The 115,140-nt window shown below is 45.5% G+C and overlaps 3 protein-coding genes, 1 long non-coding RNA gene and 1 other non-coding gene across 11 annotated transcripts; 1 reads left to right on the top strand and 4 right to left on the bottom strand.

Moving 5' to 3' along the window:
• Positions 1-5,652: 5,652 nt before the first annotated feature.
• On the bottom strand, positions 5,653-23,545 carry LOC136167154 (uncharacterized). Of its 2 annotated transcripts, none has more exons than XR_010663060.1 (4): positions 23,150-23,545; positions 16,002-16,100; positions 12,271-12,383; positions 5,653-5,820 (listed from the first exon to the last, which is right to left on the bottom strand). It is a non-coding gene; the product is annotated as an uncharacterized lncRNA (long non-coding RNA). The 2 variants fall into 2 exon arrangements; XR_010663061.1 differs by lacking the exon at positions 23,150-23,545 and adding an exon at positions 22,682-22,752.
• TMBIM6 (transmembrane BAX inhibitor motif containing 6) lies at positions 22,476-39,140 on the top strand. The gene is made up of 10 exons (XM_065934466.1): positions 22,476-22,591; positions 29,598-29,685; positions 30,054-30,162; positions 32,847-32,967; positions 34,164-34,212; positions 34,320-34,417; positions 34,621-34,700; positions 35,182-35,282; positions 35,958-36,033; positions 37,156-39,140. Exons 2-10 carry the CDS (start codon positions 29,630-29,632, stop codon positions 37,174-37,176), a joined length of 711 nt encoding a protein of 236 aa, XP_065790538.1. The 5' UTR covers positions 22,476-22,591; positions 29,598-29,629; the 3' UTR covers positions 37,177-39,140.
• Positions 39,141-48,478: 9,338 nt separating this feature from the next.
• On the bottom strand, positions 48,479-48,612 carry LOC136168098 (small nucleolar RNA SNORA69). The gene has a single exon (XR_010663251.1). It is a non-coding gene; the product is annotated as a small nucleolar RNA SNORA69 (small nucleolar RNA).
• Positions 48,613-54,288: 5,676 nt separating this feature from the next.
• On the bottom strand, positions 54,289-89,599 carry NCKAP5L (NCK associated protein 5 like). Of its 5 annotated transcripts, none has more exons than XM_065934464.1 (13): positions 89,452-89,599; positions 70,837-70,898; positions 69,590-69,718; positions 68,857-68,925; positions 68,715-68,753; positions 67,880-67,999; positions 64,711-64,824; positions 61,004-63,630; positions 59,911-60,073; positions 59,571-59,652; positions 58,965-59,273; positions 58,748-58,890; positions 54,289-58,447 (listed from the first exon to the last, which is right to left on the bottom strand). In XM_065934464.1, the coding sequence occupies exons 3-13, from the start codon at positions 69,710-69,712 to the stop codon at positions 58,235-58,237; spliced, it is 4,002 nt and encodes a 1,333-aa protein (XP_065790536.1). In that variant the 5' UTR covers positions 69,713-69,718; positions 70,837-70,898; positions 89,452-89,599; the 3' UTR covers positions 54,289-58,234. The 5 variants fall into 5 exon arrangements, with proteins under 5 accessions (XP_065790536.1, XP_065790535.1, XP_065790532.1 ...); XM_065934463.1 differs by having other exon boundaries at positions 69,590-69,748; positions 89,452-89,598; XM_065934460.1 differs by lacking the exon at positions 89,452-89,599 and adding an exon at positions 73,380-73,530 and having other exon boundaries at positions 69,590-69,748.
• Positions 89,600-93,384: 3,785 nt separating this feature from the next.
• On the bottom strand, positions 93,385-108,781 carry BCDIN3D (BCDIN3 domain containing RNA methyltransferase). 2 transcript variants are annotated; one of them, XR_010663059.1, is made up of 3 exons: positions 108,515-108,781; positions 103,407-104,860; positions 93,385-93,716 (listed from the first exon to the last, which is right to left on the bottom strand). XR_010663059.1 is itself a non-coding variant. In XM_065934459.1 (2 exons), the coding sequence occupies exons 1-2, from the start codon at positions 108,746-108,748 to the stop codon at positions 104,216-104,218; spliced, it is 879 nt and encodes a 292-aa protein (XP_065790531.1). In that variant the 5' UTR covers positions 108,749-108,781; the 3' UTR covers positions 98,038-104,215. The 2 variants fall into 2 exon arrangements, 1 of the variants encoding a protein (XP_065790531.1); XM_065934459.1 differs by lacking the exon at positions 93,385-93,716 and having other exon boundaries at positions 98,038-104,860.
• Positions 108,782-115,140: the final 6,359 nt, after the last annotated feature.

The following is a 115,140-nucleotide window of genomic DNA, read 5'->3' as shown; positions in this document are numbered from 1 at the left end:
CCGCCTCCCTCCCGGAGGCCTCGCGCCTGGCACTTGGCGCGCCCTGGCGGCCCTGGTGCGTATCTAATCACCGCAGTTGCTGAGGGCGTGAGGTGTCGGCTTGGGCGCGGGAAGCAGACCTTTTCCACAACAGCTCATAATGTACGCAAATAAGTAAGATATAGGGCACAGTGTGAAAAGATAACTACAAGAGAAGTAGAAACAAGTAGGATGCTCAGAAGTGGGAGAGGGACCACATCTGTTAAAGAGTCAAGATGAGGGAGATCATATTTGAACCAGGCATTTACGGATAGGGAAATACCTTAACTGACAGAGACAGGTGAAAAGGCAGTTAAGAGGAGAGGACCTTACCAACGTTCAGAGGTTGATCTGATTGGATGTAAAAATGGAGAGGCAGGACAACAATGCTGTTCTGGACGAGGTCTGCTGGGTGGGTCATCATTTATGTGATGGACGTCTGTTGTTTCTGCCAGCCGAGCCTATATCCCTCTTCATGTGATAGCACCCCATTTCCTTTTAGGGAACTTTACGTTCTCCTGTTGTGAGTCTATGTAGAGCAGAATTTCACGCCTGTCCCAGGAGGTCCCCATGACCCAGGCTTGGCCAGTCATTGCATCTTCTTGCTCTACCTTTAGGACTGTTTTAGGGATTGACACTTGACCCAGAATATAAAACTCATTTCTAAGACTTTCACTGGAATCATCAGGAAAGAGGCACTCTCTTCCCAGAGTGGGAAGGCTGCTGTATTGTGAGAATGTAAATCTGGAGCTGCTGGTGGCTATCATACCATCACCGTAAGATCTCAAGACTGAGAATGAAGTCAGTGCAGAGGAAAGCAAAACTAAGAAGGAGTTCTAATAACATGCTGAGAACCTGACTGCAGCCATGCCTGAAGTTATCACCTTGACTTTTCATTCATTTATTCAACAAATATTTACTGAAAATTTCATTATATGTCAGATACTGTTTGGGGCATTGAAGACATATCTGTAAACCGAAAAAGGCATACAGGGAATTCCCTGCTGGTCTACTGCCAGGGGCCGGTGTTCGATCCCTGGTCAGAGAATGAGATCCTGCAAGCTATGTGGTATGCCCACTCCCCCAAAAAGAAGCATACATCTTGCTCTCCTTGCTCTTCTGGGTAGGAAAAAAGGTGGACAATAGACTAAATAAAATGTACAGGTGTTAGTGATCAGTGTTAACAAAAATAAAATCGAGGGACTACTCTGGTGGTCCAGTGGTTAAGACTCCACTTTGGCAGTGCAGGGGGCGAGGGTTTGATCCCTGGTCAGGGAACAACTAAGATTTCATGTCTCTTGGCACAGCCAAAATTAAAAAAAAAAAAAAAGGAAATGGAATAGAGGTGAAGGGGGTTACAATTTTAAATAGGATGATCAGAGCAGACCTCACTATTAAGGTGAGGTCTTGGATAAAAAGCTGAGGGAAGTGAAGAATTGAGTCATGGGATTACCTGGGGGAAGAATGATCCAGAGGAAATGTCAAGTACATACTATGCTTGATGTGTTAGAGGAATAGCAAGGAGGTCAATGTGACTGGAATGCGATGAGCAAGGGAAAGAGTAGTAAAAGATGCAATCAGGGCTTCCCTGGTGGCTCAGTGGTAAAGAATCCACCTGCAAATTCAGGAGACTCAGGTTCAATCCCTGGTGCAGGAAGATCCCACATTCCATGGAGCAACCAAACCTGTGCACCAAACTACTAAGCTGGTGCTCTAGATCCAGAGAATTGCAACTACTGAAGCTCAAACGCTGTAGAGCCTGTGCTCCGAAACAAGAGTCGCCTCTGCTCACCACAACTAGAGAAAAGCCCACGAAGGAATGAAGACCCAGCACAGCCAAAAATAAATTAATTAATTAAATTATTTTTTTTAAAAAGATGAAATCAAAAAGGTAACCAGAAGCCATATGGTGCAGGATAGTGTAGGCTGTTGCAAGGACTTTGGTTTTTCTCTAAGTAAGATAGTAGCCATTGGAAGATTTGGAGCAGAAGAGTGACAAGATCTAACTTATGGTTTAAAGGATCTTCTGGCTCCTGCATGGAAAATGAAAGGAATAGAGGCATGGACAGGAAGACCAGTGAGAAGGCTTTTACAATAACACAGGTGAGAGATGATGGTGGTTTGGAGCAGTGTGGTAGTTGCACAAGTAGAGAGAAATGATCAGATTTTTAATGGATTTGAAAGAAGAGCCAATAGAATTGTTTGACGGTTTGGATGTTGAGGGTGATTGAAAATTAATTCCAAAGCATTTGACCTGAGCAACTGGGAAGATGGAGTTTTCATTGACTGAAATGAAGAAAGATTATGGGAGGAATAGATTTGATGAGGGACAGCCAGAAAGGGAAGATCAGGAACAATGTTTTTAGCCATGTTGAGCTTGATTTGCTGGTCAGACATCCAAGCTGAGGTAGCCGCTAGGCATTTTGGTATGTGTGAGACTGGAGATCCAGGCTGGCAATATCAATTTAAAAATCATCGGCATATTGATGCTATTTAAAACTAGTAAATTCTGCTTTGTTGTAGGTCAGTCTGAGTTAAGTTTCTGTTGTTTACAACCAAACAGTGAAGTCCCTGTCTTTGCAAACCTCTGAAGCTCTGGAAAACCTCAACCTCCTCCAGTCAGTTGGACAAATCAATTAACTCACATCTTACCCCCTCTCCTCCTCCCCCCATACTCCGAACACACTTTCCCAATTGCCATAGCAGACTCTTCTAGGACAGGCGAGTTTTAACACAACTGAAAACTTCCACTAGACAAAAAGAAACTAGAATTCAAGAGAGGAAATAATTCAGCAGTCATTTATCATGGAACATCTACCAGAAAGGAGAGACCTGACAAGACAGTGCACAGGAGGGTATTCACTCTTGTGCGGTTTCTTGGTCCCAATCTTTTTTTAAAAAGATGATTTATAGTTGAGGCTCCAGGCTCTAGATCTCAGGCTCAGTAGGTGTGGCACTTGGGCTTAGTTGCCCCAAGGCATGTGGAGTCTTCCTGGACCAGGGATTGAATCCGTGTCCCCTGTCTTGGCAGGTGGATCCCTATGTACTGGACCACCAAGGAAGTCCTGATCCCAAACCTTTTGTTTTTGCTTTACTTGACCACCAAATTTACATACTCTAGGGTCTTCTGGAGTCTGCTAGATTACTTCTTTCATCATTGACTCTCTCTGCTCACCCACCTTCGAAGTTTTCTTACTTTATACGGGATAAAGCCAAAGCTTACTCTAGTATTCAATGATCTCTATCATCTCCAAACCCCAAGGCCTCTTCAAACTAGTTTTCCTATCTTACTTGGCTGTAATATTCGTGGGTCCTTTGCTTCAGCAGGAAAAGTCCATCTCCTAACATTAGTTGTGCATTTTTATGTCTTCAGCTTTATTCCTTGTGGTAGACAGAATAATGACTCCCCAAAGTACCCACATCCTAATCCCCAGAACCTGTGAATATGTTATTTTATGTAGCAAAAGGGACTTTGCAGATGAGATAAAGTTAAGGAGCTTGAGAGGGAAAGATTATCCTGGATTATCTGGGTGGGCTCAATGTAGCCACAAGGGTCCTCAAAGGGGGAGGCAGGAGAGTCAGGATGAGAGAAGGAGATGTGACAACTGAAGCAGAGGTCAAGAGGATGCAGGGTCATCAGCCAAAGAATGCAGCAATCTCTAGAAACTGGAAAAGGTCAGGAAAGAGATTTTCCCCTAGAGCTTGCAGAAGGAACACAGTCTTAACACTTCAATTTTAGCCCTGTAGGACCTGTTTTCAGACATCTAATCTCTAGAACTGTAAGATAATGAATCTCTATTGTTTTAAGCCACTAAGTTTGTGGTGATTTGTCAAAACAGCAACAAGAAACAAATTCGCTTCTGCTGTGTCCCTGATCTGGATTTCTGTTTTTCTTATCTGCGGCCTATTCTGATCCCCCCAGGTTCAGCATAATCTTTGGTTTTTAGCAAAATGTAAAAGACATTACTGGATGCTTATCACATGCAAAGCATCTGGCTAAATACCAACAGATAAAGAATGCAAGACAACAAAGGTGAGTAAGAGACTCTCATGCCTCCCCACTTCAAAAGAGCTCATAGTCTGGAGCAGAAGAGGTAAGGTATAGAGGAGTAGGAGTATGGACTAAGTTTGAAGGCACCAGCTAGGACCATTGGTTATACTAGTAGGTGAAAGTGAAAGCCACTCAGTCATATCTGACTCTTTCTGACCCCACGAACTGTGTGTAGCCTGCCAGGCTCCTCTGTCCATGGAATTCTTCAGGCCAGCATGCTGGAGTGGGTGGCCATTCCCTTCTCCAGGGGATCTTCCCAACCAGGAATTGAACCCGAGTCTCCTGCATTGCAGGCCGATTCTTTACCATCTGAGCTACCAGGGAAGCCCATATTAGTGGGTACCAGCTTTGAAATCCCAGCCTGGAGTTCTCCCAGATTTGTGATTCTTATTTTCTCTTACTTTTCATTTGAAACTTAATTCAGTGATGTTACTGAGTCTGCTATGTACAAGACACTGGGCAAGGTGCCATGGAGGATACCCAATACATAACTCGTGGTTCCTCAACTGCCATTGTTGCTTAATTTTTTTGTGTATGTCTTGTCTGGACTGTGGGTCTTTTTGGTTTGTTTATGTAAGACACGTATATCCAGTACCTGCTTTGTTTCAAGTACAAAAGAAGATTCAGTGATGAATAGGTATCTTTCTTTCAGGTTCTCAGAATCTAGTAGGGAAGACTCTGAAAATAATGTTTATGAAACAATGAGATAAGTTTTGTACGAGAAGGGTGTGCAAAATGCTGTCTAAGGCTTCAGGGAATAGATGTCACTTGATCCAGGACTGAGGGATAAATAGATGTGCCAATGGAAAAAGTGAGACAATGTGAATGAGAAGGTGATGGAAGGAGGGGTGATCGGGAAGGGGAAAAGGCAGTTTAAGGAGGAGGTACTGTACAGGTGAAAATGGAGAACTGTAGAAGAGCACAGGACAAGCAATAATAAGAATTTCAATGAGGCTGGAGCATAGGGTATGTGGTGGGAGGACAGGAGACAAACCTAAAAAGTCAGGTGAATCAAGTTTAGAGGATCTCGTGCTCAGCTGAGTCTTTTCTGCTGTAGAAGATAGTCCTGTGTCCTAGTCAGGTTTTTTGTATTTTGTTTTTGTTTTTCTGACAAAGCAGACAGTCTTTGATGGGAAGAGGTGCCTGCTCAGAAAACAGCAGGGTATGCAAGGGAGAACCGCTTTGCCACATGGCTCGCAGTCTCAGATTTTTGATAATAAGGCTAGTTTCCAGATAGTCTCTGGCCAATCATTCTGATTTAGGGTCCTTCCTGGTGGCTAGCGTGTTACTCTGCCAAGATTGATTCCAGCGAGAACGATTCTGAGAGGTTGGTAGGACATATGGACTGGTGTCTCCTCTCCCTAGTCAGTTTTTGAGTATACTCTTTGGAAGGATTCTTTTAGCAGCATTTGAGAATACAGAGAGGTCTGCAGAGATGATATGGAGGAGATAAGGGCCTGAGCAAAATCAGGACCACGGGCAGGGGTGGGGTGAAGAGAAGTAGAATTGGTGGGAAAGATTACATTAGTCTGTTCAGGCTGTTGTAATAAAATTCTGGAGCCTAGATGTCTTAAACAGCAGATATTTATTTTCTTACAGTCCTGGAGCTTAGAAATCCCAGATCAAAGTGCCATCAGGGTTGGTTTCTGGAAAGACTTCTTCCTGGCTTGTAGATGTCTGTCTTCTCGCCATGCCCTTACGGGACCTTCCCTCTGTACTCACACGGAGAGAGGGCTTTAGTGGATCTTCCTCTTTTAAAAAAAAAAAAAAACAACTTTATTGCATTTTCTTACAATATTGCTTCTGTTTTATGTTTTGGTTGTTTGACCTCAAGGCATTTGGGATGTTAGCTCCCTGACCATAGATCAAACCTGCACCCCCTGCATTGGAAAGCAAAGTCCTAAACACTGGGAAGTCCCTCTCTTCCTCTCCTTAATAAGGACAACATCCTATCAGGTTAACACCCCACCCCCTTATGACCCCCTTTAACCTTAATTGCCTTCTTTTATTTATTTATTTATTTATTTAAATTGTCTTCTTAGGAGAACATAGGCAAAACACTCTCCGACATAAATCACAGCAGGATCCTCTATGACCCACCTCCCAGAATATTGGAAATAAAAGCAAAAATAAACAAATGGGACCTAATTAAACTTAAAAGCTTTTGCACAACAAAGGAAACCATAAGCAAGGTGAAAAGACAGCCCTCAGATTGGGAGAAAATAATAGCAAACGAAGCAACAGACAAAGGATTAATCTCAAAAATATACAAGCAACTCCTGCAGCTCAATTCCAGAAAAATAAATGACCCAATCAAAAAATGGGCCAAAGAACTAAACAGACATTTCTCCAAAGAAGACATACAGATGGCTAAGAAACACATGAAAAGATGCTCAAGATCACTCATTATCACAGAAATGCAAATCAAAACCACAATGAGGTACCATTACACGCCAGTCAGGATGGCTGCTACCCAAAAGTCTACAAGCAGTAAATGCTGAAGAGGGTGTGGAGAAAAGGGAACCCTCTACACTGTTGGTGGGAATGCAAACTAGTACAGCCGCTATGGAGAACAGTGTGGAGATTCCTTAAAAAACTGGAAATAGAACTGCCATATGATCCAGCAATACCACTTCTGGGCATACACACTGAGGAAACCAGATCTGAAAGAGACACGTGCACCCCAATGTTCATCGTAGCACTGTTTATAATAGCCAGGACATGGAAGCAACCTAGATGCCCATCAGCAGACGAATGGATAAAGAAGCTGTGGTACATATACACCATGGAATATTACTCAGCCATTAAAAAGAATTCATTTGAATCAGTTCTAATGAGGTGGATGAAACTGGAGCCCATTATACAGAGTGAAGTAAGCCAGAAACATAAAGACCATTACAGTATATTAACACATATATATGGGATTTAGAAAGATGGTAACGATAACCCTATATGCAAAACAGAAAAAGAGACACAGATGTACAGAACAGAATTTTGGACTCTGTAGGAGAAGGCGAGGGTGGGATGTTTCGAGAGAACAGCATCAAAACATGTATATTATCTAGGGTAAAACAGATCACCAACCCAGGCTGGATGCATGAGACAAGTGCTCGGGCCTGGTGCACTGGGAAGACCCAGAGGAATCGGGTGGAGAGGGAGGTGGGAGGGGGGATCGGGATGGGGAATACATGTAAATCCATGGCTGATTCATGTCAATGTATGACAAAAGCCACTACAATATTGTAAATAATTAGCCTCCAACTAATAAAAATAAATGGAAAAAAAAAATTGCCTTCTTAAAGGCCCAGTTACCAACTACAGTCACATTATCAACATATGAATTTGGGGAGGACAAAATTCAGTTTGTAACAGATATATCTGAGCTAGAATCAACAAGACATAGTTACCTATTTGATAACAGTGACTAATATTTTTATAGTGTTTGTAATTTACAGCATTTTTTCCCACATCTATTATCTGGTTTGACCTTCACAACACTGTGGGAAAGGGATATTATTATCCCCATTGCACAGATGAGTAAACAGATTAAAAGAAGTTAAATAATACATCCGAGGCCTTATAGCTAGTAAGTACAGACCCTGGCACTGAACCTGGCCTTCGACTTGGAAATTCCATGCCATTCTGATTTTCTTGTGAGAAGTGAGGGAGTAAAGAGGACTTAAAAGTTGAGGCCAGCTTGGCTCCCTTACCCTTAGTCTCTAAGGAAGCCCAGACTCTCTCTTAAGTCAACTGCTACTCCATCCTACCTAGGAAACTCTACATTATCTCTAGCCCGCTCCTCTAAGGTCTTTAGAAACACACATCTGCTCTCTTCTCTCTTGTGGGAAATTATGTTGCGGGGGTGTGAGTATAGAAATTTAAAACTTTTTTTTCATAATTTACACTAGTACTGATAGAAGGATTTTCTCTTTTCTCTTAACTGGCTCATTCTTACTCATGCCTTAAAACCAGGCTTATAGGTCACCTCCCTCACGACCTCTCCAAAATTGATGAGAACATGTCTGTGAGCACATAGTGCCCCAATATATTTCTGTCCTCATATCTTGAATCATCAGATTGTGTAAGTTCCTTCAGGGCAAGCTGATATTCCTAGGATCTAGCAATAGCACCCACGTTGTGTCTGTTACATGTTGAATAAGTGAATGATTTCATACATTGTGACATTCCTCCCACACCACAGATCCCTTTTACTCTTTATCATTCCTCTCAGATACAGTCTGACTGCTTGTATCACTGAAGGTTCTTTGCAGGAAACAAAAACCCCTCCAAGTAGCAGAAGGATATGAAGACATATCTGCTTACAAAATCACCTGGAATGTCTAGAAGCACCCACTCTGGGCTGAAACTCCAGCAACAAGCTCCAGAACTTGATAAAAGTGCTGTATCAGACGAGCTGCTACCTCTGCCATAGTCAGAGAGTGTGGAGCACCTGGATGTTTCCGATGATGATGGGGCTTGACAATAAGTTGATCGCAACTGTGATCCAGGGATCTGGAAGCTATGCTCAGGACATTGCCGCCGCTGCACTCTGATGCAACCACCTCTCAATGTTTGCAAAGCTTGAGACATCACTGGGCTATTGCAGTAGAAATAGATCACATCTCCAAGGCCTTGCTTGCCAGGAGAAATAGCCAAAGTAGCAGAGTGATGACCTTCTGCCTCTTAAATCTCACCCAAGTAACTACAAGGTATGCTGAGAAATATAATCCTTATTTTTTTCAGCCTCTGCAGTATAGGAAAGCACACTGGAAGGAAAATATGTGTTAGGAACGTGGGAATATATGCTGAATGCTGATAAACATATCCATTACTCTGCTTGTGTGAAAATCCACCCAAAGTTTTAATCACCTGTTACTGGGTCTCTTCCTCTCCCCTCCCCCTGCCTCCCCACTCCCACTCCCCCAACACACCCAGGGGCCCCTGCTGGTGATTGTCTCTGGTGCTGTCTCTCAGTCTTCTCCTTTAGGCTAGTTTGCCCTTTTATGTGACGTGGATGAGGCCAGAGTTCTTAGTTATCCTCAGCACAATCCTTAACAGGACAAATGGATATACTGGACTTCTTCGAAATTAAAAAAAAATGCTCTTTGAAAGACATTGTTAAGAGAACTGAAAATAAGCCACAAACTAGAAGAAACAATTACAAATCACATATCTGACAAAGGACTTGTATCCAGAACACAGAAATAACCCTCAAAAATCAATAATAAGAAAACAAACAGCCCAATAAAAGAAATTAGCAAAAGATTTAGAAGATTGTTCAGCAAAGAAGATATATGCATGACAAATAAACACATAAAAAGACATTCAAATCATTAGTCATTGCTGCTGCTGCTGCTGCTAAGTCGCTTCAGTCGTGTCCGCCTCTGTGAGACCCCATAGACGTCAGCCCACCCAGGTTCCTCCGTCCCTGGGATTCTCCAGGCAAGAACACTGGAGTGGGTTGCCATTTCCTTCTCCAATGCATGAGTCATTAGGGAAATACAAATTAAAACCACAGTGAAAAACCACTATATACACACCTAAAGTTTAAAAGTCTTATCTGAGTGTTGGAAAAGCTGTGGAGAACTTGGATTTCTCATATCCTGCTGGTGGGAGTGTAAAATGAATGGTACGATCCTCTGGAAATAATTCGGAAATTTTTTTTAAGTTAAACATACTGTGTAAGATGGTATGGAAAACCCAAACAAACTTTTTGGCCAGCCCAATGCCTACCATATGATTCGGCAATCGTACTTCTAGATATTTACCCCAGGGAAGAAGAAACCAATGAGCACAGAAAGATTTGTACACAAATATCCTTGGCACTTTATTTATAATGGAAAAAAAAAAAATCCCCTGGAAACAATCCCAAATTCACCATCAGGTAAATGAATAAACGATTTATGGTAATCCATACAAATCAAACCAGTCAATGCTAAAGGAAATCAACCCTGAATATTCATTGAAACGACTGATGCTGAAGCTGAAGCTCCAATACTTCGGCCACCTGATGTGAAGAGCTGACTCACTGAAAAAGACCTTGATGCTGGGAAAGATTGAGAGCAGGAGGAAAAGGGGGAGACGGGATGAAATGATTGGATAGTATCACCGACTCAATGGACATAAGCTTGAGCAAACTTTAAGAAATAGTGAAGGAGAGAGGAGCCTGGCCTGCTACAGTTCATGGGGTCACAAAAAGTCGGACATGACTTAGTGACTGAACAGCAACAGATACAATGGGATACTTCTCAGGAATAAACAGAAATGAACTATGATTCTGTTTGAACAATAAATAGAAATAAACAATAAACAGAAATGAACTGTGATTCATTCACAGCAATGAATGAATCTCAAATTTATGCTGAGTAAAAAGAGGCAAAAGAAAAAACGACTATATATTGTATGATTCCATTTACATAAAATTCTAGAAAATTCAAACCAATCTAATAGTGATAGAAAGCAGGTGGGTGGGTTGGCTGGGGATGAGGAGGGTGAAGGCAAGAGAAATCTTTGAATGAAACAAAGGGACATGAGGAAGTCTGAAGGGATAATGGATCACTCTTTACCTTGATTAGGGTGATGGTTTCATGTCAAAAACTCATGAAATTATACACTTTAAATATGTGCAGTTTATTATATGTCAATTATACCTAAATTTATTTAAATTTAAAATAAAGCAGAGGCCTTTGAACTGGGAAAAAGCTGCTATTCTCCTTGTTTGTGTGTGTGTGTGTTTTCCAAGATCTTATTTCTCCAATCAAGCATCACACCCAGGTCCCCTGGGCCCAGCAGTGAAAGCTCAGAGTCCTAACCACTGGACCACAGGGAATTCCCTCACTTTTCTCACTTTGTGAATGTCTGATGTCTATCTTCCCCTGTAGAGTGAAAATGCCATAAAGGCTAAGGCCATGCCTGTTTGCATCTCTAATGTTTAACATAGAACCTGGTGCTTGTTAGGGATTTGACAAATACATTTTGAAGAAAGAAAAGAGAGAAGAGTTGAGAAGAGCTCCAAGTTTTAACCCTGAGTGAAAGAGAAAATGTGTCGTTGTTGATAGATAGGGAGGAATCAGGAGGAAAGGCAGAGGTGGAACACCCTAAGAGGGTGAAAGGGAGCCACATAACACTATGTCTGCAAAGCCAAGGGAAGAGGTGATTTCAGAGAGGAGGGTTAGGAAAAGGCCTTTGGATTTTTCAGTCTTCCTTATATACAAAACACAAAACTTCCCTATACAGTAGAATACCTGCTTGGTTTCCTCCATCTTCAACAAGCTGCCCATTCTAGTCCAAGCCCTCATTCTTCCTCATTTGTTCTGTTCCAATAGGAGTTTCTTGGATGCTACTCTTGTTCTCTTCTGTCACAAGTGAGAGTGATTTTTTTTTCAAGTTGTGCACTTTATTTATTTTTAATTTTTGGCCTCACGGCATGTGAGATCTTAGTTCTTTGACTAGGGATTGAACCACACTCCTTGCATTGGAAGCAGTGAGTCTTAACCACTGGACCAACAGGAAAGTCCCTACAGTTTTAAAACTAGGGACACAGGTCCTGTGCCTAGTTCTTCCTTGGAATACCTCCTTGTCATTCAGTTTATCTCTTCACTGCGATGATTGGTACCCAAATGTGTTCAAGCTACATCACAACTCTCAAGCTACATCACATCAGCTGGAATCAAGAAAGGAAATTACATAAGGATATTAGTTATATATTTCTCCCTAGCAAATAACCCCAAAACGTTGAGGCTTGAAACAACAAAACAAAAAATTATTATCTTACATTTTTGAGAGTCAGGAATCAGGGAGAGGCTTAGATGGGTTCTATTGTCTCAGGGACTCACATTAGGTTGCAATAAAGCTATCGGCTGCAGCTCCAGTCATCTGAAGGCTTGATTTCTTTTTTTTTTTTTCTTTAATATCTATTTATTTGACTGTGCCGGGTCTTAGTTGCAGCATGTGGATTCTTTAAGTTGCAGCATGTGAGGTCTTTTAGTTGTGGCATGCTGAATCTGTTTTAGCTGTGGCATGCAAACTCTTTTTTTTTTTTTTTTTTTTTTTGGCATGCAAACTCTTAATTGCAGTGTGTGGGATCTAGTTCCCTGGACTGAGATTGAACCTGGGCCCCCTGCATTGGGAGCACAGAGTCTTAGCCACTGGACCACCAGGGAAGTCCCCAACTTGATATGCTTTTTAGATGCCTCACTCACATGGCTGTTGGTAGGATGCTTCACTTCCTTACTAGTTGTTGGCAAAAGGCCCCACTTCCTCCATCACCTGGGCCTTTCCTCAGGGCTGCTTGAGTGGCCTCCTGGTATGGCAGCTGTGAGTAGAGAGAGAGCCGAGAGGAAACTGCAGTGCTTTTTCTGACCTAGTGTTTTTACCTAATATTCATCATTTCTACTTTATAGACAGTCCCCAACTAACCATGGTTAAACTTACGATTTTTCGGTTTTATGATGGTTTGAAAGTGATACACATTCCTTAGAAACTGTAGTTAGAATTTTGAATTGTAATCTTTTCCCAGGCTATTGAGATGCAGTGCCATACTCTTCCCTAATGGGGATCATGACGGTAAACAACTGATGCTGTTACAACCATTCTGTACCCATACAAGTATTATATTTTTCACTTTCAGTACACATTCAATAAATTACATGAGATATTCAACATTTTATTATAAAATGTTGTGTTAGATGATTTTGCCCAACTGTAGGATAATAATAAGTGTTCTGAGTACATTTAAGGTAGGCTAGGCTATGCTGTTGTGTGGTTTAGATGTATTATGTGCATATTCAACTTAAAATATTTTTAATTTTTTATGGGTTTCTGGGGCAAAGTCCCATTGTAAGTTGAGGAAGGTCTGCATTCTATTTATTAGAAGCAACTTAACATTCAGCTCATGCTTGAAGGGAGGAGAATTAAGCTCTTCTACTTGAAGGGAGAGGACTTCTCATAGGAGGCAGTGGTAAAGAATCCCTCTGCCAAAAAAAAAAAATCCCTCTGCCAGTGCAGGAGACAGAAGAGACGTGGGTTCAGTCCCCAGGTCAGGAAGATCCGCTGGAGTAGGAAATGGCAACCCACTCCAGTATTCTTGCCTAGAAAATTCCATGGACAGAGGAGCCTGGCAGGCTATAGTCCATGAGGTTGCAAAAAGTCTGAGCACATGCACATACACCTGAAGGGAGAAATCTTAAAGAACTTGTGTATCTGTTTTAAAACCATTAAAGGAAAGCAAGAAAAAAGGTATGTTGAAGCCTTAAGGCAAGAAAGAATTTTGTCATCAGTTGTGAATAGTCATTCAAGGAGCCAGTGCAGTAAATAATGGTTATACAATGCAGTGCTTTTCTACTGAAACCAAGTCACTCTAAAATTTAGTTCCCTTGCAAAGTTTGTGATTAACCACTCTGTCCAAATCTTATTCCCTTTCTTATCTCTGACTTCAGTCCTGTGCTAACTAAATGCTAATCAATCAGAGTCAGATGGCTAAAATTATTGTAGGTAACACTACCACCACACAAACTCAGGTTGTTCCTCCAGGGCAAGATGAACTAACAGACCCCCAAGCCATGAACCACCTGGTCAAAGATCATAAACCGGAGATATCCTGGCTTCCAAAACTACGATGAAGAAATATCACAAAATTGTCACAGGATAAAAATCCCCTAACTCAAGACCTAGTGGGAGTGGATCTGAGGATTGTCTCCCATGCCCTTGCTTGGCACCCTGCAATAAATCTTGAAAGTGAAAGAGAAAGTTGCTCAGTTGTGTCCGACTCTGTGACCCCGTGGACTATACAGTCCATGGAATTGTCCAGGTCAGAATACTGTAATGGATAGCCTTTCCTTTCTCCAGGGGATCTTCCCAACCCAGGGATCGAACCCAGGTCTCCCGCATTGCAGGCAGATTCTTTACCAGCTGAGCCACCAGGGAAGCCAAAGAACACTAGAGTGGGTAGCTTACCCCTTCTCCAGCAGATCTTTCCAACCCAGGAATTGAACTGTGGTCTCCTGCATTACAGGTGGATTCTTCACCAACTGAGCTATCAAGCAAGCCTAAATCCTTACTTTGCTGCAAACTCCTGCTGTCAGGGTTGGCTTTCTGTGTGCTCTGGGCACATAAGCCCTTTGCTGTTTCACCACCTGCACCCATGACAGATGGGGTGAAGATGAAGCAGATGAAGAGGTTGGCCAAGTGTCCGAGGCTTGGAAGTGGTGATGGGATAGAAGAGTGTAGACTTTATTTATTTATTGACTGTGCTGTATCTTCGTCGCTACAAGTGAGCTTTCTCTCGTAGTGAGTGGGGACTATTTTCTAGTTGCGGTGAGGGGGCTTCTCACTGCAGTGGCTTCTCTTAGTGTGGAGCATAGGCTCTAGGTGAGTTGACTTCAGTAGTTACAGAGAATGAGCTTCACTGCTCTGTGGCATTTGGGATCTTCCTGAACCAGGGATCAAACCCGTGTCCCCTGAATTGGCAGGTGGATTCTTAACCACTGGCCCGCTAGGGAAGTCCTGAGTGTAGATTTTAGAGTGCTGGGAAATACTAAAGTAATTGATCTGAAACTCAGACCAAAACTTCACAGAAATGGAGAGAGCTAATTACTTCTAAGACTAAAGCATCTCTCATAGTTCTTTACAGAAACTAACTTAAACTATTTGAGTTTCAGTTTCCTCATCTATAAAATGGGACTGATAATATCTGCATTACCTTCTCCACTGGAGTTGTTATACAAAGAAAGTAAAATGACAGATTGAAAATTATTTTGAAAAGAGTAAAGCATTCTTCTAATACTCTTGCTACTGTTAATCATTGCTCTCTGAAAAGCTACAATGGGCTGAGTTGATAGTAAAATATACTGTAAACTGCATTTTAGTTGTTTTCTTCTTCTGGTCTTCAGTAATAATATCCTACAATACTGTGATTTGAAAAAGAAAGCTCAAGTTTCTTCGCTTCTGTCCTTCAGATGTCAATGGAAATGCAAATGAGATCTGGGAAGTGAAAAAGACTCCTCCTGAATCTTAAGCAGAATGTTAAATACACATTTATAGGTGATGGTGCAGGTTTTGATGTGTTTCAATCCTGTTCGCTGCTTGTTCTCATAACCACTGGGCAGAACAAGGTCAGCAAGTTTGAAGGAGGGATTGGAGTTATGAGTAGACAAGGAAAAGTGTAAGATTCAGGGAAGCCATGTTAATTGTTATTGTTAAGAAACCACTCAACCTCCCTATGGTTGAGTTGAGAGTAGGACCCCCAGCCATTCCAAGTTATCCCTCTCATCCTCCTCTTCTTCCTAACCCTGATTTTCACCTCCTCCCTAGCTTCTGGAATGTAGACTCTGTTGCTGTCTTTCCACCTCCTCCCTACCATTTTTCTTCTTTAAAAAAATTTTATTTATTGATTGCACCAGGTCTTAGTTGTGGCACATGAAATCTTTTTTATTATTATTTAGTTGCAGCATGCAGTGTCTAGTTCTCTGACCAGGGATGAAACCTGTGCCCCCTGCATTGGGAGCTCAGAGTCTTAACCACCGGACCACCAGGGAAGTCCCTTCTGCACTATTTTTTAAGCTCCCCAAGCTCTTAATGTCAATACAACTGCTCTTTTCTTTCAAAGATTTTTTTTAAAACACACAAACACACAGAAGTTTACAAAATTGCATTAACAACACGTGCCAATTTTATGAGCTGCAGTATAGCTTAATGATTAAGAAGAAGGGCTTTAGAATGAGATACCCAGAGCTCAAATTGAAGCTCTGTGACCTTGGGCAAACTGAGTCTTAATTTCCCATCTTAAATGTATTATTTGTTCCTGCCTCGCGGGGTGATTATAAGGATTAAATTAGTTTATACATACAAAACATCTTATCCACTAACATGTAAGAAACAGTGTACAATACATATTAACTAATATTATTATAGAAAGCAAAGAAAAAAAAATTACCTGAATTCCTAGCAGCCCAGTGGTTAGGACTTGGTGCTTTCACTGCTTTGGGCCCAGGGTTCAGTACCTGATCAGGGAACTAAGATCCCTCAAGCCGTGCTGCATGGCCAAAAACAAACAAACAAACAAGAACAGAAACAGAAAAAACTTACACACACAAATCACAAGTGTTTTGCTTCTGCTCACTAATAAAAACAGACAAAAAATAACACCACAAATATGAGGAAGTTATGAAACTTAAGAAATCTTTTTGGGGTCTTTTGCTTCTTGCTCATTAGTTACATCTACATTCCTTGAAATAACTGGAAACCCAACAGAATTTTCCTTCAAATTCATGTTGTGGGAAGAGGTCACTTAGTTTTCTTTTCTCCTGCCATGTTCCCTGCCTAGCCCTCCGTCCTACAACTTCCACTCTGTCCCAGGTTGGGCTGGCAGTCATCCCAATTTGCCTGTCTTGCTTTTAGTACTAAAAGTCCCACATTCTGGGAAACCTCCCAGACCCAGGTAAACTGATGGCTGGTCTTTTGTTCCCTTAACGTTAGGTTGGACATATACACTTGGAGGATCTTCAGGTAGACTGGGTGATGGCCATTTCCCTGGGTCTCTGTGCTATTTGGAAACAGTCTCCTTGAGTCACTTCCAAAGAATATGTCTATGCTTTCTAAAAGTCAAGTTCCAGGCCCTTCTAGGAGGTGCGTGTTATGTAACTGAGCTTGGCATTGGTGGGTAGAATGGGAACCAAAGGGTAAAGGGTGAGATGGACAAATAAAGAAGCAACAGGTAAAGAAGACAAAGTCTAATTTAGGAATCCTGTCAGCCTAAATTTCACAATGTTTTTTAAAGGATCTAGAGTCCAGTGCCTATCAGAGAGTAGGTACTTCAACAGCAGCTATGGCCTCGTGCTTTAAATCACATTTTAAGATTTTTCCCTTTGTTTTCCTCCTATTTCCCCCCATCAAGCAGTTGGTGGACTTTATGCTTATTGTCTGCGTGGAAGATATGGCAAGTAGAGCAGGGTCGATGAACAAATAATGCCTGCTAAGCATTTCGCTTATTGGCAAAGTACTCAAGGGCGTGGGCATAGTGTCTTGGACAGATAAAAAAGAAGAACCTTCATTTCACCAAACCAAGAAGAATTTCCCTCCCCTGGATTAGAGACAAGATGGAGGGGAGGTCTGTAGGGGCCTGAGAGCATAGGGTTTCTGGACCAGGTAAACCCATCTATATCTTCAGGGCCAGGAGAATGATATGAATGGGGTGAAGCAGGCAGAGTTTTTAAAAAACTATTTGTTTTATAAGCAAACTCTATCTGCTCCATCCATTCATATTCTCTCATTAAATTGGATTTCACTGACACAGACCCAGTTAAATGCACTTCACACACGCCTAAAACAAATAGAAATTTTTTTAATATTTAACTTTTTACTTTCTTTCAATTTGAAAAATTTGGGAGAAAAAAAAAAGCACAGACGATAATAATAAATGCCCATGTTCCCATTGGTTATAATTAATGAATGTTAAGATTTCATAACTTTTTCTTCAGAGAATTTCTCATAAAGATAGGACATTATAAATACATCAAAATTTTCATTCCCTAATCTCACTCATCCTCTGAGACCCCTATTATCATGATTCCAAACCCGAGTCTCCTGCATTGCAGGCAGATTTTTTACCATCTGAGCCACCAGGACAGTCCAATGTTTATACAGTCCAAGTTTTTTTTAAAAAACTTTTTAAAACCTGTAAAATGTGACAGAAAAAAACCCCAAAGAACTTTTTGGCCAACCCAATATTTAAACAATATATACATTACTATTCTGAGTATTACTTTATATTTAAGTCAGTTGTACCATTTTGGGTGTAACATTATATAATTTGTTTTCATTCATATTGTGTTCAAGATATGTCCATGTTAATATATATAAATCTACTACATTTGTTGTAGCAGCTGCACTGGTTTTTCACTACCTAAATCTGTTTCTCAACCTTTCGTTATTTTCCCCAAAGAGAAAATTTTGTTAACTACCAGTTATTAAATGAATAACATTTAATTTTAATTTAATTTCTTCCAACAAGAGAAAAAAAGTACTAAGGAATAAGATTTTCATTGGATAGAACTGAGCTTTGGGGAGTTCACAAACCACAAACCACACCTAAGTTTTGGCCCCCTAAGAACCAATTTTCACCATTTTCAGGGTGATATTGCCCCTGTTGAGAATGTATGGTATAAATATATCATGTTTCTAACTTGTTGCAATGAAGAGCCTTAGTTTTGTATCTTTATACATATGCATTAAAATAGTAATATATCCCTAGAAGTTATGAGATATGTTCATTTAAGCTTTGCTAGATCTTGTTAAACTGTTCCCCAAAATGTTCATGACAGTTTTCCATTACACCAGTAGCATATGATTTTCTGTTTTTCCACTTATTTACAAATGTTGGAGTTATCAGACTTTTTGATTTTGCCAATCTGTGTAAAATGGTCTATCATTGTTTCAACTGGAATTTTTCTAGATACTAGTGAGACTGAATACTTTCCTTTGTCTGTTGACCATTTGGTTTTTCTCTTGGATGAACTGCCTGTTGATACCCTTTGCCCATTTTTATGTTGGCTTTGGTCTTTTTCTTACTGATTTGTAGAAAGAACACACTTGTCCATGCCACCCCATGACAAAAACTGACAACCACTTTATTAAGCCTATGGAATCTATGAGACAGGATCTATGCCCCGTCTATTGCCCCGTCAATCTATGGACGGGGCACAGCAGGGTACCAACTGGGAAGATGAATTGCTAGAATCATCTGGAGGCTGGGATCATCCAAAGACTTCATTGTTCACATGTGTAACATCTGGGCTAGGATGACTCAAAAGTTGGTTCCATTGAGACTCTTGATGGGAGAACCTATACAAGGCCTCTTCAAGTAGCTTAGACTCACAAGCTAATAGTTGGGTTCTAAGAGAGTCTCCAGGGAGTATTCCAAGAAACAGTGCTCCAAGAGAAACAGGCAGAAGCTGCATGGTATCTTATGACCTAGCATTAGCAGTCACACAGCAATACTTCTTCTATAGTCTATTACGGGAAGTAGTCATGAGCTCGTTCAGATCCAAGGGAGAGGGAATAGACGTACTCTGTTGATAAGTGTCAAGCATTCAAGGCCATTTTAGATAAACTACCCCAATTACGGCTCCAGATTCAGCAATTTCGCTCCTAGGAACAGGCCCAAGAGAAATCAAAACATATCTTCACACAAAAGCTTGTACATGACTGTTCACAGCAGCATTATTCATAATAGCCAAAAAGTGGAAACAACCCAAATGGCAGTGGATGAATGGATAAACATCCCTTCTAAGCATGTCTTCTCTTACACCCTTTAAACCATAACCCCAGCATTCTCAGACTGTGATCTCTTTCATTGTTAACCACATCCCTACCTTCCACATATCAAGGATAGAAAAAGAGGTGTAATATCATTTGTGCACTCATTTGGCACGACTTAAGACTGATGAGGGTGGGAACACTGCATCATCACAGCATTCAGAAACAGAAGAGGACATTAGTTGGGAAGAGCCTTTTGACACTGTGGACCAACAGTTTTAAAAGCACTCAGAAGTGATCTTGGAGGAGAAAGGTGGGCCTACTCCCAGAGGACTGCTTGACATACATTCCACAGTCTTTGAAGGAGATGGAGTGAATGCCCTGGGTGTCAGTGGTGGGGGTGGCTTGTGTGTGGTGATGTATAGAAGAGATGCCTGCTGTCACTGTTTCCTCTGATTCTATGGCCCACACACAGCTCCACAGTCAGAACATGGACAGGAAAGGATCAATACAGGGACCCATACACATAGTTCGAGCCCAAGGCTTAGTAGAAGACTCTTGGCAGCCCAGAGGCCTCAGTTCATCTTCTGTCTGACCCCCAAGTAGGCATGTCAGCATGATCCTGGAGATCCAATCTCATGGATTCCACAAAAGAAATACAATCCTGGCCAGCAAGAGTGATCAGCCTCCTCTCTTGGGATGGAGACTTGATCACAGGTCCTTGGGATAATGCTATAGGCATGAGTTCTAGAGTTTCTTGGGCATCCTGGAATTGGAGAATCCCATGAAGGGGAGAAATTTGAACAAGAGCTCAGCAGGACCCGATCTGGGCTGAACCTTGATGGCATAACTGGCCCAGATTGGTCCCAGGCACATGAGGAAGACTTAGAAAATTTCTAGGAAGGCCCTCCAAAGCATGAGGCCCTCTGAGGCACAAGACTTGGGACAGGGCTCTGGGAATAAGGGTATTATTATAAGGAAGTGATTGCTATGCAACTGGGAGGATAAGTTGTAAAATAGGCTTCCAGCTAGTTGTCTCTGCTTCTGGGATTGCTCTTTCTGGAAAAAACCAGGTCTCAAGCTGTGAGGATATTCAAACAGTCCTAAGAAGGAACCCACTTGGAGAGTTTCTAAGGCCTCCTACCAACAGCCAGCACCAAACTGTCAGCCTTATGTTGGAAGTAATTCCTCTAGCTTCAGTCAGTCCTTTGGATGACTGCATCCTTTGTTGACATCTGATTGCAACCTCTTGAAAGACCCTGAACCAGAAATGGAGTGAATAATCTATGTCTTCAATGAATGAGTAACCTATGTCAGTAAACACCATTCAGGCCAAATTCTTAGCAACCTCTTGTTCTAGGTGGATAATTCAGTATTAGCTTGACAAACAGTTTCTTGTGCCTTAAGTATGGCAAGGAAATAGCTACTGCTATACCTGAAAGGACACCGGTACAAATGTAAAAACTTCTGCAGCAACCCGTGTAAATCGAAGACCAGGAACCACATAGGCCCTGTTCCTAAGCACTTTAGCCCCAGAAAAGTGACAGAAATTAGGGTGGAATAGGGACAGAAATCTCAAGGAAGACTGGTAAAATATATTTTTTCCACTCTGATGGAAAAAAGTTCAGAGTAAACATTAGGTAGCATTACACAAAATAAAATGTTATTGCATATCTGAATTTGTATTCCAAGAATCATACCCATTTGTATTCTTTATGAAAAAAGATAACCATTCTACCCTTCTAGGGAATTCCCTGTCAGTCCAGCAGTTAGGATTCCATGCTTTCACTGCCCAGGGCCTGGGTTCCACCCTGAATCAGAGAGATGCTGCCAAAGAAACAAAAAGAAAAAATAACCTATCCTTCTAGAAAGTAGTTTCCTAAATCTTTCATTCTGATTTGATATTCACTGATGAAATGCTTATTCTAATTTTCCTCCCTTGTTTTGCAAGAACCTTTTCTGTCCAGGGGCTTGTTTCCTTATTTGTAAAATGAGGGTCAGGGGTGGATCTATGTTTTGTACAGCCCCAAACATCTACAATTGTAGGGCTGTATTTTAGAAAAAGAATACAAAATTATGTAATAAAGTCAATATTTATTTAGAATAAGAATATTAATAAATCATTACAGATTTTAAAATAATGACAAAACCACAAACATCACAGAATCAAAAAAAAAAAAAAAGAATTACATTATTATTATTAATTTGCCTGCAAACCACTATAAGCTTTTTTTCTTTTTCTACTTTTTTGGGCTGCATACTCTTTGCCTCTTCTTATGACCATGCTGTGTTATTTTTACAGAGATATTAGAAAAATAAATCAGCAAAAAAATAGTTTTGGAAAAAACTGATAATGTAGAAACTTTAAAAAATCAGTTTCATAACTCCTTATTATAAGTTCTTGCGCAAGTATTGCTTAGGAGTCCCCGGAGAGCTCGAGCCCTTTGATCTCCAATGGCTTAGTTTCTTCAGGGCTGACAGGGCAGCTCGGACTGACAGCCACCCTCGTTCCCCTCCCACCCATCGGACTAATAATATCCACCTCCCGGAAGCAAGGTGGACAGGGAAGGTGGTCTTGGCAGCCCACTGGCCCCGCCCACGATTCCAGATCTACCACTAAGGCTCAGAGAGGGACTTTCAGGGTGGGCTCGTGCGTCCGATGCAGGACTGAGGCTGTTAAGGCTTCCTCGCGTCCCTAGAGAATTCACTGAGCCTCCATAGGGGTTCTGAAGTTTAAGCTTCACTAGATTCACGGTAAATTGGCCCTTGTGACAGCGTTTTTATATGTGTTCTCTGAATCTGTTTCCCCCTTTAACATTACATGACAAACCTAAAACCAGAATCCTGACACTTTTGCAGCGCTACCTCACGCGTTTTGCAGACTGCATTAATTGCCCCGTGTTTGGGTGGGGCCTGCCCTCTTCCCTTTGTCCACTAGAGGCGGCTTTGGACCGCGACCCTTCCTTACTATGCAGGAAAAAGGCGGAGGTCTTTTGCAACGACGCTGGTTGGCGGCTAGAGTCCTGATCGACAAGGGAGTTAAGCAAATAGCTCTGAAGTAAGTAGTCGTTGTTTATGCACGTACAACCAATGGAAGGGCAGAAGTGCAACCAACAACCAATGAGGACTGGCCTTAGGCCGAATGCGGAGGCGGGGCTTCCTTCGAGGGGCGGGGACGCAAGGTAAAGAGTCTGGAGCTGGCCCTAGGAGAGTCAGAAGCACATCCGGTGTTAGAAGAGCCGTGTGGGCTCCTGAGAGGCGGGTTAGAAGGTATGTCTGAAGCTAGGAGTGCGCAGGTTGGGAGTCAGAAATGGAAAGACGGTTAGCAGTTATTGCCTGAGAAAGAGTGGAAGTAGTCACCGTTTTCGGACGGACTGCATCCTGGGGAAACTGGGCCTTGCTCGGCCGCTGGACTCCGGAAAGATAGGCGGAGAGGGAAGAGAGGGAACTACAATCGCGCATGCGCAACTGTACCGTAGCAGGGGCGAGGCGGGGGGCGAGGTTGCCGGTTCTTTGCCGCGGCGTCGAGGCGGGATTCTGCGCGTAAATGTTATCGTAGGTCCCCTTCTTGGCCTTCCTGCCCCGCCCAGGCCGCGTCCCTCCTTCTCCGCCCAAGTGTAAACTGCCTAGGCCTAGCCTCGATCCCTTGAATTCGGGGCGCGTTTCCTCGCCCCCCTCGCCCCACACCCCGTCCTTCGGAGGAGAATGAAAGCGAAACCTTATGGGTTTGTGGTCGTCCCAACCCCGCCCGACCGATTGCTGGCCTGACGGGAAGCCTCTGGCTAGGCCGCCTGTGGGTGAGGGGCGGGGGCTTGGGCTCGGGAGTACCTGGTCCGACAGGCTGCCCTGTCACGGCGGGGCGGGTGATGTCACACTCTTCTGTGACACGCGAGGCACCTTAGTTACTTGGAAGCCAACAGCAGAGGCGGGAGGTGAGGAGAGATCAGGGCTAGGCCTGGTCTGCCAGCCCCACTGGGCAGCCCCGCTCTGATCTGATTGGTTACCTTTGGACAGGTGAGGTGGCTTTGGCTTTGCTGGTCCTGGGCCTTGTGGGCGTCTTTCGAAAAGTTCGCTCAGGAAAGGCGTCATCGGGCAGTTTTGTGGTTTTTTTTTTTTTTTTTTCGCCTGTAGCAAGTAGCTGGGGCTGTGGTATTTTTGTGTATTTATTAAGTGAGGAATTGCAGCCCGGTGCCTGCCCAGGTTGCATTGCCTGCCTCATCAGCCTTTCATTGACCAAACAACAACAAAAACCTTTCTGAACTTGAGACTCTGTTACAGCAATAGTTCAATTGTGAGTGTGTAATCATGCAGAAGAGCTGACTGTGCCTGAAACATAGACAGAATTTCAAGGTTAAAGGTTAACGGCAAGTGGGCTTTTCTAGTTACTTATTTATTTCAAGTTTATCTTTTGGTTGAATGTGTAGTTTAAGAATTAGGTTCAGGAAAGATAAACGTTTCATAACCACATTTCTTATGGGTTCTGCAAACACCTTTCTGTAATTATTTGACTTATTCTCTTCGGTGTTTTCTTCTTCCTCGTCTAATGTTTTTTTTGTCCTTGCTTCAAGAGTATGTTGACATTTAGATTTTCTGCCATTTTCCTCCAGTGGAGTCAGAATGGTTGAATCCTTGAGAAGTGGAGTCTGTAACTTGGATTCAGTGTTTCCCTTTTCCATTATTTTGTTGTGGTAACCTGGCTTAGTACCCTCTTTCTTTTCTCCCGCCCCCCCCCCCGCCCCCGTTGATCCACTGAAGTCTCACTCTCCTAAAGAATAGGAAAGGTAAAATTAATCCAGATATTTGGTCAGCCATTTCCAGGTTTTTTCCTGACATATGTGTATAGTTCATACTTATTGTAGAAACACTGAAAAATACAGAAACGTGTAAGAGGAATCAGGATAGGTTTGTTGTCATAGTTGTTTTACAATTTCTCTTGACTGGCAGCTGAAGCTGCTTTAAGGAAAATTTGCTTTTCTGCAGTAGGATGTAATAGTATAAAGAGCACTAGAGTTTACCCTAACCTGTCCTGGCTCTACTGTTTAACTTTCTGATGTTTGTCAGCACTAATGTCTGTTTAATGTCCACTGTAGTGTTTAACACTTTACAGTAATTTCACAGAGATTTTTCTTATTGGCATTCAGTGAGCTTGGTAGGGAAGGTGTTAATCATCGTTCTGTCACAGATGAGGAAGTCTAGATGACCTTAGGTAAAGTGATTTCCCCAAAGTTATGTGGTAGAATATGATAGAATATGTAACTTCAAATCCAGTGCTCATGATGCTATTATGTTACTTTTTTGAACTGTCTTTTTAATCTTTAGAGTGGTACTAATCATTCTTGTCCTTTCTTCATGTGTATGATGATCAAAGGGGATAATGTACATAATAAAACGCTTTGAAAGTTGTGAAGTTTTATATAAATGCAGTCAGTGGTATTGTTACAGGAGGTACCATTGCTGGCCTGAAGAGTTTCACTTTATTTCATAAACTACTCAAGGGTATTAGTCTCCTCTGAGAAAACACTGAATATTCTCTTGATGCATTATCATGCTAAATTTTCCTTTGCTACTTTGATTTGGGTGTAGAATCTGGTAGAGATGTCTTTCACTCCACCTTGCTCTCCTCTAGAGTTACTAACCAAATTGCATGGAGTAGCTTTTATATTACACATACACATTTTTGTTTTCAAAAACAGTATTCAAACCAAGGAGAGAAAAACTGTAGACTGGCTTTTAGGGCCACTTGAATGACCCCTTTAAGGTAAGGTCCTCTCTGAGCCAGCTGGGAAATGTTGATGTGTGGTTGCGACGCTTCATTAGATAGCATCTAGATTTACTCTGGAGATTTAAGCGTGGGGGATAGTAAGATGAATCAGATGCAGGCTCTTAAAGTGATTACAACAAGGTGTGTGAGAAAAGTTCCTGCACAATTAACTGGAATCCAAAACACTTGGGGGAAAAAGATCTTTAGGAATGAGGGTTGAGTCAGTGTGCCGTTTGTCCTAATCTATGCCTGCTCTCACTTGGGCTAAATATTAAATATGGTTTTTATTGGGGAGGGATTGCTGGTTTATACTGGAGGATGATTATGTATTTAGGACACTGAGACCTTCTAACGATTCAGTGTCTGTCAAACAATTGTGCTTATAGTGAGGGAGATGTAATGTGTCAGCTTGATGCAAAAAAATAATTTATTGAAGGCAGTAGGCATTCCATCTCCAGTTACTTGTTAGATTCTGAGGCAGCCTCCTAGAGATGCAGTGTTACCTGATCCAGGAATTTTGGTCCAAGTTAAGGAATGGACTGGGACATCTGGAATCCAAATCTAGGACAATCAAAGCTCAGCCCTAGCCGAGACAGAATTTCTTGGATTTCGTGAAACCAAACTGACGTGTCTCCTAGGGGCGGCAAGGAAAACATCAAGCTAATAAATAACCATTTACTTCATCAAATTCTCTTCCACATCAGATGATCACTTAGTGGTTATTAGGCTGTCTCAAAACACCTTTGTGGTCCTGGGGGACAGGAGAGAGTGTAAATGTACCAGCAGAGAGACATGCCATTTAAACCTTTTAATCAGTAGTAAGCTTAACCAAGTTCCTTTCAGTTCCAGTTTATAATTTTCCTAGACTCTCCCCTCCTGCCATTTAATTTTACTCTCTCATTGTGTAACTGTTAAGCCTTCAGGATATAGCTGTGCATTAATTTTTGGATTTTTTTTTTTAAGTAAAATACAGAGTGTATATAAACTAGGTCTACGATAAATGTCTTCTAAAACTAGACTTTAAAAAGGGAAAGCCACCACCTGTAGCCCTGTGAAGGGTGTGTTTGGATCATCTGTTAAATGAGTCTAAACTTTTTTTTTTTTTAAAGGGAAATCATGCACTGAGGCTATGAGAGTAGTGATTTACACTAGTAACAACAATGATTAACATATTGAGCTGGTCTTACCTGTGAAGCACTACTCTGAGCACTTTATTCTTTCACTTAGTCCTCATTCCTATGAAGTAGGGGATACTAAGTGTTACTGTTTTACAAAAGAGGAAACTGAAGCACAGTGAAGTTAAGTGCCAGAAACTTGCTGCATCATACAGCGAAGGAAGCTGCCAGGGTTCAGAAGCAGCTGGCCATGTTAACCACTGTTCCAGGGACATGGTTGTACAGAGTCTACAAGCTATTCAGTAGGAAGAACTGCTAACAAAATTACTGCTCCACTCCCCCCCCCCCCACTTTTTTTTAACCACTTGAGATTTTTCTTAAGTATCAATCAGATCCTTTTGGATGTGTGGGAACAGGATTCAAGATGGTTGAGTTACTACAACAGGAATGAAGAACCATATAATTCACACACTGGATTTTTAAATAAATGTGTGACCAATGTTTCTTTGACTTGTTGGTTTAATGTTGTTAAATTGTATATACTGAGGCAGCTTCTCTGCTGGCTCCAAAAGGATTTTTTTTTTTTTTTTTTTTTTTAGCGAATGCTAAATGCATGATTGTTTTGCATAGCTTTTGGCCACTTGGTCATGTTTCATTTGCATTGTACTTAATAGGTGTTAGAATAAGACTGAGGAGAATTTTTTTTTTTTTAATTTAAGGCTTGGCTATTGATAATATGTTTTAGGACAGGTTAAGGAAGGTTCTTAGAATAAAACAGGAGATTTAACAGTATGTGAGAACACATAGGTGTTCATTGATAAGACTGTCTGACTTCTGTCTCCCTCTGCCTGCCCCTGCTGCCCTTCCTTCCTCAAACCAAAGCAGACCTCATGAATACCGACTCAGAACAATGTGTTTGCTTAAGTTTTTCTTTCTTGGTAGAACTATGCAATGTTTTTGGGTGCCTGTGGCAGAGAGGCTGACCTGGGAAATCACAGATAGTGACTTCCAATAAAGCTTTAGCAATATATGCATGACCAACTTTGACACATTTTGGTATTCTGCCTTTCTAAGGATGAAAGCATAAAATGAGCCTCTAAATTTGTTTATGATTAACACTTGAACATTTACTTCTCATTTACAAATGCAGTGCAGGCAAATTTCCCATGAGTCTCAGGCATTGTACCTTCCTGTTTCAGATTGGAGTGTAGAACTGTGTGTGAGTTGGGGTTCAGAGTGAGAGAAGCCAATGCTGGTATCCATTCTGTAATGGGTTTCAATGTATGTTAGGGGAAATCCTTTGAGTACCTTTTCAGTTACTTGTAGTATACTTTCTCCTTTATTTGGTAAAATACACATAACATAAAAATTATCATTTTAATATGCTTTTACATTTTATTTATCTATTTTGATTGAGCCGCTCGGCCTGCAGGATCCTAGTTTCCTGACCAGGGCCTGAACCTGGGTCCTTGGCAGTGAAAACATGGAGTCGCATCAGACTTCCAGGGAATTCTTTGTACTTAAAAAAAAAAAAAACTTTAAACAAAAGTTTTCACTTAACTGTGGGGGCACTCTAGAATGTTAACTGAGTTTACTTGGTTAATGGTTTTGAATACTTCAAGCTGGGCTGAGAACTGACTGTTCCTGGGACTGAAAATACTTTTGGTATGGGAGCTATTTTTGAGTTATGAATGCAATTTAATCTTGTTCAGCTGAGTTTGCACAGGAACCATTGAATATAGGTATCTTTTCTCTACAGCTTCTGAGCACAGGTGGTTAAGGCTAAGATTGAAAACTGGTATGTTTAGTCTTTCTGGCAAAACTTGTAAGAACAGTTTTAACTCATTACTTTTCTGTATGTTAGTGTCTATTTGGAACAGACCAAGAGGAAACTGTCATGTTTCCTTGATTCTAAGTCCTAACTTTTCTCTCCTCTGATTTTAACAGTTCTGAAGTTGTCATATACACCTTGTCATATTTATTAAATGTTTACTTTATTGCATTTTCCCCATAAAATTGCTACTACAATTACTGTTTACCTTTGCATTTAGAAGATTTGATAATTACATATTTCACTTAAATTTTAGAGTTGATTTAGAAAAATTTAGAGTTGATAGTAATGGTAGAAAACTAATTTTTTTTAATTAATCTTTTAATGATTTTAAATCACAAGACACTAAATCATGGAGAAATTCTTATTTGACACCTCCTTCCCTATGTTAACAACCTTTGATGACTTTGGTTTTTCCACCAGCAGTTTTAAGAGAGATAGTCAGTACCTCCTGGGAAATGCCAAAGAGCAAACTGTCATTCTCCCCTCCCACAATTTCCACTCATTGGGGTCTAGTTACAGAATATTGCCCCTTTCTGACTAACAACCTCCAGGGTATTTGAGGATTTAACCCCCCTCCCCATCCCCACTTTTAACTCTTGAAATCAGAAGCAAGTGGCAGTCTAGCTTTGTTATGAGTAGGGAAGCTTGGCTCTGAAGGTTGCTTCAGTGCTGTTGCAAGTTCTGTCTAGGGATGTCATTAGGGCACTTAATGGAAGCTTTAAACAAAGACACTTTCCAGATTCTGGATTCTGCCATCCTGTAAGTGTGTCCTCTAGAGGGTGTATTCATCATGGTTATGGAAGGCTGTGGTTGGCCGTGCAACAGCCTGCAATCATTGCACCATCTCGATCAAGAGGGCCAGAGTCCCGTGACTTAGAGGTGAGGGGAATGGCTTTAGTAGGTTCTTCAGCTTCTCATTGTATCCATCCTTAAGAACAAATCTGACAGTGTTATTAAGGTGAGTAGGGATGCTGGTAAGAAAGGGAAGAGGAAATCAGAGGAAGCAAGCCAGTCATTGTAGTTGTTTTCATTTGTGAGAGAGAACCTCAGGAAACAAATGGTAGCAGTGCCTGTGAACTCTTAAGGATGGCCCAGGATTCCTCAGGAAGTCAGTTTGGGGATTGTAACTTAAAAAAAGTTTTCTTCTTTGTTTCTCAAAGAAACAAAATGTCTTTGAAAGGGGCAAGTTACCTGCTGAAAAAATGGAAATCGATTGCTGGTAATGAAACAGTGTGGGCAGAAGATGAGTTTGTCCCCTTTAAATTGGTTGCATATGATTGCGAATGTATTCTAGAAGGAAATATGTAAAAATGAAAATGGTGGTGTTAAGGCAGTGGGATTTTCAGATAACTTTCATTTTTCCAAAGTCGTATGTTGCTGTTTTTCATAACAAATACCTATAGCTGATTCATGTTGACGTTTGACAGAAAACAACAAAATTCCGTAAAGCAATTATCCTTTAGTTAAAAAGTAAATAAATTTTTAAAAAGTTAAAAGAAAGTTGCTTGTTATGTTGCGTGTCCCTGTATCTTTCAGATAACTTTTCTTATATCCTTGATTCCACAGAGCGGAGGCTGTGTCCCACAGACAGTAGCATCATGAATATATTTGATCGGAAGATCAACTTTGATGCACTCTTTAAATTTTCCCACATGTAAGTGCTTTGGCCTTGACTGTGCTTCCTTTTACGTTTCCTTTTATATCTTTTTTCTTTTCCTTTTCCTGGTGTATTATCTTGCATGTATGAACTAACATTAACTTTGCTAGAGTCCAGAGGATCTGATAAAAGCATCCAAACTCTTAAGGGCTGCTGTGTGGTCACTGGAAAGCCAGTTAGTTATCATAGTCTGGGTACTGATTGTTAATTCTGGGCTTTGGGGCCTTCCTCAAAATTTAATATTTTCTATTTTTTCTTTATTGTATTAAAACTTTCATATATTCCCTGAGAAGAAGGGAAGTTATCCTTAGCTTAGAAAATAGATTGGTCCTGGAGTGATGGCCATGATTACCCTTCTTTCCTAGAACCCCCTCGACACAGCAGCACCTGAAGAAGGTTTATGCCAGTTTTGCCCTCTGTATGTTTGTGGCGGCTGCGGGGGCCTATGTCCACGTGGTCACCCATTTCATTCAGGTAAGAGCAGTTTTCTCCTCTCGTTGCTGTGGCATAAATTGCATTAAGAAGAAACTAGCTCAGCAGGGTGGTACGAGCCTGTGTCTCTCCTTAGTCCTTTTCAGTATTTTGGGATCTGCACCCAGACAAGTGAAAGTGAAAATCGCTTGGTCATGTCCGACACTTTGTAGACCCCAAGGACTAGACAGTACATGGAATTCTCCAGGCCAGAATACTGGAGTGGGTAGCTTTTCCCTTCTGCAGGGGATCTTCCCAACCCAGGGATTGAACCCAGGTCTCCCGTATTGCAGGTGGAGTCTTTACCAGCTGAGCCACCAGGGAAGCCCAAGAATACTGGAGTGGGTAGCCTATCCCTTCTCCAGCGGATCTTCCCAACCCAGGAATCTAACAGGGGTCTTACTAACTGAGCTATCAGGAAAGCCCAGCCAAAACCAGTCCTAAATCAGGACATGCAGAGCCATTTACTTTTTCTGGCAGTTATGCCCTCCCTAGATACTGAAAACAGGATGTCTTGACCCTGACACTGAAGGCTGAGCTGCTGACGTACGAGGCCCCCACCCACTGAGTAGAGACTTGATGTGCATGCTGGGGTGACTTTGCACAGTAACCTTTTTATCTGTCCTTCCATTCTTCCTCTTATTGCCTGAATGACTGGAGTACTTGGATACAAAACACTGATTGTGTGTTTAATTTCCAGGAGAGACAGGGTTGAGACCTTTACGGACTTGGTCCATTTTATTCTATGATACAACATTCATTTTCCTTTGTTGAGGGAGAGTTTGAGTTTGGCTAGCAGCAATAAGAGGAACAGTTGAGGAATAACCAGGAAGTTTGAGGCTCACTAACCAAGACTGGTCCCTTTTGGAGTTGTCCTTTTTAGTGTAAATATGGATGTAAATACTTGTGTTGGCATTTGCCACAGCTGGGAAGTGGCATGCTCAGACACCCCTGCGCTCAGGCATCTCCTGGCAGAAGCTGTGTGAAAAATTACTTTGGACACTCAAAGATAGAGCTTTGATCCTTTGAGTTTAGACCAAAACATTGTACCTTTTAGGCGATAGTGACCCTTTTGGTTTCTAGCCGTGTTGGCTTTTTTAAGTGAAACACAGTCATCCTCATTATTTGTGGATTCCATATTTGTGAATTCACCTACTTGCCAAGATTCATTTGTAACTCTATAATCAGTCCTTGTGGGGCTTTTGTGGACTTTTGCAGCCATGTACAGAGTGGCAGAAAATTCGAGTTGTCCACTGCACCATGTTCTAGCTGAGGTTGAACAAAGCAACACTGCCTTCTTTCAAGCTCTCATACTGTCAACAAGTGTCCTTTTCATAGTCTATTTAGTGCCACATTTTTTGCATTTTTATCATTTTTCTTGGTGATTTTGATGTTTAAAATGGCCCCAGGCATAACGTCTGGTATTGCTCAATACAATACTGTGATGTGCCTTCTAGAGAAAATACGTGTGTCAGATACGCTTTATTCAGGCATGAATTACAGTGCCGCTAAGCACAAGTTCTGTGTAAAAGAGTCACTACTACAAACCCAAGTGTCTTTAACCAGAAAACACACATTCAGTAAGGTTTTGTATTTTATTTAGACCAGTTGATAAAAACGTTGACAAGATGCTCTAAAGAACTTAAACCTTTATTTCCTCCAGGAGCATTTGTTGGGTATCACTGATTCATTGCTCACAGTGACTGTAGAACGTAACTACTGTAAACACTGAGGATCGACTCTACCTTTAAAAGAAGGAAGGAACTTCAGTGTCTGCATACATCTTTAATGATTTTTCTCTGTCTCTATTGCCTGTTACTTTTCCCATTTGCTTTAAAAAAATTTTTTTTCTCTTAAACTAATGCATGTTCACCATAGAGAATTTAAAAAACAGATTCGTTATGAGAAAGAAATATAAAACCCTGTAATCCCATCACCCTAAAATAATTCTTAACATATTGGTTCTTACTCTGTCTCAGTTCATTCAGGCTGCTCTAAGAGAATACCATAAATTGGGTGGCTTAAACAAGAAACATTTCTCACAGTTTGTTAATTCCATGATCAAAGCACTGGCAGATTTGTTGTGTGGTGAGGGCTTGCTTCCTGTGTAAACGGCCACCTTCTGTGTCCCCACATAGTAGAAGGGGCAAAGGAGCTCTCTGGAATCTTTTATAAGATCATTAATCTCCCTTCACAAAAGCTCCATACTTACGACCTAATCACTTTCTGAAGACTCCACCTCCAAATACCATTACATTGGGGATTGGGATTTAAACATGAGTTTTGGGGGGTACACAGTCATTCAGTTCTTCTGTCTCTCTCTCTATGTATATTTGTGTGTGTATGTTTTAAAGGGATCAAAAAGAGGTCATTCCTACTTATTCTGCAGACTGGAACGTTCTTTAAGCACTTGTCATTTTGATTCATCTTTTCTATTTCTTGGGCAAGACTCATAATTTGACTTGGGTAGTTTTAAGTTGATGGACTGCCTCCAGCATCCATCATGGTCCTAACCCTGTCCCACAAGGCTTTTGGTTTTTCTCCTCTGCCTTCACTGCCTTTTCCACTGCCTCCAAGTTAGGATCAAATTATTAGGAAGTTCAGGTGAATATTTTAACCCAGTAAAGTCTCCTGCAAGATAAATTTGATACTTTCAAGTATCTAATTATTGACTCTGGATCTGACAGGCTGGTCTGCTGTCTGCCTTGGGCTCTTTGGGGTTGATGATTTGGCTGATGGCAACACCTCACAGCCATGAAACTGAGCAAAAACGACTGGGACTTCTGGCTGGATTTGCTTTCCTTACAGGTATGTTTGGGATGGCTCTGTTTTTGAGGGAGGGACACTGTATTTTAGTATCTTTTTAGACTAAGGCCCGAGATATGTATGTATTCTGATGCACCCCAACGGGCACACTGTATTATTCTATCTTGTATTTGAGTATGCCTTGTATTACTTTCTTATTTCATATAAGTGCATCTTGCTCCCCCATCCAGAGGGTAAGCTGTTTGTGACTCGTGACTGATTTCTACTTTTATATCCAAAAATAAGCATTTTTGTGCTTGAATGAATGAAGTTTTAAGAGCTTAGGTAGCATAGCTTGTTAACAGCGGACATAGGACTAAACAGCGGCCTGAGAATCTGACTTAATTAAGGACTCAATGCTGACAACTTTCGTAGGAGCATCTGTTCTGAATCTTGCAGACAGTTCATTAAAGCCATACTTCGAGATTCATCCTACAGGGCACTTTGCTGATTCTCAAGAAAAGAAGTACAAGCACAGCTCTTCTAGAACAATCATTAAGGAAAACAGTTCAAGCAACATAGTAAAAATACTCGCAGAGCGACATTTGGGTTAATACAACTTGTCCTGAGTGTCTAATCTATGCAGTGTTGAAGAAATTGCAGAAAGAAAGGGATTTAGAGATCAGATTTTTAGATCAGGAAAAGCTGGTTTTTGAAAGTGTTAAAGAGGTGGGATGAGCAGGAGAGGGCATGGCCAGAGCAGAGGAAGTGTTGGAGCTGGGACGGGTTTCCCTCCTGTTGGCAAGTGTCCACCTGCAGAACCGGTCTGGCCTTTTCTGCTACACAGGGAGTCAGTCTGCATGACTACAGGTTGTTGGCCACTTTTCACCACTTTGCTCTTTATCCTTTTCTTCTATTCTGATTGCTGATCTGGCCCACATTACAGTCTCACATCACTGCTCTTCAGTTTTTCAGCCTTACAGTTTACTTGACATTGAAACGCCTGCTTCATTTTTCCTAATCTCTGTTCTTCCTGGGTCATCATGATTTTCAGCCAAGGACTTAGTATTGTAGCTCTGTCCATAAATAGCTCAGTCAAGTATACGTTCTCTGGAAAACAGTTGAGGATGGAAGGGAGGGAGACTGAATTATCTTAGTCCACATGTTTTGTTTTCTAGGACTGTAGGTGTGCCCGTGCTATTGATTAATCCTTCAAGAATTGGTGTTTATGCTGTGTTCTGGGGCTTTTTGTTTTCTAGGAGTTGGCCTGGGCCCTGCTCTGGACTTGTGCATTGCCATCAACCCCAGGTAACTATGTTAGTAGTGTCTTAGGTCTTTCTACCTTAATGAAGCTACCTTCTAAACAAAGGTTATATACCTGTAGCCCTTGATGTAACGGCCTTTTCCTTTAACAGCATCCTTCCCACTGCCTTCATGGGCACAGCAATGATCTTCACCTGCTTTACCCTGAGTGCACTCTATGCCAGGCGCCGTAGCTACCTCTTTCTAGGAGGTATGTATGGACTGGAAAACAGGAAGAGGGTTTCTGCTTTAGCCAAAATTCTCCCTGGGACCCTTTCCCTCCCTCCCAACTTGTAACTGTTGGGTTGAGAATGAAAGCCTTTGTTTTTTGGGGGAAAGTAAAGAATGGCTTTAATGAGATTGCTGAAGTTTGTGTTAGCTTTTCTCAAGGTGGCTTTTTGTCTTCCCTTCCAGGTATCTTGATGTCGGCCATGAGCCTGATGCTCTTGTCTTCCCTGGGGAACCTTTTCTTCGGATCTGTTTGGCTTTTCCAGGTAAGATTTGCATATAACTTTCCAGTTCCCATTTACCTTGTGTTTCTTTCTCTTGCTTAATCCCCTAAAACCAGGATAGAATCCTCCAAAACTCTGTTTTCATGGAGCAGAGCTCTTGAAGCCTCCCCACTCACCCTCCCAGAGCGGAGCCTTCTGCCTCAGGTCAAAATACAGACTGAACAGGGGTTGGGCATTGCAGTGGAGATGATGGTTTGCTCAGAAGTCATTTTTCTAAAACCAGTCCAGCAGTGGCTTCTTGTTAAAATGATTGAAGCTGTTTCAGTGACCTAAAAAAAAAATAAGTGCAGAATTGTGCTTGGGAAGGTAATACAGTCTTCATTGTGGGCTTCAATTTCCATGAATATTGATGTCTGTAGGGTTAGTGTTTGATGTACTTTGAAGTGACCAAGGACAAGAGAGAGGTATGACTTTTTCTCTGCAATGTCTACCACATGGTAACGTCTCATTCTTCTTTTGCCAGGCAAACCTGTATTTGGGGCTGGTGGTCATGTGTGGCTTTGTCCTTTTTGATACTCAACTCATTATTGAAAAGGCTGAAAATGGAGATAAAGATTATATCTGGTGAGTGTGAAAATAGTCTTTAATAAGTATGGAGGAGGCAGCTACTCTTCAGCGGCTCTTTTCTGAATCTCTGGGATGATCTTTTGTCTGACTTACCTTTCTTGGCACATTGGTAGGAATAAGAGTGACCGGGTGGCACTGGCTGACTTATGCAGCCAACCTACAGAGGTATACATGATGGAATATCCAGAGTTTTGGAATTCTGCATCAGAAAGCATTGTCTTTCTCAGTTCCTGAAAGACATCAGATTTTTAAAGTTAGACTATTGATAGGTATTTAATTATCCTTACTTTGAATAGTGGTTACCCCTAGGCAGACGAGAGGGAGAGGAATCTTCCATGTTTTACTCTTTATACTGTTGTAGTCTTTAAACCATTAACAATGAGAAGAAGATATGTATATAATTTTTTTTTTTTTTTTAATGTAATCCTCTCATAGTCTCAACTAGGTAGTTCAGGGCTCAGACTTAAACCTCTACAGTCTAAATTTTCTTTTTTCTGTGCTCCATGGCTTCACAGAGTTAAAGAGGGTCTCAGACAATAGAGTTTTACTTAGTTGGTGGTAGGGTGCTGGTGAGGTTGACTCTTGGGGTTGGGGTGAGGTCCTGTACCTTTGTGGGCTTGTGGATAAAGACAAGTGGGAAGTGCAGTTTGTAACCTGGTTCTTCTCTTTCAGGCACTGCGTTGACCTCTTCTTAGATTTCGTAACTCTCTTCAGAAAGCTCATGATGATCCTGGCTATGAGTGAGAAGGTTAGCACCACCCGAAGAGGAAGGACTGGCTCCTGAACTCAGCATCTGTGTGTCCTTCAAACCTGAGAACGTGCTCACAGTTTGTGGGTCCAGGGTACTTGTAAGGCAGGCCGCTGAATATGAGTTAAACTAGAAGCCGTTAGCTGTTGGATAAAAAGGAACAAGTAAAGACAATTCTGTTTTTTTTTTTTTTTTAGAAAATGTCTCCCCAAGATTAGTATCAGAAGGAAAAGAGCTTCATTGGCAGCAAAGAAACAGTTACTATATATGAAGAATTTAAAGGCTGTAAAGATAGCTTTGACTCAAAAAGACATATCCTAGAGGATTTGGATAATATTGACAGCCAGCTTTTTTTTATCTTTATTTCAGAAATAGGCCAGTTTTATCCATTTGTTGGCCTAATTTTTTTTTTTCCAAGAGAGGAATTGTATGTAGGGTTAGTGAGGGGCAAACATTGTCCACCCTGGTAGTTGGGGAACAGCTGAAAGCACAAGCCTTTCTTTACAGAACTTAAAATGGAACAAGTGACAGTGCAGTAGTGGTAGATGCTCATAACTGGATGGGATTTGTGGTCTTCTGTCTCGTCTGTGCCACGAATGGACTGAGCACGAAACAGGTCTCCTAGTTTTAGTCCAAACAACTCGCCTTTCTTTCATGTAATTATACACTGAGCCTCCACCCCAGTGCAGTGAAGAGTTTGACTGGACTGGATCATTTTGAACGTTGGCTTATGCCCAGGATTTGTTTCCGTCTCAGGCCTAAGGGAAAGTTGGTCTTGGCCTCTCAGTTAGTTCTTTTAGGATAGACTGCCAATCTGCAGCTTTTGGTGGTTGGGATCTGAGCTGTCACGGTTGTGAGTAGCCAGGAGTGGTCAGGCAGCGTACCTAGCTTCACATGGGGTAGAAGCGGGAGCAAGTGTGTAGCCTTTATTCTTGTCAAGTCTGGCGATTTGGGGGACCACCAGCAGAAGACGGTTAAGCTTAGCTTCTCCTACACTAAAGTAGCTTCTCTCCTTCCGTCTTACTGTACTTAATCAAAGTCAGTCAGCTGTTGGCTCACTCAAGAGTTTTAGCTTAACTGTCAACACCAGAAGTTAATTAGGTCGTTTTCCTCCATTTCTAGGATAAGAAGAAGAAGAAGTGAAGCAGCCATCCAGCCTTCCCCAGTTTGACTTCCTCTCCCTCAGCCCCTCATTTCCTCTTTGCACACATTACAGGTGGCGTGTTCTGTGATAATGAAAAGCATCAGAAAAGCTTTTGTACTTTGTGGTTTTCTCTATTTTGAATTTTTTGATCCAAAAAACTGATTAGAATGTAGTTTGGAGTTTGGCTTCGTATTCCTGGGGTTTTTCCCCGCCCCCGTTTTCTGACAGCCCCCATGCCTAGCCTCTTCCTCTGCTCAAGCAGCCAGCCCACCGTGATAAGGAGTGGGGTCTGCAGCAAAGGCAAACTCCAGGAGTCCACTCTCCGGTCAAGCTTCACCAAGTGGACCCAGACTGTTTGGTAAAGACGCCTCGGCCCTTCCTTCCTCAGCGGTGTTTGGTTTGTGCACAGTTCCTGTGGGACTAGGCAGTGTGTTTTCCACTGGAAAGATTGCTGGTCCCATTGTTACTTGGGCTTATTGTATCTGAGCTGTCAGCCCCTACAAGGAAAATGAAAAGCCTCTTCTGGTGGATGCTGAGCTTCCTCTGAGCTGCCCAAGTCACTGCTGGTCTGGCAAACACACCTTTCTGCCTTGCTATCACAAAGGAATGTGGATTTGTGTGTGTTCCCTTCCTAATCCCTTATCTGATCCTCAGGGAATCTGCCTGCTTTCCATCCATGGGGTGGGAGGATTTCAGTACAAAGGGAAATTCTTGTCAGGCATTTATGAAAGGCTGATTATGTATGGCAAGATTTTTTTTTTTTTTTTGGATCACTATCTTAATTACTGAGTGGCCTCTATTAGGTGACTATGATTAAGGATCCCAGGAGAGGAAGGATAAGAAAGGGGCATGGTTGAGCCTCTAGGGTGATTGTAACTAATCCTGCCAGACAGACCCAGATAAGGACCCGCTTGAGGCAGGAGAGAGGAAAATCTCCACTAACTGCATCTTTGTTCAGACCAGGGAAGCCAGCTGTGATGACTCTGGAGGCCGCGTTCAGAATAGTCTGTAGGTGCATTTTTGTCTTATCCAAGCTGAGTACTAATAAGTAGTGTCAGGCCAGAGATTTGGGGCAGTCGATAAATGTCCGTTTTACAGATGCGCTTTTAGGTTTCGGTCTGTTCACCGGTTTCTAGCAATCTGCAGCTGCCTTTAGGCAGGGGCCGGGCGACCAAACCTCTGATTTCCTGCAACTTTGTGTTTGGAAGTGTAGGGGGCCGTACTAACGGGGGTCACCAGCTCCTCCCCGAGAGCGGCCACAGTCAGCTGGCACAGAAGGGCAGGCAGCCTTGGGAGTGGTGTTGTCTCTGGCTGTTCACAGAGCTTCAGCCTAAGGAGGGCTGGAGCCATCGAAAACTCATTGCTCGTAGGACACCATTTTTGGCTTTCCCTGTTCACAACCAGTATACAGTTTGACCGAGTGGCTGCTGGCTCACAGCGTACCACATCACCATACCCCATGAGACAGTTGTGTTGGCAGGCCGTGTGGTTCCTGGAGTGGCATGCCACCCGGAAGAATGGCTTGCTTCTGCAGAGGATACTGCTCTCTGAGCTGCTGTCCCCAGCCTGTCACTTGAGAATTTACCAGAAGGGATTTCCTTCCTATCAAACCCCCACTAGCAACTCTCAATAAATTTGTTGATTCTCTACTAGGCCTGAGAATCTATTATATCTCCTGAAGCCAAACTCCACCTCTTGTGCTTTTTTGCTTGGGATTAAAGGAGTTTTTCTTTAGAAACAGTGCCAAGAATGACGAGATATAAAAAACTACTTTTAAAGAAAATGCCTAACAGGTTTTTAATACAGTAATCACTGTAGTTACTTTCTTTTCTAGTTCCTTGGTTTTCAGCTCAGGCTGCATTCTCTAACTCATACTGTGAAGACAAAGGTGTTTTTGATTCAGAAATATATGAAATCTACATAGTCTTAATTTGTAAAAAATAAAGAAAATTCCTTAACCTTTTCTGGTGTGTGTGTGTGGAATTCAAGGCTACAGCTGAGTTTGAGGTGCTGTCGACTTCTTGTTCTTAGGGCTGGGAATGGGACAGGATTAAGTTTCTGCTCTAGATATCAATAAAAACAAAGAGACCCCCACTTAGGCCTCCCATTCTTGTAGACCCGGCTTGCCACAAATGTTTGGAATATTCTCTGTTCCATACACAGCCCAGGCCTTTTTCTTGTCCTCTTCCACCCAGCCTTTATTGTAGGGAGTTTATGGCAGCAGCATGTATAGCTGGTTCCAGTATACAGCCAAGCTTTGAAGTTTGAGGATGCATACTGGAAAAGGGGTTTCCATGGTGGCTCAGACGGTAAAGAATCCATCTGCAATGCGGGAGGCCTGGATCGATCCCTGGGTTGGGAAGATCCACTGGAGGAGGGCATGGCAACCCACTCCAGTGTTCATGCCTGGAGAATCCCCATGGACGGAGGAACCTGGCGGACTGCAGTCCATAGCGTTCCAGAGTCAGACGCAGCTCAGCACAGCATGTAACGGAAAAAGCGTCACAACCCACTCATTATGCAAGTATTCATGGTCACCCACTGGGCCAGGCTCTGTTCTTGATGCTAGAAATCAGTGAAAATATAAAAATCCTTGTATTCATAGTGTTCATGTATGCCATTAAAAGCCAAAATATGCATTCCAGTTGCTCCATTTTGGCTCGCTCGCCCTCTGCTCGTCACCCTGTTTGGAAAAAGCTCCCTCTTAGTCTGAGTCCTGGCTAAGGCTCCAGCTGAGGTGGAGCAGGAAATGGGAGAGGCTTCAAGGGATAGTTCCCCACCCCTAATCTTTGTAACCAGAGCAGGGCAGTGAGCTCCCTTTTATTTTAGCCTCCCAACCTGCCCACCAGTCACAAGTTAAAATTTTAACAGGTGACATAGCTACTCATTCCAGGCCTAGCAGGCCTGCAGACAATTAGAGTGGGGAAAGTCTTGATGGACATCAGAAGTGGAAAGATGTCTGTTGGGACAGGAGACAGTCTCCTGACCAGGCAGGGAATCAGGGCATCCACTTGGCACCAGGTAACAGACTCCATGCTGGGGGTAAAGATGGATAAGGCACTTACTGCTGCTATTCAGTCACCACAGTGGAGCAGCGCAGGAAGTCACATGCAGACATGAAGTTCTTATGTGGAAATGCAGGGCCATGAGACGAGAGAGCCCTGTGCCCTGATTCAGGGAAAAGTGTGTAGGAGGTGATGTGTGAGCAAAGGTGAGATCTCGAAGATCGAGTCAGAGGTTCAGATGGGCAGTACTGGGAATGGGCCTTTTCAGGTCAAGAGATTAGTATGAGAAAATGCACAGGAGTGTGATTCAGCATGGGGTGCACTGGGAGCTGCAATGGCTGGGTTGTACATTTTGAGAAGACCAGGAGGACAAGAGGAGGAGGATGTGACCTAACTTAGGACCTGCCCTTGGGTGCTAAGGCTCTGGCCCTGTCCTGAGGGCAGCTGAAAGCACTGAAGAGCTTTGAAGGAGGGAGTGACTGGAATTTTTTTTTTTTTTTCGTTTATTTTTATTAGTTGGAGGCTAATTACTTTAAAATATCGTAGTGGTTTTTGCATATTTCAGGTGGCTACAGAGTAGAATGGGGAAGAGGCTAGTTGAAAGGCAATTATTACACTAACTCCCAGCTGTGGTCTCTCTCACGTGTCAGTAAAAGGAAGCAGAGCTCCTTGGAAAGATGGTGCTTACAGGTCAGCCCAGGAAATGTACAAAATCAGCCTGGAACATAATGTTATGCCAGAAAGCAAAGGAACTATCAAAGATGACTACTGCAGTATCATTCAGAAGGACTCAGGGGCTAAAGAGGCGTCTCCTGGCCAAAGATGGGATAATTTGAGCATCAATAAAAACTATAAGAGCAAAGGGTTGAAATCAAAATTTTTAAACCCATAAGTTCATGATGATATTTTAAAATATTGGTCACTTTTGGTGGCTGCTAGCTGCTGCTGCTAAGTGCTTAGTCGTGTCCGACTCTGCAGTCCCATGGACTGTAGCCCTCCAGTCTCCTCTATCCTTTCTTTTCTGTATAAACTGTACTTAAGGGTGATAAAAAATAAGCTCAACTCTCTCTCTATAGAAGTATTCCAGCTGATAGATGAAGAAATTAGAGGATTGATGGTTTAGCCGCTAAGTCATGTCCAACTCTTGCGACTGTGTGGGCTGTAGTCCGCCAGGCTCCTCTGTTCATGGGATTTCCCAGGCAAGAATACTGGAGTGGGCTGCCATTTCCTTCTCCAGGGGATCTTCCCCACCAAACAATTGAACCCAGGTCTCCTACACTGCAAGCACATTCTTTACAGACTGAGCAACCAGGGAAGCCCCAGTGGATTAGAATGACTGTTCTGTAAACCTCTGATGAAATAATGAAGCTGGGTGATGCCAATTAATAGCTACCAACATCATATTAAGAGATAAACTGATATGCCTCCTGATGAAAGTAAGCAACACGATCAATAAAGTTTAATTGCAAAAAAAAAAAATTGAATCTCAGGCATATTAGGTTCTAGATCTACATACCAGTTTATAGGAAAGACAAGCGTAGGAGGACTATGTAAATGACATCATGGGGAGGTAGGCAGCAAAATCTAGTAAAACTCTAAGGACAAATAACCTGGTTTCTTTAAATAACAAAAAGATGAAGAAGCAAGAACAAAAAAAAAGGAGGGAAAGAAACCTAGAGGTTAAGAGTTATGAGTCAGGAAAGGGGTGGGGAGAGAGGTGAGGGGAGGGGTCACATGTACGCCTATGGCTGATTCACGCTGATGCATGACAAAAACCATCACAATATTATCATTATCCTCCAATTAAAGAAAAGGAGTTTGGGCCCTACCAAGAAAATGCAGTGATGTAAAACTGAATTAGATCCTAATTCAAATAAACCAATTGTAAATGAGAGACACGTGGGGCAACTTCAACCTGTGTGGTAACCATTTTCCAGGATGCCTCCCTACCCCTAAAAAATTCCTGGCCTGGTATTCACACCCTGTATACATTGAAGCAGGCTGGCACAGATGGAGGGAGGAACACCACAGAAGTGTGTGCGATTTATGAAGCTTGGTCATGAAAGGCATTGCAGCTTCCTCCTTAGCTCCCTGGTTCACTAGCTCTGAGCGAAACCAGGCACAGGTTCTGAGGCTCAAGCTGCCAAGTGGTGAGCCCTCTCAGGAGAGGACCTGAGTCTCCAGTCAACAGCCAGCTCTGACTTGCGAGCCAGTGTGAATGACCCACCTGGAAAGCAGATCCTGCAGGACCTGTCAACCTTTAAAGTGACAGCAATTTCAGGATACACAGACCCAGAACTAGCTAAGCTGCTCCTAAATTCCTGACCCACAGCAACCAAGTGACAATAAATGTTGTTGCTTTAAAACACTTTAGTTACACAGCAATAGATAACTTACACCAACCTGGACTAGATAGTTGATGATTTAAAGAAATATTGCTAATGCATAATGCTAATCATGTAATTGTGATGATTTTTTTTAAAGTTTATCTTTTAGAGATGCATACAGAAGTATCTATAGGTGTATTAACATACTGCCTGAGATTCACTTCAAAATAATGCAGTTGGGTGGCAGCAGAGAGTGGAGGGCATAGATGAAGTGAATGGTCATGAGTTTATGTTGGTTGTATCTGGGCTTCCCTGACAGCTCAGTGGTAAAGAATCCACCTGCCAACACAGAAGATGCAGGAGATGTGGGTTTGACCCACATCTGGGTCAGTCAGGAAGATTCTGGAGGAGGAAATGGCAACCCACTCCAATATTCTCGCCTGGAAAATTCCATACGCAGGGGAGCCTGGTGGACTACCGTCCATGGGGTCCCAAAGAGTCGAACACAACTGAGGACTCGTGCACGTGCACACACACACACACACACACAGTGGGCAATAGACATATTCATTATTCTATTCTACTTTTTTGTATTGTTGAAAATCTCTATAATAGAAAGTTGGAAATAAATGGTCCAGGCAAGAGAAAAGATGGTTTGAAACAGAGCAGTAATTATAAGGACAGGAAGATAGACAATGAGATAAAATATTCAGGAGGTGCAATGTCCAGGAATTAGTGACTGAATAGCTGTAGAGAGGAGAGAAGGAAAAATCTATGGTAGTGTCAGGTGTCTGGACGGTCCTACTGTCCGCTTGTAACTCTGCAAACTTGGGTGAACCAAACAACATTTCTGTGCCTCATTTCCCCATGTGTAAAATGGAGGTAAAAACAGTACTCACCTCATAGGATGACTGAGAGGATTAAGTTACTTAAAACATATAAAGCACTAAGGACAGTGTTTGGAACACAGTAAATCCTCCCAGGGTTAGTTCTTCCCTGGGGAGGTCCAGGAAGGTGGCAGTCCTGGTTTTGGACATGCTGAGAAGGCCACCATTAGGGACTTCCACGAAGATGTCAGCTCTGGGGACAAGTGAGGGATAGACATGGACGGTTTGGCATATTGAAAAACCATACAAATGAGTCAGCTCCTTGAACAGACACTTCACCAAAGAAGATACACAAATGGCAAACTGGCACATGAAAATCTGTTAAACATCAGTAGTCATTAGACAAATACAGTTTAAGGAAACCATGAAATGCCACTATATACTGATGAGAATGGCCAATTTAAAAAAAAAAACTGCGATAAAGCCAAGTACTGGTGAGAAGGTGGAGCAACTGGATCCCACACACATTGCCAGTGATGAGATAAAATGGTACAACCTCTAGAACATAACTGGCTGTCTCTTATAAAATTAAACATATATTAAAGCAATTACACTACTACTGTATTAATCCTAGAGAAATAAAAATTTGTATTCACACAAAAATGTGTACACAGGGACTTTGCTTGTCATCCTGTGGTTAGGAAGCTGAGCTTCCACTGCAGGGGGCATGGTTTCAATTCCTGCTCAGGGAACTGAGATCACACAGCCATGTGGTGTGGCCAAAAACAAATTACCCTCCCCACTCTCCATACACAAATGTTCATAAAAGCTTTATTTGTTAATTACCAAAAACTGGAAATAATCCAAACACCCTTCAACAGGGGAATGTATTGTACAAACTAACAGTGGTACACCCATGCAATGGAATATTACTCTGCAATGAAAAGTAAAAGTCATTCAGGTCTATTATATTCTTCTTCTTTTCTGCATATTCATGATATAGGAGCTTCCCTTGTGGCTCAGATGGTAAAGAATCTGCCTGCAATGCAGGAGACCTGGGTTCAATTCCTGGATCAGGACCATCCCCTGGAGAAGGAAATGGCAACCCACTCCAGTATTCTTGCCTGGAGAATTCCATGGACAGAGAAGCCTGGCAGGCTACATGAGGTTGCAGAGTCTGACACAACTGAGCAACTAACACTTTCACTTTTCTTATTCATCTTATTAATTTTTGAGAGTTTGACACTCCAACTAAACATCTTAATTTATCTACTTAAAACAAACAATTGTAATATATTGTGGAACTATATGTAACTTTGCTTTATATTTTCCAAGTCTCAAGCAAAAGAGGAGATAAGATAAAAGAATATTTCTTGTAAAATAATGTTATCATATTATTTTATATAACATAAAAATATGTTATCATATTTCCATAATTTAAAAAATAAGAAAAGGAAAAACCATACATACATACAACTCAGGTGGCTCTCAAAGGCAATATTTTATGAAGTTTGAGTGACCCCAGTGGAAGTCCCACAACCTCCCCACTTAAGGAGGTTGTGGAAATCTTTATAATATGCCCTCTAACCAAACCCCTGTGGCCTAGGTTCAGGCTCTAATGAATCTTGCCTGGAGCATTGCTCCAGCCTCCTTACCGGCCTCCTAGTTTCCAGCCTTGGATCTCTCCATGCACTCTGCACACTATTTCTAGATGAATCCTTCTGATGGTGATCCTTTCAATGACTCATTTTTGCTGTCAAGATAAAGTCCAAACTTTGCATCATACATTTGAGTCTCCTGCTTACCTCTGTCCTCTCATCTTTTAGTCCTCTAGGCATAGTAAACTCATATTTACGCTAGAATGTTCCATTTGATCCTCCACTGCTAGGCCTTGGTATTTTTATTTTTCTGCTTAGAACTCTCATCCCCATCCATTCTGCCTGATTCATCACATCCACCCTGCGGGCCTTAGTTTTCTTACCTCATCTCGGAAGCCTTCTCTGAACCCCCAAGACTGGGTTTTAGCCCCTTCTGGAGCCTCCAGCATCTGGGCACCCTCCATCATAGCACTCCCCATGTCCTCCTATGAGCCATCACCTGTTGACTGGCGTCACTGGCATCACCCACTAGATCTCAGTCCTGAAGGCTGGGGCCTGCCATGCTCCTCCCTGGGTGGCTGGTCTAGCTCACTGCTTCACACCTACAAAGGGTCCAGTGAATGTTCCTTGAGTGAACAACAGTGCGGGTGGATGAGGAAATGAAGCAGTGAAACGGGAGGCATGGTGTGGGAAGATAGGGCTCCAGCAGAGTGTCCTGACTTCAGAAGGGCCAAGAAGAGAGAGGCAAGTGAAGCCCAAGTCCATTCTGCTCCTTGGCCAATGCTGCCGGCCTTGGGACTGGCTGTGGGAAAAGTGCCCACCACGAGTCCCAGGTGGGGGCCGGACTTGGGTGGGGGCGGAGATTCCAGTGGAAACAGACTGGTTTTTTTTGGAAACAGACAGAGACAGTTGAATGTCCATCCAAGTCCACATATTCATGTTCTCCGTACTTTGTGCAACGCATGCAGTAGGTGCGAGGAGATAGTAGCCCGGATTCCTTTCTTTAGGGTCATCGATGGTGAAGGGAGGCACCCTGCATCTCCCCTTCTCGCCACACGGTGGCACTTCAGACCCGCAAACCTCTCAGACTGGGCGCTGCCGCCGGAGCGCCACCTGGTGGCCATGTATTTTCCAATTGTTGGGTAGGAAAGGATTTGTCAAGTCGAAGAATCTCACACAAAGAACCTATGAGGCAAACGAAAACATGAGGCTCTTAAAGAACTCCCTGGAGTGCTTCTGCCTTAGAGAAGGCCCCCACTGCTATCCTGTTAGCTCTCCCACGAGTCAGTGGCAGAAACCCGATTTCCTGGTGGTTTTTGCCGTCTTAGGCCCCAGCTGCCCTCGGCTGACTCTGTCCTGCAGGCTCACTCTCCTGCAGGAATCATCCGCCGCACTTACTGGACTCCTGTCTTCAATTGTGCTCCTGTGGGTGGTTCTCCACCACCCACTCCCTGGTTCGTGGATCTTCACCCCTCTGGCTCATCGCAGCCAGCCTCAGAGTACAAAAGTCCGTACAGAAATCTAGTCTTCCAGCCTCAGACCATCGCTCACATCATCGCAGCTCCTGCATGCTCTTTCCTCTGCGCTCTGGATGCACGGAAACTCCAGTCCTGCCCCTTAATTCCTCCCTTAACTCTTCTTATTCCACCTACTCTGCTCTTTCGGGGCTCGCCTGGCATCAACCCCTTCTTTGTGTTTATGCGGACTCTGGAGCTGGACTGCCTGGATTTGGATCACAGGTCTTCCATATACAACTTGGGCAACTCACTTAAGCTCTCTGAGCCTCACTCTCTCATTAAAATGGGGGCGGTGTGGGGGAATACCTACCTTAAAAGGTTGCATTGAAGATGTGTGAGCACTTAGAACAGTGCCTGGCACACTTTGAATGCTGCCGAGGTGTTTGCTCTTATATGTTATTATTGCTCAAGCTGGAGCCTATGTTGGATGACCTTACCAGCCACCTCAACAAAGCCCATCCTTGCACTAAACCCACAGTCTTCCTTTTTCGTCCTAGAACCAGGCGTCTGCACTCTGCTAAGAGAAGAAACAGAAAACACAAAAATCCCACTTTCCTGCAGATTTTGCCACTGGGATATTTCTGATTCCTAGCCTCCACTGGACTCCACAGTCTCCTTTGAAAAATCCTTGACTTGTCTTCAGCCTCATTCCTCTCTTCTGTCTGCAGTGACCATTCCACACGGTCACCACTTTCTCCATTCACAGGATATGAAATCCAAAATATATAAAAGGTTACAGTGAAAAGAGGGTCCCTCTGCGGTAATTTGATAGACACAGCCACCATATTGTGTAGTCACTCCCCTTGACATGAGATGACCCTTTGGCTCTCACATTCTGATCCTCACATCCCTGCACATGACCTGCTTTGGTCCTGTGTCTTGGAACCCTTCCACTGGATCCTCTTGAGCTCATGGCTCTTCATCAGCAAACTCCCCCTGGACATAACGTGTTTTTTTTTTCTCTTTTTAAATTTTTGGCCACACCCTGCAGCATGTGGGATCTTAGTTTTCTGACCAGGGATCGAACCCACATCCCTTGCAGTAGAAAGGCAGAGTCATAACCACTGGACCACCAGGGATGTCCCTGGATCCAGCCTCTTTAAACATTCCTGGAGTGGCAGTCCGAGGGCAGGTTGGAAAAGAATTTCCAGATATAGAGCACTTGAGGAGGGAGCAAGCGTATAGAGAGCAAGGGACAGAGATAATGAAGGTGCTGCAAAAGCAGTGGGCTGGGGAGAGCTGACGGTTCTTTTTGTGGGTTTTAGCCAATTTGTATAGACTCAAGACAAAGAGTCTTCCTGCTGGAAGGGTGGCATTAGGTGGTTGGTTAGAGAGCTACAGGGTGAGTAGCAGGGTGGGCATCTTCACCTAGTTTGGGGTCAGGAAGCTTGTCAGTAAGGGTCAAGGGTCTTTTGGCAAGGTTAGAAAGGGGTGCAGTCAGTTCTAGAGATGACCTTGGCTCTGGACTCTACTTCTCTGGCCTCAGTTCAAGGCCTCTCCCTGTGACCTAGGGATCAGTTCAGTTCAGTTCATTTCAGTCGCTCAGTCGTGTCCAACTCTTTGCGACCCCATGGACTGCAGCACACGTCCCTGTCCATCACCAACTCCCTACTCAAACTCATGTCCATCACGTTGGTGATGCCATCCAACCATCACATCCTCTGTCTTTCCCTTCTCCTCCTGCCTTCAAGCTTTCCCAGCATCAGGGTCTTTTCCAATGAGTCGGTTCTTTGCATCAGATGGCCAAAGTATTCACATTTCAGCTTCAGCGTCAGTCCTTCCAATGAGTATTCAGGACTGATTTCCTTTAGGATGGACTGGTTGGATCTCCTTGCAGTCCAAGGGACTCTCAAGAGTCTGCTCCAGTTCAACAGCATCAATTCTTCGGCGCTCAGCTTTCTTTATAGTCCAACTCTTACATCCATACATGGCTACTGGAAAAACCATAGCTTTAACTAGATGGACCTTTGTTTGGTAAAGTAATGTCTCTGCTTTTTATTTATTTATTTAAAAAAAATTTTTTTTTCAACTGTTTATGTCAATCTGTCATGATTTTACCCCCATAAATGGCAAAATCAAAAAACGATCAACACAGATTTTCTTTCAGCAGGATAATGTCAGTACTTCCACAAAAGAAAGCACTGTAATTGCAACCTGCTTTATGTCTCTGCTTTTTTAATATGCTGTCTAGGTTAGTCATAGCTTTTCTTCCAAGGAGCAAGTGTCTTTTAATTTCATGGCTGTAGTCACCATCTGCAGTGATTTTGGAGCCCCCAAAAATAAAGTCTCTCACTGTTTCCATTGTTTCCCCATCTATTTGCCATGAAGAGATGCCATGATCTTAGTTTTCTGAATATTGAGTTTTAAGCCAACTTTTTCACTCTCCTCTTTTATTTTCATTAAGAGGCTCTTTAGTTCTTCACTTTCTGCCATAAAGGTGGTGTCATCTGCATATCTGAGGTTATTGATATTTCTCCCGACAATTTTGATTCCAGCTCATGCTTCATCCTGTCCAGCATTTCGCATGATGTACTCCGCATACAAGGTGAATAAACAGGGTAACAATATACAGCCTTGATGTGCTCCTTTCCCGATTTGGAACCAGTTTGTTGTTCCATGTCCAGTTCTAATTGTTGCTTCCTGACATGCACACAGATTTCTCAGGAGACAGGTCAGGTGGTCTGGTATTCCCATCTCTTGAAGAATTTTCCACAGTTTGTTGTGATCCACACAGTCAAAGGCTTTGGCATAGTCAGTAAACCAAAGGTAAATGTTTTTCTGGAACTCTCTTGCTTTTTTGATGATCCAGTGGATATTGGCAATTTGATCTCTGGTTCCTCTGCCTTTTCTAAATTCAGCTTGAACATCTGGAAGTTCACGGTTCACGTACTGTTGAAGCCTCGTTTGGAGAATTTTGAGCATTACTTTACTAGGGTGTGAGATGAGTGCAATTGTGTGGTAGTTTTGGCATTAACTTTCTTTGGGATTGGAATGAAAACTGACCTTTTCCAGTCCTGTGGCCACTGCTGAGCTGTCCAAATTTGCTGGCATATTGAGTGCAGCACTTTCACAGCATCATCCTTTAGGATTTGAAATAGCTCAACTGGAATTCCATCACCTCCACTAGCTTTGTTTGTAGTGATGCTTCCTAAGGCCCACTTGACTTCACATTCCAGGATGTCTGGCCCTAGGTGAGTGATCACACCGTTGTGGTTATCTAGGGATAGGGCTCCACAGTTCCCCTTGACCTCTTGGCTCTCCCTGAGCACACCCTCCCTGCGGGCCTCCCAAGGGAGCGCTGTTCTCTCCCTCAACCCCGTGCCTGGAGGCCAGAGGGTTTGTAGGCGCCCTCCTTATTCCTCAGGGTTGCTTTCAAATCACTCTTTCTGAAACTCCCTCAGCTTTGAATCTCATGCTGACAAACTGTTCCCCCCACCATGCCCCCCACTATTATCTATCAATCTCTGGGTTACTTCCCCTTCTTTCTTGAGGTTTTGGCTCCTGCCTCACTGTCACCCCCTCTGGTGCTCAGACCTTTCAATACACGCAGAGACAGACAATCTTCGAAGTCCCTGGCCTCTGCATCATGACCTCTTCTCCAACAACCTGGCCCTCTGAGCCCCTCACTCTCATGGTCATCCCCTGGTCCTTCTCATTACCCATAACTGCAGCCTTTCTGTTTTACTGTGGGGCTGCCATCACACAGTGTCACAGACTGGGTGGTTCAAACAACAGAAATTCAGTGTTCCACAGTTCTGGAGGCTAGAAATCTGAGATCAGGCTGTCAGCAGCGCTGGTTCCTTCTGAGGGCTGTTGAAAGAGAATCTATTCCCCCAGACCTGTCCTCTAGCTTCTGGTAATTTGCAGGCACATGTATTCCTTGGCTTGCAGAAGCATCACCCTGATCTCTGCCATCATCATGTTCCATGGTATTCTCCTTATGTCCAATTTTCCACTTTTTATAAGGACATCAATCATTTTGGATTAGGGTCCACCCAAATGACCCCATTTTAACTTGTAACCTCAGAAGTTACTGAGGTTTAGGACTTCCAACATTTTTTAAAGAAGGGAGGGACACAATTCAACCCATAACATTTCTTCTTCTCCTGTAATCTCAATTTCATGTGACTCACCCTCTGGCCATCACCTCTTTTCTTCTCAACATTTTTCCAGCTCATTCCCACTAGTAGTTTATCTCCAAAACTCGTTTGATCCAACCAGGCCCTTCAGCCTACTGATTCTACCTCCCTTCATGCCTCTCTCCTTTATTGTATTCTCTTCCCTCTTTAACCAGCGCAAAGCCTACAGCCAGTTAATAGAACCTTCCTTGTATATGTATATATATTGAAGATATATTATATATATCTCTTCAATTCTCTTGCCTCTCTCTCTTTGTTGCTTATTTGACAAATTGGCAGGCCTGGCTAATTCAACTTGCTGCCTATTCTGTACCTAATATGGCAGGAGAAAACCTCCAACACATTCACATTAGTAAGTCTTATTTTTAATTCTTAATCACTTCAAGTGGCTCCTTTATGCCTACTATACTCCTCTAACTTATTCACTAACTTTTGCGATCCTAAGGACTTTCCTGGTGGTTCAGTGGTTAAGACTCCATGCTCCCCATGCAGGGGGCCTGGGTTCAATTCTTGGTTAGGGAACTAGATCCTGCATGCCACAACTAAAGATCTTGCATGCTGCAACCAAGACCTGATGCAGTCAAATAAATAAACACGTATTTTTTTTTTAATGTAGTAAGTAAAAAAGTCCAAAACCCCTCAGATTAAAAAAAACAAAAACAAAAACAAAAAACTTTTGAGCTCCTAAATGACTAGTCATATTACCTTCTCTCTTCTCAAATCTCCAATAACTTTCTCGTATCCTTCCTCTTGGCTGATGACCTTGATTATTTCCTTGAGAAAACAGAAGCAATCAGAAGAGTTCTTCTCTAAATTGACACCACCACATACACTCACCTACCTGCCTCTCTTCCCTCCTCCTTCCTGTGCCTGTAGATGCTGCTTAAGGCCACCTGAGCACTGAATACCCAACCACTTCCTGATTTCTCTCTTGCATCATCAAATGCTCTTTATCTGATCAGTCCCATAAATACAGAAAAATGCTTTAACTTCTTCAGTCTCCAAGAAACCCTCTCTTAGAACCTGGGGGAAGCAACTTCCCCATAACAATGAGCACACACAGCCCCCAGATCTTGGTTTCTAGAGATGCTCTCACTCAAAGAAACCAGGGTTCTGGGTTTGAGAAAATGAATCTTGAACATGTTATATCAGAAAGTATGTACTCAAAAAGAATGATGGAGATTTGTAAAGAAACAAAACAAAAGCCAGTTTTAAGGGGGCTCCTACTGGCCAAATCATGGACAATTTGAGCACCAAAGTAGATAATGGTAATAATGGATTATAAACCATTAAATAGGAAACCATGAACCTATACTGATATAAATGCACAAATGGAGTTTCCTAAAAGTGAAATATTTACACAGTTTCAAAGCAGCCCCCACTATGTTATGGTCTTCATTTCCTCTGCCCTCTAAAGAGATGGAGTACCCCCAGGGCTTAGGACTCAGACCTTTCCTCTTACTCTCTTGGTGATTTCATCCAGTCCCTTGGCTTTAAATAGCATCCATATGCTGATGACTTACCAGTTTATATCCTCAACCCAGGCTTCTTTTCTGAATTCTAGACTTCTATAACTCACTGCTTACTCCACATTTTCCACTGGATGTTGTCCAACAGACATCTCAAATTTAACACGTCCAGTATTTAACTCCTCATCTTCCCTCCCTCAAGTCTGCTCCATCCACTGTCTTTTCCATATCAGTTAATGGCAAATTCTACCAGTTGTTCCAAAAAGTTCGGAGTTATCTTTTTTTTTTTAATTGAAATAAAGTTGATTTACAATGTTGTGTTAATTTCTACTGAACACCAAAGTGATTCAGCTATACATACATTTACATTCTTTTTATATTCTCTTCCATTATGGTTAATCCCAGGACATTGAATGTAATTCCCTGTGCTATACAGTAGGACCTTGTTGCCTATCTATTCTATATGTGATCGTTTGCATCTACTAACCCAATTCCCAGTCCATCCCTTTCCTTTCTCCCTCCCCCTTGGCAACCACAAGTCTATCTTCTATGTCTGTGAGTCTGTTTCTCCTTTGTAGTTAAGTTCGTTTGTGTCATATTTTAGATTTTACATATAAGTGATATCATATGGTATTTGTCTTTCTCTTTCTGGCTTATTTCACTAAGTATGATTATCTCTAGTTCCATCTATGTTGCTGCAAATGGTATTATTTTGTTCTTCCTTACGGCTGAGAAGTATTCCATTGTATGTATATTCCACATCTTCTTTACGCGTTCTTCTCTCAATGGACACTTAGGTTGTTGGCTATTGTGAATAGTGCTGCCATGAGCATAGGGGTGCATGTATCTTATTGAGTTATAGTTTTGTCCAGATATATGTCCAAGAGTGGGATTGCTGGATTGCATAGCAATTCTATTTTTAGCTTTCTGAGGAACCTCCATACTGTTCATAGTGGCTACACCAACTTACATTCCCACCACCAGTGTAGGTGATCTCTTTTCTCTACACCCTCTCCAGCATTTGTTATTTATAGACTTTTTAATGATGGCCATTGTGACTGGTGTGAGGTGGTACCTCGATGTAGTTTTGATTTGCATTTCCCTAACAATTAATGATGTTGGGCATCTTTTCAGGTGCCCATTGGCCATCTGTACGTCGAACCTGTCCTTGACTCTTCTCTTTTCCCCCCATCTTAATTACATTAGCAAACCCTGTTGTTTATAGTGCCTCTGCCCTGGCACAGGTTCCCATCTCTCACTGGAGTTACCCAAGAGGCTTCCTTACTGGCCCATTTCCATACTTGCCCTCTACAGTTTATTCTTACCACTTTCTAATTGCTCCCCACGTCGCTGAGTAAAAGTCAAAGTTCCTACTTTGGGCTCCAAGACTACAAGACATGATCACTTACTCCTACCAAATTGGCTAAGGATAAAGTTTGATAATACGCAGTGTGGAAGATAGGCCACTTATACATTGTTGGTGAAGTGTGATTTGTTAATATCTATAAAAATTTTTAAATTAAGTGTATTTTATAGTGCAGCAATTCCATTTATAGGAATTTATGGAAATATGCAAGTGGCCAAGGACACATAAACAATGTTCACTGCAGCATTGTTGTCATTGCAAAGCATGTAAATATCATACATTCATCCAATGGGAGAGTGTGTATGATAATGGAGAGTCATGATCTTTGGAAAGATCTAATCTTTGGAAAGATATAATAGCAAGTGCTAAAAGAAGCAGATCGGCAATTTTAGAATAATCTCATTGTCTAATAAAAGGTCAACACAAATATACTCTCTCTTGGTAGTGTGCATTTAAAGAGTGATTTGAGGGAGCTGTCCCTTAGAGTAATCTGAGAGGATGTTGGCTTGAAGCCCTCAGAATGTCTACCAAAAGAACACAATAAAAAAAAAAAAGTGATTTGAAAGGAATTCCAGTCAACTTGGGTTATATCTGGGCAGTGAGACTGGAAGTTGGAATATGAGACTCTACCTCTTCCTAACATGATAGTCTATTCAATTTTGATTTTTTAAATTTATTTATTTATTTTTTGGCTGTACCCTATGGCATGCAGGATCTTAGTTCCCTGACCAGGGATCAAACTCACACCCCCTCCAGTGGAAGCACGGAGTCTTAACCACTGGATTGCCAGGGAAGTCCTTAATTATTTTTTAAAACCATGAACATGCATGTAAAAAAGTATTTTATTAGGCTGTGACGGATCTTAGTTGTGGCATGCGGGATCTTTCGTTGAGGCACTGCAGGCTCAGTAGTTGAGATGTGTGGTCTTAGTTGCTCTGCAGCATGTGGGGTCCTAGTTCCCTGACCAGGGATTGAACCCATGTCCCCTGCATTGGAAGGTGGATTCTTAGCCACTGGACCACCAGAGAAATCCCAAACATGCACTTTTCTAATTTGTATGTCTTTAATGATTACAAAAGGTTTTAAAAAAGGTTTTCCTTACCTCAAGATCATAAAAATACTCACCTATATTTACTTTAAATTCATGTCTTTAAAAAAAATTACTTATATGCTTGAATTAACTCACTCAGGACTATAGAATGGGGTTATATACCTAGAATTTGTTGCACAGAATGGTTGTTTCTTTTTAAATTTTTTTTTTTTTTGATAAGGAAAACAAAGCATACTATTTGTAGAAAATCTAGACAAGGGTAGAGAAGAAAATAAAAACCATTGGCAACCCACAGAAATGTTAACCCACAGTTAACGTTTTGAGACATTTCTTATAAGAAGCAGAGTGCCCAGAAAGGTGGAATCTGGAGTCTTTTCATGGCTTTTTGCTGATGCCATTCGTGGGGGACAAGAAGAGTCTGGTGGTTTGGGTTTCTCTTGTTTGGGAAATCCAGCAGAAAGGGTCATATACAATGGTAAGGCAAGTGTTCACCCATTGTTCGCGGAGAAAACAGTGAGGTCATCTTAATCCTGCAAGCAGATGTTACAAACTCAGATATGAAGTATTCTGCCATAGTGAGGATCAAGTGGTCTTTTAGATAGATCTTTTCTTCAAGGGCAAAGAGAAATTGGTTTCCTGGAAGAGTCTCGAACTCAACTGTGTGTCCCTTGCCATAGAATTACTTCAGATGGAATATTCTGCCTGTGTGGAGGGCATACACAGTCATGTGGGCCACAGATGGCTTGTCTGGGCCCGGCAGCCCTTAGCAGCACACTGGGGGACTTAGGAATGAGGAGCTGCCTGGTAGGGACGGGCTGGCTCCAGGTACTAGGTGTGGCTGATGCTGCTCTGTCCTGGTGACTGACAGAGAGCTTTTTCTCAGGTGGCCCACATTGTCCCCGGGCCCGAGAGGTCACCTTGCATGTGAAAACACTGCAGGACAGAGCCCGGCAGCAGAATGAGCAGACTCTGGTGACAGAAACCTGCATGGACCCTTGATCTCAGCTTGTCGGAGGTGGAGTCCAGAATTAAACCCACCATGCCAAATTCCTTCTCAGAAAGGAAATAGGATAAATATCCTGTAGGCGAACAATTCTAACAAGGAAATGAGGTAATCCATCAGGTTCACACAGAGAAAAGGGCTTAAGAAACCAAGAAATAAAAAGTTAGAGAAGGATGTAGACTTCTTTGAGCCTGCCTGGCAAGAGGTAGAGATCAACAGCTTGGTAATAACATCCTTAAGCCCATAAAAGCAGAAGGGAGAGTGGGATGGATACCTGGAAGTTAGAGATGGAAATAAGAAAATGCGATCCTGACATTTGAAGAAAATAAAGACTCTGACTTGATGCTTCTCTAAGTCACTTTAACTTCCTCAGTGATGACATCCACTAAGGGAAACAGGAGGGAGAACAGCCAGATTGGGAGATGGGTGGGAAAAGCAGAAAGCTAAGAGGAAAGCTGGTCTGAACCAATTTCCCAATCTTCCATAGATAAGGAAAACCAAGGCCTGGAGACAAGACGTAACATTCCACACAGAACCAGACTTGAGGGCTGACTCTTGACTCCCAGTCTAGTGCCCTCCAGCTCTGCCCATCGGGAGAGCTTCAAGGCTAAAAAGGGAGGAGGGGGTTAAAGTCCTGAAGGAAGAAAGCAAAGTTACACACCCAAAGGAATCACTCCTGCCAAGATCCATCACGTCTCAGCCTTGGAAAACTACTGAATGGTCTGTTTTTGGACAGGCCATGCAGCATTCAGGATCTTATTTCCCTGGTCAAGGATCGAACCTGTGCCCCCTGCATTGGAATCGCAGAGTCTTAACCACTGGACCACCAGGGAAATCATCTATTCAATGTTTTTGAGCCTTAATAACTTCCCCTGTGAAACAAATCAGGAGGCTAGCAATATGGTAGGTATTTAACAGGGAGTTCTTTCACTGCTCTCTGGACCATTCACAGCTGAACAGACACTGCTGGAAGGACACGGACATCCTCCCTCCCTCCCAGCCTTCCTTGGGCTGGTCAGAGTGCATGGCAGCATCCAGTGGTAGAAATGAGCTGTGAATTGGCCCAGCACTGCTCCCTGTTCAGGTACTCCTGACCTTGGCTTGGCAAGCCTGGCAAGCCTCGGGTGCCAACACAGACTGTGTATTCACTATATGGCCCCCTACCTCCATGATGAAGTGTCCAGAGTTCCATCCACAAGGCCAAGGCTGTTCAGCATGCCCAATGCACAGGTGGCCCACAGATGGTATGGGGAGGCAGTGAGTATTGACTATGGCAGATGGGTGCTCTGAACAAGTCATCCCACACCTTGCAACCTGGGCTAGAAGAAGGCCTTCCTGAGGCCCAGCCTGGCTGGCCAATGTGAGATGGGCTGGGGCCACCTGGGTCACCTTCAGGTCACGGTCCAACTCTATGCCCAATAGGAAATCCAAGGGCTGGAGGGCCACAACCACCCCCTGGCCTTCTCACATCCCGTGGAGAGTCTGAAATAACTCCTAGATGCCTAGACCCTTCCACACAGCCTCATTCCTGGCCTTCCCAACTTAAAGGAAGAATTTGAGAGCCAGGAGAACTTCTGGTTGAAATCTGAGGGTGAAATAGGGGCAAGCCCAAAGGCTGAGGAGGGGCTAGAAGGTGGCAACTCAGACGCCCAGTCGTGCCTCACTTTATGACAACAGGTGGCTGTGGACACTTAACTCTGTTTACCCCTGGGCCCCTGAAGCTTACAGTTTATACACCCACCCAACCTGGTATGTCCAGGGTTTGAGTGCATGCCCACAGCCACCATCTCCACCTCCCTTTCTGAGGGGCACCACAACCTTCCTCCTGACCAAGCCCTGGGCCAGGGGAATTTCCCCACTGCTAGGTACCATTCCAGGTCTAAACAGATCCCCTCCCCTTAGTGACTCAAGTCAGCAGCCCTGGTAAACTGAACGGTCTCACAAGAGCTCCCGAGGCAGAGCCCTGGAGTCCTGCGCCCTGGAGCCCACGAGGTCTCTACTGGCCTATCCATCCCTGAGTCCTCCCACAGAACAAGCTGAGTCTGGGGTCGGGGTGGGGGTGGGGGTCCTCCACGTTTTATTAGGGACACGGCAGAAGCAGAGGCTGGCAGCAGAGCAACCGCGTTTTTAACAACTGATAAATTAACCGCAGTGTGGGGATGGGAGGGTGGGGGCTGGGTCAGACGCTTTAATATATATCTATAAAAACAACCAACAAAAGAAGACAGACAAATGGGCCCCAAAGATACGGGGCAGGAGAGGGCAGCACCATCCAGACAGCGGGGAGGACCGGGGCAGACAGAGAGAGAAGGCAACGTGACCCCTCGCCCCTAAACTCCACCAGCACGCGGCTGCTGAGGCAGGGGAGCCGCCAGGGTGGGCGGAGATGGCACGACCGGTGGGCAGCAAGCCCAGCACCACAAGATGGCTCAGCCTGAAGCGGGAGTGGGGGCCGGGACACAGCGGCCTTGAACCCCCCAGTCCCTCAGAGGAAGAGCCGTACTCTGGGTGAGAGAAAGGACCAAGGGTGGGGTCTCTCCCTGAGCTGAGAGCGGTCATCTCCTCCACAGCAGCGGCGGCGGCGGCGGCGGGCAGTGGGCTGTGCCGGGAACCCCCTTCACCTTCTGGTTCATCTGCCTCCTTGGTCCCTTCAGGGCGGGGCCCCGGGGGCGGGGCTTGAGGAGAGCCGTCCAATCCGTGGTCTCCGCCTCCAGCGCGGGGCGTGGCTGCCGCTGCCACTCAGCCGTGACTCCACTCAGCCCTGACTCCCGCAAGAGGACAGCGAGTCGTAGAGCGAGTCGCTGAGAGACTCAGAGGTCTCCAGCCCCGGGGGTCCCCCGCTGGCCACTCTCCCTTCCTCGCCCACGTCCGATGTGCTGGGGGTGCGGCTGCCCCCAAACGCCGGGCCCTGGGGCGCAGGGGCAGGGCGGCTGGGCTCCAGGCTCCGCTTTCCATCCACGGGCAGGGCCTGGGGAAGGAGGGCAGGCTCGGGAGCAAGTACCTCTCACCTCCTGAGAGGCTCTTTCCACCTGAGCGGGGCACTGCAGGGGAAGCAAACTGGAGGCGCGACTGAGCCAGTCCTACCAAGGTTCCAGAAGGGAGAAACCCTTCCCCCAAGACGGGTGTGAAAAGGCAGGGGGTGGGCTGTCCAGAGGGGCCTCCAAAGGGCTGACCGCTCAGTCCTCCTCCCGGACAGGGCGATACCTCACCCCTCGTCTTTCCCCGCTGCCCTCCAGTGCTGTTCCCTTTCCCCTTCCGCCATGCTCACCATGGGGGTCCTGGGCAGCCCCTCCAGTTGTCGGGGTGGGCATAAGAAAGGGTCAGAGGAACCGCTGGCTGCCCTGGCATTGGGAAAGGTCCAGTTCTTGGCCAGCTGGACTGGTGGGGGTGGACCTGGGTCTTCGCAGGGATCTGTCCGGGGACAAGGGGAAGGTGGGTGGTGGGCGGAGCTCCCAGAAAGGCCCACCCCCTGCCCAGGCACTCACCATCTGGACAGGTCTGATGGCCCCGGTGGCCTGGAGCAGCGGTGAGCAGGGCAGGGAAGGCCGGCATGCTGGGGTGCCGCCCACTCACCAGCAGCTCCTCTATGCCTGGCACCTCACGCTCCAGTGTGTGGGCACGGCGGGGGACTTTGGTAAGGGGTGGGGGCCGAGCTGGGGGCACCCCGGGTGGGGGCTCCAGCCGTGGTGGCTTGGTCTTCGGAGGATTCTTGCTGGGGGTCCCACTGCTGCCGTGGTCTGGGGGTGGGAAGGTCCCAATGCCACTGTCCAGGGTTCGAGTCAAAGAGCCACAGGCTGGGGAGGGGAAGGGAGGGTATGTGAGGCTCAGCTGTCTCAGCCCCTCTGCCTTCTTTTGCAATCCAGGCTCCACCCTTGGACACCCTTCTAGCTCCACAGGCTCAGTTGTCCCTGCCTGCCCTGCCCCACTCCCCCTAGTCTTGGGGAAGAGGACAGGGCAGGTACCCTAAGTGACAGGGAGATATTCCTGTGTAGTCTCAGTGCCCACTGGGGCTTGGCACCTGGTGACAGGAAGGAATAAAGTGAGCAAGGGGTGAGGGGCAGGTCCCAGCCTTGGCCCTTGACCCTGCTGACCTGTGAAGTGTGAGGTGGTCACTGGCTCGGCCAGACTGTCCTCGGAGGGCATCTCTTCTCGCCTCCCTGGCTCGATGCTTGGCTGTATGGGATACAGGAGACCTCAGAGCCCCTTCTTCCTCCATGCCAACGCCATCCATCAGGACCCCTGGAGTACGGATCTAAAAGTCCTGGCAACCCGCTAGCCCTCAGAAGGCCCTCTCCCTTCCCCATTCTCCTTGGAGACCAGAAATACATCCGGCAGCTTTCCGGCCCCAGGGAAGGGTAGCCCTCCAGGTCAGAGACGTGGCAGGGCCACAAAGCCAGGGCCTCCACCCAGCCCACCCCCCCAGGAACTTACCTTCCCAGGAGGTTTTCCGCAGCCCTGGAGAGGGCCCACCAGGCCATTTCGGGGCCCACAGGCGGGCCAGGGGTTCTTGGGGTCAGAGGACACTGGCTGGAAATCACCATACTCAGGTTTGGGTTCCCGCCAGCTCTTGGGGGGCAGCTCCTTGCCATCCACCCTAGGGGTGGGCAGTGCACAAAGAAGTGAGGGAGGCCCGGGCCCACCCACACATTCTGGCCTCACTTCCTCCAGCGGGGCTGGGCCTAGAGAGGTACCTATTGCCCCCTGCTCCTGGGGAAGACGACATATGCCTGTTGGCTTCCAGCATTAACTCTCCTGACACCAGGAATAGGGTAAGACCCCAAGGGAAACCCTAGAGGGCCAGCAGGGGCAGGAGTGATGGGAGAACTCCTCCATAGCTACCTAGGGTCAAGCCTAGAGACCTTTCTCATAATGTCCCCCAGTAGAGAACAGACATGGTTACATTGTGGTCCACATGTGACACACCCTGCCTACTCTAGCTGACCCTGCGTGCACTTGCTGTCCAAAGCACACTATGCTTGCAACCAGATTCCTGCAGACATTCTGCCTTACCTAGCCCAGACAGAGCAACCCCAAGAGCAACCCCCTCTCTAAACCACAGTTCCCTTTGCTGAGTCTGTGGCAAGTGCAAAAAGGCAAAAGGGAAGGGAGCCCTCCTTGTTCTACAGGATATAAAACCCTGGAGAGAGAAGACCTGCATTAGCCCATGGCTAGGGACCAGCATTCTTTAATTACGCTGGACCCCAGACAGGCTGCCTCACCTGGCTCGAGGCAATTCAGGGAAACATTGACTGGTAACTCTTTTCAAATGAGAAACTGAGTCTCAGCAAGCCAAATGTCAGACAGCCAGGAAAGAAGGGAGCTGGGGCACAAATCCCTAGCTCCTTGTTTGAGGTCCTGACCCCTCGTCTGGGCTGGGCCATTAACCCCCAGAAGATTTGGTGCCATGTCATTTGACCTCTGGGAAGCCCCAGTTCCCAGGAAAGGCAGCCCCAATCCCAGAATGCCTGTAGAGGGCAAAGTGCCCCCAACTACTGATCCCCAGTCAGCCAGTCCCAGCTCTTACCTGTTGAGAAGCTGCTGCATGAAGGTGTCTGCACCCTGGTACATGCCAACCAGCTGCCCCTGCCCCTGCCCCAGGCCTGCACTGGTCCCTGGTGCTGGGCCTCCGGGCCGAGGCCGGGCCCTGCTGCTCAGGTAGGCCTTTTCCTCCTCCAGCGCCCGGCGCAGGTCTTCCGCCTTAGCCATCAGCTTGGAAATGTTGAGACTCTCAGCCTCCAGCTTCCGGGCTTCCATCTTGACCTCCTTCCGGAGCGGGGAGCCCCCGGCCCCTTCCTTGCCCTTGGTGGTCTCTGTGCGGCGGTTTAATGCTGGCAGCTTGCTCTTCTTAAGGCCAAACCAGCTGGCGATGCTGCTGGTGTTCCGATGCTTGGCCTCGGTGCCGGGCGCCCGCTCCTGGCCCTGGAGCCGCAGCATATTCTCCTCGATGCCCTTCATCACCTTCTCCTCAATGGCCGAGTGTGGGGCCCGCCCCTCAGGGCCTGGGCCTGGGTCGGCAGGGCCAGGTGCTGGGGACATGGGCTGGGCCACGGTGCCGCTACAGTCTGCCCAGGGTGGGCCCTTCCCCTTGTCAGGTTTGGGGGGCTCCTTGGTGGCCGGTGGGACCACAGGTCGGGGCACCACCTTAGTGGGTGACTTTGAAGGCAGCTTGGTTGGGCTGCTGTGGGGGCTCTTATTGGGCTTGCCAAGGCTGGGGGCTGAGGTTGGCACTTTGGCAGGGGTGCGGGGTACCTGGGGGCACAGGGCCCCTGCCAGCCTGCTCTTGGCCAGCTCTACTTTGGTGAGGCAGCTCCTTGGTGAGACAGGCTCCAGGTCCACCCGGGCCCCCATGGAGTGGGAAGAGTAGACTCGGGCCCCGGGGTCCCCCAGGAGCCCAGATTCCTGTTGCTTCAGGCTGTTTGTGCCTAAGGCCACTGCCCCCCGCAGGGCCCCCTTGGCCTCTGGCTGCTCAGGGGGCCTGGAAGCAGGGGGTGCTGTGTCTCCAGTGCTCTCCCCTGACTTCCCTGCTCCCCGAGCCTTCTCAGTGCCAGGTCTGACTGGCACCCCATTCTTTTCTGGGCCCTGAGGCCCCTCGGGGCCAGTCTTCAGTTTCCCCAGGGCTGCCAGTCTGTCTCGCAGAGGCGTGTAGCCAGGATCCCCAGGTCGCCGTCCTGCCCCGTGGCTGGGCTTCTTGGACGAGCTGCCTGGGACCCTGCGGCCAGGATGGGGAGACTCGGAGCCTGCCTTGTCCGAACTTTTCTCCTGGGTGCCCTCATAGGGGCAGGATTCTGGGTGGCAAGGGCTGGAGGGGATGCCAGGGCTTCTGAGGACCTCAGGGACCCGTGGCACCTCCAGAGTTAGTTGTGGGTAGGTGGGCACCTGCAGAGGAGATGGAGGTGGCTCTGGGGAAGGCCCCCTAAAGGTGTTCCGGGAAAGGTCCAGAATGTTCTCGTAGCAAGGAGACACCGTGGGTCCTGGGGAAAGCGTAGCGGACAAGGCTGGCTGGGGAGGTCTGAGCTGTGCAGAGTCAGGGGTCGTGGAGCAAGGTGAAGGGCTGGTAGGCAGGCCCTGTGCCCCCTCTGGGGACAGCTCTCCTCCGCCCAGACCCCTGCGGGCCAGCAGTGGGGAGGGGCTGCCATCTGAGCCACTGTTCCGACAGGGTATTCGGGAATTCCGGGGGAGCTGGGGGCTGAGCTGGGGGCCTCCTGGGCTGGGGACCTTCTCTGAGGCTGGAGGCAGCTTTAGAAACTTGAGACCTCTGGCTGGAGAGGGCAGAAGGGGTCCTTGGGCTTCCCCAGGAGAAGGGGGGCCAATTTGGAGCTTGCTTTTCACCTGAGATGAAGAGTGGGGGTGGCCAGGCCGTGAGCCCAGGGGGGTGTCCCCTGCACCCATGAACATGCTGAGGAAGGGGAGGGACCCCTGGCCCTCTGAGGTAGCACCAAAGCCCGGCCTGTGGGCCTCTGGGGTACCCCCAACCCAAGCTGACTTGGGGAGGCCTTTGGACTTGGACAGTTGTGGGGGCCCCTGGTCTGGGGAGGGTGGCTGCCTGGGACCCGGGTGGTCCCCGCTGAGAGGGCAAGCAGCCCCGGCCAAAAAGGCCTGTAGGTAAGACTCTGTATCTTCAAGGAGCTGGCCCAGGTTCAACTGCTTGCGGGCCAGGGCCCCCAGCAGGGTGTCCGGGCTGGGGGCCTCATTGGGGTCACCGGCCTCATCAGAAGAGGAGGAAGAGCTACTGCCTGGCACACAGGGTGGCCCAGAACCAGTGCCCTGGGCCTGTGGGGAGCCCCTACCAGGGCCCCAGGGCCGCCCAGCACCCTCCTCCTCCCCTGGGCCCCCTAAGAGGCGCTCCCAGTGCAGCAGGCCTCCCAGGCTACCAGGACCTAGTAGCAGGTAGGGGGCCCAGGGAGAGGGTTCAGGCTGAGGTGGGCCACACAGCTCGCCATTGATCGGCTCCGGGGAACCAGGACCCTCGCCTGGAGGCTGCCAGGGGGTAGCAGGTGAGCACAGAAGCAAGGGGTCCGTCTCTTCCAGGGCTCTCAGCACCTCCAGGATCTGCGCTTTCTTTCGAAGGAATGGGGAGAGGGCATCCAGTGCTGGGGGTGGTGCGGCTGGGGGTCCTGGGCCTCCTGACCGCAGTTGCTGCTCCCAACACACCTTGGGGGAGAAATGGCATGAGGAGGAAACCCTGTGCAGGCCTGGGACCTGGGCTGGCATAACCGAGTATGTCAGGAACAGAGCTGGCCTGGTTTGCCTGTGTCCCCAAAAGGAACTGATGGCTTCTGGAATGTGCTGCAAAGTTTCCTCAAGAGTTTGAGTCCTGGTTATCCCAGCTGTCCTTCCTGGCACACTTAGGGGGGTACCTACCTCCCTTCCTGGTTATCCCAGTGCTACTTCCTACCACTATGTGTCAGGAAGGCTGGTATCTCTATTTGCCCCAGGAGAAGGACATCCATCCATTTTTTCAGGTTTCGGAAAGAACACAGATTCAAGAAGGGGATATGATGTGGCCAAGTCCTCAATCAGTCACTCTAGGCAAGCCCAGGCCTTCTCAGGTCAGACAGCTGTCCTGCTGAGCTGATCCCCGTGGAGAAGCAGACTGGGAACGACTCTACTGTGAGCCTTTTCCTGCTTCTCCCTGGCCCCTTCTTAGGCCTGGTCCAGTCTGGTCCAGTGGTTAACTACCTGGGCTCCTGAGTCAGACTCTGCGGGTTCAAGACCCAGGTCTACTGCTTAACTAAGTTAAAAGACTTTCAGCAAGTCATTTAATCTCTAAACTTCACTGTATCATCTGTAAAATAAGATGGTGATTGTGTTTAAATCTCATAAAATAAGATGAATGAAACCAGGTAAACAAAAGAATGAGTGAATTGGACTTGGATAAATACATACGTGTAGGATTATAAATGTATGCCAAAAATGACCAAGAAGGAAAAAGATAAATGAGATCCAGGTGTCCGGCACCATGCCTGGCACACAGTCTAAGAGCTCAGAAGTGTTAACTGTTGAGTCTGCCTGCAGTGCTAACACTTTTACTCTCAAGGCCAGCGGTTAGGGGTGGGGATCTGTTTTTCTTGGTACGAGGCTGACAGCTGAGGGCTCACACCCAGCCTGGATGAGAATCTGTGTGCCCGGAGGCAGTCCTTCCCCTGAGACTTGTTAGGAGACAGTCGTGGAGCACCAGCTGATGAGCCCACTGCCAGCGGAGCCACAGACCATGGAGCCCAGCCCTCCTACCTCTCTCTGCCCAGCGCAGCGCCCCAGAGGCAGCGAGGTGGCTGGTCCCTCGGCGGAGCTCAGGGAGGGCGAGGCCGGTGGCTCTGATGGCGGCTGGAGTGGGGCGAGTGGGATCTACAGGGGAGAGGCGAGGTTAGCATAGGTGCTGTCAGCCCAGGGCCCTGTGCCCTCAGGGAGCTGAGGCTTCCCATCCAGGGGCAGGGGAACATCCTTCCCTGCTCCTTCAGTGACATCTCCTGGCCCAAGGTGTGGCTTTCACCACTTGGGTCAGAGGTACCTTGGGAGACCCTAGCACAGGTAGACTGAAGAAATGCAAGCTCAGGTGGTGGGGCGGGGAGGTGGGACCAGGCAAGGGGCTCTGGAGAAAGAGTAGTGCTCCGGGGGCCGCAGGGCGGTGGCAGGCCTAACCTGGCTGTCAGCTGAGCCTCCAAGATCCTCTGCTTTTCTTTCTTTTTTCTTTTAATATTTAATTTATTTATTTGGCTGTGCTGGGTTTTAGCAGCAGCAGGCAGGATCTTTGATTTTTATTGTGGCATGCAGGATCTTTAGTTGCAGCATGTGGGATCTAGTTCCCTGACCAGGGATCGAACTCAGAACCCCTGCATTTAGAGCATGAAGTCTTAGCCACTGGGCCACCAGGGAAGTCCCAATCCTCTGCTTTTCTGTGGAGCCCCTTCCCTGAGTACAGACAGGGTGAGCCTCGAGGCCCATTTCTGTTCTGACCACCTGTGACCCCGCCTCCAGAGGAATGGCTGAGACTAACGGAAGCGGCGTTGTTTACTGGGTCCTGGAATAGAGATGGTGGCAGTTACTACTTCCATCTCCCCTGAATGGCCTCCGCTTGGAGGATTACCAAAGCTGTATTTAATCACAGATCCCTTCTCTCTCATTCCTCTTCTCTTAGGCACCTTGATGAGACACAAGTTGGCCTCCGCTCTCCCCCGCCTCTTGCACGCCACAGCTAAGTCCTGTCTCTGTGGTGTCTCTGCCTCCCCTCCAGCCAAGCCATCTGCAGCAGCTCCTTTGGGGTGCCATCCTCACATCTCTGGCCTGAAAGCTGCTCAGCATTTCAGTCTCACTCACCTGACTGCGTGGCTTTCCAGTCTCTCTTTTGTCTAAAGCATCTCTGTGCTCACAGCCTCCTCTGCCAGCCCACTGCCTCCACTGACATGTCTGAACTCTTCGGTCGGCATTACAGCCAGATCTACCGGTTCTTCCCTGACACCGTCCCAACTTTCTCTCACTCCCTCTTTACACAACCTTTGCTCAAGTCCGGCTGAACAGCCCCCTAGGATCCCCTGCTCTGTTCTCCCACAGGGCACCCCTTCTCCCAGACCCCGTCTGTACTCTTTAAAATCTCCTGTCCATCAGGAATTCCCTGGTGGTCCATGGTTAGGACTCTGCTTTCACTGCTGAGGGTGTGGGTTCAATCCCTGGTCAGGGAACTAAAATCCTACAAGCATCATGGTGCAGTCAAAAAATAAAAATAAGAATAAAACAAAACTAGAGTAAAAAAGTAAACATCTCCCATCGTCAGGGCACAGTCACCTCCTCAGGGCACTCTCTTTAGCCTGTCTCTGATGGCCTCTCCCCCTCCCTGGGCTTTTGGTCAGCACTGTCACCCTCTGCAGCCCTGCCTTAGGGTCCAGAAGCCCCAGCTCTCTCCAATTCCATGTGTGTTGGCAAAGGCACTGCTTACAGTAAGAGCTTAATTAGCATTCGTTCAATGGAGCTTCCATCCTAGCAAAGCACAATTTGGAACTAACATTAATAATGATAACTAGCTGCTAATCATTGACTATTACAGGTCAAGCACTAGATATTATCTCATTTCACCCTCACGACAGCCTGCAATATAGGTATTTTTATCCCCATTTATAAAGGAAAAAAACCTGTGATTTGTATGGTTAAATAATCTACCCAAGGTCACACAGTTAAGAATTAGCTAAGTTAGGGACCCAACCCAAGTTTATCTGAGGCCAAGGTTCGTGCTCTTTCCATTATGTCATGTTACTTCTGGGGAAGATAAATCTATGGTCCCAAACCCCAAAATTCATTAAAAAATCTCCAACTCGAATCCCAGAATTCATTTGCTAAAAACAAACGATTTCAGGATGATCTACGCCTCTGTTATCGTCAGTCACTGAGAAGAGTGTGGACAGGGTGGACTTGGCCGGTGTGGTCTGACCTCCAGGTCAGCCCATGACAGGGCCAGCACAGGAGACAGGAAGCGGCAGAGTCACTGCGGCCCAGTTACCCATGTCTGCACCGGCCTGGGGATGAATCTGCCAGGGGTCAGGCTTCCCAGGGAGCTGAGGGCATCCTGCTCAGGGTCTGGGGGGCCAAGGGCTGCCTGGTTTGTATCCCAGACATATAAATTTAGACACAAACTTACACAAGGTGTTTCTCTTCCTGTCAAGTCAGGGTGGGCTGGGGGTGTGCTGGCTGACCTCAGAACCCACTGTGCACCTTGGATACGTGGAGTTGCTCCTGATTCCCCACAGGCACACCACATCGGGGCTTCCAGACAGAGTGGACCCCATGTTACATGTTAACTGAGCCCAGGGTTCACTACCACTAGCCTCCTGCTTCTCCCGGGATAGGGCAGGTATCAGGGCTGGAAGCAGGGATGAGTGTCTGTGGCCAAGACGGGGCCAGGGGGTGGGCAGATGCAGCCGGGCGTGCGCAGTCATCCGGCTGAAGGGCCTTCCCTAACCTCTCCATGACACCAAGCCCTGGGTTCCTTATACCCGGCCCCACCCCTGCCCCTGGCCAAGAAGAGGAAAGGCAGTGGCCAAAAGGGCCTCGCGGGAGCTAGCTTGAAATGACTGCATTTTCAGCATCCACCCATCTCTCTACTCAGGGCGGAGGAAGCCAGGATTCTCTCTGTCAACAAGAAGGGACACCAACTGGCTGGGTGGGCAGCACCTGGGAGGTGGGGGACAGCAAAGCTTGAGGAGTCTTAGGAAGTTTCCCTTCACCTAAGGCGCAGATCTATCAGGGGAGGTGGGCCTGCCCTGGAAGGCCACAGCATGCAGAATGGAGGCCAATGGCTGACAACCTGCTTCTGTAGGTGTTTGGGAGAAGAGGGGGTGATGATGACGACAGGGCTGAGTTGGGAGTTAGGAGGATGAGATGTGAGGAAGGAGGGGGAATTGCATGTGCCCACCTGAGGGAGAGAGCCTGCTGTCAGCTGGAGCTTCTGCTGAAACAGGGCGCTCAGCATCTGGTTCTGCCGTTCCAGGTCAAACACCCTCTTCTTCAGCTTGATGCACTCCTCTCGCAGGTCCTGCCGCCCCCAGGAGGCAGAAGAAGGCAAGGCGGTGGGGAGAGGGAGAGTGGCGTGAGCACAGTCGCTTCATCAGAGCAGTAGGCACTCCTGCTGGGCATGCGCTTCTCTTGCAACCTCCTATGAAGGAGTTGAGCCTGCCTATATTCATGGCTCTCGCATCTTCTGGGGATGGTAAAAAGTTTACCACTCCTGGTCGGAAGTAATTCCATTCCCTTTGGCAGCTTTCTCATCTCTGGAGCCAATCCTCTGCCTCTTAGAAACCACACATCGAAGAAGGGCTCATGTAAGGCAGAGGAAGACTTGGGGGTCAGAGTAGCCCACATGTCAAGAAATTACCCACAGTACTTGAGGCAATATTTAGATGTCACCTTATGCTCACAACATCAACACTGCTATCAGGGCTAGAGTGATCTGGAGAAACTAGCTGGGGCCTGGATAATGGAAGGATTCAAGCCCAAATCAATGTTACTATCGCTTGGAGACCTGGCCTTACCTAGTGTGGCCCTGGTTCCAGGTCAAACAGTATGGACTGTCCAAGACAGAGAAAGGGGACTCTGTTGGAGAACCAAGAGGCCATTTCCACCTTCCTTGATCCCCTAGCTAAGCAGGCTCAGGGGTCCCCAGGAAGGACCTCCCCTGCTGTCCCCAGGGCCTCCTCCCAGGGCATCTGGGCTCAGGTCAGGGGGTATGAATGTCTCCTGTGGCCTTTTACCTTTTGGTTTAGCAGTGCCTGCACCACGTGGTTGGCAACCTGGGGAGAGAAAGGCAGAGCTGAGGAAAAGCTGTCAGCTGACTGAGTCTCTGTGTGGAGCTGACAAGCTATGCTCCCCACACGTGGTTATCAGTCCACCCACCTCGTCCAGACAGCGCTCGTAGGTCTCCCGCTGATTTTCGTTGGCTTGGGCGAGTGCTGAGTTCTCTGCCTGCAGGGAGGAGAAGAGTAAATGGGAGGCTAAGCGATCATTCTTCCCCAGGGCAGGGGAAGGAGAGGCAAGGAGTCCAGTAGCTCTCTCCCTGCCCCAGTTCTTGGCTCTGGGGTGATTCTGTCAGGGGTGAGGGCTTTGAGACCCAGGGTATCCAGGAGGCAGAGCTGAGATGGCTGGTCCTTTGTACCCCGACTTCAGTCCATGAGGCTGGAGGGGCTGGGGAGATACAGTGGCCAGGAGGTGCTAAAAGTTACCCTTATTTCCCTGGGGAGAAGGCAGAGGAGGCTGGAGGGAGGAGGGCAGGGTCTTAGGAACGTGGTAAAAAGCCTAGATCATGGATCCATGCCCTTGTCCCTCAGTGTCTGAGACTCTTCCTTCTGTGGCCTCTGTGGCCAACCCTTTCCTACAGCCGGGGCATGGAAGTGGGGTAAAGGGAGATATCAGGGGGTTAGTACAGCCCCACTCTTGTGCACGCCTCTTGTCCTGAGCTGGCATGAAGGCTGGAGAGCTAAGAGTAAGGAAGTGGCGTCTCAGAGGGGCTCTGCTAAAGAAACATTCAGCTCTGCTCCAGCCTGGAAAAGCAGGCTGAGAGGAAGGTTGCCCTGCACCTCCAAACCCACCCAAGCCCTCAGGGCTCCGGCCGGCCCGCCCCGTGCCCCACCTCCAGCTCCCGCAGCCGGTGCAGGAGTTCCTGGCAGGTGCCTGGTTCTGTGCTGCCATCACCACCTTCTCCTGGGTTCAGGTTTCCAGGGCTCCTGGCCGACTGGTCCATGGCCTCCGACATCAGGCCCTGGGGATAAGTGAGAGAAGCCCCGGCAGGCTACTCCCGGGCACAGGGAGGTGAGCGGAGGAGGAGGAGGACAGAGACAGAACTTGTCAGTATTCCCGGAGTTGGCATCGGTGTGACCCCTGTGCCTTGGACACTGTAACAACTCGAGGTCAGGCTCAGATTCCTGCTCATGGGACAGACACAGAGACAAGCTCTTCCATCTCAAGAACAGAGACCACTGTTTTTATAAACTCTTATGACTGCCCTTGCCCTCTTACAGATTGTACACAGACACTGGCCAGGAGCCAAGAAACCTGAATTCTCCGCTGAGGTTGGTCTCAAACTGACACTCTGTATCTTCCTGGCAGAGTGGGAGGTGGCCTGAAGGCCTCCAAGCCTCCCTGCTTCTGGCAAGGCCCCAGCCGACCAGCCTCTGTGCACGCTGGGCCCTTTGCCTCCGTCTCTTGATACCCATCCCCCTTCCACTTTTCCAGCTCCTTCCTACTCATTTTCCAGGGCTCCCACTCCAAGGCTGAGTTAGGTACTCCTCTTACTCAGCTCTGTAAGTGTCCCCCCAGACTGTCAACTCTGCGAGGGCAGGGACACTGTCCTCATTTCACTGACTAGATACCCGATGTGATACCTGGTGTGGAAGAGCCCGACTGATGGCTAAACAGACTCATCTGTCATTGCCTGAACATAACCGAGCCAGGTTTCTGACCTGTATCACATTATGTGATTCCTGATCCCACCCTACTCCAAACTGTTGCCATAATGACTGGCTTTCCTTGACTAGTCTTCATCTTCCATTTGAGTTTCAATTTTTCAGCTAGAGGAAAGTACTCCTTTCCTTCCTCTGCACAAATACTGTCGAAATTCCTAGTAGATGGGAAACCCTTCCTGATGCAAAAGGGTAGGGGTCCCCAGTCTACTACCAACTACTTGCCTCCCTGACCCAATGAAGCTCCCACAAAAAGGGCTTAGCGCTTTTGGACCAAGGAAGAGGAGCCCGCAGCAGCTCACCTACCAGGCATCTGAACGCTCCTTCCTCCCTCCCCTGTGGGGCACAGAGGCTGCCTCGCCCAGCCCAGCCCTCCTCGTCCCCACCACTAGCATTCCCAGTTTCCAAAGCCCCTCACCTGTCTCTGCCTCCTCACCCAGGCTGGCACACTCACGCACGCAGCCAGAATGGTCACCTTGCCTGTGGAGACACAAAGGGAGACAGGGTCAGCCGTGCATTTATTGGCTTCCTGCTGCCTGGCATCCTGGACCAGAGGAATAAACAAACCAGAGAAAATCCTGCCTGTATGAAGCTTCCATTCTACTGGGACCAGCAGTGGTACCAGAGATAAGCCAACGAACTGAAGGCGCTGAAGGTGACAGCGAGGCAGAGACCTAACTGCATGAACGGGTAGATGAAATCCTGGAATGGGAAAAGCATTCCAGGCAGAGGAAAGAGGCAGCACAAATGGCCCCAGCTCGCAGCCAGAGGGGAACGAACAGCAACCCAGCCCTTCCCCAGCATACGTCATCTTCTTTCATCCTCACGACCACAAAGGGGGTCAAGTGCTATTACTGACACATATTTGAGATGAGGAAACCGAGGCAAAGGGAGCTACACCTGCATCCTTGGAGTGCATCCTGAATGTTGGCATGTTGTCCTGGGTCATGGATCACATCTGATTCTCCTTTCGACCTTGTAAGGAGGGTGATGGGGGGAGGTGCCAGCCTGCTCTGAAGCAAGCTCCAGAGACAAAGGATGCTGCTCACACCATCTGGCTGGTTCACAGAGCACAGTGGGCAGGCCTGGGCCCCCTCCTACACAGCCTCTCTGTACATCCATGTCCTCTGTGCTCCGTGCACTTAATCTCAGTGTTCCCAGAGCTTTGCAGTCAGACAGACCTGGGTTAGAAGCTGACTCAGCAAAATCAGTTTCCTCACCCCTCACATGGGGATAAGAATACCTAGTCCAAAGGGTTGTTGGAGCAGGAAGTGACATAATGTATGTAGAGAGTCTTGCATGGACTTCCACAAATGAAGGCTTTTCACTCTAGCAGTTCACCTGTAAGCAGACCCTAAGTCCCAGGTCTCTCTCCCTGGGGGTCTTTAAAGGAGGGGCTCCTGAGATATGAAGTGTTGCCCCTCTGCTCTGCCTGTAGGGGCTTCCTCCTTTCCGACCCCTTTCCTGGCAGCCTTCCAGCCCTCACTCTCTTCTACCTGATACTCTAAAAAGAGAAAGGGAGAGAAGGGGAGAAGGCTTCTTTCTGGGTGGGGGTGGAGTGGGGAGGGAGAAAAAAACAAGCATGTGCACAACAATGGGAAGGGGGCTTCTGAAAACGAGAGAAAAAGGAAAAACTGTTCAATGCTTATTTTTGACACTCCACCACAATCTAAAGTCCTTTGTTATTTTAACATCATAAAAATGTATTGAGTTATAACTTTGTTTGCTCATAACATTATCACGCTTGCTATATTTAGAAATGGACAGACCTCAAAAGAAATGAAAAAAATTCAGGAAAAAGCCTCCTTCCCACATACACAAACAGGGGTTAAAACCAAAACAGGCCTCGGAGGACCAGTTCCAGCCCACCCCGCGTCACTCATCCCTAGGCCACCATCCTCTTGCCAGGCAGGGGCTCCCCCTGCTCCAGGAGAGGCCTGTCCCCACAGGTCACTAGCATCTCCTCGACCTCCTCATCACTTACGTCCCCAGTGGACACCTCCAGAGATAGAGTGGCAGGGGCAGTGAAGGGAGTGCTTGGGAGGGTGAGAAAAAAACAGGAGGATGAAGGAGGGGAGTGGGATGAACAGGGCTGTGTCCGGAGGCCACAAAAGGGAAAGATAAAGCGGTAGAAACCTTCAGTCTTTGTTTTCTTCATACAACCACAGAAACCAAACTAAGGGTGAAGGTGGTTTAGGAGGGTATCTTTTGCTAAAATAAATAAACAAATGAATGAAAAAGCATCCAGGTCAGGCATGAGGCCTGTGTATGTGTTGAGGAGGGTGGGGACCCACCAAGACAATCACCACCACCCTTGGATCAGAGCCCCCGGGAATCCCAAAGCAGGGAGGCCTGAGTCCTACTGTGACCTGGGGGAGACCTTCCAAGGGATAAGCCACTGGAGCACAACAGCTTGTCAAGGGCGTCAGTGTCTGGGTCCGAGCAGGGCCTGGGAGAGGCTCCAGACACGTCGGCTGAAGGCGGGCTGTGACTCAGCCCCACTTTGGGGAGAAGTTCTCTGCCCTCAGCCCAAGTGGTCTGGCCAACTCCGGACGCTGGGCCTTCTGTGCGTCTGCATGGCCACAAGATGAGGGCAGGAAGCTGTCAGCCCGGATTGTTGAGTCACTCGGAAGAGGCCTGCATTTAAACTTGGCGCTGGGGAGGTGCGTGCTGTGAGTCTGGGCTCAAGACCTCTAGACTGAAAACTTCTTGCATCTTTAGCCTCCTCTGGGGAAAATTACGATCCAGAGCAACAATACCACCTCTAGCTCCCAAACTGAGCCCAATTAGGAATTTGGCCCTTCAGAGCCTGAGGTTTCTACCCAAATCTCTTGAGGAAAACAAAAACAAAAACAGACAATCCAGGTCAGTTCCCCAGTGGCTGTCCCTGCAGGGTCAATGGGGTCCCCTCCCCCGGGCCCAGCACCCTCGTCCACCCTCAGGCCCACAACTGCTACTCACAGCTTCTGTACTCAGCCCCACCTGGAGCCCAGGAAAACCCCTGGCCTGGGTTTTTCGGGATGGCCCTGCTTTCAAGCATTCCTCTGGGGGCCCCACAACATATCCTGGGTGTCCGCTGTGGGTCTGGAACACAGGACGCAGGCCCAGCTGGGTAGGGATGGAGCTGCAGCGCGTGGGAGCTTGAACTTGAATGGGGAGGCTCTCCCGCCAGAACTGCCAACGGGCAACCCCGCCCTCCACAAAGGCCTGATTCAGAGGGAGGTGACCTCAGTGCAGAGGGGAGGGAGGGAGAGGAAGAGCAGGGCCTCTCTGGCCCTCCTTCAGAGGAGACAGCGAAGGGGGAACAGCTGCTCAGGGGTTCTCTGGGTAACCCAGGGAAGGGGCAGGTGCAGCCCAATGACTGAGGGAACCTGGGTGGTCCCTCATCTCTTCAGCCTGGTCAGACAAGTTGGGCAACCCCCCAAAAAGACCGTCCTGGCCTTTCATGCAGCCAGATCAAGGAGGGGGAGCCTGCAGCTCCCAACCCCTCTCCAGCCAGGGCACAGGCAAGAAGACCCCTCTGTAATCTCAGAGTCCAGGCTTGGGAAGAAGGGGTCAGAGAGATGGCAGCGAGCCGGTCCTCTAGGCTCCCTCACCCTGGCCCTTAGCCAAGGCCTCCGGGCCCTGATGAGCCCCTCACTGACCAGCTGTTCCCCCCAGAGTCCTCTAGGGAAAAAGCCAGGGGCCAGGAGGTGGGGGAGGGGCGGGCAGCTGTGGGAAGGCAGAGATGGAGTTGGCTTTAATAACAGAATCGTCCGTGTAATACAAGCGTTCAAGCGTTTCCCCCTCTGCTCCCCCCATCCCCCAGCTGCTTTCTGGAATCCCCGTCACACCCAGGAGCCTACTTGTAAACAGCAACTTCTTCATCCACAGCAACACTCCTTTCTAGACAAGATCTGCCCTGGGCTGAGGGTAGGGGGAAAAAAAAACACAAAAAACGAGGACTGAGGCCCCGGGGCATTCCTAGTCTGAGAGTGGCTTCTTCCTCTGGCCTAAAGCATCTCTCAGCCCCAAGGATTCCCACTGGTCTCCCCCACCCCTCACTCAGGGCCAGAGGCAGACAAGAATTTCCTTCCCTCCTCCTGACAACTGGCCCCAGGACACAATAGCCCTTCTGAGGGGCAAGGGTCCATGGGGAAGGGGCCCATTGCACCCCTCCTCCAACTTCCTCCTCACAGGCACTCCAAGAACCTCCAGACCATGGTGGAGGTTCTTTCAAACTGACAGTAGGTCAGTCGGGGCAGGAGGAAGGGCAGGGGTGCTATGAGCCCCAAAGGCTTATAGATGTTGATACCCTTTGTCTCTCCTCCCCAGATCCTTTCTGCTCCCTGTCACTGCATCACCCAGCAATAAAAGCAGCTGCTTGGGGTGGGGAGGGAAGGGGCTCTGACAGACTCAGTGGGTTTATTTATAGGGACACATGCCAAGGGATCTGCAGCCAAGACGCCTAGCCCCACTCCCAAACGTCCAGCAGGCCCATCCTGGCCTGGCCAAGGGAACTGGAAAAGCCTCAGGCCAGAAGGTTTGGCTTATAGTCCCAACAGGGCAATTTATTTGCTGTGTGACTTTAGGCAGATTGCTCCATTTCTCAAGGATTAGTTCTTTCATGCCAAGTGGAGGTTGTTCTAGAACAGTGGTTCTCAAAGTGAGGTCCTGGGATCCTGAGGCCCTTTCAAGGAATCCACAGGGTCAAAACTATTTTCACACTATCACTAAGACATGATTTGCCTTTTTAACTCTCTTTGTCTCATGAGTAGGCTGTGACATTTTCCAGACACTAAAAGATAAGTGATAACATGACAGATTGAATACAGAAGCAGATATGAGAATCCAGCCACCTCCAATTAAGTCAGACACAACAGATTTGCAAAAATGAAGAATAATGTCATTCTTTTCACTATTTTTTGTTTTGGAAAATAGATAATTATTTTTCATAAAATGTTATTATGGGTTATTGTTAACTTAAAATGAATTAAATATTCAACACTCTCAGTTCTAATTTATATGACAGTGAGTGTCAGTAGGTACAATCCATGTGAACCAAAGCTCTCTGGGAGGGGTCTTCAATTTTTAAGAGTGCAGAGGGGCCCTTAGACTCAATAGTTTGAAAAGAATCACTTTTCTTAGAACAGTGTTATCCAGGAGAACTTTTCGTGATGACGAAAATGCTAATTCTGTACTGTTTAATAAACATGGTTGCCACCGGCCACATATGGCTACTAAGCATTTGAAATGTGGCTAGTCCAATGGAGGAACTGAATTTTATATTTCAATAGCCATATGCAGTTGGTGGTGACTATTCTGGACAGCGAAGTTAGAAGATCCCTGGGTCTCTTGACTTTAGCATTCAAGGTCAATGCTTCTTTCCAGTCCAGAGACTACGAGTAAGGAAGGACAGGCCTTGATACTCCTGTCCCAAGGCTTTGGCTGACATTATTTCTCACTCTCTCTTCACTAAAGGAAGGCCATCTAAGCCAGATGGGCAATCCTCCTGGCCCTCTTACTGAGGCTTAGACAGTTACTTCTACAACAGTTACTTCATCCCTTCGCCAATCACCTCGTACTTCTGGTCGACTATCTTCTTGTTTCCCCAAAGGATTGTCCATCAGAGGGGAAACCCCTCAAACCTCCTGCCACCACCCTCCCATCCTCTGTCCCTCCTCTCCTCCTGTTACAGCAGACAGGCTGCTCTTTCCCTGGGCAAGGTCAGGCCTTCCTATCCCAGACCCTTTCCAACTACAGGGTCTACTTCCGGAAGGGATCTTTCTCATCTATCTTTACAACTTCTCAGGTACTTTCATCTTAAAAGTGATTTCCCCTTGACATTTCTCCAGACACTGCCCTCTTTTGCCTTTCACAGCCAAACTTCTTAAAAAAAAAAAAAAAAAAGCCATCCTTCCTTCTCATTCTTTCCTCAACCTGGTCCAACTTCAGCAGTAACTGCCACAAGGCTAAATCCTACAGTATTTTTCAGTCTCCACTGCTTTCTCAGGTGCCTCTGGTGGTTACTTCCTGCTGGACTTTTTTTTTTTTAAAGCTTAGAGATATAGTTTAACTCACACATAACTCTATTCATTTAAAGTGTACAATTAAGGGGTTTGTACCATATTCACAGATACATATAGATCATGACCATAGTCAATTTGAGAACATTTTCATTACCCCTTAGTTACCATCCCCTAATGCCCAAACCTAGGAAACCACTAATCTATTTTCTGTCTCAACATCTTCCCCATTCTGGACATTTCATATGAATGGAATCATATAACAGGTAGACTTCTATGACTGGCTTCTTGCACTCTGCATGTTTTCAAGGTTCATCCCTGTTGAAGCATTATCAGTATTACATTCCTCTTTATGGCCAAATAATATTCCATGGTCCTCCCTGGCCATCACCAACTCCCGGAGTTTACTCCAACTCATGCCCATCGAGTCAGTGATGCCATCCAGCCATCTCATCCTCTATCGTCCCCTTCTCCTCCTGCCCCCAATCCCTCCCAGCATCAGGGTCTTTTCCAATGAATCAACTCTTCGCATGAGGTGGCCAAAGTACTGGAGTTTCAGCTTTAGCATCAGTCCTTCCAATGAACACCCAGGACTCATCTCCTTTAGGATGGACTGGTTGGATCTCCTTGCAGTCCAAGGGACTCTCAAGAGTCTTCTCCAACACCACAGTTCAAAAGCATCAATTTTTCAGCGCTCAGCTTTCTTCACCGTCCAACTCTCACATCCATACATGACCACTGGAAAAACTATAGCCTTGACCAGATGGACCTTTGTTGGCAAAGTATTGTCTCTGCTTTTTAATATGCTATCCAAGTTGGTCATAACTTTTCTTCCAAGGAGTAAGCATCTTTTAATTTCATGGCTGCAGTCACCATCTGCAGTGATTTTGGAGCCCCCAAAAATAAAGTCTGATACTGTTTCTACTGTCTCCCCATCTATTTCCCATGAGGTGATGGGACCAGATGCCATGATCTTAGTTTTATGAATGTTAAGCTTTAAGCCAACTTTTTCACTCTCCTCTTTCACTTTCATCAAGAGGCTTAGTTCCTCTTCACTTTCTGCTATAAGGGTGGTATCATCTGCATATCTGAGGTTATTGATATTTCTCCTGGCAATCTTGATTCCAGCTTGTGCTTCTTCCAGCCCAGCGTTTCTCATGATGTACTCTGCATATAAGCTAAATAAGCAGGGTGACAATTGCGATTCATGGGGTCGCAAAGAGTTGGACACGACTGAGCGACTGAACTGAACTGAACTGAATATTCCATGGTACGACTACGCCACAATTTATCTATTCAGCCACTAATGGACATTTGAGCTGTTTCCACTGTTTGGCTATTATGCACAATGCTGCTCTAAGCACTGCTGTGATAGTTTCACATGGATGAAAGCTTTCACAGGTATACACCTAGGAGTGGGACTGCTGGGTCATATGGTGACTTTAAGTTTAAATTTTTGAAGAACTGCCAGCCTGTTTCCCAAAGTGGATGCATCATTTTAGAGTCCCATCAACAGTGAGGGATGTAATTTCTCCATGTCCTCACCACTTGTTATTGTCTGATTTCCTAATTCTAAGTCACCTTAGTAAATGTGAAGTGATATCTCATTATGGTTTTGACTTGTTTCTTTGATTGATGATGTTGAGCATCTTTTCAAGGGCTTATCGGCCACTTGCATGTCTTCCATGGAGACAAGCCTATTCAGACCCTTTGCCTATTGTTTTAATTGCGATACGTGTCTTTTTACCATCGAGTTGTCAGAATTCTTTATATATTCTGAACACAGGCCCCTTATCATATATATGATTTGCAAATATTTTCTCCTCTTCTGTGGTTGTCTTTTCACTGTCTTTATAGTAATCACTTCCTCTTGGACAACTGTTCCCTCACCTACCACATTTCTCTCTTTGCAGCCATTTTCCACCTCTTCTTCTGTTATTTATTTGTGAGACTATGTGTGTATACTTTGTTAACATTTTCCTGATGGTTGAGAGGTAAAGAATCTGCCTGCCAATGCAGGAGGTGTGGTTTGATCCCTGGGTCAGGAAGATCCCCTGGAAGAGGGAATGGCAACCCACTCTAGTCCTCTTGCCTGGAAAATCCCATGGAGAGAAGTCTGGCAGGCTATAGTCCACGGGGTCACAAAGAGTCAGACACAAGTTGGTGACTGAGCACGTGTACACTTTAAAAAAAGGAAAGGGGGTTCCGCTGGTGGCTCGGTGGTAAGGAATCTGCCTGCCAATGCAGAAGACACAGGTTTGATCCTAGGTCTGGGAAGGTCCCACACGCCTCGGAGGAACTAAGTCTGTGCGCCACAAGTACTGAGCCGGTGCTTTAGAGCCTGTGAACCACAAGTGCTGAAGACCACGAGCCCTAGAACCTGTGCTCTGCAACTAGAGAAGCCACTGCACTAAGAAGCCCGAGCCAGCAACGAAGACTAGACCTGCTCGCGGCAGTTAGAGAAAGCCAGAGTGCAGCAATGAAGACCCACCATAGCCAAAAACGAATGTGTGTGCTGAGTCTCTTCAGCTGTGTCCGACTCTTTGCGACCCTATAGACTGTAGCCCACTAAGCTCCTCTGTCCACAGGGATTCTCCAGACAAGAAACTAGAGTGGGATGCCATGCCCTCCTCCAAAGGATCTTCTTGATCCAGGGATTGAACTAGAATCTATTATGCCTTCTACACTGGCAGGCAGGTTATTTACCATTAGCACCACTTGGGAAACCCTAAAGAAATAAATAAGACTTGAAAACAGAACAAAACAGACTTTATTTGGATCTTATGAGTTTTTCCACTGGTGTCCTTTCCACTGGTACTCTATCCCAAGACCCAATCCAGAATCCCACGTTGTGGTTAATCACCGTGACTTCTTAGTCTCCCATGATCCAAGACAGTTCCTCAGCCTTTGTCTTTTATTATCTTGAACTTTGGAAGGTAACTGTATTTTGGAAAATATTCCTTAATATGAGTTGGTTTGATGCTTTCTCCAATGAGATTGGGGTTATGGATTCTAGGAAAGAATACTACAGAGGTGATGTGCCCTTCTAGGCAAATGCTATCAGGGGGTATGTATACATGATGCTGAGAGGTCTTATTACTAACGATGTTAAACTTCGATCACTTGGTTAGGTGGCATCTATCAGTGGGCTTTGCATCATAACAAGACTATTTTTCTTTTGTAATTAATAAACATTGGGGGGGGCAACACTTTGCGACCATGCAAAATCCTATTTCTGCTTAAACTTTCACCTACTAATTTTAGGATTCATCAGTGGAACTCGCCTGCAGCAATTACTATTGTGCTCTAAAGATAATTTTTGATTTCTCTCATTCCTTGTAATTTATTAATTAGAAGTTTTCTGTAAGGAAAAGCTGTCTCTTCACTCCCATTTATTTACTTAATTACATCTTTGTATCAGTATGGACTCACAGTATGCATTATTTTATTTTTTGGATTATAATCTTAATATTATCATCACCACTTACTTTTACTGCTTAAATGCCAGCTTTGGCCATTCTTTCAGGTTGGTTCCTGTGTCCTTTCAATATGCTTTCATTAAAAAAAAAACAACAAAAAACTGGGCCTTTCCTGGAGATCCACTGGTTAAGAATCCACCTTCCAATGCAGGGGATGCAGGTTTGATCCCTGGTCAGGGAACTAAGATGCTGCAGGGAACTAAGCCTGCACACCATGACTACTGAGCCCATGGGCCACAACTAGAGAAGCTTGCACTCCACAACAAAGAGACCTCGTAGCCCCCAAAACCATTATTTTTAACATTTGCTTACTTTCTGGTACAGAAGATGTCCCAGGCTTATCTTGCATTTTCCCCGCCACAGTCATCTAGCAGAGCAATCTTCTTTCTGAAACTGTAAATCTGATTGTGTCCCTTTCACGTCAAATCTTCCCACGACCTCCTAGCTTTGGGGACTGATGAAAGCATTCAACGCAGCCCTGGAAGCCCTGACCTGGGCTGGCCCCTCTATGGGGTCACACAGAGTTGGACATGACTGAAGCGACTTAGCAGCAGCAGCAGAGTAACATTCTTCTGAAAAGCTGTCCTGGACTGCCGAGGCCCCCACTGATCTCTCATCTTCAAGTGCCTCCTGCAGGATCAGTATTTCAAACTGCAATGCATCCTGTTCTCCAGTACTCCTCTGTGAAGGGGCAACTTCCATGCTGTTAGGAGAGCTCCTTGAGGAGGGACCCTGCTTATACTGATCCTTCTGTCTCCCCGCCACTTCCTGCCACCGAGGCCCTGAATTTGGTGATCTCCTTTCAAGACCAGAAAGAAGGGATAGGTGAGAACATACAGTGGGTTCATCATGTTTCCTTAAAGATCTCCAGTGACCCTGCCCCCTGCCAAGTGCTTCTGAAAGGCCCATATGTCAAAACACACTGCAAAGTGAGAGAGGACATTTTCAGATTTACCCCGAACACTGATAAGACCTCTTCCAAGCTCTCAACCTTTGCCCAGGTCTCAGCGATGCCCTCCGAAAAAGGGACTCATCTATTCATTCTGCAGATTAGGAGGTACAATGCTGGGTACTGGGGGGCAATTTAGAGATAGGTCCCCTTTTCTCAGACTTCCTGGAGCTTTCAGACTAGTAGGGGATGTAAGCCATGCAGGTAGATAGCTGTACTATGAAGGAGGTACCATAAGAGAAGTCTTTGGAGAACTTTAAAAAAATCAGGAGAGAAATATTAGGTTGGAGCTGGAACAGTTTTTCAGAATTGGAGGCATCTAGTGAACTTAGCCTTTATAGACAGACAGGGTTTAGGTACAAGAAAAAGGGAAGGGAGTCATTCCAGGCAGCAGGAGGCAGAAATCTCTGGGTGTGTATGGAAACAGAGTGACTCAGTGCAGCTGGACTGAAGGGCATTTGAAGGTGAGTGTTTCCTGCTCCCCTGGTCCATGCTAGTTACTAACTCCTCTCCTATCCCCTGACGGAACAGGATAGTCAGCATCTTTTCAACAACTTGGATGTAACCAGAGGCATATGCTGGGTGCCCCAGGAGGAACCAAGGCAGAGAGGCTACTGGAGATGACAGAAGAGCTGACAACTGGAACTTCGGTGATCTGCTCTCAGATCCAAGAAAAAAGGGCCTGGAAGACCACAGAGCCTGTTGGCGTTCAGGCTGCACTGCAGGCCCTGAAGAGATAGGCATACACTCTGCCAGCCCCCATGCCCGGCCCCTAGCGCTCACACCCCCAAGCCCCATATCCTAGCTTCTTTCTTCAAAGGGAACAGCCTCTGGCCAATCAAGCGCCTTCCACACCCAGGCAGCTTTAGAGTTGACTCAGTGGGTGCTATCTGGCCAGGGCCCACAGGTGACCTCCTAAGCTGCCAGCTCAGCTCAGGGAGAAGTAGCTCTGTTCATCCACAGGCCCCGCTCATCCATGTCCATAAATATAAGCCAGGCTTCCTGGATTCTGATCTGGCTCAGCCATACTGCATGCCCCTAGGTGAAGCCTAGAACCACCCTGACTCAGTTTTCTTATCTGTAAAATGGGGTGAGCTCTCTCTGACTCCTCTCTTCCCATAGGGCACAGAAGAGAAGGATGAGATCACGCCTGGAAAAGGACTGCAGCTGAGAGGTCCCCTTGTGTGGGGCGGGGGTATGTGTGGGTGAGGAGCTTGGCAGGACCGTTAGGGAGAAACCCTTGGCTCTGATGCTGCCCTCCTCCTATGGGCCCCATGGGCTTCCCAGGAAAGCAAGGCGGGTAGAGAGGAAGGGACAGCAAAGTCAAGAGCTTGCGCTTCCTTCTAACCCCGGGGACAGGAAGTGAGGTGCTGTCTACAGAGGAAGTGAGAGGCAAACACCCCCCAACTTCCCCTCAGCCTGAAGTGGAAAGGAAGGCTCTAGCTTCAGGAGCTCACAGCCCCAGAGCTGGGGAAACTGAAGGTGATGGGGTGGAGGGGGCAGGGAGGAGGTATTTTTGGCACCATCTGCCAAGAGAAGATGGTCTCTTGTCTGAGACGGAGTAAAACTTAAGGGGTCCTGGACCTTCCACAGGTCCAGGAGTGGGGAGAGGAGACACAAATGAAGTCAAGTTGAAAAACCCAGCTTTCCAGGTCACATGGTACCATTTCAGCAGCGTTGGTCCCAGACCCCTGCCCCAGCTCTGTGCTACGCCACCTGCCTGTCCCCAATATACACACATTCTACCCGCACACCAAGGTGGATAGGGCCTCTGACTATCCAGTCTGACAATACTTGTCCCTTCTTTGCAGCCTCCATCACAGCTGCAATTCTGTAACTGCTTAATTTTTTATTAACATGGACTTCTGGGATCCCCACTGTAACCCCAGAGTCTGGCATCACACTGAGCACCTAGTAAGAGCTGCCCAGAGCTTGAGCATTCCTGAGAGGCTGGTTTTGGCACCTGAATGAAGTCTGGTATACGAAGGTAAATGAACCCTGCTCCTGGCCTGGGGTTGACTGGGGGACCCTGAGGTGGGTGCTAAAGGACAGAAACCAGAGACCCAATATGGTAGCAGAAGAAAATGCTCTACACACAAATATCACCAACAGGTAACAGATGAAAACAGTACACGCTACATGCTATCTTTGGGTAAAGGGGGAAAAAAGGATATTCGTATTTGGTTTGTATTAAAAGATGGGGGATATGTAAGAAATTAATGGGACCTCCCTGGTGGTCCAGTGGTTAAGAATCTGCCTGCTAAGGCAGGGGACACAGGTTCGATTTCTGGCCCAGGAAACTAATATCCCACATGCTGTGGGGCAACAAAGCCTGTGTGCCACAACTACTGAATCCACATGCTCCAACTACTGAAGCCTGCATGCTCCAGAGCCTACCAGCCACAACAAGAGAAACCACTCTATGAGCCCAGGCACTGTGACTAGAGAAAAGCCCTTGCAGCAACAAAAGCCCAAAACAACCAAAAAGAAAAGAGAGAAATTAAGAAGTGGTCATCTATGGGGGGAGATGACACAGTGGTAAAGAATCCGCCTGTAATGCAGGAGACTCAAGAGACCCAGGTTTGACCCCTGGGTCAGGAAGATCCCCTAGAGAAGGAAATGGCAACCCACTCCAGTATTCTTGCCTGGAGAATTGCAAGGACAGAAGAGCCTGGTGAGCTACAGTCCATGGGGTTACAAAGAGTGGGACACGACTGAGCACACACATCACCACGTGGAGGAAGAAGAGGGTGGAGGTCGGAATGAGATTTCTCAATATATGCCTTTTGGTATCATTTTGATTTTTGGACTTTGTAAAAAAAAAAATCTAGTGAAAAAAAGAATATAAACTTTAAAGAAACGATTAGAAGGAATAAACACTTGACTATGTGATTTCTAATGCACCTCCCAGGTGGGGCCACCTACTCTCTTCTCATGTTAGGATGGAAGGACCAGGCCCCAGGGACGATGGAGGGGTGAAGAGGTCTCCACAGGGGAGTGTGGGGTCTGGCCAAGGCACACCAGTTTCTTTTCTCCCCTTTCTTCCCAGCAGTGTCTCCCCAAGTTTGGGGAGAGGACCTCCCAGCTATCGCTGTGGTGTGCCTTGGTAACAACAAACTATTCAGAAGTATTAGGGCCACTTCTGCCTAGCTAAGAGCTGGATTCGTTCTCACTCCTGGGAAAGGGATAAGGTTGGGCCAAGGGCAGAGGTAGGAGCTTGGGCAAGGGGAATGTTTGGGGCAGGTGCGGGTAAAGTGGGGTAAAGGGCTCCTGAAAGTGCCTAGGGCTTCCGAGGGCAAGTTCTGGGGGTGTCTCAACAGATCCTCACACAAAAGGGCCAATTACAGCCCCCACATCAAGCCAGCTAGGGATGAAGTGAATCAGCCCCTGGGAACTGCGGCTGCCGAGGACTCCAGCGCCACACCCCAGGAGTTACAGCGCCCCTCACATTCCCCTCTAGGAAAGACCTCACCACCCTCTTACCCAGAGGGTCTGCAGGGAGGGACAACTTCATGCCCTGCATTAAAGTGAGACCAGCAGACCAACACCCCAAGCAGTACTCAGCGTTTCAGGAAACAGCATGAGCAGCAGAATGGGGTGTTTCTCCTTTCAAAATACCTATACTTAAAAAAAAAATCTTGTGAGTCTTGGAGAACTCCCAGAGCTTATGAGCCAGCGCACAGTTCAGGGACCTGTGTCTACTGGGCTCTTCTCAGCAGCTGCTGGATTTCTAGAAATCAGGACTAACAGCAATGATAATTCACCTTAATAACAAGCTGGCCTCCCTGGCCTCTTTCATCTATGTAACTCCCAGAGAAGCGAAGATGGTAATTATCAAGCAGGTGCCACACCCCAAAGATGATGTCTTATTAATTCATCAGCAACAGACTGGGAAACTGAGGCCCAGGGAGAAAGATTTCTCTCACAGGGAGCTAAGGATATAGGATGCCGAGGGCCACTGCTGTGAGGCACCAGAGGTGCCCGTCCTGTACCTGCTGTGTTTTGGGACTGTGCTGAAGACAAGGGTGCTTCTTTCAGAGGCAGCGAGACTTGAATTTGGGGTGAAGGTGAGGAAGACCCCAAATATGTCCCAAGCTCCCTTCCCAGACTACAGCAGAGCCTGGTGGTAGCCTTGGCCAGGAGTCTGGGGTTTTGATCTTGAGTCAGAACACACTACTCTCTAAAGCATCATCTCTGCAACGTACACAGCCACTGCGGGGTAAGTGAGGGTTCAGCTCTCCAAACGGCACCACACCACAGGCCCGGTTCATGAAGTGGGAGCAGGGGGCACCTGGCAGCCGGCTAGGTAGATCAGATCAAAATCATTTCAAGTGGGGAGATGACTTCTTTGGGATCCAAGCCCGTCTCTGCAGCCCCTACACACCTTTGGCACTGATCTTAAAAATGAGATCTTTCCTACAGCAAAGCCTGCTAAGTTGGTCACTGCTTCAGAAATCCATGAGGAGGCTCAGCTGGTCTGTACCTCCAGGAGAGTGGGCAGAGAATCATAGAAGACCAAAGGTCTTTTCCCACTGTAGCCATGGAGGGAAGCAGCAGACACTGGAATGTGCGTGGAAATGGAAAGGTGAGGCTCTGAGGACTTCCCTGGGGGTCCAGTAGTTGAGACTTTGCCTTCCAGTGTAGGGGGGTGTGGGTTCAATCCCTGGTCAGGGAGCTAGGATTCCACATGGACCAAAAAACCAGAACATAAATAGAAAAAGCAATGTTGCAATAAATTCAATAAAGACTTTAAAAATGGTCCACATCAAAAAAAAAAAAATCTTAACAACAACAACAACAAAGAAGGAGGCATTGCAGCTTACTACATGCTTGGTACCATGAGAAATGCTGGGAACAGATACAATCTCAGCTCTGGGGAACCATAAGTGTCAAACCAGGTAGCAACCAGTGAAGGACCTTGTCTTCCATCCCTCCAGGGCAGAGCCTGGGGAAAAATATTAAGGGTGCTACTCTAAAGAATTTGAAGTTGTTTTTCTTCAGCATGTTAACAGAGCTGACCAGAGCCCATGCGGGACTCTGAGATAAAACTCTGACCCACTAAGGGATTTAGGTCTCCACAATCTCAGGTTTAAGAGCTGCCCTCTCTGCTTTAAATCTGGCCTGGCCCCTTCAAGTACAAGACATTTAAGGCAAATGGCACAATGTAAAACAACAGACCAGAGTCAGGAGCCCTGCTTCTGACACTCGCCACTGTATGAATCATTTCCCCCTCTAGATTTCACCGCACCTCCCTCTTTTTTTTTTTTTTTTTTTTCAGTTTCCCCATTTTTAACACTAGGGCGTTGGACTAGACTGTCTCTAGGATTTCTTCCAGCCTGTGACTCTATGTTGTTTTGATGCAGTGGCAGATCCCAGATTGATTTACATAAATTTGCATGTTCAATCAGAAATCCTAAACTCCCAAGTACAGAAAATCCAATCAGTCCATTAGTGCAGCCAGACTGAGGGCTAAAGGAGCCTGCCAGGTTTGGGAGAGGACTGTCAAAGCAAACAGTGTTAGTAGTGGTGAATCAGGGGAGGAGTTGGGGAAGCAGGGGCAGAAGCAGCATTTGTCCTGAGAGATGTGCTTCTGGTGATCCAAGGCTGAGGGGGCCAGGGACCCCTCTTTGGCTGTGAGGCAAGAGTACTTTCTCCTGCTTCTAACGGGGCCTCTGGCTGGCCAGCCTCAGAGCCACACCCCAAGAGGAAACAGCAGCCTCTGCCTAGCAACAGCCGCATCCTTCACTCTGACAGGGACTCCACCATTAGCCACTTTCTGGGAAACTGACCTTCCTGGGAGCTTCCATTCTGCATCCCAGGGGCTCCTAGCAGTAAGGAAGGCTTCCTTGGGGCGGGGGGTGTCTAACCTCAACACCCTCTGCTGTAGCTTCACTCCCGTGGGCAGCAAGGCCCAGGGGAAGAGGGCTCCTGGGGAGCGAGCAGAGGGAAAAGCAGTGCAGGAGAATGTGCTCCACATGTAACTGGTCCCGGGGCCTCTCTGCCCACCACATCTCCTTTGATATCCCCCTCAGCACCAGGAGACCAAAGGCTGAAAACAAACGAGGAGAACGTGAAGGCCTCTGGCTCTTGAGCTAGAGAGCAAGTCCCAACCTGGAGAGCCTGACTCCTGAGCAAGCGCTACCCCCAGGAGGGAAGGAGTCCAGGCAAGGTGGGGTTGGGGCAGTCTCTCTCTGCTGCTGCTGGGCAGGTGTGGCAGGGTCTGGGAGGGTGGCTGGGAGCTGGGGGTGGTGAGTACAGAGGTGAGGTGAAAGGGGCCAGGCTGGGCAACAGCAGTGGGGCTCTCCTTGCCCTCTTCCCATAAGAGAGTGGATGAGTGTGCTGTAGTCCCTGGCCCGGATCCTAAAACAAGTCCCAACAGCTGAGATGCAAACTGTCTCCTGGGAATCTGCTTACCCTGCTGGCCCTTGGCTGCCTTCTCCCTTCTCAACCCCTCCCCAAAGGCCCAGCTCAAAGACTGGCCTGCCAGGATGTCTCACCAGAGGCCTTGATGGGTGGGCCAAATCCTAGCCAGCAGGAGTTCATACTCCAAGGCACCAGGGGTGAGCAGGGCAGTGGCTATTCTTAGACAGGATAAGGGAGTCTGCACCCCTCCAACCCAAGGTTCTAATCCTAAGCAATTTACCTCTCCAAACAGCTATCCTGCGGGAGGACCTTTCTCCCCTCCAATTTCACTCATCAGTGAATGATTTGCACACAATGCAAAACGTGGAAAGGAATGGTAGAGTTTTCTAGTCTAACTGCTGAATTTTACAATCGGGAAAGGAACACCAGAGAGGCAAACTACTTTGGTTAAGGTCACAGAGCAACCTACAAAGGGCAGGGACCAGAGCTCCTGACTCCCAGTTCACAGTGATAGCGGTCTGATCCTCACACACTTTCATTTCCATCTGCCTGTTGTAGAAGGGCCTTCTTCCTTGCAGTCCAGGCCATCTGCCCCTTCAGTTTCTCACTATCCTCCAAACGCCTGACCTGGAGAGAAGCTGGAGGGCTCATCCCACCTCATGCACAGACCACAGACTGCAAACAAAGTTAAACTACATGGGAATCTCTCTCCAAACAGGGATGCAAGTGTTTCTCTGAGGTAAGAAACCCACTAACCCCAGGTTGTTCTCAGAAGGACAGGGACCCAATACGAGAAGTGAACTGTGTTATCTCCTTTCTTGAAAGACAAGGAGTCTCCCAGTCAGCTGGCAAGTCTTGCAAGAGAGGGTCTGCAACAGGGCAACTGGGTTAGGTTCATTTTTCCCAAAGTACCGTCCACCGCGTGCAACTGGGGAGACCTGGGTTTGATCCCTGGGTTGGGAAGATCCCCTGGAGAAGAGCATGGCAAACCACTCCAGTATTCTTGCCTGGAGAGTCCCCAAGGACAGAGGAGCCTGGCGGGCTGCAGTCCATGGGGTCGCAAAGAGTCAGACATCATTGAGCGACGAAGCACACACACTGTCCACAGAACCGTCAGACTCTGACCCTTCGCTACCCCTCCTCCAGGACCACACGTGTTCCAGGCATCTGTTTCCACCGCTATCCCTGGCGGACAATTGTGCTTAAGCAGGAGGACCCGTGGGGGGAGGGAAAGCAGTGGTAAGAAGGGAATAGAAGCTCTGCCTTTACAGCCAGACAACGCGGCAGCCTAAGAACCCTGGCTTCTCAGGAAGGCCGGCGTTTAAGAAGTAGCAGCTGGACAGTCTAGTGGATAGCGCTGAGACACCTGGAAAACCAGGCCTGTGGGAGATAAGGGTCCTCCGTGCCCTTGGGGCAGCGCCAGGGCCGGAGAGACAGCGGGGCTTTGGGCCCAGATCAGGAGACCGGGGCTGGGGTTCAGACAGTCGCTCGGCTAGTCGGCCTAGGCCAGGGGAGTGTCGGGCACAGATAAATTCTCTGCATTCTTCTGGCACCGCAGCCAGGACCCAGAGAGCCTTTCCTGCAGGCGCTGTCCTGGCTCCACTCCCTGCCCAGCCCTTCTCCCTTCCTCAGCCTCTTTAGTGTTCAGCCTGCCCAGATCTCTTTCTCCTTTCCGCAGCCCCTCAAAGCCACGGAAGGATCGTTCCGGGAGACCCCGAGCTCTCCGCCTCTCCCCACCTCCCCCACGCCCCACCGCCCCAGGCCACCGGGACTGCAAGGAGTGAGGAGCCCGAGGCTCCTCTCCGCGCCTGCGCTTTGGGGAGAGTCTCCCCCCAGCAACAGCCTGGCACCGCTAAACGGCACCCAGGCGGTGGGATGCGGGTGGGGTGGGGTGCGCAGCTGGGACAAGGTCAGGGCTTTTAAAGGGGGAGGGAGACCGGCCCCCCGGAACATCCCCTCTCTGGAAAGTTTCCCTTCCGGGGCCACGGAGTGTGCGCGAGGATGGCGCGGGGGGCGGGAGGGCGTGGGGTGGGGGTGGGTAGAGTCGCGGCTGGTCCCCCTGGGGTGAGTGCGGCGGGCGCGAAGGGACGGCAGCGAGGTCCGGCAGGAAGGTGCGGCGCCCTCTCCGACCCAGGGCTGCCACGGGAGTCTTAGCCTCCATACGTCCCACCCTCGGCCCGGGGCTTACAGACCCTTCACTCGCCGCCCTTTAAATTGCAAGTGGGCCCAGAACTCACCGAAATGAGGTGCTGAGCTGGGCCAGGGCAGGCCGGATCCGCCGGGTCCATGGCCGCGGCTCTGGGGCGGGGGGCAAAGAAAAGGGGGGGTGCTGGGGCCGCCTCTTGATGTCAAGGCTTTAAAGGGGCCAGTGAACCCCGCCCCTCGCTCAGACCCCGCCTCCCCCTCCCGCGTAGCCAATCCACGTTCACTCTGGATGCGCGCCCCTCCCAGCCCCCTCCAGATGTTCCCAGGACAAGAGCTAAGTCCGCCGGGCTAGAGCGCGCTGCTTCCGCCCTGGAGGAAAGGACCTCCCCTACAGGCCATTCCCACCCCCACCCCACCACCCCCCGCATAGAGAAACAGTCTTCTCAGACCTGGCAGGGTCGGGCCTAGTAACCTCCCCAGGGCCGGGATAGGAGAAGCCAGGCTGGGCCGAGCGGTGGTGGAATGGGAGGCATCTGTAGCAGAGAAAACTAAGTAGGTGCATGCGGATTAGTGGGCATGCGCGTCTGCTTCTGTAGGGCTGGGCGTGCACGTGTATATGTGGTTGTGAGCGTCGGTGTTTGTAATTCGCTTTCCTGCATACGTGTTGGGTGTAAATCTAAGGGAAGAGGCTTGAGTGCCTGCTTGGCCTTAAATGCTCCCGCCACCCTTTTCTTCCTTCCGGATCGGGTCCTTCGAGCACTATGGAAATCTGAGCCCTGCAAACTGGTTCTGCCCCACTCAGAGCAGTGCTGGTCTTTTCCTCACTAGTTAAAGAAGAGGGAAGGCTGAGCAGAAGAAGAATACAACCTTGTTCTCAGCCACTTGCTTTCTCAGTGGGGACCAGATCCTTCCTTGTTGAACTGTTTGCTTGAAAGAGGAAAAGCCAACAGACCACCTAGGCCCCTGAAGGGCCTCAGAGTTCCCTTCTATATGATTCTCATTGGTCCTTGGTTAAATAGCTATTTGCCCTTGTCTGGATACCGGTGATGCTGGTTCTGAAGTGGGTTCTGCAGAGAAATACAAAGGGATCCCTAGCCACAGTCTCTGTGCATTTTATTAAAATTGGGGTATACACCACATTATCCAATAAATGAACATAAGAGCTGAGGGAACATTGGGTGCTCAAATTGACTAGACTTAACCAAGAATTCCACTCTGAAGGAGGCTCCTTAATTTAAAATGGAACTTGAAGGGCAGAGAGAATTTGAGTAGGATGCAGGCCAGGTAAGGACACAAGGAGATTCAGGTAGGAAAGAGCAAATTATCTGCATGGGACAATGAGCAGATACCAGTGATAGGGTGGGAAGTGGGAGAAGTTAATGGAGGAAGTTTTGTATGGAGATGAGAATAAGGATATGGATTTGACAGGACAAGTAATAAGTCATTTTGGATTCTTGAGTGTAGAGGTAGCTTGATGCAGAGTGCCTAAGTATAGTGATTATTGGAGCCTAGAAGATGGTGGTTACTCCCATCAGATCTCACCTTTGCTTTAAAGCAATTAAAAAAATAGATTTATCCTTAACATACAATAAAATTCACAGATCTCGGGTGTTTTGTTTGGTGAATTTCAACAATAATATATTCACCTATGTAACCCGCCTGAACTGTCACCCCCAAAGAATTTGGTCATCCCCCCACACAGTCAATTACCCTGTACCTACCAACACACACCCCCTGCAACTTCCTGAATTTTATCACCATCGCTGTCTGTTCTTGAATATCACATAAGTGGAATCATGTAGTATGTACTCTTTTGTGTCTATGTTCTTTAGCTTAATTATGTTTTTGCCATTCAGCCATGTGTAATCTATTCTTTTATACTGCCGAGTAATAGTCCATTGCATGACTATATCATAATTTGTTTATCCATTCTCCCAGTTGATGGATATTTGAGTGTTTCCATTTTGGGGCTATAGTGAATAAAGGTGCTCTAAATATTTTTGTACACATCTCTTTGTCAATGTAATTTCATTTTGAGAGAACTCACCTTATTTCTTATGATAGATATTGGCATCTTTGGAATCCTTCAGCATTCTTATTCATTCAGTCATTTAACATTTATTGAATAGGAATCAATGTTCTTCTAGTCCTGAGTTTTCAACAAATATGAGACATGGTGGTTTCCTGAAAAGGTTTAAAAGTCCACAAATCTGTTGCATTCCAAAGCCACGTGAAAAAACCTTAAGAGTCTACCAGGCATTTTTAACTATTCTTGGATGTTTCCAAATAGCTAAATTTTGGAAGCAAACAAGCCATCTAGATGACTTTTTACTTCACATTCAGATGTTTACCCTTGTTTAATAAACACAGCCAGAACATCTGCACTTGTCAGAACAAGTACCTATTCTCCTTAACTTAAAGGCTCTTACACACTTTAAAGTTTAGACATACAGATTTTGGCAGATTCTCTATGGTTCACAGACCTTTATCTTCACTGACAGGAGGTGAAAGAAGTATAGCTACAATTGCTCCATGCTTTCTGTCTTTGATGAGGCTTAATACACCTTAATTTCCTAATGGTATTATTCACTTAAAATTATACTTAAGTCCCAACATTGGTTTTCTGATCATAAATTGTTCTTTCTTTGTTTTTGGCTGCACTGGGTCTTTGTTCCTGTGCATGGACTGTCTCTAGTTATGGTGAATTCAGGCTACTCTTCCTTCCGATGTGCGGGCTTCTCACTGAGTTGGCTTCTCTTGTTGCGGAGCACAGGCTCCAGGTGTAGGGGCTTCAGTACTTGCAGCTCGCAGGTTCTAGAGTGCAGGCTCCGTAGTTGTGGCACATGGGCTCAGCTGCTCCAAAGCATGTGGAATCTTTACAGACCAGGGATCAAACCCAAGTTCCCTGCACTAGCAGGTGGATTCTTATCCACTGTACTGCCAAGGAAGTCTCATTAGTTGTTCTTTACCTGAGTAATCCATGTTACAAAACAAGCTAGGCCTCTTAGGTTTCTGGTTGCTGCAAGCTGTTGGTAATAAACAAGTTTGGCGGCATGGTCTAACTGTGCATATAGTGCGGAGGAATGACTGGTAGGTGGCATCTCAGAGAACCATGCCCTCACTGCTCACATCAGTACACTGAATGGGGTTCTCTACTTCAATACTATGTGGTCATTCATTGTGATTATTCATTGGTCATTCACTGGTGTTAGGGCATCTTCATTCCTCAGTTTGGCATTGTAGCCATTTGGTTACTGTGTTATTAGGCTGATGGAAAAGTAATTGCCGTTTTGGACCATGAATTTTAAATCATTATAACTAGGCTCAAACACATCTTTATCAATCAAAATAGAAACCATTACAATCGATACATTTTTACCGGTGAGAAATAAGTGTGTTTATTCCTATAGCATAAAAATCCGTGCTTTGGGGTTTGATGAACTCTTGAAAAGCATTTTCTGCCTCCTGCTGGTTGTGGAAGCATTTTCCCAGCAAAAAGTTGTCAAGATGCTTGAAGAAGTGGTAGTCGGTTGTTGAGAGGTCAGGTGAATATGGTGGATGAGGCAAAACTTTGTAGCCCAATTCATTCAACTTTTGAAGTGAATGTTAGTTGTGTGATGTGCAGTTGAGTGTTGTCAGAAGAATTGAGCCCCTTCTGTCAACCAATGCCGGCTGCAGGCATTGCAGCTTTTTGATTTGCTGAGCATACTTCTCAGATATAATGGTTTCGCTGAAATTCAGAAAGTTGTAGTGGATTAGATCAGTAGCAGACCATCAGACAATAACCATGACCTTTTTTTGGTGCAAGTTTGGCTTTGGGAAGTGCCTTGAAGCTTCTCAGTCCAGCCACTGAGCTGGTTGTTGCCAGTTGTCATATAAAATCCAATTTCATCTCACATCATAATTTGATGGAGAAATGGTTTGTTGTCATTGCATAGAATAGGAGAAGATGACATTTCAGAATGATGATTTTTTTGTGTGTGTGGTCAGTTCATGAGGCACCCACTTATCGAGATTTTTTACCTTTTCAATTTGCTTCAAATGCTGAATGACCATAGAATGGTCTACCTTGGGTTCTTAGGCAACTTCTTGTGTAGTTGTAAGAGGATCAGCTTCGATGGTCCTGTCAGTTGGTCGTTGTCAACTTCCAAAGGCTGGTCACTGTGATCTTCATCTTCAAGGCTCTTGTCTCCTTTGCAAAACTTCTTGAACCTCCACTGCACTGTACATTTGTTAGCAGTTTGGGGTCAAATGTGTTGTTGATGTCATGAGTTGTCTCCATTACTTTATGACCCATTTTGAACTTGAATAAGAAGATCACTCCAATTTGCTTTTTGTCTAACATCATTTCCCTAGTCTAAAATAAATATAAAATACACAGCAAGTAATAAGTCATTAGCAAAAAAACATAAAGCAAGAAATGTGCATTAAAATGATGCACATTTATTTAAGAATGTATTCCAATATCAAATAGCTAAGTTCAACAAGGCAAAATACACTTGTTGGTGAACTGACCCCAGTTTACAATTCCTGACGTAAGGAGACAGTTAGGTTGGTAACCTGATTTTTTTGTCTTTCCTGCTCAGTAAGAGGAAGAAAGGAGCTGGGGAAAGGCTATTATTTGGTTCATTTGCTGAATAGGAATAGATCTGTGCTAGTGCTGCTCAATTCCACATAGGACAACATGTTCTTTGGGTTTTGACAGCATTGCCAGTATGTGCTTTGAAAGCTTCTACTTGGCACAGATGGTGGATCTGCTCAGGTCCTTGAACCTCATTTTCATCATTCAAAAATTCATATTGAGTCTTTACTATATCACAGGCACTGTGCATGTAGTATTAGCTACCTAATAAGGAATTCACATGAGATATGATAAGTGATGAGATTGAAAAGATAATTAATTAGTGGACAATCATTCTTTATCCTGAAAACAGTGCAGAGCCTTTGAATGGTATTAAGCAGGATGGGAGGAGGGTCCCAATTACAACCATATTTTAAAAAGATCACTGTGGTTGCAGTGTGGAGAACAGATTAGAGAGAGCAAGACTGAAGTAAGGGAGACCAGATAGAAAGTTTCTGTAGTAACTGGGAAAAATTAGAAACTATGGGTTCTGGATTAGGAAAATGATAGGGATGATGGAGAGATGACTTAAAGATATAAATAGTATTAGAGTCAGCAGATCTTGGGATTGGAAGAGGAGGGAAGCAGAGCGCTAAGCCAAGACCTCTGGACCACTCACTGAAACATCAAAAACACCTGAAGAGCAAGTTTGGGAGAGGATATGTTCACTTCCAAACATGTTCACACTGAAATACCTGGAAGATGTCCAGGTGGAAATGTCTAGCCAAGAGGTCAGAACAACAACAACAAAACAGAGGTCAGAGCTTCCCTACCATTGTGCCTCAGGAAAAGCTTCCCAGTGTGTTGCATGTTGATCTTCTCAAGTCTCAAAGCAGCACAAGCTCCTTCCAACAGAGCACAGTCTCGGTAAGGTGGACTGCCACAAAAGCACCATCATTTTCTGCGTGTGCCATGATGTAGGAAATGCTGGGAAGTACTGATGCATGGTGATGTTAAATACTTCTGAAGCTCAGGAGAGATGTCTGGACTAGAGATAAGACACTATGAGTCATCAGAACATAGGTAATAACTAAAGCCATAGAGTGGAGGAGATCATGCAAAGAAAGACAGGAAACTGGGACAGAATCATTAGGAAGAGTAGAGAGGTGTCTGCAGAAATGGAGGAAGACAACTGGCTAAGTGCTGTCACCAGAGCCCAAGAGGTTTCCAAAAAAATGACTTAATAGTTCCTGATACTGATGTCAGGCCAGATCAGGACTTAAACATACCCACTGACTTTAGCCACATGTGGTTGGTGACTTTGGCAGAATCAAATTTTGAAGCGTTGAGAAAGATATACGAAGTAAGGGATGGAGACTAGAGGTACTTAAAACTCTCTCAAGAATTTGGGCTATGCTGAGAGGGAAAAGTTAGATAGATAGGTGGATGGGACAATGGGGGATGAGAGAGAATTATTTTTAGAAAGACACTGTTTCTTAATTTTCAGAAACATTTAAAATTAATTATTTTAAAAAAGCACTAGGTACATATGGTTTAAAAAATCAAACAATACAGAAGCAATTATTTGCTGCATTCCCTACCTCCCAAAATGAGCCATTTGAACTTTTTGGTTGATTCTTTGATATGGTTAAATATGCTTATACTTATAAAAATGAATTCTTTCATTTTTCACTTTTAAATATTGTATTACCTTCTGTGTGTATATTCTTTTTAAAAGGTAAAAAAATGGGATCTTACCATTCAAAGTGTTCTGTACCTTTCTTCTTGTACTTAAAATATCTTGGAGACATCTTTTAATACTAGCATATATGGATCTACCTTCTTCTTTTTTAAAAGTATTTATTTGGCTGCACCAGGTTTTAATTGCAGCACGTGGGATGTTTCAGTTGTGAACTTTTAGTTGTGGCTTGTGGGATCTAGTTCCCTGACCAGGGACTGAATCTGGCCTGCCTGCATTGGGAGCGCAGAGTCTTACCATTGGACCACCAGGGAAGTCCCCACCTTGTTTTTTTAAACAATTGCATAGTAATCTATTTATGGCTGTACCATACTGTTTCCTACTGATGGACATTTATTTTGTTTCCAGCTTTTCACTTTTATCAACCAGCTGTAATGGATAATATTGTATACACATCCTGACATACTTTTGTGAGTATATTCACAGGATAAGTTCCTAGCAGTGGAATTTCTAGGTATGTTCAGTAAACATTTTCAATAAATACTGACAAATTGCCTTTCAGATTGGTTATGATAATTTATATTCCCACTAATAAGGTAGAAAAATACTTACTTTCCCAAGTTCCAACCATCACTGTTTAAGAATTTCATGAATATTGCTCTAAGTGATGAAAGTATTCTTTTGTTGTTTTTATTTGCATGTAATTAATAAGGAGTAAGATTAAACAAATTTTCAGGTGTTTATCTGCCGTTATCATTTTCTGTGCATGTCTTTTTCTAATAGATGTATAAGACTTGGTTGTATTATAATGAAATTTGCCCTTTGTCACATGTATTGCAAAGTTTTCCTAGTTGGGAGTTTGTCATGTGACTTTATTGGATTTTCTTCCCCCCTTGCCTTAGGTAGTCAAATTTATTGATCTATTTCTCTATGGCTTTTGGAGTCTTGTGTTTAGAAAGAACTCCAATTTTTAAAAATTACCTTTTTTTTTCTCTAGTATGCTTATGGTTTTCTTTTTACTTTAAATATTTCATCTAGAATCTACTTACATTGGCAAAGAGCATTGTTATTTCTCACTACTGCTCAGAATGACATCTCCATTCCAGACCAGCCAGTCTGTCCTCAGTGAATAAAACACCCATTTCTGTGTACCCTTTCAGAGAGGTTCATTTACTTGGCTTATAGGGCATGCTCCTTTTCCTCTTGTTACCATTGCAAAAGCTATACAGCTCTGTCCCTTAGTAGCCCTGGGGGATTGGTTCCAAGACTCCAACTGATACCAAAATCCACGGATGCTCAAGTCCCTCATATAAAATGTAGTGTTTGCATATAACCTATGTATATCCTCCATTATACTTTAAATTATCCCTAGATTACATGTCATACCTAATATAGTATAAATGCTACATAAATAGTTGTAAATATAATGTAAATTCAAGTTTCACTTTTTGGAACTTTCTGTAATTTTTTCCCCAGATACATTTGATCCATGTTTGGTTAACTGTGTGGATGCAAAACCTACTGTTATGATGATTTCTCCTTTTCTGAAGCTCACCTGGTTACATGCTATGTATGAGCCTCTCTTTTATGCCCCTCAACTTTAACATAGTTGCTAAAATAAATCTAATCTTTAGAAGCCTGGGTTTGTTTAACTCAGGAGTCTACAACCCCTGCACCACTGACCAGATACCTGTCAGTGGTCTGTTAGGAGCCGGGCTGCAGAGCAGGAAGTGAGCAGCAGGTGAGCAAGTGAAGCTCCATCTGTATTTACAGCCGCTCCCCATCACTTACATTGCCCTCTGAGCGCCACCTCCTGTCAGATTGGTGGTAATATTAGATTCTCATAGGAGCCCGAACCCTAAGCCTAAAGTCAAGGTGGAATATCCTGAGATTGCCACAAAATAGAAATAAAGTGCACAATACATGTAATGCACCTGAATCATCCCAAAGCCATCACCGCACCCCCACCCTCGTCCATGGAAAAATTGTCTTCCATAAAATCAGTCCCTGGTGCCAAAAAGGCTGGTTTAACTGATTTCTGACCAACCCCCCCCAAACCGCCCCCCAGCCATAGCAGCTAAAAGCATGCTGGGTATATGGAAGGAACTTGATAAATTACTTTTTGATTTGACATAAATGTGTAGCATTAGCCACATGTGGCTAATAAGCATCTGAAATGTGGCTAGTCCAGACTGAGATGAGCTAGAAGTATAAAATACACACTAGAGTTTGAAGGCAGTATTAGAAAATAACATATCTCATTAATAATTTTTATTTATATTGACTGCATGTTGAAATGCTAATTCTTGAATATACTGGATTACAGATAAATATTTTTAAAGTCTATCCAGGACCATTCTTCATTCTTATTCCTCAGTAAGTCTCTTGTCATGTTTGGTATTGGTTCCTAAATTAGGCTATTTTGAGGATAAATAAAGATGATCTTTTCTTGAAGCCAAAGATATTCTTACCATCTCCAAAGGCTCTCCTAGGCCATTATACAATCATTACCCTTTTGGTACTGGGACCTCATCGTTATGAGCACTATTTACACATCTCTTTTGAAACTAACTGCTACAGATTTCAAATACAACAGTTCCTCCCCACAGGTCAGGTAAATGCTCAGCCTATAGAAATGTTAGGAGGTCAGGTTCAGATGCTGAAGCATCTCCCAAAGCTTTTAGTGACTGAAGATTCCTGTTACCCATGTTGATGGAGCCCCAGCCTATTCCTTTGGTCACTGGGCCATTTCCTGGAATCAGGAGTTATTTGGGACAGTTGCCACTTGGCTTGTAGCTCAGTCTCACTGTGGTCAGAATCCCTGTATTAGTTTCCTATTCCTGCTGTAACAAATCATTGCAAACTCAGTAGTTTAAAAACAACACAAATTTATTCTCTTACAGTTCTGGAGGTCAGAAGTCTAAAATCAAGGTATTGGCAGGGCAGCATTCCTTTTGGAGGCTTCTGGGGGGAATCCACTTCCTTGCCTTTTCTAACTTCATTTCTTGGCTCCCAGTCCTTCCTTACATCACTCGGACTTCTTGCTTCTGTCATTCCACCTACTGTGGTCAAATCTCCCTTTGCCTCCCTCTTATAAGGACACTTATGATTACATTTAGGGCCAACTCTGATAACTGGGATTACTCTCTTGATCTCAAAATCCTTAATCAAGATTCTTACTCAACACATCTGTACACATCTACAAAGTCCCTTTTGCTATGGAAGGTAGCAACCACAGGTCTCAGGGATTAATTAGGATGTGGACATTTCAGACGACCAATATGCAGCCTGCCACAGCCCCATATATATTTCTTTACCTTGCCTTGGTGAAGGGAGAGGGCATCAGCAGGGTCACAGGGCTGCAAAGTGTTCTTAAATTAAGATCAGCAGAGAAGTAGGTCAACTCACATCTGTAATCACTGCTATCACTGTGCGACCGTCATAACGATCACTTCCTCCCAGCATTGCTTCCTATAAAATGTTCTGTAAGCTGAAGCTACACTCCTATTACTTCCTCATCTTAAAAAACAAATTATTTGAAATAGTAAGATGCATGTTTTCTAGAGACGAGATGTTTTTCTCATAAGCCTTTGATCTAACAGGCATGGCTGTGATCCATAGCATGCTTAGAAGGTAACAGCACTTTGGTTTAACCATAACCATATTCTGCCAATTACTTTCATATTGTTTAGCTCATCTGGGCATAGGAAAAAGGTCTGATTATTTCAGTTGTACAGATGAGTAAACTGAAGCTCAGAGAGGTTAAATGAATTGAATAGGGTGGTCATACAATGAGTTACTGGCAGAGCCTCCTTCCAAACCAGATGTTCTTTCCACTGCAATGTTCCTAGGCCACACTCGATGCCAGATTGCTGAGAAGGATCTGACTTTTGGATTTTAATACATCCTGGAGTAGGCATTAGAATCCCTACGTCCTTAGCATGAAACCCACTTTTGGAGGTCCTATCCAGAAGTCAAAGCTAGGGGCAGATTGGAAGTTTCAGAAATTCAGGGAAAGGTTATGGATGCTGGCAAGTCAAGAGCACAGTGAGGGTAGTTAGCACTTACGGAGACCTATCAGGGTGTCTATGTTTGCAAAATGTGCTTATTTAATTGGAAGGCGGCAGCAGCAGGGCTACTACTAGGTATTAAACCTAGAATTAGACCTGATTTCTGTGAGGGAAATTCTAAGAACATCAGGCATAGCTAAGAGTGGCCTGGCTGGGTCTCTTATTCCCAGCTCTGAACACATAATTTGAAGCAGCATAGTAACTCCAAAGCATATGCTCTTTTACACTGTTTTTTGGGAATGTCTTCTCAGTCTTGATTTCTGTGACATTTCAAGGCATAGTAGTCAAGGCCCAGTCTCCGCAACTACACTGCCTAGCTTCAAAGCCCAGCTCTGCCGCTTACAAGGTGTGTAACCTTGGGAGTCACTTAACTTGTGTATGCTTCAGTTCCCACATCTGCAAAATGAGGATAATAATAGTATCTATCCCATAGGGTTCAGGATTTTAAAATTTATGTTGTCTGGCACATGGTCCTATATTATCTTTTTCTGTTTTCATTTTTTCCTGTTTCTAACCAGACCTCTTTTGGTTGTTCCTTATTTTCCTCACTCAAAAACTATTAGCAGCCCTCAAACCTAGGATCTTGTCCCCTATTACATCCACCTATTTTTGGAATTTACTACTCATTAAATCTTAATCATTCTATGTGAATGACTTCCAAATTTTTGTATCTAGTCTTTATTTGCTGCTCTCTTCCAAACTATCAATAAAGGCCTTGGAATGAACATCTTATCTCAGATATATATTTGGGAAACATTACTCAAAAATCCATGCCAAAGGCTAAGCATATTCTCCTCTCAGCTTTCTAGTTTCCCCATTTTTACAGTATCCTGGATAGTCTTTTGCTCATTCATAGGTCTCCCTTTCCTTCTCAGTACTTGAATTCTGGTGTATTTCTCTTTTGTTCACTCATATCTTCATTCAACAAGTAATTCCTGGCTGCCTACCATGTGTCAGACATTGAATTAGGGCTATACAAAAATAAGTTGAGCTTGAGGAGCTCAGTCTCCTGGTGGTGAGGAAGAGGCATCAAAACAATTATAGTATGATGAAGTAAACACTGTAATAGAGGCTTCCATGCAAAGTCCTCACTAGAGTATAGTAACAAATGTAAGTACTATAGTAGTTGGGGAAGATTTCTGAGAAAATGTAACATCTGAGCCATCTTTTAGGACAAACAGTTGAACCACACTGCAAAGTGGAAGAGGAGGGGAGAGCAAAGGCAAGCAGGAGTTTGTGCCACGAAGTTCATTTCAGTATGACTGATGTATGGAGGAAAGGCATGAAGACTAGCACTGTCCTATAGAACTTTCGGCAACAATGGGAATATTCTATATCTGTGCTGTCCAATGATCTAGTCACTAGTCACATATGGCCACTGAACACCTGAAATGTGGCTAGCAGAACTGAGGAGCTGAATTTTAAATTTTATTTCATTTTATTTAATTTAAATAGCAAGCAGCTACCTTACTGAACAGTAGTCGTTAGGCACTGGATAATGGACAAGACTCTAAGTACCTGGAAACCACTGAAGATGTACCTGGAAACCTTTGGTAGGCACCAGTCACATGGATGGAATAAGTGGAACTTACATATTATTGGTAGAATTTACTTGGCTGTATTTCAATGTGGGAAGTATAAATGAGGAGAATTAACTTAAATTTGTAGCTTAAGCAATGAGAGGATGCCAACAATTGAGATAGGATTAGGTTTGGAATAAAGGTAGTGAGTTTGCTTTTGGGATATGTTGGATTTGAGGTGCCAGATAACTATCTAGGGAAAAGTGTTAGTTACTAAGTCATGTCCGACTCTTTGTTACCCCATAGACAGTAGCCCACCAGGCTCCTCTGGAATTCTCCAGGCAAGAATACTGGAGTGGGTTGCCATTCCCTTCTCCAGGGGATCTTCCTGACCCAGAGACTGAACCCGGGTCTCCTGCATTGCAGGCAGATTCTTTACCATCTGAGCCATCAAGGGAATGTGACTACAAAACAGGGAAATATTAATCTGGAACTGTGAAGGTGGGGCTTATAACTATTGGGGGTTATTAGCGTATAGGCAGTTGTTAAAGGTATTGGAACAGAGGAAATCACCCCAGGAAAAATTTGTAGAAGAGGACTGGATGGATACTAAGGAACCCCAAGTGTTACACTGTGGTGTTTCAACTTGTGTCAGAATCATATGGGGTACTTGTTAAAAAAATTCCTCATTGTGGATGTATTTAATGACACAGAATGTACACAGAATGTATAGTTAAAACTACATTTTATGTTACATTTATTTTACCACAGTAAAAAAAAAACGCAAAAAAAAAAAAGTGCCAAAACCCCAAATCAAACCAAAATCTTAAGCCCCATTTCTGACCCGAATCACTGTTTCTGAGGATGAATCCAGGACGTCCTGGGTAATTTTTATACAAATTAAAATGTGAACCAATTGCTTAAGGGACAGAGAGAAACTAAGAGATTGGAAGAGAATAAAGGGGGAGAGGTATGACAGAGAAACCAAGGGCGAGTCGTTCAATAAGGAAGGAGTCAATAGTGTTGAATGATTCCATGGCTCAGGAGGAAGACTGAAGAGAGACCTCAGAATATGGTGTTCGGGTGGTCACCGATGAATGGGAGGGCAGGGAGCAGAGGCTCTGGCATCCTTTCTTTCAAGGACTTTGCTCATGTTTGGTGGTGAAGAGATGGAGGGAAAGATTGCATAAGGTGGAGAGGGAGATAGGACAAAGGAAAAGTTGGTGGTTTTGAAGATGAGAGAGAACTGAACATGTTGGTAGGTGGATAGGAAGGAGTCAATGAGGCCAAAGGACACCAAGAGGATCCTTAATAAAGTACACTTTGGGAAGGTAGTATAGGCCGGGATCAGGGACTTAGGCAGAGGTTATTTGGATAAAACATTACTGGGTAAGTTAGAAGTGAAAACAAGGGAAGATGAAGGGTTCAAGACTGAGGGCAAGAAAAGACTTCCTGACACCTGAAACAAAAATGGCACTAGGCGGTGGTTAGGGCACCTGCATAGATTAATGGAGCAGGAATAGAGTTAAGAGCCTGCAGAGAGGAAAAGTCTGGAAGAGTCACTAGGGTAAAAATGATCAGAAGCAGCAATATAAAAAGACTGAGAAGTAGTATTGGAGTCTAATCGAGATTGGAAATGGCACCAACCATACAATTATCCTGCACAAAATAGAAAAACTGGTTTTCCTAAATGAAGGTTTTGGTTTCATCCTCCTATTATTTAGAGACTGCTCTGGCTTCTGCTCCCTCATGCATAAAGTTCAAATTCCTTAGTAGGAACTTTTCCTAACTTCTCTTTCAAGAGGTCCAACCTCTAATTGGTGGTTCAGACTCTCTTGTTCCCTGTTCCTTCCTCTTATAACATCAACTCTGAAAACAAGATCTTAGAGATTTTTAAACTCATCAATCCAGTCAGTCTCCCTTCTTAGCTAGGTGTTTTGTTTTTCCATCTTCTCTCCACCAAATCTGTTTCTACCTTCCACTTTCCCTTGGAATAGACTCATGGGTGTTTTAAAAATTGACACCTGTCAGACATCAGTGACACCTGTTCCACAGCACAGATGCTACAGCCATCCAGCTGCAGGCTGCATTTTGTGTACGCTTCCCTGCGTATATTCCAATCCCCATAGTGGTATGTGTCTCCATGCTGGTGTGCTTTGGCAGAGGTCCCTGACAAGAAAGTCCTAAATTAACTTACTCACTGGCATGTTTTCGGCTTTGAGCTTGGGTGAGGTTCTTTTTCTTGAGCTGAAATCTCCAAGGGTAGAGTGGTTAAAGGCAGAAGTTTCTTTTCTACTCCAGATTCACAGGGTATTCTCAGTCATACTCAAGTCACTTTTATTATATATAATTGTATATACTGTATACAATCCCACTTCATTCATTTGTACCAGATGAATTTTGAGTTCATGATTTAAATCTTTTAAACACTTTGTAAATGCTAGTCAATGTATCTTGGCTAGTACTGTATCTGTGACTACTGTGCTCAGCCTGGGCGTGCTGGAAACTTGACCTGCTCTGGAAAGATATTTTTCCTACCAAAGCTCCCCTTTAGACAGGCTAGTGTCTTTTCATTCCAGACTGTATTGTGAGGTTTTGCCTCATAGACAGGATAAGTCTAGAAGAAGCCTGAAGAAGGCAGATCAGATTCAAGTAGCCCAGGGAACAGATACATTCTAAGGCTAACCTTGTATAAGTTTTCCTAAATAATCATCAAAAGCATCCCCTTCCATATCCCAGAAGCACTTTCTCCAGGTCACCTCCTTCCAGACAGCCCAGGTCATTGCCCCTCAGATATAGTCTCCTCAGGGATCATCCCCCCAAATGGGGAACAGATAATGATTTGTTTAGTTCCATGTCCTGGACATTTACAAAACTTCTGCCAGGTTTGGAGGCTGCCTAACTACCAGGAGTTAAGGAGAGTGAACTTAATTTTTTTTTTTTTGAACTTAATTTTTATATAAAACTCTTTCAATATCTCTATCCTGGTCTTACCGCCCTCCCATCTCACTGTCTCCAGAATCTTATCCTGTTCCTTTCTTTTCCTTCGTCTATCAGTGACTCAGGGATCGGTTGAGTCTCTGTGGCTTGTTTTGTCCTGAAGAGCAGAAGGCTTCGGTCCCAGTTGGTGTTGCCAAAGCAGCATACTAATTCCATGCCATGGTCCTGGGTCAAGATGTGCACAATCTGACTGGCCATATCACCTCGGATGGCCAGGGAGCGGAAGTGGTCAAAATCATGGAGGCCCAGCTTCCGGAGACGCCTTGCAGCTGCCCGGTAACACTTCCAGGGCTGTGGCTCCACAAGGAGGTAGCGGCATAGGGAAGAAAGGTGGGCCAGGAATTCCCATAGGCCTTGGTCCCCATGGTTCAGATGAATCCACATGGTTACTGACATGCAGAAGCCAATATCAAAAACTGAGCGTCCAAACTGGCTCAAGAAAGAGCTCAGGAGAACTTTCCGGGTTCTTTGATTCATGAAGTCCAGGGTAATAAAAGTCAAGCCATCAGGAAAAGGGCATTCTTTTTCAGCTCGTTCCACCAGGACAGGATCTATGTCGCAGCAGAGGAGATGGAGTTCTCTTGAGGCATCTGAGCAGGTCTCCCCATCATGTAGGGAAAGGAAATGTTTGTACAGAGCCACACTCAGATCCTAGAGGAATCCAAAAGAGCTTTGTCATTGCAGCTTTCGACCAGTGAATGGAAGAGAAACCTGTACCTCTTAGCCTCTCATTGAATCACTTACTCCTGGCTTTATGGGATGTTAAGGTTCTTAAACTATAGCCTAAGGAGGTTGCCCCCCAAAGTTTTCCACAGAGCAGGCTGTCAAAGCCCTCCAGGGGTCTCAGGCTGTAATGCATCATCTCTATACCTTCCTGACACTGATGGGTTGCATGGTTGAAAGTTATAGCCCAATGGATGCAGCAAAGGAGTCCAGAGCAATATTTTCCAGCTTAAGTAACATGCTATCTTTTTTTTTGGGGGGGGGGGGGGCGGTAACTCATACCCCAGGGAGAAGCAAAATATCTAAGAGGCATAATAACCATGCTCCCTGCCAGGAAGGTGAGGAAGAGAGCAAGCACCATCTCATAAAAATCTACTCCTCAGACTTGTGGTTGGGAAACTCTGGATTCCAAAAAGTCCTCATTCAGCCTTCACTCTGCATCTTCAGTTTTACTACATGTCTTACACTTCACCACCCCTTTTTGAGACTCACTCTGCTTTTGTATCCATTATCCCCAAAAGTCACTGCTGACCTTCTTCGAGCCAAATCCAACGATTTGATTTTCACCACCTTAGCACCTTTTAGACTCTTAAGTCACTATCTCCTTTCTCTAACTTTGACTTCTATAATCATTATAACTAACTCAAATTTGTGTTCTAATCTGTTTTTTCCAAGGCATTTTTCTATTCACTATCTCATCTGCTCTGTGCAACAATCCTGTGAGGATAATATATAACCCCTTTGTGCAGGTGAAGAAAGTGTAGCTGGAAACAACCCAGATGTCCAATAATAGTAGCAGGGATTAAGATGGTATACCAGATAGCAATTAAAAATGAAGGAATTCAGCTCAGTGCAGCAACATGGATGACTCACGAAAACACATAATGCCGAATAAAAAAGCAGGACACAAAAAGAAAATACATGGCAAGCTTCCATTTATATGAAGTTTGAAAATGTATAAAATTAAACTACATTGTTTAGGGATACAAAAATAGTAAGCTATAAAAAAAGCAAGGGAACAGTAATAATAAAAGTTGAGCTCTCTGGGTAGGGAGGGGGGTGTATGAGCAGGGAAAGGCATATGGGAGACTTCTTGGGTTGCTGATATTTTATTCTTGATACAGACATTAGTCATCAAAGTTTCTGCTTTATAATAATTCATAAAGTGTGAATTTATGTTTTGTGCACTGTTCTCTATGTGTGGCGTAGTTCACACACACAAAAAAAACCCCTGTATTTTAAAAATTATGGCTCAGAGGACAGTCCAATGTCACATGGTTATGATATGGCAAGATTTAGGCAACATTAAGTTCTTTACTCCATAACAGGCTTCTCATATTTAATAGGCCTTCACATCACCTAGGGATCTTACTAAAATAAAAATGTTGAATTAGTAGATCTGGGTTGGGAACTGAGATTCTGTATTTCTAATAAGCTTCCAAGTCATGCTGATGCTATAGTTCAAGGACCACATTTTGAGCAGGAAGATTCTATAGTATTCTGCTTAAAATTTTCTTCCTCTCTCTGTATTTATTTCTTTGTTTCCCTCCTGTTAGCTGATCCTGGGTGTACCGTATTAAAAAAAAAAAATCTTTTGACCATGCATGCATGGCATGTGGGACCTTAGTTCCTTGACCAGGGATCAAACCCGTGCCCCCTGCATTGGTAGACTCTTAAACCACTGGACCACCACGGAAGTGCTGGGTGTATTCCTTGTTTGATCAGTCATTTTCATCACATCAGTCCCTCCTCTACCACATCTCTTAATACTCTCCATTCTTAATTCTTGAATCTTAGAGTTCCCAGGAAGCTTAAAAAAAAGAAAATACAGACTCAAGGTCTCAATCCCCAAGTTTCTGATTCAGTAGGTCTAGAGTAAGGCCTAGTTTTTAAGATTTAAACAAAGTACCCCCAAAATTATGGCACATCTATACAAAAAAATATTATGAAGCTACTAAAAAAGAATGCAGTGACATGAGTGATCTCCAAATTACTAAACGAAGAGAAAGGTGCAAAATAGTGTGCTATTATTTGTAAAACTAGAAGAGGTGAGATATTTATACATACATAGATGTCTGTGTACACACAGGCCACATACTCGAGAAATTATAAATAGCAGTTGCCACTGTGTACAGGAAGAGGCTTTCCTGGTGGCTCAGACATAAAGAATCTGCCTGTAGTGCAGGAGACCTGAGTTCAATCCCTGGGTCTGGAAGATTCCCTGCAGAAGGAAATGGCCACCCACTCCAGTATTCCTGCCTGGAGAATTCCATGGACAGAGGAGTCTGGCAGGCTACTGTCCACGGGTTGCAGAGTCGGAAACGACTGAGCAACTATCATCATGGGTAGAGGAGGATTTAGGGTCAGGAGTAGAGACTTGCTATGTATCCCTTTGTATTTTGAATTGTTATCAAGTATTAATATAAGCATCTTTTCTTAAGTGCAAAATAATAAACTCCCTAACTATATAGCCAAGTTTAGGAACCACTGCTCTAGTTAACTGCAACTATGTCTTGGCTCCTAACGTGCACGTATAGCACTTTCAACTTTAAAATCTCTTGTGGTTTCCTAATGCCTTTCATGAAACCCCAAATCTGATATCCAGTTTCTCTTTTCCATTGTTTTCCCCTTCTGATTTCATATATCATCACAGTAGAGAAATGTCTGCAAAGGATAGCCAGACACTCATCTCTACTCATTCCAGCTTTTAGCCTGTGTCCAAATGCAACCTCCCCTCCCATTTACCAGCTGTGTCCCTACAGCCCTCAACCTTCTACTAAAGTCTCTTCTGCCTAAGGCCAGAAACAGGGTAAAATTTTCCTTACCCCTTCCCCTCCTGGTCTGGAAAGGAGTGATGGTATTAACTTTGTGAAGCATCTGTAATCATAGGGTCGGAATGCCTGCTCCTCTAGGATATCCTAGTGACTACAAATAGGTGCTAGACTCCGCTGTTTTGCTTGTGGTCTGACTATAATTCTTATGCCTAAGAATACTTTGTGGTAAGAAAATGTGGCAAAGCCTTCCTCTAACAGGATGCTTTATTTTCTTTCTCGATCTTCTCCACTGTACTCTGCCAATTGATTGCTTTTAAAATATCCACTTGGCTCCAGGGTCCATTCTGCACTGTTTCACATTTATCTTAATTTCAGGCATGATTCTGTCACCCCCGGGTCATCTCATCCACTAAACCAATCCCAACCCTACGCTTCCAAACGTGGGTCTCAGGCAGTCCCCTCTCCTCCAGCAAGTCGCCAGCCACGTTGGACAGGAGGCAACAGCCGGAAGCCCAGGCACTGTGGCCCTGCCCACCCGGGGTTCGGCTGTGATGCTGCAACTGCGGAGGCGGGACGCAGGAATTCCGAACGAATTTGAAAATGATTCCTCCCCCAGATTCCTAAAAGAGATGGTGTTAGGAGCCGGGAGGTCCTGTAGCAGCAGCAAGGGGTCGAACGCTACACCTTTAAACTCATTTTGGGAACGCTGGGAGAGGTGTAATACCACGCCCAGGACGAAAGCCCAGCGGACTTGAAGGCTGCCAACCTCTCGGCTCAACCGACGTCCGATTCCTCCCCCGGCACTCACCCCGGAGTTACACCCCACGTCGAGTCCCAGGATCGGCCTTGTCTCGGAACTCTGAGGGAAAAGCCGGCGAAGCAGCTCCGGGGGTAGGAGGCGGAGCCGTTGCTCTGGAGGGTGGAAGCGGGAATAATGAGGGAAATTTCCGAACGGGGCTGCCCCAGGTTCCAGAACTCGCGGTTTCTCTTCCGCCGCGGTCTTTTCAACGCCCCCCGTGGCCTGCTCCGTGGACGCCGCCATTAGTCTCAGTCTGGCCTCTGAGTCCCCTCGGAACCGGAAGTCTGGAACCTGCAGGCCGCCCGGGCTCCAGCGCGCCTGCGCTGAAAGGCAACGGGACCGAGTATAAAGGCGGCCTCCCATGAGCGAGCGCGGGAATTAGGGGTTTGCGCTGTGTAGTGGTATCCTCGCCATAACCTGGGAGGTGGTTAGTAATATTATTCTGCTTTTTTTGGTGAGACAAGCGCAGAGAGGTTGAGTGACTTGCTCAAGCCAACGGCCTACCCAGAACAAGGCATTTAATGGGATTTGGAAATCTATTTTGGTCCAACTTCCTTCCTTTACAAGTGCATAAAGTGAGACCCAGAAATTAGAAATTACTTGCCCAGGGTCGCACGGGAATATGTGACCCAAAAACTTGCACCCATTCATCCTGTGATTCCAGGAAAGGGTAGCCAGAAACTATGGGTCACTTGAGGTGCCAAAGACCCAGATAGCCCAGCCTGCCACGTGGGTCAGGTGGACAGGGGGCAACTGGAGACTGTGAGCTCTTGAGAGGTAAGGACTGTGCCTTAAGAGCCAGTACATAAGAGTGCGTAACAAACGCCAGGCACTTTTCTAAACCTTTTACATGTATTTTTTTAATCCTCGAATCAACCCTGTGAGGAAAGAACCATAACTAATACCCCTTTTATATAGATGAGGACATTGAGGGACTGCAGAGTTAGTAATTTGTCCAAAATGAAACAGTTAGAAATGATAGCACCAGGATTTGAACCCAGGTACTTTGGTTCTAGAGATTGTACTTGTAACCATTATGTTATTCTCAGCCTGAATTCTCTTGTTGTTCAGTTGCTCACTTGTGTTGTACTCTTTGTGACCCCATGGACTGCCACATGCCAGGCTTCCCTGTCCTTCACAATCTCCCTGAATTTGCTCAAACTCATGTCCATTGAGTGGATGATGCCATCCAACCATCTCATCCTCTGTTGCCTTCTCCTCCTCCTGCCCTCAATCTTCCCCAGCATCAGGGTCTTTTCCAATGAATTGGCTCTTTGCATCAGGTGGCCAAAATATTGAGGCTTCAGCTTCAGCATCTGTCCTTCCAATGAATATTCAGGACTGATTTCCTTTAGGATTGACTGGTTTGATCTCCTTGCTGTCCAAGGGACTCTCAAGAGTCTTCCCCAACACCACAGTTCAAAAGCATCAATTCTTCAGTGCTCAGCCTTCTTTATGGTCCAACTCTCACACCTGTGCATGACTACTGGAAAAACCATAGCTTTGAGTATACGGATCTTCATCAGCCAATGTATTGTCTACGTTTGTCATAGCTTTTCTTTCAAGGAGCAAGCGTCTTTTAATTTCATAGCTGCAGTCACCATCTGCAGTGATTTTGGAGCCCAAGAAAATAGTCTGTCACTGTTTCCATTGTTTCCCCATCTGTGTGCCATGAGGTGATGGGACTGGATCCATGATCTTAGTTTTTTGTATGTTGAGTTTTAAGCCAGCTTTTTCACCTTTCATCAAAAGACTCTTTAGTTCCTCTTTGTTTTCTGCCATTAGGGTGGTGTCATCTGCATATCTGAGGTTATTGTTATTTCTGCCAGCAATCTTGTGATTCATCAGCTTGTGATTCATCCAGCCTGGCATTTCATATGATGTACTCTGCATATAAGTTAAATAATCAGGGTGGCAATATACAGCCTTGATGTACTCCTTTCCCAATTTTGAACCAGTCTGTTTTTCCATGTCTGGTTCTAACTGTTGCTTCTTGACCTGCATACATGTTTCTCAGGAGGCAGGTAAGGTGGTCTGGTATTCCCAACTCTTTAAGAATTTTTCACAGTTTGTTGTGATCCACACAGTCAAAGGCTTTAGTGTAGTCAATGAAGCAGAAGTAGATGTTTTTCTGGAATTCTCTTGCTTTTTCTATGGTCCAGTGGATGTTGGCAATTTGATCTCTGGTTCTTCTGCCTTTTGTAAATCCAGCTTGTGTATCTGTAAGTTCTTGGTTCATGTATTGCTGAACCCTAGCTTGGAGGATTTTGAGCATAATCTTGCTAGCATATGAAATGAGTGCAACTGTATGGTATTTTGAACATTCTTTGGCATTACTCTTCTTTGGGATTGGAATAAAAACTGACCTTTTCCAGTCCTATGGCCACTGCTTAGTTTTCCAAGTTTGCTGGCATATGGAATGCAGCACTTTAACAGGATTAAATCTTTTAGGATTTGAAATAGCTCACCTGGGGTTCCATCACCTCCACTAGCTTTGTTTGTAGTAATGTTTCTTAAGGCAAACTTGACTTCACACTCCAGGATGTCTGGCTCTAGGTGAGTGACTGCAGCATTATGGTTATCCAGGTTATTAAGACCTTTTTTTGGTACAGTTCTTCTGTGTATTCTTTTTTTTTTTTTGGTCTCACTTAATTCTTTTTTTTTTTTCCATTTATTTTTATTAGTTGGAGGCTAATTACTTTACAATATTGTAGTGGTTTTTGTCATACATTGACATGAATCAGCTATCTTCTGTGTATTCTTGCCACCTCTTCTTAATCTCTTCTACTTCTGTTAGGTCCTTACCATTTCTGTCCTTTATTGTGCCCATATTTGCATGAAATGTTCCCTTGTTATCTCTAATTTTCTTGAAGAGATCTCTAGTCTTTCCCATTCTGTTGTTTTCCTCTGTTTGTTTGCATTGCTTACTTAAGAATGCTTTCTTATCTCTCCTTGCTATTCTTTGTAACTCCACATTCAGGTGGATATATCTTTCCCTTTCTTCTATGCTTACTATAATGCCTGGTCCAAAGATGCTTAATAAGTATTTGTTGAATGGAAACTCCGTATTAACAAATGATATTGGGAAAACTGGATATCCATATGCAAAAAGATGAAAGTGGATTCTTACTCAAAAATCAACTCAAAATGGGCTAAGGACTTAAATGTAAGACCTGAAACTACAAAAGCAAGAAAAAAAATCACAGGGGAAAGACTTCAAGACTGATTTTGGTAATGATGTCATAGATATGATGTCAAGAGCACAGACAACAAAAGCAAAAATAGACAAATGGAGCTATGTCAAATTAAAAATTTCTACACAGCAACAGAAACCATTAACATTGAAAAGATAACTTATGAAGTGGGGGAAAATATTTCCCAAGCTATTTATCTGATAAGGGATTAATTTCTTAAATATCTAAGGAACTCCTACAAATCAAACAAAGCTAGTGGAGGTGATGGAATTCCAGTTGAGCTATTTCAAATCCTAAAAGATAACACTGTGAAAGTGCTGCACTCAATATGCCAACAAATCTGGAAAACGCAGCAGTGGCCACAGGACTGGAAAAGGTCAGTTTTTATTCCAATCCCAAAGAAAGGCAATGCCAAAGAATGCTTAAACTACCGCACAATTGCACTCACATGCTAGTAAAGTAATGCTCAAAATTATCCAAGCCATGCTTAAACAGTACATGAACCAAGAACTTCCAGATGTTCAAGCTGGTTTTAGAAAAGACAGAGGAACCAGAGATCAAATTTCCAACATCCACTGGATCATCAAAAAAGCAAGAGTGTTCCAGAAAAACATCTATTTCTGCTGTGTGGATCACAACAAACTGTGGAAAATTCTTAGAGATGGGAATACTAGTCCACCTGACCTGCCCCTTGAGAAATCTGTGTACAGGTCAGGAAGCAACAGTTAGAACTGGACAAGGAACAACAGACTTGTTCCAAATCAGGAAAGGAGTACATCAAGGCTGTGTGTTGTCACCCTGCTTATTTAACTGATATGCAGAGTATGTCATGAGAAACACCGGACTGGATGAAACACAAGCTGGAATCAAGATTTCCGGGAGAAATATCAATAGCCTCAGATATGCAGATGACGTCCCTCTTATGGCAGAAAGCGAAGAAGAACTAAAGAGACTCTTGATGAAAGTGAAGGAGCAGAGTGAAAAAGTTGGCTTAAAACTCAACTTTCAGAAAACTAAGACTATGGCATCCGGCCCTATCACTCCATGGCAAATAGATGGAGAACAAATAGATGTTTCTACTGGAAACAGTAGCAGACTTTATTTTGGGGGGCTCCAAAATCACTGCACATGGTAACTGCAGCCATGAAATTAAAAGACACTTACTCCTTGGAAGAAAAGTTATGACAAACCTAGACAACATATTAAAAAACAGAGATATTACTTTGCCAACAAAGGTCCATCTAGTCAAGGCTATGGTTTTTCCAGCAGTCATGTATAGATGTGAGAGTTGGACTATAAAGAAAGCTGAGCACCAGAGAATTGATGCTTTTGAACTGTGATGTTGGAGAAGACTCTTGAGAGTCCCTTGGACAGCAAGGAGATCCAGCCAGTCCATCCTAAAGGAAATCAGTCCTGAATGTTCATTGGAAGGACTGATGTTGAAGCTGAAACTCCCATACTCTGGCCACCTGATGTGAAGAACCAACTCATTTGAAAAGACCCTGATGCTGGGAAAGATTGAAGGCAGGAGGAGAAGGGGAAGACAGAGGATGAGATGGTTGGATGGCATCACTGACTCAACGAACATGAGTTTGAGTAAACTGCGGGAGTTGGTGATGGACAGGGAGGACTGGAGTGCTGCAGTCCATGGGGTCTCAAAGAATGGGACGCGACTGAGTGACTGAACTGAACTGAACAAATCAAAACCAAAAAAATAAAAACTGAGTAACTTGATTTTTTAAATGGGCAAAGGACTTGAACAGACATTTTTTCCAGAGGAGGACATACAAATGGCCAACAGGTATATGAAAAGATGGTCAACTAGTCATCAGGGAAATGCATATCAAAACCACAATGAGATATCATCTCACAACTATTTAGGGTGGCTATTTTGAGAACAAAAACAAAAGACAAGAGCTATTGGCAAAGATGTGGAGAAAGTGGAATGCTTGTGCATTGTTGGTGGAAATGTAAAATGGTGCAGTCTCCATGACAAACAGTATGGATGTTCCTCAAAAAATTAAAAATAAAACTACCACATGATGCCCACAGTCCCATTTCTGGGTATTTATCCAAAAGAATTGAAATCAGGATCTTGGAGAGATATTAGTGCTCACAGTCTCATTGTGACACTATTCACAATAGCCAAGATATGGAAATGACTTGCATGTCCATCTACAGATTAATAGATAAATGTTAATATACATACAATAGAATATTATTGATCTTAAAAAAGAAGGAAGCCCTACCATATGTGACAAAAGGGATGAACCTTGAGGACATTCTGTTGTTGTTGTTGTTGAGTTGCTAAGTTGTGTCTGACTCTTTGAGACCCCCGTGAACTGCAGCACACTGGGCTCCTCTGTCCTTCACTATCTCCTGGAGTTTGCTCAAATCATGTTGGTTGAGTCAGTAATGCTATATAACAATCTCATCCTTTGCCTCCCCTTTCTTCTTTTGCCTTCAATCTTTCCCAGCATCAGGGTCTTTTCTAATGAGTCAGTTCTTCACATCAGGTGGCCAAAAGATTGGTGCTTCAGCTTCAGTCCTTCAAATGAATATTCAGGGTTGACTTCCTTTAGGATTGACTGGTTTGATCTCCTTGCAGCTCAAGGGACTCTCAAGAAGACATTATGCTAAGTGAAATAAGCCAGTCACAGAAGGACAATTACTGCATGATTCCACCTACATAAGGTATCCAAAATCAAACCCATAGAGAGAAGAGTATGGTAGTTGCCAAGGGCTGGGGTGAGGGAAAGGGGGAATGGCTAGTCACTGGTATAAAGTTTGAGGTATGCAAAATGAATAAGTTCTAGAGATCTATTGTACAAAATTGTATCTATAGATAACAATACTGTACTGTACACTTAAAAACCGGTTTCAGGGACCTCCCTGTTGGGTCCAGTGGTTAAGGCTCCATGCTTCCAGTGCAGAGGGTGTGGTTTCAATCCCTGGTCAGAGAACTAAGATCCTACATGCCATGTGGTGTGGCCAAAAAATTAAAATGAAATTGAGTCTTTAAATAAAAATAAAACAAAAACAAAAGTGAAATAAAATATTTTTAAAAACCTGGTTTAACGTGGTGTGATGTGGGTTAGTCTCTCAGTCGTATTCCCCTCTTGGCGATCTCATGGACTATAGTCTGCTAGGTTCTGCTTTTTTAAAGTATTCTTTCTGCAATGAAATAAAATAAACCCAAATTCCATAGAGGATGCAAGTAGGCAACAAAAGCCAGGTCTGTTTTGGGAAAACTGAAAAGGAAGAAAGGAAGGAACTGAACTGAAACGGACCTGGTGGAATGGAGCTAGGCAAAATGTGGCTGAACCAAAGATAAGAAAAAAACAGAGCTGGTGAGAAACTGGGTGGGAGCGGGGTTGGATGAGGCGTTCGCCTAGGTAGCAGGTTCAAGTCAGCAACCAGGATGGCTCAGAATATACAACA

This window comes from Muntiacus reevesi, chromosome 4, assembly GCF_963930625.1.
Source record: "Muntiacus reevesi chromosome 4, mMunRee1.1, whole genome shotgun sequence".
In the NCBI taxonomy this organism is placed as follows: domain Eukaryota; kingdom Metazoa; phylum Chordata; class Mammalia; order Artiodactyla; family Cervidae; genus Muntiacus; species Muntiacus reevesi.
The sequence above is the reverse complement of the archived record's forward strand: the minus strand, read 5'-3'. Positions and strand labels throughout refer to the sequence as shown.

Coding starts and splice junctions, on each gene's coding strand:
- NCKAP5L (XM_065934460.1), bottom strand. CDS start 73,458: ATGCTTGAAAGCAGGGCCATCCCGAAAAACCCAGGCCAGGGGTTTTCC. Junction 70,899..73,379: donor TGGGGCTGAGTACAGAAGCT/GTGAGTAGCAGT, acceptor GTGTCTCCACAG/GCAAGGTGACCATTCTGGCT. Junction 60,074..61,003: donor ATGCAGCAGCTTCTCAACAG/GTAAGAGCTGGG, acceptor GCCCACCCCTAG/GGTGGATGGCAAGGAGCTGC.
- TMBIM6 (XM_065934466.1), top strand. CDS start 29,630: ATGAATATATTTGATCGGAAGATCAACTTTGATGCACTCTTTAAATTT. Junction 34,213..34,319: donor TGCATTGCCATCAACCCCAG/GTAACTATGTTA, acceptor TTCCTTTAACAG/CATCCTTCCCACTGCCTTCA. Junction 34,701..35,181: donor GATCTGTTTGGCTTTTCCAG/GTAAGATTTGCA, acceptor TTCTTTTGCCAG/GCAAACCTGTATTTGGGGCT.
- BCDIN3D (XM_065934459.1), bottom strand. CDS start 108,748: ATGGCGGCGTCCACGGAGCAGGCCACGGGGGGCGTTGAAAAGACCGCG. Junction 104,861..108,514: donor ACGTGGGGTGTAACTCCGGG/GTGAGTGCCGGG, acceptor GGATTCCTCTAG/GATCTGAGTGTGGCTCTGTA.